General features: G+C 38.9%; 4 protein-coding genes across 8 annotated transcripts; 2 read left to right on the top strand and 2 right to left on the bottom strand.

Annotated features, from left to right (window-relative positions):
* Positions 1-29,933: 29,933 nt before the first annotated feature.
* NMU (neuromedin U) lies at positions 29,934-44,040 on the top strand (the record flags this gene model as incomplete). The annotated part of the gene is made up of 10 exons (XM_083861067.1): positions 29,934-30,093; positions 32,805-32,863; positions 36,052-36,099; positions 36,204-36,263; positions 36,814-36,843; positions 36,952-37,002; positions 39,028-39,102; positions 41,252-41,305; positions 42,709-42,748; positions 43,332-44,040. The coding sequence occupies 9 exons, from the start codon at positions 29,934-29,936 to the stop codon at positions 42,742-42,744; spliced, it is 573 nt and encodes a 190-aa protein (XP_083717193.1). The 3' UTR covers positions 42,745-42,748; positions 43,332-44,040.
* A 19,576-nt stretch (positions 44,041-63,616) lies between these two features.
* CLOCK (clock circadian regulator) lies at positions 63,617-116,355 on the top strand. 5 transcript variants are annotated; one of them, XM_083860865.1, is made up of 22 exons: positions 63,617-63,718; positions 84,255-84,365; positions 86,622-86,712; positions 88,406-88,465; positions 88,860-89,008; positions 93,152-93,243; positions 94,564-94,653; positions 95,939-96,059; positions 97,624-97,737; positions 100,289-100,407; positions 104,041-104,123; positions 104,352-104,458; positions 104,908-105,055; positions 105,262-105,337; positions 106,223-106,364; positions 106,740-106,840; positions 107,745-107,834; positions 109,653-109,799; positions 111,115-111,321; positions 112,389-112,597; positions 112,854-113,127; positions 114,697-116,355. In XM_083860865.1, the coding sequence occupies exons 3-22, from the start codon at positions 86,666-86,668 to the stop codon at positions 114,871-114,873; spliced, it is 2,553 nt and encodes an 850-aa protein (XP_083716991.1). In that variant the 5' UTR covers positions 63,617-63,718; positions 84,255-84,365; positions 86,622-86,665; the 3' UTR covers positions 114,874-116,355. The 5 variants fall into 5 exon arrangements, with proteins under 5 accessions (XP_083716991.1, XP_083716992.1, XP_083716988.1 ...); XM_083860866.1 differs by having other exon boundaries at positions 109,641-109,799; positions 111,163-111,321; XM_083860862.1 differs by having other exon boundaries at positions 109,641-109,799.
* Positions 116,356-124,417: 8,062 nt separating this feature from the next.
* Positions 124,418-134,440, bottom strand: TMEM165 (transmembrane protein 165; the record flags this gene model as incomplete). The annotated part of the gene is made up of 6 exons (XM_083861515.1): positions 124,418-125,320; positions 126,580-126,685; positions 128,762-128,944; positions 129,541-129,716; positions 132,109-132,334; positions 134,261-134,440. 6 exons carry the CDS (start codon positions 134,438-134,440, stop codon positions 125,244-125,246), a joined length of 948 nt encoding a protein of 315 aa, XP_083717641.1. The 3' UTR covers positions 124,418-125,243.
* A 1,519-nt stretch (positions 134,441-135,959) lies between these two features.
* On the bottom strand, positions 135,960-142,268 carry SRD5A3 (steroid 5 alpha-reductase 3; the record flags this gene model as incomplete). The annotated part of the gene is made up of 5 exons (XM_083862266.1): positions 135,960-136,989; positions 137,401-137,523; positions 138,581-138,771; positions 139,176-139,331; positions 142,069-142,268. The coding sequence occupies 5 exons, from the start codon at positions 142,266-142,268 to the stop codon at positions 136,730-136,732; spliced, it is 930 nt and encodes a 309-aa protein (XP_083718392.1). The 3' UTR covers positions 135,960-136,729.
* Between the last annotated feature and the right edge of the window lie 1,911 nt (positions 142,269-144,179).

Here is a 144,179-nt window from a genome sequence, read left to right as displayed (position 1 = left end):
GACTTGTCAAATCCTGTTGATTGTGTAATTAAATACAGATATTTATGTTGATAGCAGAAACTACTGTTGTTCCTGAAGCAAATCTGGTGTAATTTATGACCTCAGCATAAAACTTTTAATGTTGCACTTGGTACCTACCTCAGGTCTCAATAGATGAATGATGCTGACTCATGTAGCATGTGCTACAATAAACTTACAAGGATATTAATCAAAAGAGAAAGGCTGGTAGCTTCATAGTTCAATGAAAATAAAAGGTTGCTCTCCACACTGTCAGTGGGAGTTAATCATTCAGCAATAGCTCAATCACTGTACAATCTGCCTCCAGAGATTTAAGTGCAAATAACTTCAAATGCCCATTAAGACACATGTCCAATCTCATCTTCTGCTTGTGCTTCCTCACCCACCAAGCTTCCTTGGGTTGGAGAGGTTTTCTTGTGGATTCTTGGAGGACTCTAGTTGCAGGGTTCTTACTGACCTATGTGACACCAAGATCTTTTCTGGTCCCTCCTCCACCATGTCACCTGCCCAAGAGCTGAGCACCCTCTGGAGAGCACCAACAGCTCAGGGTTTGCTTCGCCTGCAGCAATGCTGGAAAGGGTAAGAAGCACCTTCCCAGGGTGGGCCCTCTCTGTGGACATTGTTTAATTTTGAACAGCATCCACATTTCTCCTGAAACAAGTGAGAAGAAAATTGTCTGAGAGCGTTTTCTATGCATTCATCCCCTTCAGATTTCAATTCATGCTTATCCATGTCCAAGTGCTTCAAGCAGGCAGTGGTTTAATGATTTTGCAAAGGTTCCATTTGAAAAGCTGAGCTGAGATAGCCTTATGAATCCCACCGAAAGTGAGTTTTTCCCCTTTTCATTGTTTCTATGTAAAACTCTCATAAAAGAATGGTAAGATCTTGTTATCTCTTGGAAGTTACAAGATTAAAATTTTGTAGGCTCATGCATTCTATTTTGTTGTTGTTCCAAAGAAGTTGAGTGCCAGTGTCCTTGTCAGTCTGAGACTTGGACAGGTAAAAATTAATTTTTCAAAAATTTTTTTTAATAAAATCCACCATTTTGTGGCTAAACTCCTGTTTTGTTTTGTTTTGTTTTCATTCTCAAGCAGTTGCTCTTGCTGAAGAGCTGGTTTTGTCACTGGTTTTTCAATTAATCAGCTTGTCACTAGTGTTTGTCATGAGGAGAAATGTTTTCCTTTTTTGATAACAATCTTGGCCTTTTCTCAAATCCTATTATTCAACAGTCAGACTTTTTTGTATCCTTGTTTATTTTCACCAGCAATTCTCTTCCAACTGAGATTTTCCGGTTTTTTTCAACATATACACACACGGATACACACACAGAGGAAAAAAGGAAGATTTGCATAATAATAGCCTTTGTCCTGATTAATTCACCCATTACCTCCCTCCTACCCTGCCAAATAAAAGGGCTGCATGGTTTAGCAGATGTACTTGGCAGATTTTGGGTTAATGGTTGGACACAATGATCTCAGATCTTTTCCAACCTTAACAATTCTACAATTCTGTGGCTCTATTTCATTCTTCACCACTAGGCATCAGCATTGCTTGCTTTTTTAAAAAATTATTTCCTAGCTAGGAAATGATGCTGTTTAACTTCAGTCCCAACAAGGAAATTATTAGCTGCTGAACTCAAAGTCTTCAGTCTGCTTTTCTGTATCAAATGGTCTTGAATACTCTTAGGGCAAAGGTATAAAGAAAACTCAAGGTGCATAATTATCTGGTCTCTACTATATGTGTGTTATATTGATGTGATCTGTGTAATGAACATTCTAAAGAACAGTTGTACTTGCTGGTTTACAAGGAATGGTTTCCAAAAGCTCAAAAATAAATGTTAGCCAAATCAGGTGGAGAGAGGATTTGAACAGAACAATGAAAATAGCAATTAACAGTTGTTCAAGTGCATTTTACAAGATGCTGAACCCACAATCCAGATACCTTTTTTTAAAAAAAATACTTTGTGTAGAAGCATTGTTTATACTTCTATAGATATACTTCTACAAGGTGCAATTGCATACATTCTTAATTTTAATCTCTCGAGAGAAGAATTGCTTATTAAATATTTCTGTTCTCTTCTGGGGAGGAGTTCATATAAGGCAGATAATATTTTCTGTGATAATGCAGAAATAGTTTTAATTCTTACTAGAATATTGTATTCTATCCTTACTTCAGAAGTCTTGTGACAGCTAGTACTGTCTGAGCAAAAGTTAGGATACCAACCGAATCTAAAGATGTTGGAAAAAAGCACTGAGTAACTGAATACATTTTTTTTGTGTGTATTTTTTATATAGTTACACAAATAGATACAAGAGTGGGCAGGGCATTTTTACAGGCTGTTGCATAGCATCCTACAAAATAGGAAACTTGGAAGTGCTGCAGCTTTTTGATAGAAAGCCAAGTGACCACGAAATCCCACTGCAAACTACTGGACAAATAGCCAGAAGAGCCAATGTTGCTCTGCAAATGTATAAAACAGAGGAATATCAAGTAAGACCTGAGCTAAGGAATAACACTGAAAGACTGAAAAAAGAGCTTCAGGAATAGTTAAAGAACATGAAAAGCTGGTCTGCCTGCTGTTGTCTCAAACAATGAGAGAGTAGGACCTCCCAGAGGTGTGGAGAAATGAGATGAGCCCCTGTAGCTGTGGCCGAGTCGGGGGCCTGGCTTGGGCTGGCTTCCTGCAGAGCCAGGTTTGTTCTGTCAGTGTCCAGGTCACAGCTAATCTGCACCTGGGCAAACCAGTAACTGGCACATGTGAGCTGCCTATGGGACAGTTCTGGTCACTGTGACCAGAAATTGAAACTAGACAAATTCAAGTGAAAATAAGATGAGTTTCTGAAAAGTGAGTGCAACTGACCATGAAAACTGTCTCCTAGAGCTCACTTCTCTGCCAGTGGAAATACTTGTAGCAGATGCAGTCAGTCCATTTTTCTTCATAAGATAAGCCTTACTTGAGGCAGGAGCTAATTCTGTCTGGTTTCTCTGAGTAGGTGTTCTTCTATTACAACATTTGTTAACTTTGAAAAACAATAAAAGCACTTAAGTAATTATTTGAAATTTTCAAATATTTGCTCTGTAATAAGTTTCTAAATGAAAGGGGGTTTGCTTTCAAAAAAATCAGTATGACAATTGTGTTTCTAGATAAATACAAAAAAGCACAAATACATACAATAACTACAAAAAAGTAGGCAATTTAATTCTCAACATTTGTTTGTCATTAAATTTATTCTACTGTGTTTGTGCAACAGTATAAATAAAAACATACAAAAAGAGGATGATTTACAGGCAAAATTTTCTCACAGATGAGGACAATGAACACAGGATGGACAGACCTTCCAGCTGGGATCAGTATTACCCCACTGCTCCATTTGTTGCTTGCTGCCCTGGAAAAAGGACCTAGGAAGAGAGAGAGTCCCTTTTGCCCAGTCCCCAGCCATGACATAAGATGCTTGTGGAACAGAACATCATCTTGGATGTGCCCACATAGCTCCAGGCTCTGTCCCCTCACAGCTACTGCAGAAACTTAGCCTTGTCCTTGCGGGAAAGCAGGACAGAATTGAAATTCTTGTATGCACTGTGGAGCACTTTGAACTGTTTGTGATAGCCATATTTATGAAAAAATCGTGGCTTGGGGCACATTTAGGCTTTAGCAATGAATGAGCTTTTCTTCAGCAACTGGTGTAAAAACTTGAGCTTTCAACCCAGCGCACCATCCCCATTGCTGTGACATGTCCTGCCTCTGGAGGACAGGAGCTGCTGGTGACAGCCCATCCTGGGCTTGGGAGCCTCTGTCCCTTCCAGCCAGTGCTGATGCAGTTATGTGGGTTTGTAGGCAGCTGGCTGGAAGCACGGGCACAGCACACACACAGCTGGGTCCATCTGGATGACACTGAGAAGGGAGGTAACAGAACTGCCTCCTGGCAGCAGCAGGTGTGACCAAGCTAACCCTAATACCACTTTACTCTGATTCATATGGAACTTGTTTAGCTGATGCCTGAAATTATATGATATTGCTTCCTGATCTCAGCAATGGAAGATGTCACCTATCTTTTGTTTTAGAGAATTTGCTCCTGTGACTTAGACAAAGTCAGTGGGTTCAAATACAGCGAAGAAAAAGCCTTGGTATTTTTGATGGCACCAATATACATCTGTTCTGGTTGTGGCTAGGATAGAGTTAATTTTCTTCCTAAGACATAACAACCTCACAGACTCCCTGCTGCATGATCAACACGGCTTTGGGCATGCTGTTGTCTTGTTGGAAGTTAGGAGGCTCTTGGATGGTAACCTCATGGCTGGATTATTGAGGATGTGCAAAAGCCCAAATAGATGCAATTACAGACCTAATTGAATAAAGTGGGTACTATTTAATTTCTGTATCACAGAAGAAACTGTGGGTAAGTGCATGTGAGAGTATGTGTGTGAGAAACGAAATGTGAGAAACAAAATTAATTTTGCAGCAAATATATGCCTTGAGCTATTCCTTCACAGCAAATTCCTTTAAATTTGCCTGGTCCTCTTACTACCAAGCTGGCCATGAAAGTCAAAACACAAAATTCCTTCAGTTCAGAAGATGCCACTTCTCTAGCTGCCACTGTTACACCAAGTCTCCCTTTTTACCTTATATATGTAGGAGGATCGCCTTGACACCAATCTTAGCTGATCCCCTTCTACTTTAAAGACCCTAATATGCTGCCCCAAGAATGGAGTAATTTATGATTATAAATGTATGACAATAAAGAATGACACCAGGAAAATTATCAGATTGAGTTGCCATTGCTTTGCAATGTAATGCAGTTTTAGTTAAGCAGCAGATGTATCATGAAATTAGATGTCATAAAGTATTTAGCAGGTCATTTCTAATGTTATTTCATATTTGTCTAATCTTTACAGGGAGATTTTCTTCCTTTCCCTGGGCCCAATTTAATTTAGAAAAAAACTAGTCTGGATTTTGCAGGACAGAAGCCCTAAAAAATTAAATTTTTTGTGGCTTCTGGATATTAAAAAGAATTGAATCAAGCACCTTATGAGTACATTGGTCTTTCCTTTGCAGATCTCCTTAAATCTGCCATATGACAGCATAATTTCCAGATACTGCTGCTCGGTTGGAAAAGGGTAGATCACAGGGAAAACTGGGATAGATAAAACTATTAGCATAGAGAATTTTATCGTTGCACCTCTATGAATCTTTTCTGCTAAAAAGATTTATGCTAAACTAGATAGTTTTAGCAAATGCAGTCATGTATGCCTTGTACCTCACACACTACTACAAAGCTAAGCAAAACCAAAACCAGAGTAGGTCAGAGTGCAGACAAAGCTGGGGGGGTCCAGAGGTCTGTGCAAACATCTCTCACAATGCTGAGGAAAAGCCAACCAAAGGTGTGGGTAGAAGCACTGCCTCTGCACTTCAGGCTCCTTTTTAATTGTTATTTGCCTTAAGTATTACAGAAAGATCTGAAGATCTCAATTAAAAAGTGCAATTCACTTCAATTTCAGTAAAAATAAAATCTCATCCCAATGCTTTGGAGCAGAGTAGGAGGTTTATTAACAAGCTTAAAACAGTGTTTCATTTTTTAACAGACATGCAGTGCCTTTTTAAAATACAGAAAAATACAGTCTCTCCAGTACTCTGCTCCCTGTAGAGATATTACAGATCATGTTACTGAAATGTAACATAATCAAATATTAAAAAATAATACTTTTTATTGAAACAGTGGGCACAATTTTTTAATAACTAGATGCAAATGTACCCAGTTTTAATAGCTCATAAAACAGTTGCTTTGTTGCATTATTAGTGTATTTATCTGCCTTGATATGCCACCATTATGTTGCCAGCCTTTTCCTGGATTTGTATTGCTGGTCCTGGCTTTACTGGCACAGTAAATTTGCTCCTGATTTACATTGTTCCAAGTACACAAGTACACTGAAGAACAGGCTGCTAAAAACTTGACCTATAACTAAAATGCATCCCATATGGCTACTAACAAGCTACATAAACACTATATTTCTACTTACAAGGCTTCAAATTTTGCCATGAACTGAAAAATATGTTTAAAAATTTGCTTTCAAAGTCAGCTTTTTGCAGCTTGGAAAGCTCAAATTTCTTTCACTTCTATGGCATGAAATTGCCTTAAAGTAATTTTGGAGATTGCTTTGCTCCCAAGAATTTCTGGGGTTTTTTGCTTTCTCTAGGACAGGAACAAGCATTATCTCAGGAAGCTCAAATGGTCACCATCATATCAGTGACTGTATTAAATACATTGCTTTCCAGAAGGTGCGTTTAAAGCCACTATAAAGCACAGTACTGAGGGTTGCTGTGACAGTGCTAATGCAAAGTCTGAGAGCCATGAAAGTCTGGCAGGTTTAAAGTTTCTCTAGACTGACAGGGCCTCCCCCATTTCCATGTTAGGGTTTTCCTATCAAGCAGCCTCTGCACAGTTAGGATGCAGGATTTTGCTCATCTGTCAAAAAACCAAAACCAGAGAAGTGTCACATCTGTCTATTGAGACCTGGAATAGTCACTGCATGCTGGAAGTAGTTCTAACATCCCAGTAATCACTCATTAGAAATTTTTCAACTATAAAGGGTTTCTCAAGGATGGAAAGATGTTACCTCAAGAGCCACCTGGGAAGCACTGCAAATTTCTAGAGCCAAGACTATGGCTAAGGTTTTACATTTTTATTAAAGGCTGATTGAGGACCCCACAGCATTTGAAAGGGAGAGCACCTTTGACAAGCATGAATTTTCTGGGTTATCAGAACAATCTTAATATATAGGGCTGGTATTTGCTTGTTAATACCATTATTTATACTGTACTTTTTACTTTTTTTTCTTCATATGATCTGATTAAAAAAAAATCTGTATTCCTTAAAGCAAAACTGTATGCACTCCTGCAGTTCCTACACCTCACAGACCAGACTGTCTTATGCAATTTTTAGGCTGGAGATTTCAGAACAGAAGGTCTTGTGTTTTAAAAATTACTAGAACAATAACCAGTCAAGTGCTAGCCTGATTTTTTTGCATGTTTCTGCATAAATACTGATAAAATGCATAATCATAACAAATACATTTTACTAAGGCTAGCCTGGTACTAATGTGGGCAGTTTGATTGATTTGGACAGGAAGATGGTTGAGCCAGCTAATGATGAAATAATGTCTCTTTATTATGATTAATGCTTCTTTTTTTCTTTCTTCCTTTCTTTGTATAGTGCTGATGTTGTGCATATGTAAAAATGTCTAAGAAATAATATTAATCAAGTGATATTTAATCGTATTTTAGGTTGGTATGGAAGAATTGTAAGTACAGTAAATGTCTTGATAAATTTTTAGCTAAAATGGAATAGCTTTTTTGTAAAGTAAAAACTTGACTTCAGAGGTCACGCAATGTTTGGAATAAATCACTTTTTTGCTTGAATGTACTCACCCTATCCTGGTGTACAAGCTGCAGTATTACAGCGTGTGAAATAAGGACATCATGCCTAATTGGAAAGCTCATGCCAGAATTTATTTTATTAGAAGGGAATTTAAAAAGTCAGAGAAAATTAATCATTTCCTAAATTAATGAATGTATCACTTAGTAACTGTCATTAAAACCTTGTTAATTTGATCCAGTGACAAAGCTAATTAAGAAGATATATGTGCTTCTAAAAACTAATGAATATTTTAAACACTTTATTCTTTTAACATCTTACTCAATTGGTTTAATAGACAATGGCAGCACCATGTCATTCTCTGCTGGCCAGAGGTGCCTTCGGAGACCTGGCATGGAGAGGTAATGAGGCACTGCAGGCAAATCAAACAGCAGGCAGCATTTCTGGGAAGTGACAGCTCTGTAGGAAAGCCAAAGGGTGAAAGCAGAACTTCAGAGTGAGGGCAGACCTTCCTCATCCGCAGCAGGTGGTTGAAGCCAGAGACTCGTCATAACTCTACTAACTTAAATGTAATTATGAAGTTAAGGAAATAGTAAAAGCCTTGTCTACCCCTTTAAATCCTTAAAATGTTCTTGCTAGAGGATTTGTTGCTAGCAATATTATCAAAAGCCATGTTTTCAAATAAGTTCCTCTCCTGTGCCCAACCTTGTGCTCTTTGTTTGATTTATAAAATATTTCTTTTACCTGCATCACCTCTCTTGAGATGTTTTGTTGGCAGTGTAGATGAAAATTTTTAACCTGAGGGTCTCTCTCTGTCATTATTTTCACAAGAATTTATACTCTAAAATAAACACAAAAATGTGAGTGTCTAGCAAGTTGTCAAATCCAGTTTTTTCCTGTAGCCTTTTAGAAGTAAAGCAGTGACTAAACCAGGCAGGCTTCCCTTTTACTGCATTTTTACAATAGTTTAAAAGCACATGCCACTATTTTCCCTTCTCCTTCTTCTTTTCTCAATATTTACCCCCCAAAAAATAATAAATTAAAATCAATCATGCAGCTCCTCTCTCCTCACCCTTGCAGGCATTGCCTGTTTCTTCCCAAACCATTTAAAACTAAGGCTTGAATAATAATTTGAATCTGATGGTCAACTTGTAGATATTCCTTATAGTGTTCTATGTTCTTAGAATAGCTGAAATTACTGGTTATTTATATTCCATATGCCTTTCGTTTTGCTGACATCTTTGGTTTTCGGTCCCAGTATCTTCATCAACACTGGCTGTGACGCTGTTTAGCTGGTGGAGATCATGTTGTAAAGTTTTGCACACGTGTGTGTGAAGATATAGTGAAGTGGATGTTTAAGAGGATGGCTTAATACTAGACAGAGGGATATAATCTGTTCATTCTCAAGAAAATGATTTTAAAAATATTATAACTATTGTGTTGGAATCCTGGAAGCTGAAAATTCCAGGTCTTCTGAGCTGAGGGGTTCTGACCCTCAGGCAGGCACCACATTTGACTTGTGGCCTTGGAACAGGCTTCTGAAGTTGTGTGATAGCACTTGGGTTGTGGGTGTGTAGCTGGAATGGTGTTGTGTGACCTCATGGGGGGAAAACTTAGGTTTGGGGTTTTGGTATATAGTAATGTGTATGGGCCTAGATGGAGGATTCAGGGTGTTGTCTGAGTTCTTCTTCACCTTCCTCTTCTGTCTTCTTCACGGATCTGAGTGGCTTTCTCTAATTGGGTGAAAGATGTCTGCATTGTGAACATCAAATGGTCACTATTGGGTCAAAAACATAAATAATATCAGTGCCGCTTTGGTATTGGGTAACTATCTCTTAAATAGCCTTGGTGAAAGTTAGAAGTCCTCCATTTTGCCTCGTTTCTCTAACTGGCAAGTTGGAGCGCAAGCTGCAAATACTGTAAATAAATAAGATATAATAAACAACCAAGATCGAACTCAATTCTACATTTCCTGTGTCTTTCATCCTGACCTCAGCCGAGATAAAGCCGGCAAGGACTGTGACACTATTGCACGTTGAAAACCAAAAGGCCATTTCTTTATGAAGAAAGCCTTGGAAGAAGCAGGTTAATGGTACAACAGGAGGAGATGTGCTCTCATGATCATAAAATACAACAGCAAATGGGATCTTAAAGCCACTTCATTTTTTGTGCCATGTGGCTGAGGCATGGAAGTATCTGGCAAAGCAAAGTAAGCTGACACTTTTCAATGTGTCTTGCCAGATAGATGTAGCTGCCTTCTAATGCTCTAAATCAAGAAGCCAAGAAAATGTCTTACAAAGCCGAGAGTAACCCCCAGCCAGGCTTTGACCTGACAGTGACCCTACTGCTTCTGTGCTCTCCTGAGAGCCTTCCAGGCTTGGCACACAGACACAGGCATCTCATCAGCACCCTCGGAGAATTCAGGCTTCAGCTGCAGCACAGGAGCTCTGCTGCTGCTGCTGCTGTGAACTACAAAGTGGATCGATCACAAGGTGCTGTTTCTGCACCTAGTTGTTGGTCCATTAAAATAGTGGGCTCTATTCTACTGCACTTTGTAAGCCTCTAGAATGTTAGCAAGATTGCTGTCAGCCAGATTTGTGGGGATTTTTAGGCTGAAAGCAATTTTGTTTTATTGAAGAATAAAATAATAAAAAGCTTTCCCTTGTGAAGCTTGTCAACATGCATTTAGGAAAATTAGTTTGGAAACTTCTTTGCTCCTTATTGGAATGGGAAAATTGTTTTAAAGTGCTCAGCATTTCATTAATCTGGGGAATGTTTTGTTTTCATGTCATCCCGACTGTCTACGTACAATGGCTTTAAATGGAAATCTGTCTCTTGGGTAAAGCTGATGCTGTGGATATTACATCTTGCTTCAGAGACTAATACTTCTGTGGGAAAAGAACGAAAAGAGACTGAGATCTTACTGTTCTTTTGAAAAAATATCTAGGTTTCTCACAGTGTTTGTGCATACACATACAAGGACACACACAACATGTTCAATGGACAGAGACTGACATAAAAGCTAATAATATAGTCCTTCTTTTAAAAAGTGCAGAATAGTGGAGAGCTGCAACAAAAATAATATTCATTAGATTACTAACATTGGATGTCTGCAAGCCTAAAACCCAGTTTGGTGCCAGACATATAATTATGTGATTGCCATGCTCACCAGTATTTTCTCCTAGTTTTCTCGTTCTCCTCAAGTCTTGGTTTGGTTTGGGGTTTTTTTCAACTTTTAACTTTCAAAGTGCAAGCGTTTTGCTTGCAACAAATCAGCCCTTTCAAACCAAATTAATTACTCCAGACAAACCCCTTCCCTCCCCCCCCTCCCCAAACTATTGCTGTCTTTCTGATTGCATATATTTGAACTCTGGCCTTTGTTTGTTTGCTGCATGTACTAGGTCTTGGGTGAATGATGCTCCATTGACAAAAATTACTGCATGATTGAGAATAACAACAGTGCATTGAGATACTTTCCTAGGTCCTCCTGCATAGGCTGTGGTTTGATTCCTTCCATTACTCACCATGGCTTTTCCTACAAGTATTTCCAGTAGATGATGTTTCATGTTGTATTGCTCAAGATGTGAGTTAGTATTCAATATTTCCATGATTCAAAAGGAGTCAGGCATTAGCAAATTAGCATACTACAAATTTTAAAATACAAGTTCATAGAAGTTGAAATACAGATTTTGTCGAGAAAGTTAGCTGTTAAATTAACAACAAATTATTTATGAATTAAATTAATACTGAATTAATTCATATTAATATTATAAAGACCTTATGGGCAGTAAAACAAAGGAGAAAGATGATTTACCATACGTGTGTTTTTTAGGGGTGATGGCTGGTAACTGCATTTGTGTCACAAAGCAAAAGCAGACCATGTCAGACAGAGTTTGTGTTTCTCTGAGCTTGCAGCATGGCTAAGGGTAGGGTTTGAACAGCAGATTTTTTTCTTAAAAAGTCACTTTATTCTTATTTTTTTTCTCCATTAGGAACCACTCCATTTGCTTGCCTGGGCAGTTCACCCAGGTTGGAAGGTTGTCCTGTTCACCTCTGGGCCCAAACCCTGGTGCTTGTGCCTCTGGTGAAAGTTGTAAGATGTGATGTGTATGCTCAGTAGTGCTGACATCTGCATGGTAAGTATGTGGAGCTCAAATAACTGATGTAGTGTCAGACACAGAGTGAGCAGCAGAGGGCAAAGGGGTTAATTACCTACTATTTTAGTAGTATTTACATTGCAGGTGGAAGAGTTTGTAGGGTGGGCTAAGATGTGTCTGGATGGCTGCCCTGGCCTCTTGCTCTTAGTCCATAAGTACCTAAGGGAGCATGCAGAGCCCAGTAACCACAAACTGAATCATGATTTCTGGACTCCTGTTAAACCAGTCTGTGTATCTTTATACACCTTCAAGGCTCATTTTTCCTCTTCTTTGCTGTGGGAGGGTTGCATGCCCAATTACAATGGATAGGGAAATTAGGAATCATCTGCTTCAAAATAACACTTTCATTGTTTCTACTCTATCTAGCATTAGCTTAACCTATCTCTGCAGGAAGTAATGCTTTGCTAACCACAACACTTACTTAAAGTACCTTGCAGTGCTGGTTTAACATCTCAGATGTTCCATATGCAGTTTGAGATTTCTGTAATGATGTGTGCTGGGGTTCTGAGCTATCTGCTACTTGATAGGTTAAAATGAGTTTGCATTTATATCCTGTTTGCTATTATGTGCTGTCAGAGATAAAACAGTAAATTATGTTTAATATGTTTTATAGTGTATTTTAGCCTCTGTCTTCACTGACTCTCCTCAGACTCTATCTTTAGGTTCAGTCTCTGCATGTTATGACATATTTCAAAGCAATACCAAGGGAATTTGCTTCAGGCACTCACAGGACTCCCAGACTGCCAGAGCAAATTGTCACTGGAATTGAGGGTGGCTTGTGGAGCTCCTCATCTATATTTGAGTTGGATCAGCATTTGACTAGAAGTAGTTTGCAAAGTTACTGTAAATGTAGCAGTGTAAGTGTAAAAGTTGTAAACTGTGACATTTATATATGAACTATAGGAAGAATAGTGAATTTTTTTTACCAGAACATCTGTGTTATGTGAAATTAGTCATAAAATACCAGTAACTGGGAACAGAAGCAATTTCTTCCAATGTAACAAGTGAGTCTTTCTGAACCACACAGATTTGCATTGTTTTCTGGGAGAGCACAAAGAAAACTGGAGAGCCTTGGAGAAGAATTTAATGTCACTAATATTGTCAGTTCCAACAATAGAACAATGAAAATGGAAGACTTGGCAAGCTCTACCACACCATCCTGTGTCTTGCAGGTCAGGTAGGAGACTTTGCAATATATAAGCCAAAATCCTTCTGCACTTGAGTGTGGGAACAAAGGCAGAAGAGGAACATTCCCATTGGTGTTTGCACACTGGACTGGGCTGTTGTGGAGCCACCAAGTGGAACATGGACTGCTGTGGAGTGACCAAGTGGGACCTGTGAAGGACTCGTAACAAATGAATGCCAGTTTTTGGGGAGAGTTGGCCTTTGAGGTGCATGCTGTAGCCGTTTGTTTTACTTGGGTACAGATGCTGACTTTTCTTTTTCTAGGTGGAAAAGTGTTCAGTTTTTGTTTGTTTTTTTTTTTTTACACCTTGGCTGCATTCAGCACTAGAAATACACATTGAAAGAGATGAGAGCTAACCAAGAAGTTCATGCACCACTTTGCAGAGGTGCCTGTTTTCTAATTATTTTGAGCCTATGGCCCAAAATTAATTTTGAGCCTATGGTCATAGGCTCTTCTAAGGCCAGAGATGCACATTTTTAAGTGCATTATATGTGGGAAGGATAAAACGAAACAGGTTAAACTTGCTATGAGAGAAATGAATAAGAGTTAAATACATGCTCTAGTTGTAAATTTGAAGGACTTGGCAAAGAACTATTTAGCCTCAGGTACAGATTTTCAGGATGTTAATTTTATTTTAATTATGCTTCAAAGGACAAACTGGGGCTTTTTTAGATTTGAAGGACTTGGGAAATGTGGAAATGCAATTAACCAAAGGTATCAATTCTTTTTCCAAAGCAAGAAATCAAAGCTTTTTTATTAAAATTTGTTGTACCACAAATGAAGCAGTACTGTAATTAGAAAGTGTTTTATAATGTAGAAATTTGTGCATACTCCTATCTCATTGTCTTTTCTGTGGGCTATATGTGTTGGTGTGGAGTTTTTTATTTGCCTTGCTGTCTTTGAGCAAACCAGCTGCAGCTTGTTTTACTTTTCATCAGCAGTTTGAACTGGACTATAAAAGTCCCGTACTTGGCAGTAGACTATACATAAATAATCAATGTGATATGTTGATTATATTTATAGTAAGGTGAAAATATAGCTTCATGACTCTTCAGGAAAGAAGATGTGTTGTTCTTCTAATAAGTTTTGCATAACCTTTATTTTCTAAAACTTGTGTGTATGCCCTCTATACACTGCCCAAATACCATATACCTTTTTGAACATCTTAATTTTGCAGATCTAGTGAACTCTTGTGGGCCTGTGTTTATGAAATACTATTTATTATAAACAAAGACCATCATATTTGTCTTAATATATGGTACACTTAACTCTGAACAGCCTCTTTTCAGAACTAAAGACCACAGATATTTTTTCCCAGTTATTAATTTTAAGGCAACATACTATTTGCATGCCTGTGCTGACATAGTGTTTGTAGGTTGTGTGCAAAATTACACTCAATAAAAAAATGGCCTCAAGTGCTATGGCTTCACCCTGAAATGTGTGTACATAAAGATCCTCCCTTTGCTAGGAAAATACACACAGCTTCCTGTTCTCCAATACCCTCATAAAAGTGAGATAAATTGCTTCCCCAGAGATGGTAATCAAATAAATCCAAAGAGTTTTTTGTAAGAGGCAGGACAGACCCTGGAAAATATTTTTTTTTTCCACTGTGATTTTGCCCCTTGAGGAAGGTGAGTGAACCTCTTAACAATGTGTTGTCATTAACTGTTACTTTGTTGTCTTATTTTATATAATGAAATAAAGGCTACTGAGGTTGGAAATGCACCCCTTTGCCTCATCATTCTCACTCAAAGAATACTGAGTTGAAATTTCAGGGTTTTTTAGGCAAATCCACTACCAGAACCTGGGCAAGAGAAAAGTTATGCTCAAGATCCATTAACATGCTCTCAAAGATAATAGTGCCACTGAAAAAGAGAGAACTAAATAAAGTCAAATACTGTTCTTTCCTGATGAGACCTTTAAAGGGTCTCTTGAAGGAATAGACTTAAGGAGTCTTTCTTTTACAATGTGCCTCTAGAAATAGAAGATGCCTTGAGACATTTGTGTGATTTAAAAAGCCATTCTTACTATTAATGTATCCCACAGGATCATGTCTAGAATAACAAATAGAAGAGACAGAGTGACTAGTGCTATAGTTACTACACTTGCTGTGTATGTGTGAGGTCTGCAGATGACTGTAGAGAAGATGATCTTGAAGAAAACAACACCAACATATCCAGCCTGCCTGGTGGTCCTGGGATGTATTTGTGCCTCGTGTGGACGTGTGCTTTGGGAAGACAGGAACTGTCTCTTGTGGAGTTTTGCTGCATCTGTTGTGCTTCATCCTCCTGGAGTCCATGTCAACCCTTGTCCTCTCTACAGCTGGGGACTTGCACTGCCAAGTTGTGGATTTGCATGAGTATTTTAAGTATTTAAGTATTTTAAGTTCATTACTTTAGTCCTTCCTGGCTCCTGAAATTAGGTATGTACCTCAGCTGTGTATTGAATACACACGGAAAATTAAACCTGCACTGAAATCTTCATTCCTGCTGCCTGAAAGGTGTGATCTAAGTGAAACCTGGCCAGGGACTCTGTCACAGAGTCAGGCTCCCATAGCCAGAACAGGAACTTTTAGTGCTCCAGGGGATAAACACAGCCTTAAACAGTTTAGATGTCAAAATCCCAAAATGTACTTGGGAAAACTCTCCCAAACAGCTACCTGCATACTTTTAACCAGACAATGCTAATAAGAGCTCTAGGATTTGACTTCAGGATAGTGATTACATAGCAGTTCATTTCAAAAGAATATTAAAACCCCTACTGAATAAAACTAACAGCTCCATGGCTGTGCTTGAATGCATTCATTATGAGAAAGCACTTTTACCTTGGGCCAGAAAGACACTGAGCAGGCAGATAGGGGAATTGCCATGATGAGGATTTCTGAGCTCCAGGGCAAAGCTGGGAAAGTGGGGAAGTATTACAGCAACTGCAATTATTTTTCATGTAATGCTGTAATTAATATTCATGTAATGAGTAGAAGCTTGTGCCCAAAGAGCTCTTAAGTGTGAGGTGTGGTGAGGGGTGAGCAGTGACAGGAGTGGCAGCAATTCTCATGTGAAGACTTTGTGGGCAGTTGCTGGGGCAGCTACTCTTGCCACCAAGGGCTCCATGGGTTGTCCTTCTTGTAGTGGTGCTCCCACCTGGTGAGATGTTTCCAGCCCCCAGTGTGTCCCCCCAGGGTGGGCACAGCCTAGGGGAAAGCATGGAAACAGCTCTCTCAGGCTGGGCAATGGAAAACCAGCAGTAAAACAGGCCCTCTGAGACCTCTGAACAACAGGCAGGCAGCTGGGTAGTGCTGAAATACAGATTTCAGGAGAATGCTTTCTAAACTTGAACATTTTACTGCTGGCTCCACACAGTATAGATCTTTTATGTTTTACTTGTTTACTGTAGGTAAATTTATTGCAAGTGTCACAGTGTGAACATGGGAGTGCAACAACAACTGTGAAGGAAAAGCTGCAGGGCAAATAATTCAGGACCAGTTTCCTACTCTGGTATGAACCAAAGTGGTTTTGTCCTTGTCATCTTTCTTATTTTTATTACTCATCAGACTGGGGGCCATGTTCTGCTCTGAGCTGTAGCAGGAAGAAAAAAAGAATAAATTACCGAACCAAGTGTGGGCTAAACCAAAGACAGATGATTTGCTCTGGATTCTTCATGCTCAAGGTTCATGTGTAATTCAGCAGAAACTGGCTTTTTGTATTTTGTTATCCAAGACACTCTGTTTCCCAGGCAAGGCACTCTTTCAGGAAGAGCTGTCACACATTAGCTGTGTGTGGGGACAGCCTTGGCCCAATAATCCTAGGACACGTCAGGATTATCCTCCAAGTGGCATCCCTGGCCAGGTCCTTATATCACTGATTGCTAGCTGAGCTGTACTACAGCCTCTGCTAAATTCTGCAAACCCAGTTGCTTTTCCAGAGATCCTGGCCCAGGGCCTTTGGGCCCTTAGCCAAAAGCTCTTTAAGACACATCAGGCCTGCAGATGTATTTAGCTGTGCAGAATGAGAGAGAATCTCCTCAGTTAATAGGGCTCTCCTGCCCCTAACAGCACATAAACTGCAGCCCAGGTCTGACTGGAGCCCTCGGAGAGCCCTCTGCTCTCTGCCTCCATGGTCCTTCCCAAAACCTTTTTTTTTTCCAGGCTGTCCACTAAGTTATAGGGGCAGTTTGAGTCACTTCATTTGTATCATATTAAGGCTGCTTGAAGTAATACATTAGTACATTCAACCATTTGCACCAGTGAGGGAAGAAAAACTTAAAACCCCGTATGTGAGAAGTTTGTGGCACAGAAAGTTGCAGGGAGGTAGTTTATAATAGTTATTTTCTAAGAAAAATTGTATTTGTCTAACTAGGAGAAAAACCCCATAACTAGCTAGGAAAAAATCATCACAAAGAAAATTAAGAAAATAACAGTTCTTAAGTCAACCTGACATTTATTCTTCACTTGAGGAAAATATCTGAAAGAAACTTGGCCTTTAGAGCTGTAGGAAAATGGACTATTGGAGTAGAGTGCAGATGAACTTGTTATCTGCCCTTCTGGTTAATGGTACATGACTGCTAATGCCACATGCACAGGATAACAAAAGAGCCATCTTAGCCAAGTAAAGAAACATTAAATTGGCCCTTCTACACTCCTACTCATTACACCACTAAATATTTAGCAGTTTGGTTGGGTGTCATAAAAGGGGAGAACATTAGTCTGAAGACTCATAATTATAGTTCTGAGCTGTTCTTTAGTATTCTGCAGTTCCAGGACCAAGAACTTCAATCGTTAAAAATGTAAATGGGTTATTACTAAAATTTCAATGTGTGTTGTTGATAAAATGAAATAAACAAATACAAAGCAGGCTGGAAATTGTTATTATTTCTATTTAGATCCACTATTAGTACTGCTAAATCCTACAGACGGGCATATTGACAATCACTTCAGTGCTTGTGCTGCATACCTGCTTTATGAAACTTGTCCTAATTAATCAAGGCACACGTACCTTTCCTTTCTTGGAAGTTAACTGAATGCCAGCATGAAGCCTTGTAATGGATAAATCTTGCTTGCAGGGTATCATTTTCTTACATTTGGTCAGAAAGAAGAGGAAAAGCAAGGTTTGCTGGTTTGCTGGAGATCAAAAAAAGCTGTCCAGGCAACACAGAGTTATTCACCTTTAAAGACTCTTCTCTCAGCATGACAGAGCAGTGCAGGTTGATGCCCTCCAGCGTCCCTCATTTACAGGCTGATGAACATGAAGTATCTCCTGAAGCACCAAGACACCAGGAGAACAGTGTGGTGACTTAATCCCAGCAGCACACCCAGAGCTGGTACATGTTTAGTCTTGTCCTGGTGACCAGGAAAAGCAGTTATTTCTTAGCAGTAAGAAGGAGGGGAACTTACTGTGCAACTTCATCTGCCACTGTTTTCTTACGAAGAAAACAGTTGCTGATTTTGGATTCCACTGGTTATTTAACAAAAAATTTACTCCTTTAACCAGAATGCTTCATCTCTCAATATATTTAATTTCTACTGCCAGCATTCCACGTACCTATGTAATTCAGTTCCATTTTTTAAAATCAATTTTATGCAGTCCAGAGCATTGTCTCCTGTAGCTGGCATCACACCGGCTGGTGTCGTTGAAAATAATCTGATGTGAAAATACAAGATAACTTGGCAGATAATTAAAAAAAAAAAATGCTTTTGCTTTGACACTGGACTACATTTGGATTTGGTATAAAGATGGAAAAACAGATATTGGGATATCCACACTTACTCCATGCATAAATTTAAACTAATGGTTCAATTTTTTTTCTTATTATAATCTTTTTCTTCTTAATAATAATGCAGCCTCCTTGAAGTCAGAGATTTTCACACCCTGCTCTTCTAACCATTCTTACCTAAAACCTGTTTTCTTTCTTTTCTTAACATTTATCACTTATTTCACCAGTAAAGATGAACAAATTGCTGAGGTTTTCCTACATCCACCTGATTGGATGGGGTGATTGGAGGGAGCAGCAAGGAAATGTGTCAAATTATTTCAAGGTCACAAGTTGACAAAAAAATCAAGAATATTTTTCCCCTTCCCAAAAGTGATTTACCTTTCTTAAAATTCATTTGGTTTTAGTAAAATAAAAAGGAAAAGAAAAATATTTTTTTAAGTTATTAGCAATAAAAAAATTAATCAGACACATTATTTTTAAAAGTTCACTGACTTGCTTCCTTAGGAATGTCTTGAGAATGTGAAAGAAAAGAACTGCCCTGTAATAGGTGTGTGTGGTGATTCTCTAGATTGAAATGAAGAGATTACACATCTTTAAGAGTGTTTGAATGCATATTGTTATAACCCCAGTTTCCAACCATTATTCCCCACAGGTATTACATATCTGAAAATACAATTGAAGTATAAAAGCTCATTTTAAACTCCTACATCACAAACCTACTGCTTTTTAAATGCCTGGAACACAGCATCGTGTTTGAGTTCCTTGGGTTTGGACTGTAATCATCCCACTGTCTCCTTGACAACGGGAGGAACATCAAGCAATTCAGAAAAGGAGAGCTACAAAGGTTGCAGCCCTTATAAAAGACAATTCAAAGACTTAGATCTGCCCAGAGAAGAGACATCAACTCCGGCTTAACTTTTATAATCAGCTGACTTCACGGATGTTATTTTTCAACTATTTTTTTGTGAGATGGAGATAATGTACAAGTAACCTGATCACCCCATATGTCTGCGGCAGCAAAAGAAGAAAGATGTGCTTTTACATTGTTACTGCAAGATTAAGAAACACTTATAAGTAATTAGAGATAGTGAGAAAGTAATAGATTGGTTAGAGACTTGACATAACTTTTTGAGCTTCCTGGGTACACATTTCTAAGACTGTTCTTTTTCTAAGCAAAGTTTGTACTCTGATGGTGAAAATCTTTATGTAATGCCCATTGGGGAGGGCATTGAATATTAGGGAGAGTTTCTTCACTAAAAGGGTTTCCAAGCACTGGAATAGGCTGCCCAGGAAAGTGGTGGAGTCACAGTCCCCAGAGGTATTTACAAGCCATGTAGATGTGGCACTTAGGGACATGGTTTATTGCTGGGTTAACAATTGGTCTCAGTCTTAAAGATCTCCTAAATGGTTCTGTGTATTGTAATTCAGGATGAATCAGGACTGATAAACCAAAAGAGATCTAGAGGCTGCAAAAATCTCTTAAATCTTCTACCTACCATAAAAGTGAAATGGTTTGCAGCTACAGGAGGCTGTAGTTGTGGACATGTCAAAGAATTATACATAGCTGGAGATACATCAAGGAATCCCAAAGAGAAGACTTGTATGTTTGGGGCTGCAGAAAGGGATATTGCCAAAATAGGGAAAAAGGTGGGAAAAAATAAAAATCAAAGTAAAGAACCTTCCAAACAATAAATGAATCATAAAACAGTATTCTTAGTTTTAGGTACTCTACCTGTTGTACAGGCATAACATATATATTACAGCTGATTTAGGACAGTTATCAACTCAGATTTTTAAAAAGGAGGAAAGAAAAAGTCACCCACAGCACATGGAATTAAGCCTATATGAGCATTAAGACTAAGTGTTCTTCAGCTAGGAAAGACTCTAAATCTAACACACAGAGACATTTACAATTTTTAAGATCTTTAATCTGGAAATTATGCAGTATGGTTTGAATCAATTCAAAATGTCAAGAGTGTGTTAATTTTTGTGGAAGATGATATCCCAACTCCCACTTCCGAATCAAACTTTAAAAAGACAGAAAAATTACTACTTCCCAAATTACGACGATCCCAAAGCAGGCCAGAAGATTAGGACAGAAAGTCATGAAATCATGCCATCTGAAAGGGGGAAATTGCAAATACCAGTGATCAGTGACTCTGCAACCAGGACATCTGTTACAGGGAGCTTGTCATCAGTGCACCTGCCCTTCAAACCTTCTTGGATACAGCAAAAAGAGGGATCTGCTCCCTTTTCCCACGTAGGAGCCTCCTGAAAGTGTACAGAGCCTTGTCCCAGTGGAAGGAAGGAGTTTCTGGTCCCTTCTTTCTTTTTATGCCTGCCTGTTTGTTATAGCTAAGTAACATAGGGTGTGTGTGGTGGTTTGTGGTCTTCTCTTTTAGCTGACTAGGGAAGGGTATATGCTTCCATGTTTAGAAACCAAGACAAGGCATTCAAACCTTACTGGCTGTCCTTGTTGGCCTTTGATGAATATTTTCTAGTTCTGTTTCTGTTTTTGAGAAAAGCAGGTAACACATACTCCGTTTTACCTTCCTTCTTGGGGCACACCAGGAGTAGTTAATCTCTTTAAGTATCTGTTCCTGTAGAAGTTCTATCCTGCACAAATATTTGTGTCCATGGCACTAGAAAATGCACACAGACTTTCAGAAAAACATAGTCCAGAAAAGGAAGCAAGGCATGGCATTGTGTTCTTCAATGATAACAGAAGTCATCTGGGCAATTAGACTGGGAAATATTTCCATGCAACTTCTATGGGATTTCACTTTCATCAGCAAAAATAATACTTTTCATTTGAGCTTCACAAGTTTGGGTTATCATGTTGCATGATTCTGCACATGGTGATGACTGCATAATGAAAAGCTGATTCCATAATACAGGGCAGTTCACCCTGTAGCTGCCCTTGCCCTCACATACCTGGCCAAGATTTTTTCAGCTTTGAGTCACATGCTGTAAATTCCAGTTTAAGATGTCAGAGCTGGTGCTGGCCACTAAGGAAAGCCAATGTTGGTGCTTCATTACCTCACTGCATCAGCTCCAAAATTTCTGCTGCTATTTGGAAGATGGAGAAAAACCTCTACATGCAGCATAGGCTATTGTATATGCAATGTTCTATGTACAAAATTCTACAAAACATCTATTCTACCAAAAAAAAAGTACAAAAATTCTGTATGCAGCATAAAATATTGTACATAAATATAGAGAAAAACTCCTCATAGATTATTGTATATAGAGCTCAGCCCTAAGCCACCAGGCAGTAAGATTATCTGGAGCTAAACTTCAGCTAGTGTAAACTCATATAAGTTCCCTGATACCTGTCCTTAGCATAACTGTGGTTCATACCAACAGAGCGTGTGAATTTTTTTTCTTTTAATACTTTCGAAAATCAGAAGCTGTCTCTAGATTCAGAGCATTTGTCACAAGGAACTAACACCAGGAGCTGCCAGATCATGTATGTCTAGCGAAATGTCTAGAAATGTTAGCTCTCCAACCCTGACACACACTGCAGCTGTAGCTTTAGAACAAAAATTTCCAGAACAGACTATGTTAACAATTGGCTCAGACTCAGTTTAAAGTCTGTGTAGCTCCATTAGTTCTCTGCTTCACCTGTGGCAAACCAGAGTAACAGATGCTCTTTCACAAGGGACTGACTGATAAACCACGGTACGTATTCTATACCCGCCATTCAAGTGGAAATTGTATTTCCATTTAAAAGTCTATTATTTTATTAGAGCGCATTAAACGTGTTTTCCTTAGTTGTGATCCCCAGTCTCTCACTGTCTTTCACTTCTAATGTGTTTTCTTTGGTGACATTTTTTTTCTTGTCAAGGAAAGGTCGTGACATTTCAAGGTGTTCACTTCCTGAAGCATGACTCCTTGAAGTAATGAGATTCAGTTGATCTGTCAGTAAAGATCTGCCACAGTGAAAACGAGCCTCGCAAAAGCAGAGCTCAGAAGCATCAATGCATGGTCACTCCTGATGGAGCTGATGGCTGCCCGTGTTCTCTGTGTTATTACAAGATTGCCCAGAAAGGACAAAACCCCCAGGATTATGTGTCACTGGGTGCCATTATTATTTGAACCTGTTTTCAAACTACTCATTAATTTGCGTGGTGATTCAAGCTCAAGCAAACTTTGTTTTGTTTAAACTCTAAATGATGTTAATCTTAAATGTCAAAAATTGTTGTAAAGCAATTTTGGTTCCTTAATGAGTATAAACAGATTTCAGACTGCAGATGTTAGTTTGAAGTTTCCTGACTGAAATTCTTAGGCCTTTTTATGGTGGTTGTTACTCAGAAGCACAACATTGAGGACTTTAATGTCAAAGGGAAATCCCTTTAATGCTGGCATCTCCAGAATGTAGATCAAAAGTAGATTTGGGCCTGACTGAAAAAGTTGGTTGTTTTCAGCCCCAGTTTCCTTATTGCAGAAAAGTTGCATACAGTTTTTAATTTGATTTAACAATGCGTTGCATGCTCTTTTCACCTGGGAAGGACTGCATTACATTATTCTACAAAAACTTGCTCAGCCCAGGGTGAGTCTGGAAATAACCTTTACATGTCCCCTTTGTGCCAATGCATGCAGAAATTATAAACTATCTTCTGGAGAGAGAAGGGTGCTCTAGACCTTTTAACCCCTACACAACCCCCTTTCTAGTAATATTTGTTAAATAACCCTTTCTGATAATTTCATCATGTCTCCTCAAGAAAAGACACAATTTGACCAAGTATATATTTTTGCTTATTATGCAATATTGTGTATTTCAGCCTTCTTCCATTTTAGGAACTTTGCTTTAGGCTGATAATTTTTCTTTTCGTAAGTTGCTGCCGGTTTTCAGTCCATTTGAAAAAAAATCAGTATTCTTAGGCACGAACTTCTTAAACCAATTTATTATTTTTTATTGGATTTCCCAACTTCGTAATTTTATTGGAGTCGTTCTGTCTTACTTGATTTCTGCAGCATTGATTGGTCATATTCACCAACAGAAACAAATAATCACTTTTTAAAAATCTCATGTCATCAGTAAAATTGGAGGTTTTTCATAGATGATATGTACATTTGAGGAGTTCTTTTGTCTGAGAAGACAGCAATATGAAATCAGAATTAAAAGACTTTAGGAATGAAAATCTCATTAGTGTAGACTGATTTTTCCCTGAAGAATATGACTGTGTCATGCTCTTCCTTAAAGACAATTAAAACTAGCTTGTCCTAAGTTTCTAAGTGTATTTAAAAATCCTCCAAAAACAAAACCATGTCTTTCTCCTGAAATTGATCCATTTTTAAACCCTTACAATATGTTAAAATATTAAGTTACTGTACTTTTTATAGCCCTTGTGGGCTCACTACAATGATAAGAATAAGAAATAATGATCCTACTCACTCCAGGGCTGTCATTTGAGATGGAGAGTGCAAGAGTGGTGCAGACAGTTGGGTTTTATTTGCTGTTAGGGGGAGAGCTGCCACTCATAGCAGTAGCAATAATCTGTATTATTCAAAATTTGCAAATGTTTCTTCCTGCTAAGTAGCATTTTTATAAGGAAAGTCACCTTCCATTTTTCCTCAGAATGGCTGCATGACCCATCATGTACTGGGAGCAGCCAGATTTATAATGAGAGAGTTTTCAACAAAATCTGGAAGGAGTGGGCAAGAATGATGAACTAACTGATCATCAGTGATACATTTGATCAATCTGCACAGAAAATTATTCCATTTTTAATGGAATTTAATAAAGATTTATAATGTGAATATAATAAAGAATATGGTGTGTATAAAAGGTTTTAGTAATTCTTAAGTTGCAGTTTATTATTGTAAAGCCGTTGAAAAGTTGGCGTGTCTCATCCTGGTGTCTCAGATTAGACACAAAACCCCCCTTATGATACACTCCAAAAAACCTAAAACTAAGAGAAGAGAAATTTCTTGAGTTCTGAGGGCAAAGACTCTACTGATGGGTTTTGGCATTCTTCTGCATTCCGTGGTTGGTAGAATTAAAAAGATAGTTGCAGGCTCTGTACAGAGATAATATCCTGCACAGTAAGGTGCCTTGTTGATTAACCCACAGTAAAAGCAGCTTTGTGGTGCTGGGATAAGAATGAAGGGATGGGTAGAATTGGGTTTTGTTGATGATTATTTTGACATAACAAAATCTATGAATTATTCTTCAGTTTTCTGCTCTCTTAATAAATATGATTTCGAAATAAATCTGACATGAGCCAAGTGCTCTGGTCTTAGAAAGACAGTGAGCAGATAAACAGGACAAATAACAGACCACTGGAATCCTATTGCTTCACAGTTTGGGAGGAGAATCTCTGAACAATTCAAAGTGGAAGACACTCAGAGGATTTTAGTCCATTCTTCCAAATTATTTCCTTACAGTCTTTTCCGTCAGACTTTCAAGCAAGTGCTTACATATTGCACCCATGCAAAGAAATTTCCTGCAGTTGGCATTAGTTGTACCTCACTAGGAAGCTGGGAGGAAACTTTTGGTGAAATACTAGTTTAGACAGTGTACCAAATTCAGCCCTGGATTATGTATTTTTTTCTGAAGCCAATGACAATTCAAAACTTTTGGCAAAATATGCACTTTATAAAGCAAATTTTGAGGATTCCTTCCTTTCTGCTGGATTTATGTGCATATTGTGAAAAAATGACACAAAACCATTGTGAGGTTATGATATGAGTTTGTCTTTCATTATAAGAGAAATGATCCCATTGTAAAACCAACTCATCTCACAGGGGTGTGAAAGAGAAAATGACATTTTCTAAGTGTTATTACTTGTCTATCTTCACTCCTCTATTTTCTTGCTTAAGGTCTCTTCACTTAAGAAAACCTGTAGATTCTGAAAGCAATATTGAGGAGAGAAAAGTGAGATGAGAGTACCTTGAAGATTAACCTTTTTCAAAAAAAATTATGCAACTAAACTTCTAACATAGCAATTACAGTAGATAATTATCTCTTTCCTTTGAAGAAAAAATTATATTTTTTACAATCATCAGGACCTCATAAAACAATAATTTCTTCTGTTTCCAGTCCCATGTTTGTATAGAATAAATGGTGAATGCTGGTGGAAAATATGGAAAATGGTGTGAGTTTGGTGGAGAAATGTTTATCATCTGTGACCTCTTCCACTTCTAAAATAAACTCAAGTAAATAAAAATTACACATTTCTTCTGGGTATTCACAGGTAGCCACCATTTGGGAAAGATTATCACATTTTTCCTGAATTTAGTTACTGTCATCAAATTTTCTGTAGTCATTGAAGGGTTCAGTCATTGCTCTTCTACACAAGGAATTTTTCATGTGAAACATTCTGTGAAGTTTGAAGAGAGCCCAGAACACTTGCTGCAGTCAGTCCCATCATTGTTCACTAGTGGAGTCTCTGTCAGCAGAGGGGACTGGATTTTCTGTCCTCATTTCCAGTAGTTCAGGCAAGATCTAATTAATTAGAGGGTCATTTATGCTTTACTTATTCATAAAGGAAGAGCTGAGGCATCATCTTAGATAAAATAAAAAAGGAATTTTTTTGAGAAAATATGTCTAATATGATTTGGGGTTTGTTGTTTGCTTTCTATTTGTAGGGAGACATCCCTAAAGACTACTACTGAGTGATTATCTCTTTGTGTTAGGTCAACACTGAAATAAAAGCCCATTTAGAGATGCTTATTCTTGAATTGAGACTCCAGTGATTTTTCTTTATGGATCTTTTTTCTGTTCTGACACAAACTTTCTATTCATTATTAATAATAAAAGGAGAGAATACCTTGAAGGAGCACAGAATCTGAGCAGCCATTAATTAATTTTTGAGACTTGCCTATACAAAATTTAATTCCCTAGAACATAAGTAAGAACAAAATCCATATACACAACTTGTCCATTGTACAGAAGGATTAACAATTTATTAATGGACACATCTGAAGTTGTGAGAAACATTTGCATGCTTGCACACAGTGAACCATTTCAAGCACTCTCCAGTAAGTTTGGAATATATTGGTGAAGGAAATGCAGTGTGGATAAAAGCACTTCTAGTGCTTGCGTTCAGATGTAGGAGGAATGATTTCTGATAATTTTAATTGAATTAAAGTGATAGAAAAACCAGAATGCATTGACCTCTTCACAGGCTGCGTGTGCGTGTGTGCAGTGAGTGGATTCACTGACGTACCTCCTGACCTTGCCTTGGCAGAGACAGGGAAGATGATGTTTTCACATACTCAGCTCTTTGATTTCCTTTCCACTAGCCATAATTAACATTTATTCAAGCAACATTAGGAAGAACATAAATATTTCAAAGAAGCTAATTACAGCATCCAAAACATCCTCCAAGCTATTCGTTTAATGAGGCTGTGTTTTGTTCCTGCAATAGTGTAACATTAATTTCATCAAGCAATTAAACAAAACAAAACAAAACCAGATACAATGGAGAAAGATGTACTTTTTCTCCTGTTTACAAGAATGCTTACTTGAATTTCAGTGAGTTCCTTGAATAAAGATGACTGTCATAAACCATACAAGCTTCCTATAAACACAGATTCAAACTTGATGAACCTGCTCTGTCAAAATTTGCACCAATTTCAGTAGAAATATTATCTTGGTGTAATATATAGTCTGAGCTTAGTGCAAATGTACATTTTTGTTAGAACTCATATTGTTTTTTCTAGTATATTACAAGGAGGATTAGAACTATGCCCAAATCAGTTTACCTTACCCATGTATCAGGAAATGCAAAATTACACTATGCTTTTAGTAAAAAGGCATAGCCTAAAATGAAATGGAGCTCATACTGGGTTGAAGTACTGGAAGAGTGTAGCCTGATAGGATTCAGACACTGTAACTCATGGCACAAATAAGATTGAATGTGTAATGGCTACTCTTTTTACCCATTAGCAGGAATCTGCTGAAAAAAATTTTCACATTTCAGATGAAGGATTATCAAGCAATACAAACCCAAGCAAGAGAGAAATATTAGGGGTTTTTTTAATGGTAAATGGAAGAGCAGAAATTTCCTACCTGGAATGTTTTTTCATAATCTTTAAAATCTCCTGATATGTTATTGTGCAAATGGGCTCAGCAAAATTTTTCAGTTTGCAGTACTAAAACACACTGAGCAAAAATGCAACTTCTGGGCTAGTGAGAACACTTTCACCTGAACCGAAAGTTTAATTCAAGATGTATCTTTTCTTCACTATTCTTATAACACTCTGCAGCATTCAACAGGTGCAGAATATTTACAGGTATCCTGTGCTCAAATCATAATAGACTGTAGTTTAATTTATTTCACAATCTATTAAATATTTAACTAGACTCTAATAATTAAAATTCATAACAAATTAAATCTCTCCTTAGACTAAATCTTGGGACACTGATTCATGCAGTTGAATCAAGATGGATTAGGGAGATACCTTTCAGCACTGATGACTCCCCATTTATGATAATTTCTTCAAATAAATGTGTTCTGCTTTTATTAACAAAAAACCAGAACTAAATGCAATCCCTCAATTAAGACTGCTTTAAAAAACCTCTTTTAATTAGGTAGATATAAATGCAGTCATCCATAAAAAATACAGGCTTCTTCAATTTATGTACTGGTCTGATAACTGGCTTTCCATTGACACAAGGATTAGCTCTATCCCCAGACATATAAAGGAAAGCTTTGAGTCTGATAGAGAAGATGCTTATATTACAAAAAAAAATAAAAAAAAAATAAAAAAATAAAAAAAATTATAGCCTTTTAGCATGCTGCTTGGCAAAGCTTTTGCAGTTTTGATGGTCTATCAAAGTGCCCAGGGTGGCAGAGCCCACTTTATTTCACATACAACTGATAAAGGTGAAGACAAAGAGCAGATATGGCTAGAAATCAAAGTTTCGTTTTGTTTCACAGTAACAGCCACTGCTCTTGTCAGGCAGATTTACAGCACCATATACTATTTAGCCCCCAGTTGAAACCCACTGAAATGGTAAAAAAGATCTGCAAGTTGTTTTGGAAAATGAATCTACTTTTGCACTACTGTCTCATTGCTGGGCTGTGATGTACTAATTTCCTTTGACAGAAAAAAAGCAACCAAGCAAAAAAAATACGAGTGAACAGAAAAAGAAGGGAAAACAAATCAAAACTGGGATCTCCTGTCCTGGAACCATCTCTGTAGCATTGGAGCAGCACCTCAGCTGCTCAGGATGTTCCTGGAGTAAATGGTGAGAAAGAAGAGACAGCCAGACATTCCTCACACCTCAAAGTCAGCCCTTGCTGCTGGGCTCGGTGTGAGGAACAGGTCAGCACCAGCCTGAGCATCTTGCTCACTCTTGGCAGTGGCGATCATCATTTGTCAGATGTGACAGCAGGAGGAGTGGTGGACGTGGGCAGCCACTCTGTTAAGCCAGACCTTGCTGTGCTTCAGGGGTGGCTGAACTGGACTGCCCAAGTGCCATAACAGATTTGGGGTCTGTGTACTTTTGGCTGTCACATAATGTAGTTGCTTTCATTATCTACAGGCATAAATAACAACTGATACCAAGGTCTATAGCTGTTTTATAAATAAAATATCTTGCTAAGCATAGTATTAGGATTTTAATTGTTAAATATTACCATATCACTGAATTCCGTTTCATGGTGTGGCATTGTGTGTGTATTTCAAGCACAGGAAAAGTCAGGAGGCAGTCACAGACTGAACTTTGAGCGTGCAGGCGGCGGTGCCAAGGCAGGGGGTGCCATCCCCAGAGCCCCTGCATCCATCCCCAGAGCCCCGCATCCATCCCCAGAGCCCCGCATCCATCCACAGGGCCCCGCATCCATCCCCAGAGCCCCGCATCCATCCCCAGAGCCCCTGCATCCATCCCCAGAGCCCTGCACCCCCAGAGCCCCTGCATCCATCCCCAGGGCCCCGCATCCATCCCCAGAGGCCTGCATCCCCAGAGCCCCGCATCCCCAGAGCCCCGCATCCCCAGAGGCCTGCATCCCCAGAGGCCTGCATCCATCCCAGAGCCCCGCATCCATCCCAGAGCCCTGCATCCCCAGAGCCACCGGCCGCTTGTCCCGCACGCAAGCTCCACGAGATTTACCCCCACCTTCAGACAGAGGGGGCAAATCATCTAGTGGGTCCGATTTACCCACTTGCAATCCCGCCTCTCCCCCCGTACCCCAGGCTGGGGCAGTGTCTGAACCCCCGGCCCCTTTGCCTCCCCCGTTTCATCACTCCGAGCATCCCCGGCAGGGAAGGAGCGGTACCTTCCTTCCGCGCCAGCCACCGCGGCTCCTGCAGGGCGCCGGGGGATTAAAACATAGACTTTGTTGTTTGTTTTTTTAAGGAGGGAGTTTAATAACCGGCTGGAGCGCGGCCAGCGCCTCCCCTCCGTGCCCCAGCGCGGGTCGGGCGGGGCGGAGAGGAGCGGGCTGAGTCACCGAGCGGAGCGGGGCAGCCCTTCCCAGACAGGCTGCGCCTCGTCCACGTGTGGCGGGGATTTAAAAAGTCGCGGCGGGGAGCGGGGCCATGGCCAGGAGCGGCGGCGCCCCGAGCTCGGCGGGCATGGGACAGCCCCGGCACCGGCAGCCCCCCGCGGGCAGGGCAGGGCACGGCGCGGCGCTGCCCGGCTCCCCGCTGCTCCTCCTGCTCCTCCTCCTCCTCGCCTCCTGGAGCTCTGCTGGCCAAGGTGAGGATGGGCCGCCCGCGGTGCCTCCCTGCGCCCCGGCTGTTCACACACCGGGAGGAGCGCCCGGGCCGGGGGATGCTGCGCCCTGTCGGGGATGGGTCTGGGGGCTCCCTCCGCTGGCCGGGTCACTCTGTCCTGCCAAAACACTCCAGCAACTTGGGGAATAGGCTTTTGTTAATAGAGATTTAATTGTAAGTATCCTTTACCTTCATTTAAAAAAGGTAAGAAAAGTAATGAAACAATATATGTCACAAAAGTGAAGGATAAATTAGGACCCTCTGACCCTCATTCCAACCTGTAGCAATATTTATCAGGTGAGGAATCCTGAAAGTTGCTAATTTTGTAGCAGGAGGCTCTTGAGAAACACCCAGTGGACTGTTTAGCAAACCATACTCTACTCTGTTTTCCCACCTCAGATAGATTAGCTGCTTACACCTTGTAAAGTAACATTGCAAAATGCTGTGCAAGGACTGTTTCTATTCTGTCTGTGTTATATTTGTGTGATTTGCGTTAGTTGTGAGTTTTTGTCCTGCTTTGTTGTGGTTTTTTAATATCAATTACCAAAGAAATCTAATTGCAGCATACTTAATATTATGTTAAAAATAAGTTCTGGAGATATGGAAGAGGGGAGGGAAGGAAGAGGAGTGCAATGGAGGGCAGTAGCACACAGGATTTCATCACTGTTCTTACACAAATTATTGCCAGGAGCTCGTTTAGAGATGCAGTAGAGGGAAGAGAAGATGTAAGAAGTGAGTCCCAGTCTGTGCATCTGTCAATTCTACTGCCTTGAAAGATGTTGAATTTCTTGAAGATGGCAGAATTGAAGGATAGGAGAGCAAATGTGCTGTGGACAATGTTGATTTTGTAGAAGGATTTTTCTCCTCCATGTTCCCTTTAAACAGGACTCTTTTCTTCAACAGCACATGCTTTCTTTCTCTCTTTTCCCTCCTCTCTCTCCTCTCTCTCCTCTCTCTCCTCTCTCTCCTCTCTCTCCTCTCTCTCCTCTCTCTCCTCTCTCTCTTGCCTTCTTTTTTTTTTTTTTTTTTTTTTTTTTTTTTTTTTCCCTATGTTTATTTTGTGCATGTAACAAAAAGCCTTAACGTTCTACTGTGTGTGCTGTTGTGTAAATAAATGAAGTCCTGTAGGTACTGCAGCCCTGCTCTGGGTGGGGTGATGGAAAAATTTCTGAATATGTAGAGGAGGGTGAAGGAAAGTGAGGAGTGAATGAAATAATTTATCTTCTCTGTCCAGAAGTTTATGCCAGGTAAAAAAAAAAAAAAAAAAAAAAAAAAAAAAAAAAAAAAAAAAAAAAAAAAAAAAAGGAGAAAGTTATAATATTCTGATTTCCTGCTTGTTGCCCTAAGCTTTACAAATTCATGCTAATGAATTTCTTTAGCTCTCCTTGAAAAGCCTTGGGAACCAGTCAATGGTGGAAGCAATGTTCAACAATAGGCAGGCAATACTTTGATGGGGAAGGTGTGCTAATTTGAAGTGCTGTCCTGTTCCACTCTTTTAACTAGGATACTAATCCCAGGTAGTACTCCAGTTTGAATACACTAATTTAAGAGCAGAAAACAATATAAGACAACTGTAGCATCTTTAATTTATTTGGCATTTTTATTTGAAATGAAACAAATAATTGGAAATCAGTTTCCTTTATATGTAAAGAACTAAGAGATATTTTTTAAAATCACACTTCTATATAGTGTAAAACTAAGAGCCCCTCTAATTCTTTTTTGGGGCAAAGCAAGCATCCATACTAATTAGGCACCTTAAGTCGGTGCCAGTGCAAGAACATGGTTTTGAGATCCATCTGTTTTGCTCACTGGACATTCTAACTAGATCTAGAGGTCTAGCAGCAGTTTCCCTCCCATGGGAGTTACAGCACATCCCCTCACTGATGCCATTGTGTGGTGTCTGACGTACTCACAGTGCAGTGATGCTCATTTCTGTTATTTGAGATTCTAACAATACACTGCTATCAGAAATGCACTTCCAAGTAAAGTAACAATGTGGTAAGAGGGATATTCTGGACATTGAGCTGGAAGGGACCCTGGGACAGTAACTTCCATGTCTGCAGCCTGGGTGGGTAGAGACAGAGAAAGGAGCTGCCCCAAGCTAAACACAGCCTCATTGCCATTAAGAACACATTTAATCTACTGAGGGACAAGCTTTACCACATCACATATGCAAGACAGAGAAAAAAAATCCAGTTACACTTGTCCTGTCTATCAGCTCCTCAAAACAACGTGTTCTTGTCATGGGCACTATTTATATACAATCATATATTACATAGTGCATGTTCAATTCTGCAACTGCAGCATACAAGAAGGCAGGAAGTAGAGCCCAGATCCTCAACTCCTAGGGCATGCACTGGAGATGAACAGAGTTCTCAGAAAGCTGGAAGTTGTAGGAACTGGAATGTGATTTTCTGAGCAGCTCTCAGTGAGACCTAAGTAACTTCCACAGTTTATTGCTCAGACATGTGACTGTCGGTATCTGCTGTGAACTTGTGGAAAAGCTTCCTGCTGTGAAACAGAGCAGGCAAAAACTACTGGATAAACCACAGAGCAACCAGGGTCACAGACTTCCTTGGATCAAGCAGCTCTTGGACTCTGCAGTTAATAGTTGTGCCAGGCATGCCTGACATGGGACACTTTTACAAATGACCTTTGCTGTACAGCACTGCTAAGCATGGTTTGTGCTTACAGGTGCACCAATGCCATCCCAAGCACTCGAATCAGATGAGGATTTGCAGCTGTTGAAAGAGGTAAGCATCGTCTGCCATGTGGTATTCTCCCATTTCTTCTGTGCCCACCTCACTATCCAGTATTTCTCCTGCACAGAGAAATACTCTCAGCTGTGTTTTCTTCCAGTACGTCTTCCTGTATGTCTCCTATCATCAGCAAAGAGGTGAACTATCTAATTTTCCAGATATTCTGAACAGTTGCTTCAGGAGGATGTTGGGACTAAGTGTTGAGATGTCATTCTGAGAAGACATTGTCTTGTCTCAAAGGAGAGCTATGTTTGATAACTGTCAATGACCAGGCAGACACTGTCCCTAGAAGCATCACAGATGCCCTTCCTATATGAGTTTTATAGTCTGTACATGAAACTCAGGAATTATTTCAACTCATCCAGTCTTGCTTCTTGCATCCTCTGTTCTGCACACAAGGCTGGGACACTGTTCAATCCTATCCTAGCCTCTCAATTTACTAGGCAAAGGACAATGTACTGTGTCAATTAGCCCCTCTAACATTTGGCTACTGATTGGTATCATAACTTCCACTCTCATCTCTGAAATGAAAGTTTGTTTTGACTCTGGATTGTGACGCATGTGTTAACACTGACTCTTCCCTGCCCTTTTGGAACAGATGGAGTGGCAGGGCATAACATGTGGAGAGGGTTTATCCTGCAACTTCCATGCCCTGGAGTTGCTGCAACTATCAACTATTGTGTTGACATTTAATTTAGTAGCTTTTGATAACATTGGAAAATCAGTGACTCATCAGGGGGCCAGATGCAGAGAGTAAATTTCTTCTGATTGAGACCATTACTGGAGACATTCTGCTTACTGTCATCTCCCCACAGTTCATATTGGACATAGCGACTCAAAACTTAACCTATTCCAGACTGGCATTTGAATGAGCCCTAAGATGTTTATCACCCAGGAAAAGATGGTCTCTTGGGAAGTAAGATCCTGATGAGTATAAGGAGTTTTTGAAAATGAGTTATTTACATTCTGCATTTAAAAAGCTGTTTTATACATTTCTGCATGTCTTGATAAGATTTGCTAGCTGTAAGATTTGTCCCTGTGGTGACTGGAAACCAAGACAAAGGTCTTGTTGATTTCAATGAAGAGTATGGCATGCATAAGATACTAAATTTTGTAAAATTTTGTAATAGAAGCAATATAAAACTTACCATTAGAACTAGAATTATGCTAGACTGGAAAGAATCTAAAGAAAGAGAATTAGATATATATTTATATACCCTAAATCAGCCTAATTACTCACTCATACTGGTTCACCAGGGTGTCATAAAGTGCAAATAATAATTCTTTCCTCTTTGCTACTTTACTAGTGGATCATTCAGGAGAAGGCCTGCCTCTAAATAAACCTAGTATGTTCCAGGAATGGCTCTGAGTTTATAAATTTGACAACTTTGTAACTAAGTATTTTGTTTCTTTACTTGTCTCTTACTACCTTGTGTTCCTTTATGTTATTTCACCAACCTCAAGCAACTTGCAGTCTTCTACCCTCAGGACACATTTCTGAGACAGGAGAGAAAATTTTGGAGAAGATGCATAAAAGATAGAAGCTATTAATTTTTAAAAAGGAGTTAACAAAAATTGTGGCTTTTCCTTGCTTTCTCTGTGAAGGTTTCAGCTGAAAGATACCATTGTGTTGAACACAGTGTCTCTGGCTTGTTCTGCTACTGAATTATGGTAGTTCTCTGTGTCAAGTAAATAAACAAATAAAACCCAAACAATCCCCAAGAGGAAACAGCCCTTTTTTAAACATAAGCTTCCAAAATTACTTCAGATTGATTTTATCTCATTCATTGCTGACTTCTTCCTCTATACTTTCTCACTCTGAAAGTAGTGAAGCTGAACTAATACACTCAAACACATACAAGATGAAGGAAAAAGAGAACGGAGAGGATGTATTATGAACAATACCTATTTGAAAAGGGATTCCTGTGAGCTATTAGTTTTCCCACCATGCCTGCTAGTGCTTTCTCTTAGATTGTCTCTGGAGAAATGAATCATCTCCTGTCATGAAGTGCTCAGATAAGCATTATTTTTTTTTTCCTTTAATGTTTTTATTGCTAATGTGTGTCACTTAGGGCTTTTTATCAATAAAAAGTTGCAAGAACAATTGCATTGCCTGCTCTATCAAAAAAACCCCAAAACCAGTATGATTTTTATGCAGCCTGTCAGCAACATGAGTGGCAAAGTTTTTTTTTAAATCTAACACTACCAAAAACTGATGGAGGTTACTATTGATACAACTCTGAAATTATTTAATAAAATTGTAAGTTGCCTTTTGTCATCTTTTTTAAACTGTGCAACTTCAGTTGTAGTGCTGGAGACTTTTCCTTACAGAGCACTCAGAGCTTTCAGCGCTGGTAATATTGTTTCTCCGAACTCAAATATCTTTTATTCTAATTGTTATTCATTCTCTATTGATAACTCCACTAAAAATTAGTCACTATTACATTTTTCTTGCATCTTGGAAAAGAGATAGAAGGAGGATGTAATTAATACAAGGTTATGAACTGTAGGGAGAAGATGGGTAGGAATGACTTGTTTAGTACTTCTTCTGAGACAAGATCATGACAGCACTGAATGAAGACAGCTCTGAAAAGACTGGTGAAGACAAACAGTAGTGGTGTTCCACACAATGTTTAGGAAACTTCTGGCAGGAATTGACTGGTGTGTATGAGATATGCCAGCACATATCATAACCACTCAAGGCACATGTGTCACATGCCTGTAGGGATGCCATAGTCCAATTGAAAGAGTTGTGTTTGAGGATTAATCCTTGAATCTCTTGCCTTAGTTTTGTCATTTTCTTCACAGTTTTGTATAATTCAAAGATACTGCAGAAGAGATTCAAGTTCATAGTTCATGCCCCAGATGCTTACAATCATAACTTAAAATATGACATAATCTGAGAAGTTTGCAGTTAAGAGAGGTATGTGGTGGGTAAAGATTAAAGGTCACATATGTATGTTTGTTCAACTCAAGCAAGTATAAGTTTGTTGTTGTTTTCTTTTTTTATGTGGCTGCTTCCCCCTTTGAATGCAAAGTATTTAATGAATGGACCTATAAGGATGTCTCACAGTAGCAAGCTTGCCATTGCATTAGCTGCACTTACCTTTTTCTGAAAATATGCATATTGCACTTATTTTTATTACTCTGACTTCCTAAATAACCTGTGTGAACTCTTACAGATAGATGATGCATGTTCTGCTTACCTGTCCACAGATTCTCAGCCTCAGGTGAGTCAGACGGAGGTGACTCTACTATTTTGATACTTATTCTGTTTGTTATATGCAGTAGAATCGGAAGTGTGATACCTGGGTTTCTGTTTACTTTGCACTAGGTGTCCAGTACAGTGGAAGAACTTTGTTTTTTGGTCATGGGATTTCTCCAGAAACCACAGGTAACACACACAAAAGACTGCATAGCATTTTGAAGCCTGATCTCTCGCTGTGCCATTGTCTACAATGAATTCTGAGGACCCAGTATGCAAAGTGTCATTCAGCACTGGAAGTACTTCTATCAGTTTTGCGCTGAAATGCCATGTGCCAGAATGTAACACCTTGTAAAGACAACAGGGATACATCAACAGGGAAACATCAATGTTTGGAAAATTATCTCCAGGTTGGGTACAAGCTGTTAAGTGTTTTTATTGCTCTAGATTAGAAAAACTATGAATCCTCAACAGACAAAGAAATGTACTTAGGAGAGGCTGGGGATGAACAGTAGAATATCTGCTAAACACATCTAACTCCTCTAGGGCAGAGTAATCAATGCTCTCTACAGAGTTTGAAACAATTGGTTAGATTGATAAGCAAAGACATATAATACATCTCCCAAGGAAGAAGGATATTTCAACTCAGTACTGAAAAGATTATGTAGTTAATAAAATTATCCATTGTTCTTTTTATTTTAATGAATAAAACCCTTTCTACCTACTATTATTCCCACAGGGTTTAGATGAGAAAGACAACACCAAAAGGGTAAGATGTCTATATATGTCCTATAATCACACTAAAAAACAAGCAAGAAAATCATAAAACTCTTGCCCTGTTTTGTAGTAAAACCCCACCTTTAATTTTTTCAAACAGTTCTTATTTCATTATTCTAAGACTCATGACTCGGGCAACTCAGACATCATGGTAAGTGGCGTAGCAGCTCCTTATGAGTGAGTACATGTGTGCTTGTATATAAAACCAAGGCAATATTTCTTTTTGCAGTAGTCTCTCCAAATATATTGCAAATTCAGGACTGGGAGTCGCATGTTTACAGTACAGAAGGTATTTAGATAGTATGGGAGAAGATGATCAGTACTGTAGAGGTGTGGGAAAAAAGATCTAACAAACTCAACCAAGCATTAATGGAATCCCAACTGAATCTTAATCTTGCAGTTTCAAATTTTAAGGATTAGATCAAATACTTTTTTTGGGTATTGGAACATATTTTGGGTATTGGAACATAGCACATGCAGCACATGGACTTACAGGACCTGAGAACATGAGCTTAACTATTAGATACTCTTGAAGCATTTTTATTAATTATTAATTAAACTATATTAATTCATATGTAGCAGGCAAAGTAGTATTTAAGTCTCACTTGGAGTTTGGATTATATTTTAAATGAAAAATATAATATAAACCATGGCCAAGAATTGTCGCTTTAAAAGCATTCTCATAAACCGTGAAGCCAAGTACATGATCCATTCTCACTTTTGAAGTGCAAACATACTCTGTTATCCGTGTGCCTCTATGCATCATAGATTTTTGAGAGAGTTAAACATATTCATATTTTCTTGTTTCTTAACCATCATTCTACATGCCAATGTCCATTTTTGCCTTGTTCTTTACATTTCTCCAGTAATATGTGGTGTATTTCCTAGAAAGTGATATTGCTCATGTTGGCATCAATGTTTTCATGCTTCAGCTGCTTTGGAGGCTTTGATGGTAATTAAGGCACACTGAAATGAACCATTTCTTCTACTGCTCCTGCTTAAAAGGTTACTGCATCCCACTGCACCACAATCCTTAGTTCCTTTGCTGCTGCCCTCATAGATTAGTGCTCTCTCACTTCTTTTGTTTTAGCTGTTCAGATGACTATTTTCTAGCCATTCTCAGAGGCGCTAACTTAGGTGAGATCCATCATTCCTCAGTTTTATAAGCTCTCTCCACTGGCTGCAAGGCAGAGCCCGTGTGGACAGCTGGGATGTCCATTAAGTACTTCAATCACACCAGACTCCTACTTTTTTTAGGTATTATGATCCCATGTTGCCTACCTTGGGCAGATAGCAAAAAATTTGCTACAAATAAGCAAGTTCTTTTTTCCTATTATGTACAATAACACTTTGGTAACTCTGGTTACTCCATATATTACAATTCTCTTGATTTTCTAACTTTTCTAAGAAGCATTGTAGCAGAAATGCATTGTTTTTTATAAAGGCATTTATATGAGTTGAAGGTTAAATTGGTTAATGGAACACAGTTTTTTTAAATTTTATTTCTTCTTGTGGACCTCTCTCCAAAATCCCACATAGTTGTGCTTTTCCAGGGTGAGCACTTAGGCTGCACACAATGCCACTGTGCATAATTAGGCTGTCTGCAAGCTTAAAGTCTTGTTGAACGCAAGGAATTTCATGATCGGAGTTTAGATAGAGTGACCAGTGCCATGGTTACAAATGTCCCTTGAGAATGGATTTCTACTGTACACTGTTCTTTAGCAAAAATCAGATTTTTTTGCTTGCCATTTATTTTTGAAGTAAAATGAACTTTTCAGTACAACAGAGGTTGAAGCTGGTAATTTCCATAGCAGAGAATTGTAGAAGTGTTAGTAGGAATACTGTATGGAAATATTCTTAGTACCACTCATGGAAACTGATCAAAGTTTGAATAGTTCCAAGACTCTGTAAATAGTTCTGAACTTTCAGTTAGTAAAGGTGAGGATACATAGCTTTTCCCTCCATCACTCTGTGTAGTGTAAATATAAATGTTGATGCCTGTTTGTTTTCAAGTCAAAATGTTAAAAAAGTAAGTTTTTCAATTAATAAGTTTCTCAGTCTTCAGTCCTTTTTTGCTGCATGTTTGGTCCATGAGCCAATACTGCAGAAAGAGACATTTTTGCATCATAAGGGCCAAATTTCACTGTTGCTCATGAGTGTGTTCGTGTCCTCTCAGTCGTCTGTCCTGCATCCTTTACTGCAACTCGTTCCTCAGCTTAATGAGAGAAGACTGAAGAGATACAAACTGGACGTATGTAAACTTAAACTCTGCATGCTTATGGTCTCACACTCTGTGATTCATTAGCTTTTCCAAATACGCCCTTGTTGACCTTTCTGCTTGTATAGTTTGGTTGGAGTATCCAAATCTTGATGTCAAAGAATGTGCTTCAGGAAGGGTTATCTTGCTGCTGATCTTTTTTCTTCCTCTTATTGGGAAGAAAAACAGAACCTGCTGTACATAAACACATCCATCTCTCTCTTTGATTAGATAAGGAATTGAAAATGTGGTGAAGGAGCAAACATGCTCTATTAAATTCATTCTTTCTCCCCAGTTTTAAACAACACCAGATTTTGTAACGGCTTTGATTCCTCTTGAGCTACAGGCTGCCTGATAAGATATGATCTAAGAAAGAGGATTCAAGGATTTTCTCAGCTAGTTAATCTAAGAGACTGAGCAAAATACCTTTGCCTTCTAGAGGGCAGGCATAAAATAAAACTCTTACGTAATCATACATCTTCATGAATATGATGATGTATATATATGTATTTTTCTGTATACATATATACATGCAGGTTTGTGAATAAACTTGCCTATTTATTATTATGGCAGGTATTTAATTTTTATTTAACATCTCCAAACCCTTAGAAGTTTAGAAGGCAGGTGTTTCAAAAATGACAGATTCTTAGCTTCAGCTGCTTTCTATTACCAAACTTCTGGATGAACTCAAACAAGAACATGTAAACTTAAGAAGTGTCTGCTTGTAAGAGGAAAATGACTTTGACATATATCACAATTTCTCACTACTAATTGTACTCTTGATTCTTTTTCTGTTCTGGATGAATTTCTTAACCTTGCAGCTGCTTATTTTGTGCCTGTTTTCAGTTTTGTTCACATATTGAATAGAAAAAGTAGAAAAAATTACATATGAATACAGTAAGACTCAAATGGCAATGTATAGAAAAATTTTTCCCTTTTGAAATATGAAAAATTATAGTAGTGATCAGATTATAAATACAAGTTGGGTGTTTCATATGCAGATAATGCTAGAATGAGAAGAACAATAGAAATAAAAATCATACAGAAATTTTATGTATGGCAAGAAACTGAATATAATACTATATGTGATGAAATGAAGTCAGAATTAAAATCAAGGCTTAAAAATTATGTATGGTTTAAACCCTACTTCCTCTGAAAACTTCCCTGGATTGAATCTACTTCTGTAGTTTGGAAACGATAGGAATCATTCAGTTTTACACAACTCTCACAGCATTAGAATGGAGCATGGTGTGATTCCTTTCTTTGACACTTCACCTTATGGTATTTACCCAAGAGATCACAGCACCCCAGATTTTAGTTAAGAAATACCCTCATTACTAAATAAAAGCCATCTTCATTTTATGTTCTGGTAAGCATAGCACTGAGACTATTTTGATTCTCAAATTTACTGTCTCCCCACCTGCAGGACAGACACATCACTCTGATACCAACTGAAGCAAATAAAATACTATGATTAAGCTTATGTGTTCTCTAATCATGAAGGTCTTATTAAAGCAACTGGATACTTCATGCCTTTGTACTTGTTACATTTAAATGGAATTTCTGTTTTCTTCATCATTCATTACCCTCCTTATTATATGGATTACTGAGCAGCTGTTTCACCCTGTGTGTAGCATGGACAGGATAGACTATCATAAGGACTGCTCTTTGGGACTTAATGTGAGAAGGGTGGGTATGGTACATCTTTGAGAACAGTCTGGGGTCTCATTCCTGGGAGCATCCCAAGTATTTCTGATGTTTAAACTTTGTATTTTTGTCCTCCACAAGATGCAAAAAGCAACTCTGTCTGTAGAGACTCTGTTATCATGAAGACACTCTTGTTGTGCCTGGGTAATGAACCCTGGAAAATCAGAGGCAAAGGCTGTTCATCACTTCTAGTACCATTAAAAAGCAATCTGAGCTGATCTAAAACTTCAGGTGGAATTCGGCTCCATTCATGTGTTCTCTGCTATTTCTACATGACAATGTAAACTTTGTGTTACTGACATGGAGAAATGCACATAAAGCATTTCAGGAGTAGGATTGTATGTAGTAGTGAAGAAATATTTTTTATATATACATAAACAACCTCTCTGTATGAATTAATTTATAGCTGTACATATAATTTAATTTTTTTTTTCAGGAAGAACTTCAAGGACCTGGAGTGATTCAAAGAAGAGGCCACTTTGTCTACAGGGTATGGTTGGTTTGATTGTTTTGTTTTGTTTTGTTTTGTGGTGAGAGTTCCCAAAAAAAACCCCACAAACAAAACAAAACAAAACAAAACAAAACAAAACAAAACAAAGTAGATAAATAACTGAATTACAGAAAGAATTACTGTGATTGAGGATACTTTTTTCAGTAAGAGCATTCCACCCTACAGGACATCTCCAGGTCTGCTCCTAATATTTCCTTGTATTAAAATAAAGGCATTGTAGAAATTTTTAAAAAATCATATTCCTAGGTTTGTGTATACATGATACTATTCTATGCCTTAAGAAGTCATTGGTTATTTTGTATCTATTTGTCAGAGAAACTTCTAGAAAATATTGCATCTTGGAAAATCTTTGTAAAGCATTGTTCAACAGGATGTGTTTGCACATGATATAAATATATTCCATGCTTACACACTGTTCTAGGTCTGATCTTGCCATTTTCCTTCTTTTTTGACCAGTAAGGTAAGAAATTAGACTCAGAAATTCTCATGAGACTGAATCTACTGTGTTCAGCTTTTACACCATAGAGCCTCTTTACTTCACTTTAGCAAAATTGAGAAGGTGGCAAGTCAGACATTTGAATAGTTCTCTTGATTTTAGTCAGTATTTCTATTTAAATAAGAAAGTGGCTAATGGCTTTAAATAAAAATGTGGCTAGGGTTGTAGGGATGATCTTAAAGGTCTTTTTGCAACCTAAATTATTCTATAATTCTAATGAAAAGACCACAGATTTGTATAGTTACATTTCTTATGTATCAGGCTTGGATCCTTAAAGTGGTTATGACAGGCCAAAGTTATGGGTAATATTAACATTGGTGCATTAATGTTTCCAGAGTAAAAGACAAATCCTTATTAACCCCAGGAAGAAAATTTTTATCAGTTTTAGTAGAAGTTGTATCAAGTTCCTCATTAGAGCAAAATATTTCTGAAAAACACCATGGTGAAAAGGGAGAAAGTCCTTGCCTATATCAAAGAATACAGTCTAAAAAGAAAATCACTGCGAGTGGCATGTATTTGTTTGTTAATAGCAACACACTTATAATACAATAATAGCAACAATCAGAAAGCACATTTTAAGAAAGTGCAAAAATAATAAGGATAAACTATCTCTTGAAGTGACTTCTTAATGCTTTCTCCTTATAAAATCATACAAGATAAAAAATTAATTCTTCAATCAATACCCAGTCGATTTTAGTGTATAATTCTCCTCCAGTGGTAGCTATAGATTAAACAATAACTTCTTTTAGATCTACATTGGATAATAAGCACGATGACACTACTGAGAAATTCACTAATTTCTAAACACACTAAGTTGTTTGGGGCTTTGCTACTAAATTCTGTCCAATTTATAGAATATATAGCTTACTGAATATTTGTCTTTCAGCCACGTAATGGAAGGAGATCAGTGGATTTTCGCTAAGGAGGTATGCATTTAATGCTTTTAATCATGATCTACATGTAAATTACTTCATTTTTAGCCAAATAGACCGTGATATTTTTGTTGAGAAGTTGTCTTAAAAAGCCTTTAACTGTGTAATCGGCTTAGATTTCCACCACCAACTTCTCCCAGATGTGGTAAATATACTTATCTTCAGATTAAGTGAACAGAAGCTGTAAGTATTCAATTCCCAGAAAAGAGAGCACAGAGGTGTTTCAGGCAGCAAGAAATGGAAAATATTCCACGTTTGCAAACAATTTGGAAAGCACTGATGATGATAAGTGAATCTAAGAAAGAACTGAGTCAACTACCTGTCAAATGAATGCTGAGAAGTAAAATGACATCCTGAAGGTAATTCCCTAATCCTATGAAGATAAAAAACTCACACTGAAACTGAGTGCAAACTTCAGGATTTCATTTCAGTGCCTACAACTATTTAGAGAGATGTAAAAATGTACACCAAAACTATAATGGTCTCTTATCCAATGTATTTTATACTGCCATAATTTTTAAATGTTGTATCCAACTTAGTGTTATATCAACACTTAATGCTCTATCTTATTTTTCAGGATTATAGATTCCTGACTTAGAACTAAAACTGCAGGAATGCTGAGTACATGGACATACTGTTTTCCTTACAATAATTATTCGTTATTAATGTACAATTAGAAATTACTCGAATGTAAATATTCTTACTCTGGAATAAACCAGATTCTGTTTAGAAGGTCTTTACTATCTTGATTATATTAAAAGCATATTAAAATTATTTGTTTCCTAGTGTTATGATGTTTACAACCACATATAATTCAACTGTAAAAGAGTCAATGTTTGCATGCAACAGACATTGCCTCTAACAACCCTGTTAAGCAAATTTTCTCTTCTAAATAAAGGCCCTCAGCCAGAGAGTTGTTTTAATGAGAATGTCTGCAGTCAAGATTACAGTGTTTTTTCCAGGATACAATGTGATTTGTGTGTTTCACTGAAAAAAAAAAAAAAAGAAAAAAGGTGAGAATCTGTGGAACCACTTGTGCCATTAAAGGAATTTCCAAGTGCCTTGCCCTGGAAAAGTAAAGATTAAAGATACCCCTCTCAGGTGTAACAAAGGCTTCTCCCCCATGGATCCTTGCAGATATTGTGCAATCTTCTCTCTGGGTTTGGCAAGTCCATCACCCACCCCATGGGATCCCCTGTCCCTGTTTCCCCATTGGCTATGGGGCTGGCTGTCCGGTTCCTCTCTTCCCTGTGGTCACTTGCCCCCTGCCCTGCCCCCTGCCCTGCCCCCTGCACCACCCACGAACCTGAGACCCTGTATGACTGAGGAAAACCACATGGTCTTTCTCTTTGGCTCCAGTTTCACCTTTGGCACATGGAATAAACACTTGCTGGAAATTGCTCTGGGGCTGGGAGCCCTCTGCCTCTCTGCTGAGCTAGCCGGTAATGTGTGTGATTGTGTGAGCTTGAATTGCTGCCTGAATTCTTCTCAAGCAGTTTCTCTACAGAAAGGCTAACTGGGATCTAGAAAGGCTGTGGCTGCACTCTGAAAAGACACACTTACAAGTATCCCTCTTCCCTTAATAAAAGGAACCTGAACAAGTTGCATGTTTTGAAAAAATACTGTGACTTTAATTCAACTAAAATATAATGGCATCCTTTTTAGCTATTAAAAACACAGATGCACTATGGTTCTCATTTAAAAGATTTAATTGCAACTGGGATCACAATTCACGTGAAAACTCAAGTGCTTTTGATGGAGACTGAAAGAAACTCTTCTCAGAAGCACAAGTTAGGCTTACAGTCTTCACAGCTTTTCTCTCCAAGTTTATTTTCACACCAAAATTGTGTTAAATCATGTTGTTGAGATTGTAATTATATTGAAAGTAACTAATCACTCAGAACCAGACAATCTTTAATTCCCTTCCAACCCAAACCACCATTCTGCACTTCTGTGATTCAGTTTAGAAGTGGGTTGAAGTTTTTAACATTGTCTTGGCTGGTCATGGTTTGAATTGGCCCCAGCATTTCTGCTCCTGCTCCTGCAGTTTTGGAGGAGCAATCAAACTTCAGAAGGTAGCTGGAAAGATTACAGCCTCAGAGGAAGCCAAATTGAGAAGACGTTTTTCTCTTCCCCACTTGTTTTTGCTCTTTATTTTAATAATTAACACTTATTTGTTCACTATTTATGGTTTACTTTTAAGTATTTTCACTTGGTTATTTTAAAAGGGATTCTGAGTTAAACATACAATGCAAATAGTGACAAACACTATGACATCTAACGTGCACAGATAACTAACTTACATAATTTCATAAAGGAGCCAGTCAATGTAAGGAAGATTATCATTCTGAATTATTGGTAGCAATCCACTCCTGTATTTCTGTATTTTCCTATATAGTTATAATTAAATAAAGTACTTTTTTTCTCTCTCTTATCCAGAGTTATGGCAAAGTTAACTAATTTCTGAAATAAATACATATTTTTCTTTCATTAGGTCCACATCTGCTTATTTTTCATACTTCTAAAATGTTTGGTGACTGGAGAACAAAAGGTGGACTTCTTTTGCTTGTTTGTTTCTTTTGGCTTGGGTTTTTTGTGTTTCCAGTGAAACCATGTAAATGAATGAATTTTTGAAGAACTAAAGGAAGCTGAAGGTGGCTCTGATGAGGCTGATAGGAAAGTTATTGACATGTACAGGTGTAGCAAGAGATACCTATTCAAATTAGCAGTGCATATGTCACTATTGTACATGTACATGCTCCTAAAATATAAACTCAGAATCTTTTGAATAGTAATGTCTGCTGACTGACACAACTGCCTTTTTCCACTTTCTACTCTTTTAACATCAGATTGCACCCACAATACTGTCCTAATTCTTCCTGATTTCCAGTGGCACAGAGAAACAGTTTACACCATATTTTGCTTTGATGTGCTGTTACAACAAACTTATTTACTCTGAAAGCTGGATATTTAAAGGAAAGTGTTGAACAGGCCACAGTGGAAACCACTGTTATACATCCTCAGTTGAGCTGAAGATACATTGGGCCACCGTGTGTTTGGAGATGTTTTATGTTTGAAGTGTTATAGTCTCAACATTTGTCCAAGCTACTCAAGTAGGGCTCATTCTCTCTCTGCCTGATTAAAGGGTACCCCTCCCTCTGCCACACCAAAGACAATTCTGCCACGCTAAAGACACTTTCTGCTGGTCTTTAGGACTTCAAGCAATGATGATAAGTGTTCAAAGAAAGGTGTTCTGAATCTCATTTTCTCTCTTCTGTTTTGGATACAGTATTCTGTGCATTTCAAGCCAGAAAGAATGGACAATTGGTTGTGGGTATCCCTTTTCTCTCATGTGCACAAGAAAAATAGGAAAACCAAGACCTCATCATACATGGCTCCATTTGTGATAGATAATGTTTTGCATATGATGCCACCTATATGAGGATGCCATGCCATTAAAGAAGAAAACTCTACTTTAGTGCTGGAATAAAACGGTTCAAAATTTTTAATTGATTAAGTAATTAATTTGACTGTTTTGGGCAAAATATATTTCTTCTTCTACCATAGCATTCATTTCTGGTACAATACCGTTTGTAAATATATTACTGTAATAAAAATGCAATTTATTATGAATTGCTATAGTAATTACTATAGTTTCACTGTATCAGACATTAAAATTTCTGTGCTGTAATGATGGTAGCTTCAGAACCCCAGAATCACAGAATGGGCCAGGCTGGGAGGGACAAGGGTGGGTCATCAGGTCCAACACCCCTGCTCCAGCAGGGTCATTCCAGAGCACATGGCACAGGACTGCATCAAGACAGTTCTTGACCATCTCCAGTGAGGAGGACTCCACAAACTCTCTGGACAACCTGTTCCAGTGCTTGGCCACCCACACAGGGTTCCCCTTATTCAAGGGGAACTTCCTGTGAGCCAGTTTCTGCCCATTGTCTCTTCTGCTATTGCTTGGCACCCCTGAGAACTTGACTTGGCTCCATCCTGACACCCTCCCTGCAGATACTTATAGACATTGATGAGGTCCTGTCAACAGGTCCCCTCTCAATTTTCTCCTCTTGAGGCTGAACAGGCCCATTCCCTCAGCCTTTCCTCATAAGAGAGATGCTCCAGTCAATAAACTTGTGTGGTTTTAAAAGCCAGATGTGGATCTCCAATAAACAGCTATTGTGTTTGGTTTGCCTCTTATTCCAGGTAGATTTTAATGGCTTTTCTATTTCTTACTTCAGGAAAAGATTCATTTGAAGTTTATATTGAAGGAAGGCTCGGGGGAGACCAAATCAATGTCTATAAATGGAGGGTATAAAGCAAACAGCCAAGGTGTTTCCAGTGGTGTCCTGTGACAGGATCAGAGGATGTGGGCACAAACTGAAATGCTGGAGGTTCCCGCTGAATATCAGGAAACACTTTTTTTTACTGTGAGTGTGACCAGCTGAAATGTTGCATAATCTTCTTCCTTGGTGATGTTCAGAAGCTGTCCGGACATGGCTCTGGACAGCCTGCCCAAGGTTGATGCTATTTGAGCTGGAGGGTTGAATCAGGTGACCTCCCTTCCATGCCCACCCATGCTGCAATTCTGGAACTCTGTGACACACAGTGTGCTGTTCTTAGGCTTAACTGTGACACAATCAACCTTATTCTAACTATTTAATAGGACAACATCAATTATTTTACTTACAGTACCATACAGAGTCAATATGTTTATGGATTTGGGTTCAGAAAACCTTGGCACCTTGTATCAACTCAGCAATTGTTGCTATATCAGACATTCAAATGTATATTTTTATACATATTTTACAAGGTACTCTTTTGAGTTCTGCCCAGCACTGTATTGTAACTAAGAAAAATGAGGCATGCAGTTTACACAAAATAAAAAAGCTAATGTGATCAAAACATTTCCTCTGTCTAGATTCTACCTGTACTTATTGCTGTTGAATTGTTAAAAAGACTAAAATAATTCTAGGACTAACACAGTGTATCTAGTGATGTACTCTCAGTAAAAGGAAATAATACACATAAATACGTGGAAGTTGTGAACCAAACCTATATTGTATAGCTGCTAGAGTATAAAAACACTGTACATTTATTATTTCTTTTTTGTGTGTGTGAAAATTAATTCCACAGTGGCTTTCAGTAAGTGTAATTAATAGCTGCTTTTAGTTCAACAAAGTTCAGTATAACATTTTCCTTTTCTACCTCGCAAGTATTTTTATAGACGAAGGCTGCCATCTACTGATTTTACAGTTCAGTTTTCATTAATTACTTTAAAACTGTCTGGTAAATACTAGTATAAGTGCTGTAATTCTTCCTTAAACTAATTTCATGTTCAGAATCACACAAATATTTAGTACCTGCTCTAATGTTTTCTTGCTTCACCTCTAATGATAAATGCTTGTACAATTTGTTTGTTGCTCAAGTTTCCCAAATCTGATATTGACAAATTTAGAAAATTAATTTTAATGTTATACTATTGAATAAAGATTGGCATAGAAGCCTTTCTAGCTATAAAATTTTAAGACCACAAACTCAAGAGTTACTCAAATAATTTAAGTAATTGAGACACACTAGATATTATTTTAAAATGCATGTAAAATGTTCCAGAGATGCTTATCATTATTTTTACTTTCTAATCAGGCAGCAACACTTGCAGGAATGGAAATGTCTTCAGAGGAGGCAAAAGCATGTGACGCTAAGAGAAAATTGTGGAAAGCAGTATGCTAGAGAAGTTTACAAATGCTCCAGAGGATGTCTGGATTATAATTCATCTTTATTGGTCAAGGTAATTACATTCTTGCATAAGAAGTACAATACTTCAATACAAAGAATTGAACTGGTAATAATAATAAAAAAATCTAGAAAAATTAAATACAAGAGACTAATGAAATAGCAATTTTTTGGAAGCAATGGAATCATAAAGCATCTGACCTACTCGATTTGTTAATTCACTTTGTGAGAGTTAATTGTTCACTTTTGTGCAAATACATAAAAGATTTATTTTGCTATGCATGCTTATCACTGTGTATGTAACTTTACTAAGATCTCTGAGTTTCACTAAGAAAGTGGTGTCCACTGTTTGCAGTTTCTTTTCTCAGTGGGAGTGGTTTAACAGGATTATTCTACCTTTATTTCCCCTTTGACCTGAACAAATCAAAAGCCCATCAGGAAAAGTCTCAGTTATGCAAACTGAGGAAAGCTGGGGGACTTGTTAGTTTATCGATTGCCCTGTAAATTCCCTAATGGTTGCAGAAGTTGCGACAGGATGCAGCAGAAACGTCAAAGGACTCCCGTGATTAGTTCTATGTATGTTAGCAACTCTGTTGGATGTTTTTGAAAAGCACTGAGAATTAGTACAGAATGTTTAATAATTTTTTACATTCAGACCAGTTTTCTCTTTTCCTTCTTTTTAATTTTTTTGGGAGGGAGTTTCTTCTGAATTGTCAGGAATCAAGTGTTTTTTCCCAGGAGCAAAAGGAATAGGACAACCAAATGAAATTGTTAGAATTACAGTATTTTAAATTTCAAGATCTGAAGAAAGAAAATAGTGGCCTTTCTTGATTTTCATTTGATTTGTATAATGGAGAACCAATTCTGCAATTTGCCATTGCATAAATAAGAACCTTTGAGGAAAGTTGTAATCCCTCAGGAACGAGTATGAGTGTCTCCAAAGTCTCTCATCGCTATTAACAGAACTGGCTCACCTGCCTTTGACCTCCAAGGGCTGCAGGCCACACCAGCTGATTTAACTTCAGTCAGATATAAATTTTAATTGCTCAAAGATTAACGGGCTGGAAGGGAACAAGAAACACCCTGTTCCTTTTGGTGTTTTCTGTGTCTGCGTTTTCTTGAACAGTTGGTTAGTTTTTTGTTATTTGGTTATTTGTTTATATAATTATTGTATTTTAAATAGTAACTGTGAAAATAATGAACATGGTAAAGTATGGTAAAAATAAAAATATACAAAGGTTTCCCTGATGTTACTTGAGGATTGGAGAAATATTTAAATATTAAACTGAAATTCAGTTTAAATAAATTAAAATAAAATGTATGTTACAGATTCAAAAGTCTCATTTAAACTCCACGATGGACAAAATCAGTTTTAAAAACTTAGCAATGAAACTGAGACACAGTGCTTGAAGTGTCTGGGAGCTTTACTAACATATTTCATAGACTGTGCCTGCTATGTATTTTTACTTCAACATCTCTTTAAATCACAATGATCTTGGAAGAAGCTAAATAAAATTTGTCCTTCAATTCTTACAACAAATTAAAGTAGAAGCAGACTATAGAAAAAGGTACATGTATTCTTCAAATGCTTCAATAACTTCAGTTATTTTACAAGTCATTTATACCAGAAGTGTAATTATATTTCCTTATTCTTTTCTAGTATCCCAGTGTGTTTACTGGTTAATGAACACCTTAACCTGCTGACCTGAAAGTTTCCAGAAGGCAAGTTTCTCAAAGCCATTGTTAACTGTTCCATTCAGGATTACCAGGACAGATGTTTACCCACAATACTTGTATATAAACCGATGAAATACAGGGCAGGTTCATTGGAATAGCTAAACATGGGGGAATATATCTGAAAGCAGAAGGTACTAGAAATATTTCTAAATAATTTACATTATGGAAAAAATTTTATGTTGTTTGTAATCATTAGATTTAAAGGCCACTTCTTAAAAAAGGTGTTTGAAAGATATTTGATTATTTTTGAATGGAAAAAAAGCAAAGAAATTGTATAGAATTTCTGTAATTCTGTAGTAAGAATATTGCCTAAGCATGTGTATTTTGCAATTTCATGGTTAGATATCTTACTGAGATAAAGTTGGTTGGCTCTAATTTTTATTTTTGAGACGTATCTTGGTTTTCATTAGAAGTCAGTTCCTTTTTCTCTCATGAGAATATATTGCAATATCAGAATAAATTGTTACTTGTTATTACAGCAAAAGTTGGACAATACAAAAACCAGTGATGTGATAAAAATGTATTGCTTGAAAAAAATTTAGTTAATATCATGTGTTCTGACATTAGTTAGTTCAAATATGGTTTTCTACTTCTTTGGTAAACGTATTGGTAGATACCTACTGGCAGATACCATGGCTGGAAGGTTTTATTTTGCAGATTCAAAGAGATAACTAATAGATGCATTTCAGAGACAATGGCTTATCTGCCACTTCAAACTAGAACGCTAGCAAGTAGTTTTAAATGTAAATAGGTCATCAGGGACTTAGGTACGATTCCACAGTCTCTTCAAGTATCAAAGCTGGCTGCTATGAAAGTAGCATTGCTTCCTCTCAGCACCGAGCCTCCCTCCCACTACTGCGGCTGCTGCAAGGGACACAGACAATGTGTGACAGTGGAAGCAGATGCGACAGGAGAAGAGCCAAACCTCCTCTTTGGTGACCTTGTCTTTGTCCAAGCAAAGTGACCACCAGAGGTAACAAAGCAGCAGCAAAATCCAAGGTAATATGCAGGTTAAAATCAGATGTTTCTTTTGCTGAGTCAGTTACACTGTTTGGAAGAAAAGGCTCCAGGAACATTAGCCAACCTTGCTTTACAAGGATTATGTGGGTTGTGAAGGCTTTCAAGTCAACATCCACTCATTTTAGTATTCTGGAGTGATGTGAAATTTAGTTTCAAAACCGGTTTCCTCAAACAGATCCTCTTTTGTTCAGGCCAGTGTGGCTCAGAAAGGAACACACTGAGCAGGTGGTCGTTCTGTGGCTCTGAAGTTCATCATGCAGGATGGCAATGGCATTTCTCTGGGAGACATGGCTATAGTTAATGGAAGCGCACTAGAAATTTCTGCATTTCCAGCCCAAAGCAGTCCCATCATTCACCAATTCACAAAGGATCTGCTGCTCCTAATTTGGCATTGTTTAAAACTCATGTTGGCTCTCACATAGCCTTTGTGAAAGAATCAGAGTCATCGTTACGCAGCAAAGTCACACTGATGACAAGAGCGGAGCGATAGTATTTCTAGAACAGTTTCATAAAACCATACTGTCTCTTTCCTGTTCCTTCTGGATCCTACAAAATACTGCCAAAAGAGAAGTAGCATTAAAAAAAAATGACCTCACTTAGGCCACAGCTTTGTCAGAAAACACAGATGTGTTTTATCTCCACAGCTGTTTTAATCTTGTCAAAGAATAATTTGTTACTGCAACAACCTTGCAGAAAGTAGGTGTTCTGCTCCCATTCATGCATGATGCACTGATGAAGGTGTGAGGAGACACTGCAGCATCTCTACTTCTTCTGAATAAGTATCACTGGTTATTAAAGATCTACTGGCAGATTTGACAGATAGAGGCTGAAGTTATTTGTAGGCTCCTGGTTTCTTTGCCATATTCTAGTTATGATAATGATGCATTTTTGTTGAAAACATTCCCACATTTTCTCCTGGACGTTCCATTCCTGCTGTACCTATTACCTTTACTACATTTCACCGTAAGAGTGTTATCCTTTGTGTGAGTGATAATATTATTAGTTTTCCTTATGTCCCATTTTCCTCAACTGAAAGCTAGAATTAGAGTATTATGAATCAGTAAGAAAAATAAGTGGTTTTAGTAATGCTTTTCAGAGTTCTTCCAGTGGAAAAGCTCATGGTTACTCTTGGGAAGCATTACTGGTAAAGAAGCTCCTACAGTATCTTTGCTGCATAAGATTTTGGTCACAATTGTGAATCAAATGGGGAAAGTGAACTACCTGAAAAGTAACCCTGAAAAGAATGGAAATCCATGACAATTTGCAGTCAAGTTCTTTATTTCATTCTAGACACAAATACGAAATAAACTTTTATAGATACTTTTAGATACATTGCTATTCAGGTATCAAATGAAAAATAAAATCCTTTTAAATGAGAGAAAAGATTGGGATTTCTAAGACAATCTTACTCCTAAGCGTTTTATTTTACAGAAAATAGTTTGCCGCAATGTTCTGCTGCACACATAACAGGGTTATTTTTAAATAGTCGTCACATATTTATCCAATGGTATTAAAAGCCTGGAATACACAAAAGGGTTGAGGCAAACACGTCTGGTCTCTGCCGCTCTGGGAATTTCACCGGCTTGTGCACAGGAAAGAAATCACGGACCTCCGCTGGGACGGGCTCGTTGAACCCTGGGCGCATTTCCCGGAGAGGACCCGGGATGTCGCTTGTTCCGCTTTGGGAATGCGCGTGTAACCGCTTTCTGCGCCGGGCTCGCCGCGCCGGTGGGGGAGCGGCTCCGTCCAGCGGAGCCCGTTCCGCGGGCTGGGCTGAGGGCTGTATGACCGCGGGCTCGGCCGGGGGCTGTGTGGGGGCTGTGTGGGGGCCGTGTGGCCGGGGGCTGTGTGGAGGCTCCGGCCGCCGCCATTTCCCGCGCGCGCGGGGTGAGGTGAGGCGAGGTGAGCCGAGGTCAGGGAGGCGCGCGCCCCGCCGCGCCTGCGCAGCACGCGCGCCCCAATCCCGTCCCTCTGCGCAGGCGCGGCGGGGCGCGCGCGCAGCGCGGGGGACGACCTCCCCGCTGCGCCGTTCCTGCGCACGCGCGGCGGTGGCGGCGGCGGCGGCCCCGGGGTGTCGCGGGTTGCAGTGCGCGCTGGCGCACGCGCGGTGGCGCGAGGCGCCGCGGCGGCCGGCGGCGGTGGGGGCTCGGCGGCGCAGGCGCGGTGGTGTCGGGGGGACTCCCGGGCCCGGGTGCTGCCGCGCCGCCGCCGGAGGAGCAGCAGGAGCGGGAGGAGGTTCAGCCGAGGCAGGGCCGGCGGGCGGCGGGCGCGGGGCTGCGCGCGGGGAGCGACGCTCGCCGGGGCGACGCGGGCGGGCGGCGGCAGCGCGGGGCCAGGTGAGCGGCGAGCGGCGGCGCGGGGCGGTGGGGGCGGACCCGCCGGGCCCCGCCGTGCGGCGGCGAGGGGAAGACGGGGGCGCGGCGCAGAGGGGAACGGTGCAAGTTTGACAGCGCCGGCGCCGCGAACCGAGGGGCGGGAGTGCGGCGGCTGCCCTTGGGCGGGCACGGCCGCGGCCGGGGGCGGGGGGCGCTCGCGGGGCACCCGCTAGGCCCGGTGACCCACTTTGCTCCTGTCACAACTCCGGGCGCGTCGGGAGCGCTGCCCGCCTGGCCCCGCGCCCGAGAACCGGGCAGGGCGGGCGCGGGACTCCCCGCCATCCCCCGGGCCGGGCCGAGCGGAGCTGCGGGCGGCACCTCCTCCCGCGGCCCCTCCGCCGCCGCTCCGGGGGGCGGCTCGTCCCGCGGGCGCCGGGGGGACGCGGCCGGGCCCGGCGCCCCAGGGCGGGGGAGGTTTCCGCGGCGGCCGGCGGAGCGCGGGTGTTGGCACGGCGGGCGGTGGGTGCCCGCCCGGCCCGGGCCCTCCCCGCGGCGGGACAGCTCTGCTGGCCGCGGGCTCCCCGCGCCCGCCCTGCGGCAGGTGGGCTGGAGCCGCCGGCTTGCGTGTGCACTTCGCAGGCTTCCCCCCCCCCCCTTTTTTTTTTTTTTTTTTTTCTTGGTTCCGATAACTTTATTGCGATAACTGCAGTGTGTTCATGCCCGTAAAACCTGAGGGATTGTCAGGAACCCCCGGTTCTTTTTCGAGTTACTGCGGCCTTAAACTCAGTGTGGTAAATACTCCGTGCATGCAGGTGTGAAATATGGCCAGCGAGGGACTGGAGACCCGTGGAACTTCAATTTTGTGTTTGGGTTAAGGTGGATCAGGATTTTTGGTTGGTTTCACTTTCAAATTCCAGCTCTTTTAGGCCTCGATATGAGTTGGAAGTGTTTTGGGGTTTTTTTCTCTGAGGAGGAGTGCTTTGAACTAATCAAACATATTCTGCAGTGAGATGTTTGTAAGGCCGTTGTTTTCCTGTGCTAAGTAGGTAAGAGTTAACCTGCCAAGGGCTACAGGGAAAGTCAGGTATGGTTTTGACTGGAATATGAAACTGCATGTAGAGGCTGAGTGGCCGATCATAAAACCTGACCCTCTAAATCCTTAAAGTAGGGGTTTTTTTTCTTAAATGACTTCCTAAATGACTGGTTGACAAGCTGTGCTTCTGGTGGCAGAATTGGCTTGACCTGGCCTGCCTCTTCCTTGCTCCAGCTGCACCTGCACAACAGTTCGTGGAATTGTGTCCCATAACTAGCTTGAGGAAATGATCCAGGTTAAAATTAACTACTTGGTTTTGTGTTTTTGTTTTTTTTCTTTTTAATGTGGTTATATTTAACCTATATAATTTCTCTGGCTAACAGGTGTGTCAGGAGGCAAGAGGATTGTTTAAGCAAATACTCTAGTGAAAGAAGTACTTGAGAAATAACACCTCAACTGTGGTAGTCCTGGCAAAGTTCAGTATGAACAGTTGCAGTTGTTTCACAATGTGCAGTTTTACAGAAATAATATTGACTTTGTTTATAAATATCTGTGGAGTTCGGGCCTGTTATTTGAAATTGGACAGCATTTGATTGTAATAGAGGGATTCTACTTAAAAGTAATTCTGGTTTTTAATTTTTTAAAAATTAAACTATTAATTTTCATATGTATCCACTTAAGACACTTCCTCAAACTCGTTACAGACATTGCTTTCAGATTACCAGCCATAATGTATTTGGTTTAGGTTCTTTTTGTAGAATATGGCAACTTTGTCTGAGAATTTTGTTGGTAAGGCAAGGGTTACTGCTTCTTAGCAAACAATTCAAACGGGGAAAAAAACCCCAAACTTCCGGGTTGATATTTAATAGTTTAAGGTGCCATTCAGCCATGTTTTGCTTTTTATTTCTTCCGCTTCACGTTCTTACATGGAGAAGTTTAACACATTTAGGCAAAACAAAAGAATGTGAGGAAAGCAGAGTGTTTTCATTACTAATGAAATGCTCTTCTAAGGACCTGAAAACCTCTGCTGTAGGTAACTTTATTCTCTTTGTACTAAGCAATTTAAAAACTGAGTGGTAATTACCTTAAATTTAATTTGTAGTGTCGGTTAATTAGCTTCTTAGTGTAGAATTTCACAGAAGTCATGAATCTTTGTGGTTTGATTGGTCTTGGAAAAGAAATTGCTTCTTTTAAGAACTTTGAGCTTTGCTTTTTTTCCCCCTCTATTTTAAATTTCTGCAAAAAGTTGAAGATATAAAACAGTAGTAGAGATATTGCCTCCTACCTTCTCCACATGTTCTTTATATGAAATGTTTTTATGAACTTGGAAAGTTGTGAATTTTTTATTAAAAACTAATAAACTTGTGTTGAAAATAGTTGTGAATCAGAAACGCAGTTTTCTCCACTAGGTAATTTCCTCATTTGAAAACAGCTTCTTTTTATCTATGCTTTCCTTCAGGAGATACATATAATTTGTTGTCAGTGCCTCATGGTTTCAGCTTTGTTTCATAGATGAAGACTATGGATAGCTCTCCTCCTAGAGTAGAAAATTATTATCCTAATACAGTTTTTAATACAAAATACAATTCAAAAGAGGTGGAATTTCAGCTGAAAGGTGCCTTTTCATCACATTGTAATGAATTAGTTTTTCTCAAGGCAAAGACTTTGGTAGATCTCTGAAGTAAAGAAAAGTTCATTTTAGTGTTTCAGCCTTTTTAAAGTACTAGCTTCCCTATGAACACTGCAGTCTGTGAAGGCCAAATGAGAAAGCAGATGTAGAACTGTTTCTGAGGATTTGTGATATTAGTAGGTAGTGACATAACAAAGTCATTAGTGAATGTTCCTGCCATTCTTACTTTCTGCTCATTTACTTTGCAAAGTATTTTTAACCTTTGTTAATAAACTGGTTCACCAACTGAAGGGGTGGCACCAGGAGAGTCACTGGGCTGCTGGGAGAACAGTAGCTGTTTTACAGTAGCTTTGTCTCTAGAGGAGAAAAAAAGTGTGAGACTACAGATAGTGGCCAAACCATTAAACTGTTTCTCTCATCTTAAGCTAATATTGAATTATTATTAGTAGCATTGGTACTTTTATTTTGGATTCAGCAGTCTTTCAGAATAAAAAGACTTGTTGGAAGCACACCTGCAGTCCCTTAGCAGAATCTGAAATGAAAGATCTCAACATCTCTCTGAAACTCTGGTGCAAGCAAATTTGGCTGTATCTGTCATTCACTTCTTGTGGTCCACCTGGGGGAAGGAATTTACTAGTATGATTGGTTATTTTGTTAACTCAGTGGGAATCTTTAATAATTTGAAATTTTGACAGACATTACACTGTTTATTTGTTGTAGGACTTAAAAGATGTGAATTGCAAAATCATGGAAGAGAAAGAAGACTCAGGGTTAATGGAGCTGCCCTGAAGGGTTGAATTCTCTATCCCTTCTGCTTCCACAAAATTCTTTTGTCACGTAAAAGCCACTTTAATTTTGGCATACCTCACCCCTGAGTGTTTAAATTTATAGTCTTAGTGTTCTCTTACCGTACTTTTTGTTTATATTAACAATTCTTTATTTTAACCACTTTTAGAATTTATAATTGTACACATAAAAAGGTTTTGGTCCTCTGTGGTTGTCATATATCTAATATTACATGGAAATAACAAGGCTTCACAGATTCTTCAACAGTTTAGAGCTGTGCACTTTGGACTCTTTCCAGCTGTTACGTTTTGTCATTAAAATCAGTGAATAAGTTTCCTTATTCTATACTGATGTTCTATGTATATTATGAAATCATAATTAGTGGTATAAATATTTTACTAAATATAGATCCTTAAAAATTAGTTATATATATGAGATTCAAGACTGATAATGACATATATTTATATTTAGAGTGTGATGCTTTTGAAGATACTATGGACATTCCTCATATTCATGATAAAAATGTAGCCAAATTAGGCACAAACGTCTCTACTTCAATGCTCTGTTCTTGAAACTGTTTTCTATAATCTCAGGGTACGTGAGAACCTTCAGTTTTGAAGCTGATGTCATTTTACCAATAATGACAGCCTGGTACCACAAGATAAATGGCGTTAGACTATTATCCTTTTGTTAAAAGAGAAGAAAACACTTCTTGGAGTAAGATCCAGTTAAAGTGGATTTTTAAAATAAATATATGTGACATTCTTATATAGAGGTCCTTCTAGAGTTCCACTAAAATGGATATTTGCAGGTACCTCTGAGATGGTTTTTAATGTATGTTATTTTTGTATATGGCCAGGTCCATGGAATAATATGGAGGAGTCAGAATTGATTTCGATGGATTTTGTGTGTCCAGCCCCAAATAAAATTTGTATCTGTGTTAGGGGTTCCTAGGTTTTCACTAGTGAAGTTTTCCGAAGTCGAACACTGAAGTTTTATTCTCATTCACATCTTCCAGAAGCTTATCACAACTGAGCATCTTGGCATCTAAATCTGTTTACTATTCATAAATTAGGCAATCTGTAAATTAGGCCTTCACTTGTTCCAAGGCATGTTGAAACCACACCTGAGGCACACCTATGGAATTGGACTTGGACCAAAATCTTGTGGTGACTCTCCCTTTTGTTCAGAAGCACAAAGGAGTGAGGAGGAAGAGGTTTTGTTCATGTCTTCTTTTAAAAAAAAGAAACACACAAAATAAACAACAAACCAACAAAACTCCAAAGCCTAGAACCTCACTTTTCCTTGCAGACAAGATGATTAAAGTATGATTGGGCTAAAGAGATATACTATGCCAGTCGTTTTCTTGGAGGAAAAGATGATATATATACTCCTATATTCTGGCCTGTGTTCCATTTAAAATTTTGAATGTTGTTATGAACTGGAACTCATGGCTGATGTCTCTTGTTTGCTGCCCTTCTGCCTAGAGAGGCGTGCATGCTTCTGGTGCTCCTGTCATGGACAGAGGACTGTCCAGTAAGGCTTTACTTGAAAAGCTTTTAAAGCTTTACTTTTAAAGCTTACTCTTAAAGCTTCACTTCACTTCCATATTCTGAAAATTGGTACTGAAATGAAAAGTTAGGAGTGGATGCATCTTCCCATTGCAATGCAGAGCCTGCTGAGATCATGGTGTGAGCCCTGTTTGACAGACTAGAGATTGGCTTTCTAGTTTCTGTGTTCCAGGTTACTGTGTTGTAACCCTGTGCTGCTGGACGAAGTGAGAGCACCTTTTTCGCCCTGCTGGCATGTTAAAAGAATATGTTACTCCTGCTTTGATGGGAGAACTTAGTTAGGACAGAGGCGAGGACTGTGAGTACTAACCTTACCCATGTCCTAGGCCTTCAGAAACAGTTGAAGGCAAAATACTGTGTTCAGTGGTTACTTACATGGTTTACATCTCTATTAACTTTTGAAAAGGTCTTGCTGAATTATGCAACTTTCCCTGGCTTTGGTACTTAAGAATTGTAGATCCTTTTGTATGGAATCTCCTTTTTGTGCCCTGTTTTTGTGAAGGCTTTTTTGTGCTGCTTTGGGGTTGTGCTGCCTATTACAGCCAGAGCAGGCCACAGAACTTACTAACCACATTGCATAGGAGTGGTCTTGCTGTGAGACACTTAGAAAAGGAGGAATACCTGGGAATGGGCTGATCCTCCACTGTGCTGTCAGAATTTTGAGTGCTTTACTGTAGGGAGTAGTATTGCTAGTGACCTCATCTACAAGAGTTTTTAGCTTGCAGTGCCACAAGTTTGTGAGTGAATCCATTGCTTGCATAAGAATGATCCCAGATCCTTTAAGGATGTCATTGATTGCTAAACTGGTAGATCTCCAGAAAGTTTCAGCACTTTCTTCATTGGGGCGAGTATTTGTGAACATACAGGAGCCAGGCTGGCTCTTGTGGGAGCTTAATGTGTGTTTCGTGATGTACATTAGAGACACTGAGGAAATATATATTTTTTGCATCTTAACTTATGATCTTAATGAGAGTAAAAGATACTAAGCTGCTTAATAAAAAAAGATACTTCAAAACACATTAATACAGCTAATTTAATATTTTAAATTTTGAGAATCCTGTTGCTGTTATAAATAAAACGTAACTCTCCATTTTTATGCTTGAGTAAAGTTTTTAATGAAGTAGTTAATAATAGTTTCTGGCATTTAAGGGCATTTGAAGTGTTTGGTGGTTATTTCATTGTATGTTAAGTGCAATGCCAGTGAGTGCCTGTTGAGTTTTGGCTGCACCATGGCAGAACAATGTTCCAAGAGTTTAGGGGTTGCTGTTGAGAAGATGGTTGTGAGTACAGAGAAGGTAGACTCCTGCTGGTGTGCTAAGGTTAGAAGGTATGTAATTTTTTCAGATTAGTCTTGCTAGAGAAATGTTAAATGCTTGGATTTTCACCCATCATCCAAAAGCCTCAAGATACGTTAGGAGAGAAAACCTGTCTTGTTTCGTGTGGTAACTTTCCCAGACCTTAGTTCCCCAAAGCTTAATTTGAAACCCAGATGTGAAGTTGTAAAAAATATTTTGCCAAAATCTGCTTATTTCGTTGGCTCAGTAAACAACTACGAAATTTTCCTCGATTGGAAGCTGTAGGGAGTTGCCTTTTTTAAAGCCTGATTTCCTAAGAAAATGTGATTGATGTTTTTTCCTTGTTTTCTCTCATTCTTTCCTTACATACTCATCAGTAGGTTTTCAAATCGTTGATCAGTTGTAGCCATGTTTGTAGGAGGAATGGAAATCACAGACTGTAATGTAACCACAGGTTTTGGGAAAATGGGCAAGCTGGACAGAGAGAAATGTGTCACTGCTCTCTCTTGAGAGAGAGATAACGCAATGGGAATTTGGTGCTGATCTGTTTTTTGCAGCATGCACTGGGTCAGTGTTGGATAGGAGAATAGGAGTTGTATGTGTCAGCAGGACTTGAGGAGACAGGGTGAATATTGGGCTGTTTTGAAAAGGGATGGGGACCAACAATATTGTAGTGTGACACTATAGCAAAATAATAATAAAAATAATATTTTTCTGTCAGCATAAGAACAAAAGACAATATTTCCCAAATCAGGTTTCCAGTCAACTCACTTCTCTGTCTTGTAACAAGGAGTTACTTGTTGAAAAACGGGAGTTGAATTTATGTCTAGAATGGCATTTCTCAGCTTCTTTACTGTCTGGCCTGTATTTGCATTACCTATTTATCATAATAAACAGCAGACTGAAATCTACCTCATTATGTTCAACTTGAAGATTTTTATCTCAGTAGAGAAATGTAGAGTGTTCTGCTGCTTGGTTTAGAAAAATTGAAAAACTTAGTAATGGTAAAAGTGAAGAAAACTTTATTAGCTTGTGCTGCTTTCATTTCTAGAGAATTTTCTGCTTGTCAAACCTTTAGTAACTGACATAATCATCACAAATTTTAGTTTATTGATTTCAGGCATTAAAATAGTTTATTTTTAAAATGTCATAGCAGACTGCAAAATAAGTGGTTTTGACTTGTGCTTATTTTAAAGTAGTTTTCATAGTAACAACAAATACTCTAAAGGAAGCAGGGTTTTCCTCTACTGTGAGTAGAAACGCAAGTAGCAGCATGAATCACAGCTTCCAAGAACTGTCAGAATAGGAATGCAGATTCTCACTCTCTCACACACACACATTCCTGTCAGTTTTAATGTAGTAATGTGATTTAATGAAGTTTTCTTGCCATCCACAGCAGCAACATCCATTATGTGTAATCAGGCTGCTACCAGCAGTTGTGTGTTTGAGAACTACAGTTCAGAGCTGGTAGCTCCACTGATAATTCCTTAATATCTCAGAAATTTTATATAGAATATATTTTTCTGGAAGTGTTTTTGTTGTTAAAATACTTTACTTCAGTTTTTAATATAGTCTTTTTTTTCCAGCTCAGAAGCTTTAGCTAGACATTTTGTGCTGCCCTAGAGCTTTTCATGATGTTTCATAGATAATAAGATAGAGTTTCAGCCTTGAGAAGCTTGTGATCTGAATTTCACTGACATAGAAAATGATGACAGTGACCTCAGAAAGGGGAACAAGGATTCAAATTAATAAGCAAGCCATAGTGAGTGAATTAAACAAGTTCTCATTTCTAAGAACATGGTAAGGTAGATCAGCAACAAGTAATATGAGAATATAGATGCAAAAGACAGCATAAAGCAAATCCAAATAATATATAGATTTGGAGGAAAAGAAGCAAAATGTTTTGCAGGATCTGGAAAGCATAATGAAATCAGAAAAGTAGCCTGAATCAAGAGGAAGAGTAACAAGAAAGTTTTATGAAATAAAGCAGGAAAAGGATCTGTAGACACACATAATGTTGATGGGTTTAGCTCTTCTGCAGAAAAAAAGTGAGACAGGAAATGGATTTGAGAATATGCTGTTTTGATCAGTTTGGCAGGGAGTTTAGAACACAGATTCTAGTACTAAGATTTTTTTTTTAACCCTTTAAGAAATTTAGCTGTCACTGGAACTTGCTTTTGAAGTGAGTGGCAAAACAACAGGCAGCTGTGCCTGAAAATTTCATCTTCAGCATTTCTATTGCTCTGTCTCTACCTTCTGTTACACACAACTTTATTACAAGCTGGAGGACTTCATGTGAATTTCAGTACAATTCCGGGTGGGACCATAGTTCTTAATATCAGTGGTGATTGACATTTTACCATTTCATCTGAGTCAGTCAAAAGGATCACAAAAGGTTAAAAGGATCACAAGTTATTTTTCACTAAAATAAGTGAAATTTGTTTTCCAAATTACTTTAGTTAAATTTATACTGCTTTTATATAGACAATCAGATTTATGGTTGACTTAAATTGAGTTACATTAAACATGCCAACATCAGAAATGAAAAATAATCTTTCATAAACTGGCATAGATTTTTTAAATAAGTGCATGTAAATGTCCTGCCCTGTATAATATAGTTGGCCATTTCTTATCTATGTACTGGTATTTGTTTCAAATCATCGATCTCTAACATTAGAATATTTCATTTGACCACTTAGGAAAATAGATATGTAGGTGATATTGGTCTGCATTTCTTATCCCATTAGACTTGGCAATAGATCTTCCTCAAACATTGGCATTCTTTTTCCCCAGCTGACAGCTGCTTCTTTCTATGTTATATGTATTGGGGGACAAGGTGTTAAAGAACAGGGGTTTTAGAAGTTACTTTGGTTTCGTTACTTTAGTTAAAGGAAATCCGCCTATCCTTGCATACAGTGGAAGGGAATATATTTATGTATGCCTTAAAAGATGTGCTTTGCCACATGTGAGTGCTGAATAGAAAATATTAACAGTGGGTAACCAGGAGTAGATTTTTCCAGCAGGATTGTCATCAGCTAGATGATATTACAAGTTGGTGCATGTGTATTTAAAATACAGCATGGTGTGTAGGAATACAGAATTTATGATCTGTAGCAGGTGGGGAGCTATTTCTTCATTGAATAAGTGGAGTCTCTGTGTATAGAAATCTGTTTTATAGTTAGCTTTTGCTCAGCATGTCTTACTGAAATTAGTTTTTTATTAGTGAGGGGAGTCTTGTGCTGTTGTATGCCATGTTCTCTGAGAGTGTCAAGTTCTGTTCCAAGGTAGTTCATGTGTCCTGTTTGAACCCCAGTACACACAGTTTTTATTGATAAGTTTTCTTTCCAGAAGTTTGTATAGTGTATTATTGCTGTTCTGCAAGGTCATAATACAATACAAGCAATTGTAGTGCAGTAATTGTAATATTAGTGTTTTATAGACATTGTTACATCTATAAATTTCCAAAATGCTACCATTGGGCATTTGTCTTGCAAAATTGGATTTCAGACAGTGCCAGAGCTACGTAAAAGGTGGTGTGCAATGTTGAAATTCTCCTTCATGAATATTTACATGGTTCTATTGAACAGAAAAATTTGAAAGTGAAATTGTAGGCAATTTAAGGATGTAAAATGACTGAAATGGTAGGAGAGAAAACAGAAATAATGAAGGGCTCATGCCCGAAAGTTTTTTCGAACAGATTAATTTTCATTAACTATGGTTTTTTGTTGTTTTTCAGAAGACTGTGCCAAAGAAGACTTTTACTCAGATGACATCACAGTTGGACTACTAATGCTACCCACCCACTCTACAAGGCACAATGTATTTCTGAGTAATTTAAGTAAGTATGTAGATTTTATTGCTACTAGAACAGTAGTGCTTTAAACAGAAACATCTCTTTTTCAACCTCAGGCAAGGTAGACATTCCACTTAAATTTGAGATTCAAACTAATGGTGTGCGTGGGCAAGAATAAACTTCAAATAAGCTTTTTATAAGCTTTTATCCTGTACACTGGAGCATGGAATGAAACAACTGAACTGTACCTGAGCTGCCTTGGAAACTAGAAGGAGGAAAAACCCAGACCTTATGAAGGCACTGTCCCCAGCAATGCAGCATGCTAATGTGACCCTGTGGTTTCTGGAGACTAAACTAGTATCTCTCCCAGGGATGTGTTGCAGTGAGTGAGCCAAACTCACTGCTTTTCTGAATGCACTTTTTTTTTTTTTTTTGTGTGTGTGTGTGTGGTTTGGGGGGGGGGCAGGGTGTGTGGTTCTTATTTTTTTTGCAGATGCTCTTGTTGAGATGACCTTATACCCCAGTCATGTAAGGATATAGCAGAGGAATGCATCTTAATGGGTTCCAGTACCACAGTCTCTGTTCCTATGTCACCTTATTTATGAAAGGGTTGCTTTCTCCCCACTTCCTTGATTGGACACTGTCCAGCTGAGGATAGGCCAGGAGGTGCAGGTTTTCATCTTTGCAAGATTTGTCCATATTGTATCTTGCAGTAAGGTTGCTGATGGCTTTGTGCATCACACAGAGAGAAGCACAGAACAGCAGGGTAGTTTGTTTGAGCAACAGAGGGATTTTGATTCAATGCATCATGAGGATCCTGTAGACTTCATGTGTTTTTATGCTTTATCTTTCTAAGCAGGTGTTATTTTTCAGACATCTTGTTGTTTTTTTGACTGGGTCAAAAAAAAACCCCAAGAAATTGATTTATTTTTGTAGAACAGACATTGTGCCAATCTTGCTGAAGCGGGATTATTTTGTCTTGCTGGCAGAAGGCCTTCCTGTATTCCTAGTGGCTCATAAGGCATTGGAGGTGCTTGGTCATGCATGAGGTTTGGTTATGAATGGCATTACAGGTAGCTGTGCTTGTAGTTAATGATGCTTGACACTTTCTGTTCCATAACCCTGGCTTTAGTTGCTTATAATTTACTAAGACTTAAACCTCTGTTGTATGTCTCCACCTAAAATTGGACCAAACATCAGCTCGTGTCTGAGAATGAGTTAAGAGGGAAGAATGTACTGTTTTCTTGATGCAAAATGGAATGGAAATCTTGCCACTGGAAAAATAAGGCACCTGCATATGCTGGAGCAAACACTCAAGGTTTTAGGAGAAACAAATTGTTATGCTGCAGTATTTTTTTCTGCTATCCCAGTTACATTAGGCAGCATGATACATTTCTGAAAATATGCTTTGTACCAGTTCAATGAATTTCCTAAATCCATTTCATCTGTCCAAATCAGATGAGGTAGATATATTCCAAATCCTTTTAATCATAAGCAGACAGAGCTACTGAGCATGTTCTAGCTGGACTGTGAGAAGTAAACAGGTCTAATCTCCTCGACTCCATTGTAGTGTCAGGTACAAACACTGAGTAAGATTTTCTTCTGTACTCTTTGTGCTTTTGCTTAACTTTATCACTGATCTGCTGTTGATTTGTCCTTCAAATTCTGCTCCAGCAGCATATCCATAACTGTTGTCCATTTTTAAATTCAATTTTTCTCTATTCTTTGCTTTTTATCTTTATTGCTACTCTAATGTTCACAAGAGATTATAATAAAATTGATCTTTTGGACAGTGCAGGGTATGTGTGGTTCAAAGTTATGAAATACTTCTTTTTGAGCATCCTGAAAACCTCTGTGTGTTGTGCATCTTTGATGTTGCTTTTCAAGTAACATTTTTAGAACATGAAGACAATATTTCCTCTGAAATGGAAAGGCAATATACTTAAAATATTCAGATTATTACATGTGAAAATTTGTATAGTGTTGTTTTTCTTAAAAGACAGTTTTTTGTTAGGAATTGCTCTAAAGAGATCTGGGTTTGTTTTTTTTTTCATCTAAATTTAGCAAATGTAGAGAGAAGCCCATTCTTTCATTTGCAAAATCTTCTGGAATTTTTTTTTGGATGTTGTATACTGAGCGTCAGTGAAACTAGGTGAGTCTGAATAGTTTGGTTATTCTAAGCAACTAATTAATTAATTGTATGTGAAAAAAAGATTAAAAAATCCTATTTGTAATTTACGGTTCTTGGAGAAACTCTGGCATATAATCTAAAGGATTATATTGTTATATAAATTACATATCCTAGAAAAAAAAAAGGGCAGAGATTAAGCAATCTGTTCCTGGCTTTACATCTAAAAAAGTTGTGTATACACCAAATATGTTTTATCTAGTGTTTCTTTAATGAAGCTCTTGAATTCCATAAATTGCTTGATTAGCTTCCCTTAGTATTCTCTGAGATGATGTTTAGAACCAGGCTGATTTCAGTATTACTGTAGACTAATATTCCTGTGTCATTGGCTGATTTTTATCAATTCACATAGTTGGTTAGTGTGGGATTTAGAGATTGATTTGAGTCACTGCAGTAAATGTATGATCATCTTTACCCCTTTTAAATTTTGTTTGCGTTAGGGCAAGTTAAATCACAGTAGCAGTGCTTACAAACCTGTCTCAGACTATACTTCTGAATTTCCAGGGAAAAACAATACTGACACCTCTGTCTGAAAGTTCAGAGATGCAAGAATATTTACTTTTTTCATTAGTGTATCTAATAGCACAGGCAATAGGAGGAAATGAATAAATAAATGAGAGAAAAGCTGAAAGAAATAAGGTAGAAACAAGAAGAGGAATAAAATACTTGAAGTGAGAAAACAGGACATGAAAGATTAAGTAAATAAGCAAAGAAAAGAGAAATGAAGCCTAGGGGATAGGGATATCTTAATTTTTGTCTTCTGCTGATTTCTGGCACAGAGGAAATAAATTTTTTGTGGAAGCCAGTAGATAGTCTTTTATAATTATTTTATTTTTCAGTTGTGAGGCTTTATGAGGAATGCTCACAGAGTTTTTTTGAAGTTTTGTAGTGTAATCAAGTGTAATCAATCATGTTTGTGACATGACATCTCTGTTGAGGAGTCTGGTTGAAAAGGTAGGGTATAACTCCCATGTATGCATTAAAGTTGTGAGTTGGATGATTAAAACTGCTTTGGAGAAAATCTCACTGTTGTCTCCCCTTACCACTTGCTTAGCTCAGTGTGTTTGAACTACATTCCTTTCTCAGAAAACTGGTCTGTGAGTTCTGCTGCAGGTGCCGAGTGCTCTTCTGTCTCTACTGGGGACACAGAGTTCTGCATCAATCATGAAATTCCTGGAGAAATTTGAATGGTCCATGTGCTAGTGATGTTTGCTTCTGGAGACCAGATGAAATGTAATCCAAAATAAACCCTCTTGAACAGCTAGCACAGGAGTGTCAGCACCAGCTGCCTTGATCTACTGGTCCATTTCTAGAGTCTCAGATTACTTGCTAATGGGGACAGAGCCGTAGTTGTTAGCTTTGGTTATAGGTCAGTAGATGAGGACAGTGAACTCTAAATGTATCTATGCTACAAGTCCAGCCGTAAGTTTGGTGCTGATTTTGAAAAATTCAAAAGCACCGGGAATACTTTTTTCATTTTTGGTAATATAAACCATTGATGAAGCACATAAATACTATAAATTACAGTGGTTCAAACAACTAACTTGTAACTGCATTTTGTAATACCGATGGATTAGTTTGGGTTTTTTCCATGCTTATATTTTTAAATTGTTAAACAGAGGAGTCTTCTGATTTCTTTCATTTTATAGTTTTGTATAGAATTTGAAGATATATATGCTTCCCATGCCAAATGTTTTGCTTGAGCTGCTCATCTGCATTGATAAAACCCCAAGACCAATGTTTTATTGCAGTCATTAAGTAAGAGCAAGACAAAAAAATAAAAAAGAGATGGTCTTAATAGGCTTTTGCAGTTATTACCCTTAACTATCATGAATCATGACAGACTTTGTCCTTTTTCTTTCCTAGAATGAATTCCTCAGTTGCTAAGGTGTTGAAAATCTAAGTAATATTTAGGTGCTGGTGTTAATTCATTTTATCTTGAAATAGCAGTTGAAAGAGTACTCTCCATCTGCCCTGTTTGACTTTAAGTTCAGAGTTTCCCAAGAATATTTGCATGCTTAACTGTAGTGTAATATCCCACATATCTAAGCCAGTAATTAGGACTAAATTCAGCTATGTTTCCTGTTTACTGGATTTTTGCAGAATCTCGACCTTGGCTTTTAGCTTTTTTTCTAGAAAATTTCCAACATTCAATTAAGGTTTCTGTTGATAGGGATGTTTAAATCTACAGTCCTTTAATATAATCATTAAAATCCACCCAAAACTATTAAACTTGTAACAGCATAAGTAGCAGTATTTTGAAACTGTTTGAAAAAAATCACTGGCTTTAATAAAAACAATGAAATTATTTGCGGTATTATTTAAGTTGTTCAAAATTGAGGTATAAGCCTCAATTTAAAATGAAGAAAAATGTTGAGAGTCAAAATGTGAGTTGTAAGCCAGTAAGTTCTGAAGAGTCCTCATTATATTAAGTAATCTTGCCTAAAGAATAATTCACTCTATGTTGAAATGCTCTGCTAGTGCATCTTTTAATGTGTTTGGTATAAGTAAACTGTTTCAGGCTTTAATGTGTGCTTAAATACAATTCAGCTGTTTTCGTTACCCTATTAGCATATGGCCTGAAGGTAAAATTCATGTTAGTTTCAGGATTTACTGCAAATATTGATAACTTTTGATATCCCATCCCTCAGTAAGTGTTTCATAGGCCACTAGCAAGATCCTAGGTCTTTGAAATCATTCTTGCAATGTGATGAGCAGAAGGGAATTAAATAAAACTTGATTGTAATTTTGGTTTTTGATAACTGTTACATTAATTGTAAATTGAAATATCTATAATACTTTTATAAATATTTCTTAGTGTTGCTTTTAGGGACTTAATGCTGGATGATCTAAGTCAGGTTTGTTAATTAAGTGGGAAAAGAGCCCTATGAGAGATAGAACCACCCACTGTGAAGGGACGTAGGTCTCAGCAGTGAAAGTCTCTGATGGTGGGAGTGACTGCCAGAGTGGCTCCTGGATGGTCAGACAGGAAACTTTCCTTAACATTGGGATCCCAAGAGGACAAACAAGACTTTGAGGGGCAGGAAATAAGCCCTCAGAAACATGTGTCCTGCTACATAGAAATAATGTGGTCTGATGGTTCTGTGAAAGAAAAACATGAGAATTGTAGAAGATAAAAAATTAAAAAACTGAGGAAGAGAATTTAAAGTCACACAAATGTAGCAAGTGTGGCCCTAAGTAGTTAATATGATTTTTTTGTTGAGTATTGTAGATGGTAAAAACGACTAATAGTTCTCACAGAAATAACCTTGAGGACTAATTTGAAACCGTAGGGTTTATGTGGGGGTGCCAGGATAGAATCCGAATTTCCAAAATACAAAAAGAAGCTGTGATCTGTTCCCCACCTTTAATCTAATCTTAAAAATTCTTATCTTAAATATCTGCAAAGTTTATAAGAGCTTGATGTAGAATTTCCTGATACATTTCGTCTTTCAGTCAATATCATGATCTTAAAATATTTTTGAAAGAATGGAAGACACATGACAGAATTATGCCATGAGCATAGAATTAGTCTGCAAGGTATTGAAAGCCACCATTATAAAAATTCCCAGCGTCTGAAAAGTAATACTCTCATCATAATTAACAACTTAATTTACAATTAAATTGATTGGAGCCAATGTTTTGAAGATGATACTAATATACGAGAAGGGAATTTGTTGTTTATCTTTTGCTGTTTCTCTAGTTACCCTCAGAAGGTGATTTCAGTAGGTTTTCTGGACTTAGCACAAGCTCTGAAAGTTTCAGAGGGAGTGCATGCTTATACTGCTCAGGAGAATAAGGAGAAAGTGAGATAATTTGTTATCTACATAAATAAATAATATTTTAGAAGTACAGAATGTTAAAACATGTTAAATGTTCCAGTGTTACTTTAAACTATAATTTGTCTTTGAGCCTTGTTTCCTGGACATTCAGAAATTCAGTTGTGTTCAGTGGTCTAATGTTTGAATTAAGTAAAGATACTCTTCCTTTATTTCAATGTAAGAATTATGCAGAGTGATTACCGTAAAATTAAATTAAAATTTGAGTTGGTTTGTGTACTTTTTCCTATTGCTGCATTGCTGTTTCTATTTAGTTCATGTAGCAATTGCTTTTTTGTTACAATAATATATCATCTTTTCTACCTGAACAAATCCAATGACTGACTAAATGCTGGCTGATTCAATTTCCTTTGCATTCTTGCTAGTAGCAGGGCAGCAAAGGATACTTAGCATCCATACCCAAAGTGGTTATTGAGTGTTTTGCCAAGTTTCTAGGGAAAATAAAACTAAACTTGATTTGTCTTAGTTTTATTAATTCTTTAGCCAAAACAAGAATTATTTCCTCTCTGTATCAATAGCAAAACTCTTCTGTTTTGTTGCTTTTTTGGCGGTTGTGTTTTTGTTTTGGGTTGGTTGGTTGAATTTGTTTGTTTGTTTTTTCTTGGGGGGAGGGCTGTCCTCTTTCCTTGTTAAGGCACTTCTTGCCTTTGTAATATGAAGTACTTGTCCTTTATCTCAAGTCTTGTGATCACTGTAATTCCACTTGAGCCCAGATTCTTCCGTTTACGTTCTGACAAAAGAGTAATTCCAGTGTTTTCTTCAGTGAAATTAAAGTCTGGAATTCTGTAAGTATAGTGTTGAAGTTTTATTTACAGTATAAGCTTGTTTTTTCAATAAGAAATAGTTGTATTGAGGGATAAACTGAAGAATCTGGCAGACACTAAAATTCTAGAAAATTAAGTTCTTTACTTCTGTTCAAGCTTGCTAACCATAGGAATATAATAGTAAAGATGCTAATACAGAAGTGTATTTTGCCACATATTTTTTGGATAGAATCATAGGCTTGGTTTGGAAAAGACCTTAAAGATCATCTAGTTGCAGTCTCCCTCCCCCAAGAGTAGGGAATGCCATTCACTAGATCAGATTGCTCAGAGTCATATCCAGCCTGGCTTTGAACACTTCCAGGGATCAGCCATCCACAACTTCTCTGGAAAACCTATTCCAGTGCCTCAGCACCCTCTGAGTAAAGAATTTCTTCCTAACATCCAATCTAAATCTTTCCTCTTTTAAACTGTTCCTCCTTGTTCTGTAATTATCTGCTTGTGTAAAAAGTTGCTTTTTTAAAAGCCCCCTTCAAGTACTGGAAGGCTGCAGTGAGGTTTCTGTGGAGCCTCCTCTGCTTCAGGCTGAAGAACCTCAGCTCTCAGCCTGTCTTCAATAGGAGAGGTGCTCCAGTCTTCTCATCATCTTTGTGGCCTCCTCTGCACCTGCTCTAACAGGTCCATGTCTTCCTTGTGTTGAGGATCTGAGAGCTGGATGCAGTCACCCCTTGTCACTGGCTTTCATCTGGACATAGAGTCATTGACCACAACTCTCCGGCTGTGCCCATCCATCCAGTTAGTTTTTCTTCCAACAGTCCACTATTTAAACCTGTGTCTCTCCAGTGGGTGAAAGGATATTGTGTGGGACCATGTCAAAGGCCTTACAGAAGTCTAGTTAGATTACATTAGTTGGTCTTAACTTTGTCAGCTCTTGCTCCATTATAGAAGGCCACCAGATTGGTCAGGCACAATTTGCCCTTAGTAAAGCTGTGCTGGCTGTCTCTAATCACCTCCTTGTGTTGTATGTGCCTTAAAACTGCTTCCATGATCTTCCCAGACAGAGGTGAGGCTCATTGTTCTGTGGTTCCCTGGATCTTCATTTCTCCTCTTTTTAAAAAACAGGACTGATTTGTCTGTTTTTCTAGTGAACTGAGGTTTTTGTCTGATTGCCATATATGGCTTTTCATATATGATGGGGAGTGGCATGGCAACATTATCTCATCGGGTCCCATAGATTTGTGGCGATTCAGTTTCATCAAGTGGTCCAAAACTTGCTCTTCTCTTACAGTGGAAATACACTGAAATGAAACCATCCCCTAGTGCTTCCCATGTTTTGTTTTGTTCTTTTTTCAGCTACCTCATTCATTTTCCTTTTGTTAGCACTTTGTGGTCTCCAAAGTGATGTGCAGGACTTCTGGGGAAAGTGGTGGGTGGAGGTAGGGAGGATGAGCTGCTTGTTTGGTAATTTTTGACTTGGACTGCACTTCAGTGATGTAGCTTAAAATTTTCCAACTGTCTCATTTTATGAAAATGTGTATTCTCACTTCTTTCCTTTTGAAGATGCTTTCCAGTGAAGTATACTGCCTACTCCATTTTTCAGGCAGGCAAACAGTCCACTCTTCACAAAAGCTTTACAGAATAATTTAGCTGTGCATGAGTCACCCATGCTGGGAAACTAAGGCAGCAGAAGCACTTCCACAGCTGCACAAATCATGGATTGTGCAATCAACTTGTAAAAAATAAAGTGGTGACTAGCACTTAATATTTTTAGAAGTGTTTTATTTATATGTAGGTATTTCTGTATGATAAAGATAATTAAGTTTCAGATAAAATATTAGCTTTCTGAAACACCTGTCATATGTTCTTGGATGTTGCTGTTGGCAACTGTTGTAATTTTTTTAAATTATGTCCATTTGGTATATCTCTACAATTATAAGTGTCACAAGTAGTTGGTAGTATGCTGTTGGTATAAATAATTAATCAAATTTTCTTACTTTCAGACTATTAATTTAGAGGAATATCCTTGTTATGAGTATCTCTACTGAGGATCATTCTAAAACCATCCGAATTGATGCTAATGAACATACTGTTTGATAAATAGGTTGACATCTAAGCAACACATCAGGTATATATATATATATACACACACTTATATTTTGCTTGAGATTCCCATTGACCCTAAGGCTGAGTTCTGGGTTTGTTTTCGTATCCAGAAGCTGATCCATGAGTCTGGATCAGTATATAAGAGTAAGTCGCATTCTGTCCAGAAGTGTAAATTTGTCATGGATTGTCATGTGAGAGGCAACAGCACATGAGAGAATAAAGATGTTTCATTTAAATATGATGCCGATTTCTCAAGTAGTAACTAAAATCCTCATTTCTTGGAGCACAAATTTGAATCTTGTTTTTCCTAATTTTGCTCTCTGGTTGTGATTTAACACATGGCGTAGGTCAGCATGAAATGCCACCATTGCCAAAAGATGTCTGACCTTGTGATTTGCTGCTTCCCCTTCCCCTGTGCCAGCATAGCTTTTGAGCAGTCTTACGGTGAAACAAATGTAGTTGATTTAGCTGAATGAAACATTTGAGTTAGTTTTGGGCTCAACCAGTTTTAGGCTCCATTGACTGATCACATATTAATGCTAGCTGAAGAGAGGGAGTTTAATGTGGCCATGGAAATGAGGGATCAAAGTAATGATCAAAGGTTAACATTACACAGACTTTTGGCTTGATCAAGGAGATTGGTAAAAGTGCTTACAAACCTAAGTAGCTGTTAGGGCGTGAAGTGCCTGGTCTCTCTAGCTATGTAGTTACTGGTGTGGTTGGTGTGTATTGCTCTTGCTCTCTTTCATGTGGTGGTTCTTCATCCTTGGACAGATTTAGAGGAATTACTTGGTCATGCTTTTTCCACATTCTAGGTAAATACCCTGACCACGAATTAGAAATAAGTCTTTGTCTCCTAGTTAGAGAATACCAATCAACCAAAGAAAAATGGGCAAAGCAAAACAAGCAAAAATCTCCCAACAAAACAAAACCACCTACAAAAATCTCTTGAGTTCATTTTGTTTAGTTGTCTGCCATGGTGTGCCAGTTCTCCTCTGACCCCTCTGTCACTTTTTCATGTGGGCATAACTGAGAATCAGTAAGATGCTTCTGGATGTGCTAGATAATTGTATCTTAAAGGAGTAAGTTGATGATATAAAATAATTTGATGTCTCTTAAAACTGATTTAAAATTCATCAGCTTATATCCTTTATGGACTGTAAAGGACAAGGATGAAGCGAGTAAGTAAGTAAGAAGCAGCAAGTAAGATTATAGCCATGGACTTCAGAGAGCTAACTTTTGCCTCTTCAGGGATCTTCTTGAAAGAATCCCATGGGAACAGGAGTCCAAGAGAGCTGGTTGATACTCCAGTATGACTCCTTTAAGGCTCAAGTACAATGAGCAAGAAGTTGGGCAGGAGGGCAGGAGACATGCATGAATGAATAAAAAACTGCTGTCATTTTTCAGGTGTAATCAGAAAATACAAGAGATGGAAGCAGGGGCAGACTGCTTGGAATTAATACAGAGTGTTTGTCAAAGTAGAAATAAGACGGGAAGGGTCAAGACCCACCTGGAATTAAATCTGATCAAGGATGTCAAGGATGACAAGAAGGGCTTCTTCAAATACATTAATAACAAAAGAAAAACCTAAGATAATGAGGAGCTCTTACTAGATGGAAGGGGACCTTGGTGACAAACTGCCCATGTGGGTGAGAAGCCAGTGGTGTCCTGGGGTGCATCAGGAAGGGCATTGCCAGGAGGTTGAGGGAGGTGATCCTGCCCCTTTGCTCAGCCCTGGTGAGGCCACATCAGGAGTGCTGTGTCCAGCTCTGGGCCCCACAGGACAACAGAGACATGGAGCTCCTGGAGCAGGTCCAGTGAAGAGCAGCAAAGATGAGTAAGGGATTTGGGCATCTCTTATGAGGAAAGGCTGAGGGAGCTGGGCCTGTTCAGCCTGGAGAAGAGGCAGTTGAGTGGGGACCTTATGAACATATGTAAGTATCAGCAGGGAGAGTGCCAAGAGGATGAATCCAGGCTCTTCTCAGTGTTGCCAAGCAATGGCACAAGAGGCAATGGGCAGAAACTGATGCACAGGAAGTTCCACCTGAACAGGAAGAACTTCTGTACTGTGCAGGTGGATGAGCACCAGATCAGATTGTCCAGAGAATCTGTGGAGTATCCCTCACTGGAAGTACTCAAGAACTGTCTCGACACAACCCTGTGCTTTAGGATGACCCTGCTTGAGCAGGGAGGTTGGATGGGATGACCCAGTGTGGTCCCTCCCAGCCTGACCCATTCTGTGATAAAGGCATTGGGTGCAGAAATAATTTGCATAACTTCTTACAGACCCTCTTGGCCAACTGGTGACTTTCTTGATTTCTGGAAGTTTTAGAAAGGCATAATGAGAACAGAGTAGGAAATTTTGACTGAAGTTTTCTCTTGATTAGTCAGAATTCTTTATGTAAAAAGTGTAAATGTTCATTTGAATGTAAAAGCTAATAAATCTTCGTTGGGTGGTTTTTTTCTGGTCTAGGATAGAATTTCAGAAAGATTAATTTATGTGAATTTCATCATCTCTCTTTAGCTTCCTTTCCCATCTTTTAAGACATATCTGCATGCTAAAAGTCTGGCAGCTGAAGTGCTCACGTAATGTGTAGGCTCATGGATTTCAGGAAGAGTAATTGAGGTGGATAGCTGAGCGTTGTTGCAGTAATAATAGCAACAATAAAGTCTCATTTTCTAAACTTAAGCCTGCATTTATGTCTTGGTTTGGAAAGACAGGTATCTGCCAGGGAAAGCTGGAGCTTCCCTTGGAATAGAGAATGTAAACCCCTTCCCTCCAAATTATTATAATTTTGCAGTTAGGGGCTTTCAGGCAAAGATACGGGTATAGGGATAACAGTTCTTTACTAGGAATATTAAAAATGGAAATGGAGTAGTACAAAAAACCCCAAGCAAACAAAAAAGCAAAAATCTCGGAAACCCTGAGAGTCAGAATATGGCCTGACACCCTGTTGGTTAGGGTGTTGGAAGCAGTCCAGATAAATCCTCCTGGAGTAACAGATGCAGTTCCATTGGAGTAGAGATGATTCTGTAGAAAGGGTCCAGTGCTGACAAGATGGATCCAGGTTTCCTCAGGAATGCAGAGGACAACAGGCTGGCCTGCTGTGCTGAATTTCAGCCTTTATCTAGGTAGGAATGCTTTGCTCCTCCCACTGGGTGGGGCATCTCACAGTAGGATGATGTAATGTTACCAGTCATGTGGTGAGCCTTAAATGGCTCCTTAACCAGAGATATCCCTCTGGAGGGAGGATGATAAGGAACATTGCTCCAGCTGGTTTTAACAGCTGGCCCAGTAACACAGCCCTCTTCTGCCCCCTGCCCTGAGGTTAAAAGAAAAAACACCTCTTCAACTGGTTTCAACAGATTGGGAATAGAATACATGCTTTTGGTTATATATATTGCAACCCAAGACAATTTATATCAACACCAAACAGAAATTTTGCGTGGAATGGAAGAAGAATTTCCTTGGTGTTATCTTGCTTTGAATGTGTAATAATTATGTCTGTTGAAATTGATAATTAATTTTCTCCAGGACAGTTTTCAAAAAGTACTTCTCTTTTATTATTGGGGTAGACAAAAACCGGTGTTTGACTCTTTGATCTGTCTCATTTCTTGGTGAATTTGCATGTTTATTTTCCAGTATAGGAATTAAATGTTTAATAAATTTTTCTTCTTTGGTTTGATTTATTCAGATTCTTTGTAGTATTTTTGTTTTGATGAAAATGTGACAAACTATTTTGGAAAAATTGATCGCTAAACTATCATTTGTGTTTGATACAAAACATCTAAAATTCAAAATGTTCCGTTTCATAAATATGCACATTTTTAATTGGATTAATTCTTTCAAAGTGCTTTTAACTCCAAGATAGATATTTTGGGACTGTATTTTAAAGTTTTTTCTTTAAATTGCTGTTGATATTGAGAAACCATCAAGTGAAGATTTTTTTCATTGTCTGGTAACTTTATTCTGTAGAAAAAAAGATTGATTCGTGTGTAGTAAATGGTTTTATGGGATAGTTATAATATCCAGTGGGAATTTAAGCTTTAGAAAGTGTATGTAGAATTTTTTTAACTTCTGAAAAAAACTTGTCAATTGTCTACCTTCTCAGTTCCATCTAAGAGACTGGGAGAAGGAAGCTTGGTTTTATTTGTTCATTGTGAAATGTACCAAGTTTAGATGGGTCCTGTTGGAGTATAGCAGACTGCAGATTTTATTCCATCTAAAACACTTTTTTCCTCAGCACAGTGAGCTTAAATTTAGGATCTGTTCTTCAACTGACTAGCTGACTGCAGGTTTTATCTTCCCAGAATTCCATTAAAGGAAATGGAGATTTACACAGGGACGTGAAAGTTTTCAGTTTTGAATTGTAACACTAACAGGTTAGTAATTGGCTTCTCTTTACCTAAACTCCTGTACTGAAATACTGGTTTTGTGTTAAACACCATTTAAAGAGAGACAGTAGGTGTACTTTTAACCCAGACTTGATTATGAAATATATATTATATTTTAGATGTGCAAACACAACACATCCTCAAGTCTAACTCGGAGTACTCTGTTATAGAACCAGGAGTGGGAGATGTAGCTGAGCTTCCTTCTCTTTGTAGAGGGGTACTGTTTCTTAGCTGTGCCAATTTTCAAAGGTAGATGGAGCCACACTTTTAAAATACAGTCTTTATTATTTTGTTCTTATTAAAACTATATGTGTTCTTTTAAACACATAATTTCAGAAATCTGCTTCAGTATGTGGCCAGAACTAAAGGAGTGTGCACGTCCAGTGAGAGCCAAAGAAGGGTGGAGCCCTAAAAAATGGGAGCAAGGAGGGATTATAACATGTAGCCACTGTCTTTTTTTGTACAGATTAGTTGCACATGATTTGCAATTATTTCTATTACTCGCTCTTACAGCTTTGTTATTGAAGAAAGGGAATCTCTTATAAGGAACTGTGTATACAAATGACTGAGAAAATACTTTAAGTGAGACTACAGAAGAATAGCAGCTGTTTCTGATGGCTTATTAAATGCTGCCTTTTAGATTTATCTTATAAACTTGGGTTTGTACAATTTTATTTATTTTTTTTTCTGATTTGGGGAGCTTGTTCACTGACGACTCCTAAAATTTGTATTGTATCACTTTCTTTTAGTATCTTTGTTAGTAATTTGATGGAGGCACATAAACAACACCTCAGGTGTAGTTTATAAGTGTAGTTAGTTGGAATAAGTGTAGTTAGTTGGAATCTTGGAAGGCGAAGATAATACAGGCAGCCTGGAAAGGGATGGAGTGGAAAAAAAAAGCCTGGTAAGTGCTTCAGCATCCCACAGCCAAGGACCAGTTATTAGACACCTGGCAACCTGCTGAATGCTTTCCTGGTCACCCCCAGGGATCTGGAGGGAAGCCAGTCTCAGGCAAAGAGCCCAGATTGCTAGCGAATTCCTGGTGAAGTGGCAGGTCTGATGATATTTTGAGAAGTCAGTTCCGTGAATCAGAGACCAGATCAGTGGAGTACATGGACAAGTGTGGGCCAGGTTCAAATGTGTCATAGAATAGCTTAGGTTGGAAGGCACCATAATTATCTGGTTTCAATGTTTCCCTTTTTCCAGTCACCTGGAACTTAGCATGATTGCCATGACTTTTCAGATATTACGGAGAATGGCTGTGTAAATACATCAACCAATTCCCTCAGGGCTCCAGGATGCATCTTATCAGGTGTCATGGACTTATATACAATCACATTCCTCAGGTGAACATGAATCTGATCTTCCCTTACAGTGGAAGGGACTTTGTTCCTCTAGTTTCTGTCTTGCAGTCCATCCATTCAAGAAGTGTGGGAAGAGAGGTTGCAAGCCAAGGCTGAAGCAAAAAAGTTGTTTCGTACCTTAGCCTTCTCATCTACTGTTACCAGTTTACCAGCCTTGTTTAGTGGGTGTGTATACTTTCTTTGACCTTCCTTTTCTGGTTAATATACGTATGGATGTTGTTCTTGTTATTCTTTGCACCCCTTGTCAAGTTCATCTCCAGCTTCTCCATGGGCTTCCTCATCCCATTCCTTCACAACTGGACTGTGTCCCTCTACTCTTCCTAGGATATCTGTCCTGGGACAGAGTAGAGGGATCCATTTATGTCCTGCCCTTTAGTTTGACCAGCAGTCCCTTCTCATCCTTGCTAGACTCTTGTCTTCCTTGCCTGATTTCTTTTGTCTGGAGATCATTAGCTTTTGTAGTATATGGAGGACATCCTTACAGATTTGCCAGTTCTGTTGCTCTCCCTTGTCCCTGAGGGCAGTTTCCCTGGGGTTCATATTGGCTAGCTCCAAGAAGCCTAACATTACAGCTCACCTGATTCACTGTAGCCCAGGTGAAGGCCTGAAGCTTGTTAGAGCTTTCTTGCATGTATCTTCACTGCAGTCTGGACCAAGATTAGGGAGCTGCACTGTATCAGGGAGGGAGCTATGGGGCCATCTCTGTGTTGGGTAAGGGGAAAGAGATACAGACTGCATAGAAGAGTGGCTGCAGAACAGCTGGTCAAGCAGAGATCAGCCCAAATGGTCTGGAGCAGAGGAGTGATGGGCAGGGGTGCTTTCTTTTTTTGTGAGCTAGAGAGATAGAAATTGCAAACCGTCAGTCCCAAGTCCTAGAGAAATCTCTCTCCTGATGATGCAGCAGTCTAATACATGAAGCATGCAGGAGAGAATTGCTTTTTCCTGTAATCCTCATAATTCTTGTTTCTGTGAAGATATTATTTGCAGTAACTTTTGAGCAAATGTTTGAGCAGCTTGTTTAGGTCTGTTACCTTGTCAGGGAGTAGACCAGGGCACATCTGTGTGACAAACCATTTCTAAGAACTTAACCTCTCTTTACCTCTGTTGTCATGTTTTCTGCTACTCAGGGTGATCTGTAGCCTCCTCTAGCTGCCGTGGACTGTGTATGATGGTACGCAAATAGTATGCATATGCACTCTTTCAAATGTCATTATAACTCAAGTAAATTGGTGATACCACTGACTACTACCACAACAGGCCTTCTGACAGGGATTTAATCTCTCCTGTAGACTGCTTGGACTTAACCTCTTCCCAAAAGTCCTTCAGTAACAGACCTGAGACTGCCATTCAGGTAATGGCAACCCACACTACCAGTCTTCTGTTCTAGTGCACTTTCTCCAGTATATATCCTTGAGTACTCCCTGAAAAGGTGATGCACCTAAGGAAGCTGCTCTCCACAGCAGACTATTCATGGCCACTCACAAATTTTCCTATTAAAAGCCATCTGGGATCCATCCATGCTACAAGCAGCCCCCTCTCATCAGTTGTCCTGTGAAGCACTGGAAGATGAACACCTGCTGCTATAGTGTGTTTTATCTCAGAAAATGACATTTCTAGGATGTGTCATCTCTTCTGCACAAGCACAGACCAAAAACTGATTTGTTGATATGGTAGAGGAAAGCTTGCAATATGTGAAAATTCCCAGCTGCTGGTATAATCTGTTCAGCTGCAAAGTTTGAGCAATGTTCCTTAAAGCCCCATCTTTAGATTTTCTGTTTTCCAGTTGCTCTTTTCTCGGGTTGGTTTTGTCACCTGAGATTCAGGTTGTTTAAAGTCCTTGCCCTCTAAAAGCTACAAGTCGTGTTGGTACAAAGAAGCGGAGTCCTCAAGGCCTTGTTTTCTGGTTTCTTGTGTTGTTTATTATTTGATATCTCAGAGTTTTTCTCCGCTCCCAGCCGAGGTCCAGACAGGGGCTGAGACATGAGGGGACTGCCCCCCGATGGGACGTCACCTTACATTTATACAGATAATTACGTGTAGGTTATTTACTATTTCACACCAATGCTTAGTGCTCACACTGAGAGGGTCACTTCTGCTTTGACCCAATCCACTCCAACTACCTTATATCATCAGCACCCCAGAAGATGGAGGACAAGGAAGAAGGAGAGGGACACGAGGTACCACCCAAATTCCACCATCTTGTCCCCCATTTACCTCTATTCTAAGAATCCTAAAACTACTGAATTTTGCATGTTCTACTGTGCTAAACTACTATTTTCACTTCCTGGTGATTTGCAATTCCTCTCATTGTGCTGGAAGTTTCTCCCATGGGCTAAGATCAAACTCAGTGTCTTCCTGGGCTCTGTGCCAAGGTCTCCAACCCCCCTGGACCGGCTTCACACCACCCTGTCCAGGGCTCAAATTCTCTTTCCTGGGTCCCAGGTCATCCAAAGGGATGTCCTGGACTACACCCTTCAACCTTTTCTTTTTTTTTTTTTTTTTTTTTTTTTTTTTTTTTTAGGTAAGAAGGAAACGTCAGTTTTAAAAACACAGTGTTTTCACAGACAGCCTTTGATGAGCAAGAAAAAATTAATCAGTCATTACCCTAATTTGCTTTCTGTTAGTGGATATACCATTGCAAGCAAAGGAGCAATTACCTTGAAACCTGCTTGCTTGTTCCATTAGACCAAACTTCATGTGATTAGAGAGCAGGTGGTTATGGTTTACCTGTCTAAAAATCTCTTGCTCTACAAAATACTATGGTTCTTGGAGAGAAACTAAACCAGAGCAAAATCTTCCTCTTTTCCTCCCCTGTACCCCACCTCCAAAAAAGAAAAAGGTAAAGAGAAAAATTGAGGGCTGGAGGTAATCCAATGAAACAAAAAGCAAAATGGAAAATGAGTGATAGTGATGTACTTTTCTGGGCAGGAGATAGTGGCTGGATCTCTGCTTGCCCTAATTATAGTGTTGTGTCCTAGTAGAGTAAAACCCTAGAAATTCGTAATCTAAATGATCAGAAGCTCATGGAAAGGAGTATCAGTAAGATTTATAATTATCTTCAGAATCTCAGTAATGAGCAGGGCTTCTGACACAGTGCTTACATTGAGAGTCAGGTTCTGCTCAGCTGTTTGCTCCGTGTGATGTTTCTGCTCTTGGTCTTTCTTACCCTGGTGGGTGACTAGTGTTAGAGCTCTGCAGGGCACTAGCTGCTGTGGCTTTGATTCTTTAAACAAGATCTTCTCTACAGCTAATCCTCGATGATTTTAATAGCTAGTTTGCTCCCCTGGAAAATTTGGATTACAGCACATAAATCAGATTGTATTAAAGAAGTTAATCTGTTTCTGTTTGAAGAAACAGTAGGGTTGGAAAACTGTATTGCTTGATCTGTTTTTCCTGTTATAGTCCTGGTATGAAATTATTTGTCTTAATAATACCAACCGCCTCACATTATTTCTGATGGCTGTTATCTGCAAAATCATGTAAGAATTACTTATATGCCATGACATAAATTTTACATAAATCAAGGCTTTTCTATAAAAAATATTTTTACATTATAAGGGCAATACTTATTCTTTCTCAAAAATATTTATCAGTGTTACAATTATGGTGGAGTGCTGGAGACGTAGGGATTTCAGTTACTGGCTCTATACAAAATGAAATACAGACAGTGCATTCACCATTTTCCCACTCATTATTCAGTCCAGTCCTGACAGAACATCTGTCATTAGCAAGACTGTACTGTAACTTCATAGTTTGTTCAATCTTTGAATTTGTTTCCAATATTTAATATTACCAATGTGCATTCCAATATTGATAATACAATTGGACTGAAGGTACTGAAATTCTTTCAGTTTAAAAAAATGGATTTTTTTTTAATCAGATGGTGTGAACTTTATTATCTTAGGTTGATTATGACTTTTTACCCTGTAACTTATTCAGGACCTTTTTTATTTGGCCAAGCAATGACTTGGGACCCAGTAACTTATTGCCTCTTCATGAGTGGTAAGTCAGCATAATGCAGAATTTGCAGTATTGCTAGTTTTTGTAATTTTTCTACAGATTGAGCAATTTTGTGAAGTAATGGTTTGCACATCCACAGCAGCAGCTAAGATTTTTGATTGAGGACCTCAGCTTCCTTTAAGATAGCAAGTTTCTGGCCGCCTTGGTTACAGAAAAGCTGGAAAACTGACTGAATGTGTTCAAAACACATAGTGTCAAGCGACAGACAGACATAATTTATTTTTTAAAAAAAGTAATCAGTTGTGGAGACAGAACAATGACCTTTGAACACTTGTGGCCGCCAGTGCTGGCATGTAGGCGTTTTAACCTTTCTGCTGGCTTTCGCATGCATGCCATTTCTACTGACTTAGAGATCTGTGTGGTTTTGGCAACAAAAACTTTTCCACTGTGATTAGCTTCTCTTTTGGTCTGATTTAAGCTTGCTTGTGTTCATTTATGATATAAACATATTCCTCTCCTGCTCTTCTTAAAATCTTTTTGTGAAAGATGTGAAAGAGCTCCCTTTTTTGACATTATAAAAGATAGTTCTGTGATTAAGACCTGTGATGTTTATCCTAAATGTGTAATAGTGATTTAAAAGAAATGCACCTACATACTGCAGAGAGGTAATTTTCATAATTTGAACTCTGTTAGGCACTGGGTGAGAGTTGGCAGAGTTGTTCCACTCCAGGCAGTTTAAAAACACTGGTGTCATGTTGCAGACTTCCATGGGACTCTTTGTCACTATTAATGTTTGCACTTGTCAAATGGAACAAAACAGAATAGGAGAGGAGGCTGTACAAACCTAAAAAAGTAGGTCAATGGGCCAGCAGGTTATTTGGCCAGACAGGAGTGAGTGCCTTCACTGAATCATACTGTAGTTGTTTTTCTCCTGTTGGCAGATTGTTCTATGCTTTAACTTCCTATGTTACTATTTGCATCTGTATTTTAACCAGTTGAGAACCTCTGTTAGGTGCAAGACAAGGCACTTAACTTTTCAGATCAAATAAGTGATAATTCTGGTGTTTTCCATAAAAGTCATCAATGAATTTACAAGTAGCATAACCTTAGTTTATAGATCCCAGCCTTTTCAGAATGTAACATGCTTTTAAATAAAATCTTACAGAAATGGAAGTACGTGTTATAGTGGATTTGGTTTATTTTTGAGACCAGTAAGTAAGGCAGATGGAAACATGGGCGAGGGGGGAAAAAACTGATTTGATGTAGCATAAAAATGTGGAAAGCAGCATGGTTCAAGGGAAGTAACTATAAATGAAATGTAGTGGTATAAAGAGACTGGAAGTAGGTGATCACTTATGTCAGTGCTGAGTTTTTGTTTGGAAGAAGTGCAGTTGTGAAGCAAGTTTGTGATACATTATAGGAATTGATTTTGAAGGGGGTTTTGAAACAGAGTTAATGACTGTGATTGAGGGAGAGGCAATAATAAAACTGGGCAACTTTGCTAGTTGGGAGCAGCAGCATTCTACACATGCTGGAGTCCTGAGAGTAACAATTTTGGAGACTTGGAGAGGAGATGTAACAGAAAGCCAGAAGAGACCCTAATAAGAACTTTGGTGAAGAAATGTTTAAATAATGGTGTATAAATACACTTTGAAGGTAGCAAGTGGACATGAGCATAGATGGTACGAGTGATAACAAATTCAAAAGTGAAAAGGACATTGAGAGTATGTATAGACATAAAGTGATAGCTTTAAGCCAAGATAAAACTGTCAGAATATCCTGCTTATCAAGAAGAACCTTAAAGCAATGTCAGTTCAGACAGTGAAATACTTGAGATATTTTTGGTAAGCAGAATACTGTATTTAGAGGTTACTCTCGTTAAATCTATTGCTTGTCTTTATTAAAAAATGAAGAAGTAGATAATTTTTAAACTCACTGATTTTAAAGCTCTCCATTGTTATTTTTTGACAGTTTGGAATTTATTTTCTGCAGAAGAGGATACATCTAACTCCACATTGTTCTTCGCAGGAACCAGGTTTCATCCCTAAACCTCATACTTTAACAAGTCCCAAAGTGTAAAAGGTAAAACTCTGTTCTTATAATGAATAAGGTTCCCGTGGCTTTTAGTTATCATCACTGATGGGCTGAGTAGCAATGTTAAGTAGTGTCTTTTGTTCTCCAGAACATGACTGCACTTGAATCTTAGAAATAGACATAGTCATTTATTTACCTAGTGCTTACTTTCAACTTGACTGGTTTTGGTGGTATTATCTCTGCAGTTTTATCCTTGGCACACATAAGCACTGAGAGTGTTCAGTGTCTTGCAAATTTGGATACAAAGATAGAAGGGTCAGACCTTAAAAGATGAGAAACCAGTATGCTACAGGTGCTTTTGCTGTACTTTTCAGTACTTTAAACTATTTGTCTTGGACACCAGCCCTAGGTTGCCAGCTCTGACATAGGATCTGTATATTGTAATGAATGGTTGTGTTGAATTCTGGGAATTGAGTGCTCTGTTAAGGTGAAAAATACTGACTTCTAAATTTTGATTCTACATAATGAATATGTCAGTTATGTCACAAGTAAAAGTTTTCTGTACAGGTGTACAGCTGTACAGGTGGTTTTATTTTGCAAATTAGGGAAAGTGTATAATTTTTCTTACAGAATTTCATATTGCTCTTGATCCCTACAATTTAAGGTACCATTTTTGTATAAAAATTAACACAGGGCTAGAAGTGTAATTAGTGCATAGCTGTATTAGTGGTTACCATGTTAGCTAAATGAAAACAAGTTCATAGCTTTTGTCTTGATTGTAAACTTAGTTCCATGCCAGTCATGATAGTTAGCTTTTACTGCTGAGCAACCTGTCTCTTATTGTGCACTTTTGACAAAAATTCAAACAGACAGTTCTTACTTTTCTCATTCCATTTATGGCTGGCTTTCAGATGGCACAACTCTGTTACTTGGCCAACTAATTTGGGGAATTTAATTTCTCAGTCTGGCCTGTGCAGTTGTTAGTTTGAAGAGCTGGAGGAAAGAAGTGATTTGCCGGTGTGTCTTCATAGCACGAGATTTTGGAGGGTAAAGGCAAGACAAAGGTGGTCCGTACTAATTGAAGAAGTGAGGCATTTGGGCAGAAACACCAGTGTGCCTTGTGATATGCCTTGAAAGAGATTCTGCTGCAGCACCTCTCTCCCATTTACTTTCCTGCTGCACTCAAGTTATGAAACTTTGTGGTGAAAAATGCTATTCTTGTGAAGGAAACCCACGCAGTATGTGGCTGTTGTAGATGCAGAGACAGTTTGGTTGAATCACAAGCTGTCTTTCTCAGTTCCCTCATCATGCATTTGCTGCCATATTTCTTGTAGTATTGACACTGCGGGTTCTACTGTTTTTAGAACTTTCAGAAAGAAGCAAATCTTTCTCAGAAAATATCGAGTCACTAAATGGACTAAGATCATCTTTTTGAAATAAATGGCCTTTTTACTATTAAGTTTGTAGCCTACTAAAAATTCCTGAAGATTGACAAGTTCAGCTCATATAAAACTTGCTTCAGGCAGTTACCTAATCACTGCCAATGTTACGATCTTGCTGCTCCATTTGAGCAGCCTCTGACAACTAACTTTTCCATATGAAAGGAACGGGTTTAATTTTATTTTTTTATGTTTGAATTTAGCCTTTTCATAACCTGTGTTAGATTCCTTCTCTCACTATTAATATTTCGTTCAGATTCTTAATTCAAAGTCAAATGCACATCTGGAAAACCAAAAACTTCCTGTCAGAAGTAAGGGACTGCTTTAAGAAATGGTCAGATTAAATTTTTCACAGTACAGAGATCACTTTCTGTCTTGTATCTTGTTATCTTTTCACGTGTCTGTGATAAAAATGTACTCAAGCAAAAGTACAGTAAGAATAAATTATAGTTTTACTGTATCCCAAATGCTTTTTGTTTGTACTGTTTCTAAACAGAATGTACTGCTATAAGTGTATTTAACATTTGTTCAGCCTTCAAACTTATGAGGGTTCTTTAGGAAAAAGTTAAAATAAAAATTAAAAGCTATATCTGAATATAGAGTCATGAAAAAGTTTGTGTTGGTTTAGTACAGACATATTTACTGTAGCCTTTAATAATGTTCTCTTGAACTCTGTCACGTAAAATGAAATACTAAGGCCCAGGTTATGCTGGTAATGGAGATTGCTTTAAAGAAGGTAGGAGGGCAGAGCAGAAGGTTGGAAGAGAGGGGAGGATTAAGAGCAAGTGAAAATGTCAGTATGCTCTAATGAAGAACACATTTTCCCCCCTCAGTCACATTTTGATATTTTTTTCTTCTCTTACAGGCAAGCGTACAAATGTCTACCACAAGACTAAAGTGTGATATGTTATGTTTTTTACCATAAGCACCCATAAAATGAGCTCCATTGCAGACAGGTATGTTAGTAGATATGGAGAGTTTTGGGAGAATTACTGTTCAGTTTTTTCTTTAATAGTCTTTTTTGTATGGTTAATACATTTAGATGTTAACTTCTGCAAAAATTAAAGAGTAAGGTTTTGGTTATTTTTGAGAAAGTTAATTTGATAGTTAGATGTGTCATGCTGTAGTCACTGGAAATAGTGATTTCAATTACTTGAGGTTAATCTCAAAATGCATTACTTGTTTTCAGCCATGGAACAACATCTGTGCAAGTTGAGCTGATTTTTAATATTTACTTGAACTTCTAATTTTTTTATTAATTCAGTTTTTGATTAAGAAAAGCAAATACATTTAAATGATTAGTGTCGCTGTTGATGATAGTAAAGTGACCTGCTAACCTACTTCAAGGGAAAAGTAATAGCTGGGGTATCTTTTCTGCTTGATTCCTTGAGCTGCACTCTCTTAGTAGCTTAGGTGAACAATCTCTACTTAATATCCTGTGTATTACTATTTTTGAGACTTTGGGAAATGAAACTTGCATCTATTTTATGTCAAGTTAAACACAATTGAAAAAAAATAATAAAAGCAAAGGGTAAAACATCTATAATTGTTGTCTAACTTGTCAGTTCTTCTAATGAAATTTTGTGGCATCTCGCTGAAACTTCAGCCTTTCAAATATATGAATTGCTCCTAAAAGCTTTATGTTTATGTAGTAGCATACAAAATAGTAACTTCCTAACATCACTGCTTATCATAATGTACAGTACAATTGCCTGATGGTTTATAAATCAGAGAGATGAGGTAAGCATTTTAGAAAGGTTACTTGGCTTAAGGGAAGGAAATACTAAGATAAGACATTTCAGGATAGACGCACAGAGGTCAGTGTGGACAGCACTAAATAGACTAAAAGCAGGGAGAAGTAAGAGAAATAACAAGTGAAAGTCCATTATACAGCAGTTTTGAAAAACAGAAGAAAAGTTTTGACTTGACTTCCAAAGCAAAAGGAAGTGAAACAAAGTAATTGTATGGAGGATACTGAGGCATCTTAGAAGAAAACACATTCTTATTTTAGTATTTTAACACCTCTGTAGCAGTAGATGGACAGTTGTCAAGCTAAGAAAGTTACGTGATACTTATTGAGGAAGCAAGTATCATGAATACTTACTGTTAGCATTGATATTAATTGTCTATTTATGAAATTACATATGTGGATGAAGTATAGCATATTCCTTAGGTTTCTTCCACTAATAATAATTCAGAATTTCTGAAAAATACATTTTCAGTAATTGGAATAGAAATTGCCAGTAAGTAAAAATAAATTACATATGTCCTCGCCCATGTTTTCAAAAGGGTAACGTAATGCAAGTAATCAAGAGAATAGAAAACCAAATTTAAGCATTGTTCAGTTAAGCGTTTGTATAGGACCATAAGTTCTTTTGAGAAAGTCAATGAATCCTTTGAGTTCTGTCAGAAATACAAAGTTTTTTGCTTTTTCTTAAGTAAATGCAAGCAGAACATGAAAGACTTAGCTTCAGGTTACTGATGATGGTCCTTGTGAGACATCACAGTAAAAGTTCCGTGCTATCTTGATGTAATGGAGATGGTGATGGTGGTGAATAATCAGCTCTTTCCTTTTCCTCCTTCTTCAGAATTTGACTTCAAAGGAGAAGAGTTCCCACTCCAACATTTATTTCTTTTTGTTTCTTTCAGAAATGATGGAAGCATTTTTGATGGCCTGGTGGAAGAAGATGACAAAGATAAAGCAAAAAGGTAAATTTCAAAGTTATTTAAAGCTAAGAAATGTCCTATACTTGTATGCTTTGACTTACCAGTGTGATTTGTAAGCAATAAAAAGGTTACTCTTCAAGTAAACATATTACTCAACAGCATTTCTTCTACTGGGATTTTTCAGATATATTTATATCCTGGTTCAGTTATTTATGTTTTGTAAAAGGGTACTTTATTCCAAACTCTTAGCTGCACTGTTCCTTGAGGAGGAAGCCATTCTTTAAAAATGGTGTCTGAGATATGGAGTAGGTGTTTTTGTGACAGTTATCACAGCAGAAATTCTTAAGGGGCTGTTTGCATCAGGAGCCTGGCAGTAGTATGCAGTTTATAAGAAAGTCTCATAGTTTTTTAAAACATTTTTTGATTTGCTTTTCAGAGTGTCTAGAAACAAGTCTGAAAAGAAACGTCGAGATCAGTTTAATGTACTTATCAAAGAGTTGGGTTCCATGCTTCCAGGCAATGCTCGGAAGATGGATAAATCCACTGTGCTGCAGAAGAGCATTGACTTTTTACGGAAGCACAAAGGTAACAAAAAATGTTATTTATAAATTCTTAATTTTTTGATGATACTCAATTATTACTTAAAATGTTAAAAATTGTACGGCTTCTTTAAGGAATTTATCAAAAAAATGTGAAGTGCTTCTGGAGAAGTATATTCTTAAAATCATCTAGGTAGCAGAGATGTAACTTGTTTCTGCTAATACTTAATAAAAGCCAATACTGCTTGTTTTGTTCCATAATTGTCTATGAAATCTGTTTCACAAAGAGAAGATTTATTTTTGAAATAGCCTCAGAGTTTTTTTGTTCTAGACAGACATTGGTCCAAGGTGTTAAAATTTCACTTCACAAGAAAAATGCTGATCCATTTCAGTGGAAGTACTTGCTGGAAATACTTATTCGATTATTTAGATAAGCCTGGATTGAACAGCTTGGTTCATCTCTCCAGGTTCTACATGAAGTGAGATAAATCACTGAAAAGCTAATCCAAGAGAATTTAGTGCTCCTTCTTGTCACGTCAGGTGCCTACACAACTGGCTGCTTAAAGAAAGGTGATAAGGCAGTAGGGCATTTGTGGTTTCCAGCAATGTTTCTGGGTTGGTTGCTTGACAAGAGAAAGTGAAATACAAGGGCATAGAGACCAGGAGTATCAGGAGTATGGGCATTTTGGCCTATTTTTTTCCTTTTAGCTAGGAAAAAAATGCCAGAAAAATCTATAAATGCTTTTAGCTAAACTTCAGAAGTTTTAAAATGTACCCGTGGATGTATAAGCTGATGAGTGTGCATGCGCGTGTTGTTCTTTAAAGGTCATGTGAAATGTCAAAAATATCAATACCCTTGAACATCCTTGCTATGCTTTGTTCCTCTGGCTGTTTGCATCAGCTGATGGTGGGATATACCCAGATATGTTGTATTGAAGTTTGTTGCAGGTTGTTACTTCTGACATGAAAAAAAGTCTTACACCAATTGTGCACTTGTTTATGGCAGTTGGAGATGTAAAATACATATAAAAAGTGCCTGTTCCTGCTCCTACACTTGTTCTTAATATGGTACCTTGTGGTTCACACTACCAAAAATAAGATGAAAACTGAAGTAGATGGACTCTTTTGCTAATTAAGTAATTTCCTGGGTTAATTTCTTGGAATACATACTAACTAGAATGCAGTAGGGTCGAAAGAATTAACTATAAGGTTATAAGATAAGTAAAGCTGTTAAGTGGATGAATAGTTATGTAATTATTGACAGTATGTGTGTCAATTTAAGATATGAGAAATGTTTTTCCATGCCCTAGCACATCTCTTCCATTAGTGTTGTTTCAAGTAACACCAAATATGTTCTGAACATTGCTATTAAAATTGTAAACATAAATGAAAGAGGACTGGATATAATTTGTATGAGAATTCATAGGTTTGAGGGGTTTTCTGATTGAATACTGATTATGCTGTTTTAATTTTCTGAGATACATGTGTCTCATAACAAAAAGAAAAGCAGCATGAAGGCCCCTCTTCTGTAAAATTCAGTTATTTGGGTTATAAGGCCTTTGTGAAAATCGGTTCTGTTTCAAATTTATTTTGTCTGGTATTGGTGATTCCTGACATAAAATAAAAAGTGCTGAACAAATACGTGTCAGCCAGCCAGCAGCACCAGTCATATTTTTTTCTTCAAAGTGCTTTCTGAGAATTTTTTTTTTACTAAAGGGGCAAAAAGCAGCTCTGAAGATGGTTGCCTTTTAGGGCATGGCATTTTTGTCCTTCACTTGGTGTGACAGAGTGCAGCTCTGTGTGACAACACATATCATATTAAGTTCCCTAAAGCTCTGGCTGCCAGTGTTTACTAACATTGCTGTGCAGCGTTTTACATTAAAATGGTTTTGGACAAAGCATTGGCAAAGTTTAGAAGAATATTTTATCTCCTGAAGTGCTTGGATATGTTACAATAAAGCCAAATGACTTAGCAATAAGTGGATTCTTCAGTACTGAGTAGCTGCTTTATGGTTGAAATCCTACTGTGTTCAGCCACCAGGATTTAACTGTATTGCTTCTGGTTCTTTCTGGACTATTTCCACATTATCCAAGCTTGATACTCTGGCACCAGCTCCAAATGAACTACCTGACTTGGTTATTGGCCAGTGTGTATTCCATTTCTCACTGGGAAAATACAGGAGGCTAAATGCACTGAAATTGCATCACTGGAGCTTCTCCTTGACTAATACTGCCTGACATCTTTCTTTGAATTTGTAAACAATTTTTTAAAATTAGTAAATACTGAAGAATTTAGCTGTAGGTAGAATAATTAGAGGTAGTAGACTGATACTCCTACAATCCACAGAGAAATGGTACAGGTCTTGATTTGGCTAGCAATTTCTGTTGAGAATTCTCATTGCTGGTGTAGAGTTACTTCAGATACAGAACTTGAAGACTGATGTTTAATTTGTAAGTTTGGTTATGTTCTTCTATCTGTTATCTAGCTCAGGAATGTGACCTTAGTGCCATTTATTTGTGAGTGCAACCTTCTGACAGAACTAGGTATTTCTTTGGAGGTACCTAGTGAAACAGGTTCTTTCAGTTACTTCAGCTCTGTTTGCCTGTATCATACTTGCTCCAATGATGGAAAATGTAAAAGAATACCTGTACTTGTGGTATTTCAAAATGGTTTGTTAAAGACATGAACTTCAGCTTTCATTTAGCATAAATCCATCTAAATGCAAAAGACAGTCTTTTTAATTCTGAAGTAGGATGGTTATAAGGGCCAGAATGAGCCAATGAATCAGACTTTTCCAGTTTAAAGTGAAGATTATCTGTGTTCTGTGGAATGAATGCACTAAGTTCCTGGAATTTTGCCTCCACTTTGGTGGCAGAGCTTTTCATTTTTGTGTCCTTTGACTTGCCTCAGTGTTCAGTATCTTTGTGCTGATTGAAAAACTACATTTGGGGTTATACTTAGGTTTTCTTTATTCTTCAGCCCACTCTTTCTGTTTTGTGCTACCATTTCAAAACAGATTGGAAGAGCCTAATGCATTTACATGTTTTGTGAGATCTGGTAGTTGGAAAGTCTTATATGTTGGTTTTTTTTTTCACGTCTTCTTGCAGCTTTTCACTTTTGGCCAGTGTCTTGCATGACGTTGATGTTGTTTGCTGTTCTTTTAGTTAAGTCTAAAGCTCTTTTGTAAAGTTTTCCCTCTTCAGTGTGGTAAACAAAATTACAATCTGCTCCAGCCCTTTGCATATTTAACTCAATTCCAGGTGTTCTGGCTCTTTAAGCCATGTGAACTAAGACTCTAGCTTATGAACTTAGTACAGATTTGTCCTTTAAAAATCAAAAACCTTAAAAAATTGTTTTTGATTTGTCTAAATACTTGACTGCTTGTCCAAGATTGCTCTTAAAACCAGCACTTCCGTCATGCCCTTGTTATTCATCAAAACTGAAGAGCTGTGAGGGTCTCGCATCTTGTTGTGTCATCAACAAGTTGATAAGGAAGCATCACTTTCAGAACCCTGGGTCAGGCTTTGCTTAGCAGCTGTTGATTCTCTCACCTGTATAGAGAACTTAATCTATGTATTTCTCAACTCCTGCAGGAATCTCTACTTAAGATTAATCTATGTCCAAATTCGTCTGCGTGTTTGTAACAGGCAGGAATTCTAGAGTGGAGTCTGACATAAAGCACTTAACAATCTTTGCTGAAAAGCTCCTTTTTAAGTGTGACCAGAAAAGTGCAGGAAGAAGAGAAAGGACAATGACAATTTTTTTGTGCAAGGGTTAGAATGACAAGGATTTGTCAAGATCTTGAGCATTAGCCATTTTAATGACATAAACAGATCAGGAATTTTGGCTTTCTAAATCTTTGTAAACAGCACTCTTAATACAATATTTTATTATAGTCTCAAGGGAGAGTAGTATTTTTTCATTATCAAAGTCCATTACTTTAGTATTACCTTGAAGTCTGCAGGACTGTAGCACAAACTGGTTGAAGGAAAGAGAAGACAAATATAATTATTAAACGGGAGAAGACTTTTATTTTCTTTTTAAGGAGCAATATCTGTATGTAATGAATGAACAACAGAGGAGACTGGAGAACTTTCTGATGTTTTTTAACTGTGTGTATGTAGCTTAGGGAGAAAAAATGGCTTTTGGAAGTATTAATCCTTATACTGTGTATGTGTTTGATTGTAGAAATTACTGCACAATCAGATGCCAGTGAAATTCGACAGGACTGGAAACCAACATTCCTTAGTAATGAAGAGTTCACACAGTTAATGTTAGAGGTATATTATTTCTGTTTTTCTGGGAGTAGAATAATTCCTCACCAGGAGTCATTCCATTATGAAATCTTTCAATTTGATGACATACATTTTTATTCTCACATTTGAGTTGTAATTACATGTTTTCATGAAGATAAATCATCAAAATACCTATGAAGTCAGTTTCAGAATTTTATTTCAAAAAAGCAGATTTTCTTTGAACTACATTTTCAATTAAATAAACATAGTAACAGAGCAAGTCAGTAAATGAATGTGTTTACTGTCCAAGTGGATATTTTAAATTATCAACAAAAGAAGGGTACTAGAGATAGAATTATTATGCATACATTAAAATCCTTATTATGAAAAAGGCATAACATATATCCATGTAGTTTGACAGCAACAAGTGTTTTATTTCTTTACTTTGCTATGCTTTCCAAAACTGGTCTGAGAGCATTACTTTGCTGAAGATTACATGAATACTTGCCAAACTACCAGAAAGAAACCTTAAGTATAAGCTGTTATTTCATTGAAAATGAGCATAAGTGATTTATATCTTGTTAATGAAACAATTTTTAATATTAGTTAAATGAAAAATATTATAAATTAACAAGCACTTTTTAATTTTCATTCCATAGTTAAACCTTTGCTTTGATGCACAGATACAAAAAAAGTTCTGGCTTTTGGTATTAAAAAAAATAAATTAAAAAAAGTTTTATAAGAGGCTTTTTTGAAGATGTGAGCTTTAAAATTCCCTGTTTAGAAATACAATTTTGTCATGCTTTTGTTGATAGCTTTCAATTGAAATGTTGTGCTGTATTCAGAGGAAAGAAATTTGAGTTCAGTAGAAGATAAGGCAGTCAGAACTGTATCTAACAGGTTTCAAGTCTCAAATCTCACTGCAAGCTTCTTTCTTTGAGATTGAGAATCTTGAGATTTTTAAATATTAAAATTCATTGATTTAGCTGGCTCTTTTATTATTCTTCTCATAGTTTTCCCACATCTTCTTGCTTTTGTCTCTAGCTCATTTTTATGAGCTTTCTGAGGTCTAAAATGGTGATGGAATCAAAAATAACAGGCAGGCAGAGTGGGAGCTGGGGAAAACAGTGTCTGTCTATATATGTACTTGCTTCTGAAACCACAGATTATTTAACAACAGAACAGTATGGAAATTGTAATGCTTTTAGTGTAAAAAACAAGATTAGGGATTTTTAGTAGGGAAAGACATTCCCATTTCTGTAATAAACTAAAATTGATCTGTATTATTTTGTGTATTGAATATAGTTTAACATTTTTAATATGCTGTTTCTTTTTTATTTAACTGCCCATTATGTTTGATTTCAGGCTCTTGATGGGTTTTTTTTAGCAATTATGACAGATGGAAATATAATATATGTGTCTGAAAGTGTAACTCCCTTACTTGAACATTTGCCAGTAAGTAACAAATTGCTTACAGTAACATAGCGGTTTGTCTGTGGTTGGTTGGTGTTCTGACATGAGTGCTAATTAATTGTTGGCCTTTTTGGCATTGTAGGGCAGATGTATGCTTTGTTTTAATGTTTCTGTTTTTTCTTCAGAACAACTGCTTCCTAGTGGTCTGTCTTCTATATTAAAGATTTCCTTTGAAAATGCAGAATGCAGTCAGCACTCTGTTAGAAACGACTATGAAGTGCCTAGCATCAGTTTCAGTGTAACTGAAGTAACACAGTTGATTGCAGGAGACCCTTTAGAGTTCACAGTCTCTGCATGGGTCAGAAGAGTATTATGAAAGTTCTAAATAATTTGAATCTTTTAAATAGTTTTTTACTTCTTTCTTGACAAAGCACTCCAATAAATACATTGCTGCTGGTTCTGCTTTTTATGTTCAGTATATACTTTTGGTTTTATCATATTCATTTATCTTTAATCTGGGCAATAGTTGCTCACTGGTACATGCAACATTCTAGTTTTTAAAGTTACCTTTGAATATGTCATTCTGAAGTGAGGCAAATTAATTGTGAACAATTGATGAGTCAAATTGAGTGCTTTTCTAGAAGAGAGGGACACATTCTCTTTGAAGGCTAGTTATCTTACTGTGGTAAGAGACAAAGTAAATTCTCTTAAGGTATGCATAACAGTCCGAGAATTTTTAAAAATGTGCAGGTAATTGTGATTTTTATTTTTTCTTTTAGTAGAATTTGCCAGGTTCTTAAAGGCACATTTGTTCTTGGCTTTTAGGTGTGATTTATGAATTCTAAACATACTTTTTATGATTCTTCTTTTTTGGATACTTAAACAGACATTTATGCATATAATAAGTTGTTCAGTTTTGCTGCATCCATCTCTGTTATTTGCAGTTTTGTGTACATAGCTACAGAACTGATGATAAAATATGGTAACTGGCAACTCATCCTCACCCAGCAGCTCACTCATCACCCCTCAGTGGGAGCCAGTTGGAAGTGTAGAAGTGAGAAAACTCATTGGTTGAGATAAAGACAGTTTAATGCGTAAAGCAAAAACCATGTATGCAAGTGAATCAAAGCAAGGAATTCACTTACCACTCTCCGTGGGGCAGGCATATCAGAGTGAGGTTTTTTTCCTTGCAAAATACTGATATGTATTCCAGTAGGTGGATTTGTTGAGTCAGTAAAGAACTGTGGAATTGTTTTGCATTGAAATAGTAAGCTTTGTGACATTGTGCATCTTGAATTAATGCTTATTAAATTTTTTTTTCTTTCAGTCTGATCTTGTGGATCAGAGTGTATTTAATTTTATCCCAGAGGGGGAACATTCAGAAATTTATAAAATATTGTCTTCTCATCTGCTGGAAAGTGATTCCTTGACACCGGAATACTTAAAATGTAAGTAATTATTTTGGGCTAACCCCTGTAGGCAGCTCAGCCCAGCACAGCCACTCACTCCTCTCAGTTGGATGGGCAGAGAATCAGAAGAGTAAAAGTGAGCAAACTAGTGGGTTGTGATTAAGGCAGATTAACAAGTGAAGGCAAAAGCTGTCTGCACAAGCAAAGTAAAACAAGGAGTTAGTTTACTCTGTCTGGTTGGTAGGCAGTTAGTCAGTCATCTCTAGGAAAGCAGGGCTGTCATGTATGATGGTTACTTGGGAAGGCAAATGCCATAAACCCAGATGTCTCCCCCTTCTTCCTTTCCCCAGCTTTTTTTGCTGAGCACAGTGGCATACGGGGATATCCCTTAGTTCAGCTCTCCCTGCTGTGTCCCCTCCCAGCTGCTTGTGCACCCCCAGCCTCCCCACCAGCACGGCAGAGTGAGATAAAGAGAAGACCTTTGCCCTGTGTAAGTGTGCTGCTGAGCAATAATGGACACATCCCTGTGTTAGCAGCACTCTTCTAGTCAAAATCCAAAACAGAGCACCATGTGATCTGCTGTGGAGAAAATTAACCCTGTCCCAGTTAAAATTGGTACAGTAGTTGTGTTAAAACTATCTGCTTGGAGTGGTTTTTCCAGTGTTATTTAAGCAAAGACATATACTTCCCTGAAGAACGAAAGTGTTACTATGTGTCACCCCTGCTCTAGAGTAGAATTTTCAAAGTTACATTGCCTTTCAGTCTGTAACTTTCCTGTGTATTAGAAATGTTCATATGGTTTATAGAGTTTCTGTTTAGACAGTTTTAGCAGTTGGCAAATATAAATACATAGCAGCCTAATGGAGTTTAGGAGCATGTGCTTTAGTGAGCTTAGGTTCAGGACATTTTCTTTAATACAGCTGTAGTTCTCAGAGGGTTTTGTGTCTCTAATATGCAAGCCCTTCATGCACAAAATCTGAAGGAGTTCTTTAGGTTAGTTACTGTCATGCTGGTTAAAAGCAGATGCTGCTGATGCTTTAAAATTTTAGCCTTTATATTTTTCAAATCCTTACTGCATTAGTCTATAACTCTAAACTCCATATTAAGTTAACTGTCTTCACATTTTGGTCAGACAAAGTAATCCCTCTAGGCCTGAGATACAAGGACACCCTACAGCCTCAGGCCCCGAAAAGTATAAACAAAAGTGAACTGGAGGGGAGAGCAAACTGAAGGGTATATGATTTCATTACCTGAAGCTGTAGTTGGAGGATTAACCCCTGATATGTAAATAGACCAAGCTTACATCTGCCTGAAAAACTTGTGAATATCATCAATCTTGAGTGTATCCTCTGAAAGGCTTCTGTCTGCCCAAAGTGTGCCTGTTTGAAGGCCTTTAATAAATACCCACTTTATTCTCCTGATCTTGTCTAGCCTCTGTTCTAGGTAGCCAGCCTCCAAGGTAGCACTGTAGCCAGCTGTAATCATTACATTTACAGTACCTCAATATGTATCCAGCTTAATTATTCCTGCTTTCTGTTTGATGTTGCCTGTGTGTTTCATCAAGCATATAACCTATTTCTTTGGTTATTTTTTTTTTGTCTAGCAAAAAATCAGCTAGAATTCTGTTGCCATATGCTGCGAGGAACAATAGATCCAAAAGAGCAACCTACATATGAATATGTAAAATTTATAGGAAATTTCAAGTGTTTGAATCATGGTAAGTAATTTCAGCAGTGTTGGAATGGAATATGTAGGCAGCTCCACAGCTAAACTGGCTTGGGATCTTGGTGGAAAATTAGGTGAACTAAAATTAGGCTTTCGAAAGAAATCTTGAAGCACTTTTATCACTTCTATCTTGGTGTAATGGAAAAGAAGAAAAACTGCCTATCAGGTATTACAGGTCTGTGTATTTGAATGCAAAATGTAGTAATTATGCTTAATGCTTTCAATTAAAGAAAAGTAGTATTTTGTAAAATACTGTTTAAAAGAAGGTAAGAAATTTAAGCAAATGCTTTAAAATAAAGAGTCTGAATTTAGTTTGGCATAAGCCATACTTAAGTAGATGACTAACTTGAAGATTAGTGGTACTGAGTACCTGCAGTTCTCATTACACAGGCAACTGGGAAGGAAAATGTAGGTTTTCCCTCCATTTCAGTTCTATGCTTTCACTTGACAGAAATTACCATTCAGATGAGTGGGTGGGCTGTACAGTTTTCCTCACTGAGTTCCTACTCCCTTCCATTGAAATTATTTTTATTAGTTACATATAGTATTCTTCCTCTGTACTGCATCTCTAATCTATTTGGCCAGGCTGTGCTGACTATTTACTCAAGAAGCATGTTTATTTGTCCAAGTGGGTTCTGCAGTGTGATCAGTAAGTAGATTCTTAGGGAGCTCATTCAAAAATATTTTGAAAAAAAGACTATGTTGTAAATAAATCTGTGGGGGTTTTTATCTCATACCAATACTTCTCTCACAAAGTGGGAAGAGGCTGAGTCTTAATGCAAATGCAATTATGTAATATTATACGAAGAACAAGAAACAATCCCAAAAGGAAAGTATCGTGCTGGTCTTGGAATGTGGAGTTGGGAAACTGCAGACTTATTGGTTGCAGTTCAATATTTGGAAATAATTGAACTATATCTGAGTTTCAGGAAGCTAGCAGAGACTTGAATGGCAACCATTGTGGATTTTTCAGGTAGAAGTAGCATCAAATCAGTTCAGCTTCCTCTCTCAAAAAATAACACACTGTGTGGATAAGAGGATAAAGCACAAGTGGTGATGGACTTTTAATGTTTTTGTTATTATATTCTGTTCTCACAAACATCTAAGGGAAGCACATGTTAATTGAAATTGCTGGAGAGTAGCTGCAGAAACTGATTGGGATGGTTACCAGTGTTAATCATCAAAGTGCAATTCTAATTGACAACTTCTGGATTTGATCAGTATTTCGTTGATGTTATGAACAATGGAACATAGTTTGCAGTTACAGAATAATCCACTACAAACAAGAGTAAAATTCATCCCCAAATTTAGAAAAGAAATTATTTTGGGCTAAAAACCCAGAAAAATTGACTAAGAAAAAAATGGAAGTTACTACATTTAGGAATATTAAACCGTACAAACAGGGATGGTTACAGCCTACTGCTGCATAGCAGTCCTTTAAGAAAAGGAGTTACTGCAGAATGTAAACTGAACAAGACCAAGTCACTTTGACCAGCCACCAAGCTGGGAAAATGCAAAAGCCTTTCTAAAATACAGTCTAAATCATGTGAAATAATCCCGCTGCACTTCTCAGCACTTGCATGTCCTCATCCAACTTTTGATAGTTATTTGTCAGAAGTAAAGAAGTTGGAGAGTTCAGAGTAGAGCAACAAGAGCACAAAATATTTTATAAGTCTAACTTAGAAGGCGAGACAAACTCTGAAGAACAAAGGACTAGGGCGAAGATAAATATTAAACTGCCGATTTTTCTTTCTGATGAAAAGAGCAAGGAGCAGTAAGATGAAATGGCATGAGGAAACTTCAGTAGGGGTTCTAATCTAGAGCTGAATTAAAACCGGTCAGGCTTTGAAAAACCTCAGTTTTAAAATCGCTGTCTCTAGACCTTAGTAAATATAAACTGAGTTGGTAACTGGTGAAAATGAAAGATAAGGTTTCGAGGTCTAGTCCATCCTTTGCCTCCTTTTGATTCCTCTGTGATTCAATAAGTGGAATTTGTTCTCAGCTCAGTATCCTGATTCTTTAACTTCCATAATTGTGCCTTTGATTCTTCTGTCACTCAGTATGCCTTCAGCATGTGTTGCTTAAATATGATGGAAGCTTAGGAAATAAATACTTACCTCAAGAGTTCAAAAGAAAAAGTTGACAAAACCTGATACAAAAGATAAAATTTAAAGGGATTTCTGAAGTAAGTGTAATCCAGTCATTTTTACCAGTTAGCAAGGATAAGAGCTGTTGTTACTAGTTTCTTAAAAATGCCAGTAATAATGTCATATTAACTGTAGTTTTAGTTCTTTGAGAAAGTTACTTGATAGTCGTGTTCTCATTACTATTATGTACTAGTAAAACTATTAAAATTGTAAAACTATCCTACTACTGTGGTACTATTCCTGTGCATATAAGTGTAGATATATAGCATTTTCCTTAATGCCAGTTAAGTTACAAGCAAACCACAGGTAAATATTTGGCCACTTGTCTTCTGATATTACTGTCATTTTCCTCCATACTTACATTGTCATCTGTGTTGTCATCTCCTCTGCATTCAGTTCCCAACTCAGCGCACAATGGTTTTGAAGGAACTATTCAGAGATCACACCGGCCTTCATATGAAGAGAAAGTTTGCTTTGTAGCCACAGTTAGATTAGCTACACCTCAGTTTATCAAGGTATGTACAAATGTAATCACTTTTATATCATTCTTAAATGGACTCTGAATGGGAAAAAGTCAGGGACAATGCATACAACATATAAAATATTAATGAAGGCCATAAGGAATTCTGTGATATGAAACTGAAAATGTCTGTTTCTTATATCAAATAGGCTAAGTTTTAGGCAAAGTATCAAAGTTGTGGTGAACATGAATTTTAAATAGTAACATAAAATAGAAATATGCAAGAAATAAATTTTGAAGAAGTCCACAGGAATATGATTTAGCAAGATGAACTTAAACAATAAGAATGATAACATTGAGTTTCCACTCAATGACTGATGTTAGTTGAAACTTGAATGTGAATTTTTTGTTGCTGGTGGTCTTTCTGAAGTTTGACACAGAAGTAAATCTTGTAGGGCTTAATGAAAGCTTACATTACTTGTCAGTAATGAGGAGTTGGGTTTGAGGTAATAGAAATCTTTTGTTTCAGTGCAGTTATTCAGTAACTCAGTGGTTTAAACCTACCATTTTGCTTAGCTGCTTTTGTACAACGTGAAGGTGCCTTTCCAAGTGTAGAATCAAATGCTTATGAAACTTGTGGTTCAGTAAGTATAATCCTGTTTCTCTCCAAAACCGGTCAGAACAAATACTCTGGATACACAGTATAGTCTGTGATTGTGATTCTGATTTTGCGTTTCATACAAATATATGAATCAAGGTTCAGGATAGTCTGCTATCTGATGTTTGTTTTTGCAATTCAGATGTGAAGTAATGCCATGAAATATATGTGGCCCTATGTTAAGCTGTTGTCTGAACATTTAAACATCCTGTCTCTTATGTTTAAAGCACTGATGTCTTAAGCTGAAGACTTGGTGGTAGCTTCTGAAGACATGGTTTATACACTTTGCACTTCAAAACCATAGTAGGGAGCCTGTGAAGAAATCATATAAACTTCTTCAGTCTGTCAGACTGAATAGGAATTTTGTCTCTCCAGACTCCATGCCATAGAAAATTTGGTTTTTTTGAAGCTATAGAAATCTTTCATCTGACACTTTTCTTCCCATGCAGGTCTAAGAAATATTCCTCCTGTTATATAGAGATGTTATATGTGGGATTTTTGTTTCATGAAATAGTTGTGGAAGAAAGACCAATGTGACATTTGCAATTGCTTTTGTCTTTTAAAGTCTGACGATGCATAGTAAAACTTCTATGTTTCCTACTTCTGGAAGCTGAGGAACATCCATTTATGATCTTCAAGTGTCTCAGTCTCCTGCAGGCTAAAGCCTTACAGATTATACTCTGGTCAAAGTTTCATTCCTATACCTGAACCTCTGAGCCCTTAGTGCCAAAGGAAGCTTTCATGTTACAAAAGTTTTAAGATCCTCCTGAGACTTTCGACTGATGCTGTTTATTTCAGAAATCTTTTGAAGAAGACTTACATTAGAGTAAACACTTAATCTGGCAATACATGTTTACAGTCGTGATATATTCTGTCATTATTGACTAGACTTTAGCAAATGAATGTATGTCAGGAATTTTACCATCCCAATAACTTCACTAACAAGTGTGTGATGCAGACAGTAAGGAGATGTGTGTTTCAGTACTTGCTTTATTTAAGTAGAACCTTCCTGCTCATCTGTCACTTTTTGTCTTTAAGTTGGTATACAGTTCTGGGTTCTTTTTTTTTTTTTTTTCTTCAAATGTAATTTCTCAGGATATGCAATGCTTTTTGTACCTTTATCACATTTTTATTTTATGCATATGACCATACCACTTTTGCAACAAAACATGTCACAAATTTGGCTCCCTAGTTAAGGCATTTGGTTGTACACATTCTTTAAAACATTTGTCCTGCATTTTGGCTAGTTGATGATTGCATCCTATCAAGAAGGCCAGATTAACCCAGCCAAAAAGATTCTACCAGAATACTTTTTGTTACAAAGAAAGTCCTTTCTTTTCTAGATGCCTTGTTGACAACTTCAACAAGACGCCTTGTTGAACAAGCTGGCTTCTGCCCAGGGGTATTTTACAGTGGAATATCTGCAAATCATTAATCTAAATGCATTGAGTAATTGGATACTAACCTGCTGCCATTTCCTCTCTAACCATGATGGTTTTACTGTGGTTTTACTGCCTGCACTTCAGTGATTTTTACTTTTGTTTTGACTTGTGCCAAAATAATTAGATCAAAAGAAACAACAAATCAAAAGTATATCTTGAGGATATGCTCTTGCTCTGTCATTTCTGTTACTTTGAGTGGTGCTTTATTAAATGCTGTAATTTTAGAAAAGTAGATGAGCTTTGGGTTCTTGGGGTAGTTTCAGGTTTGAAGCTTAATTCTTGCTGACTGGAGTTCACATCAAGAGTCAGAAATTTGAGCCCAGAGTTGTTCAGTTCATTGCCTCTATCTAATTCATCCATTGTTTCCTAAGTCATTGTCTTTAGGTTTTACAGTGATGAAGGTGAGGAAAAAACATTGCCTAGGTATGGTCACTTTTTCCTTTCGTAGAAAGAAAACTTAGATCTGCAAAAAACTGCAAAGTATCCATTTAAACACTTTGGATTATAACTCAAAAGAATGAAAAGAAAGGTGGTCCCTCTGTTAGTCTTCTACTGTATTTTTCTACAGGACTACTTTAGTTACAGATGTTTGCAGGGCAGCAGTGTGCTTGTCTGTCTACACTTGTTGTGAGTATTCTGCCAGTGTAGCAGCAGCTTCCACACTGCAGTTATTAGGAAACTCTTGTACCTGATCATCGGTAGATTCCAGTGTGTTCCTGACACTGGGAATACCATTGCAAGCTCCTACAAATGACAAATGTGTGCAGGTGTCCAAAAAAAAAGAAAGATTTACTTATCTCTAATTTTAATGTAATTTTTTGAGGGATGTATTTGTATGCATGTATTCCAATATCCATTTTCCTTCTTGTAAGACAGTACTAGAGAAGTTTGCAAAAGAATTGGCTGGCTTGGGGTGCGTGGTGTTGTGACTGTCTCTGCATGAGACTCAGTGGGGTGTCTTTACCTTGAAGGAGACAGTAGAAGTTGATTGACATGCTCTGAATACATTGGAGTGGAATACATTTAAAATTATGTACAGAATACCTTAAGGTTTTTTTGCAATGGAAATACAGCCATTCTCTTGCTTTTCATGAGTTCTAAACATAAGAATAGTGTTTAATTTGTAGTACATGTCTGTGCACTCAAAGAGATGTAGAGTACTTTGTGTTCACTAAAGAGAAGAAATGTATTCCTAAACTCAGAATAATGTGACCATCTTACTAATACTGGGTTACTATAATCAGACTGTCTGGTGGGAATGTTTCAACTCCTCTTTTCTGTGTTACAGTATAAAAGCATAGCTGCAGGAACTATGGATTTCTGCTTGTACTACTGTGTTTGTAGATACTGAGTTTATCTCATTACATGATTGGTCCATTTAAACCAACCGAACTTGGCACAGTTTAGATTAGATTCTACCTCAGTACTGTGCATCTAAATGAGCAAAACCAATGAAGCTGTCTAAAAATAACATTATAACTACTGTGGAATTATCTACTAACTTTAGGTATGTCTGAATTTTGAAAGAGCTTAGGTAGTAGACTTAAAACTAGAGCAGTTTTAAGAGATTTTGTTTTTTCCTTTTTAGGAAATGTGCACTGTTGAAGAACCCAACGAAGAGTTCACATCTAGACACAGCTTAGAATGGAAGTTCCTATTCTTGGATCACAGGTGCATTTCCTTCTGTGTAGTAGCAATAGCAGCTGAATCAGTGGTGGTTGTAGTATTTGAAGTTCACTAGTCTGCATTAACTACTTATGGCTTGTGTTGGGTTTAATTTTAAAATTATTTTTGGAGCACATACTGCAAACAAGAAAGCTTAATTAATTTTGGTTTGTTTAAGATTGTTTCATGTGTGTGAAAATAAAATTACCTTTTTTTATTATTATTATTAATTAGGGCACCTCCGATAATAGGTTATCTTCCATTTGAAGTTTTGGGAACATCGGGCTATGATTATTATCATGTGGATGATCTAGATAATCTGGCAAAATGTCATGAGCATTGTGAGTACAACTAAGTCACTAAAATGAGCGAGTTTATTTAATTGTACAACTGTTCTGCTGAAATTTTGTGGTATTTTGAGTGAAGTGTCTTTCCTTCTACTCATTTGACTTTATTATACTGCTGTTCTGTATCTTTTTTCTTTTAATACAGAACTACAAAACAGATTTAACTTTATCTTACAGTTCTGGGGTTTCATTGTAGTAAATTGGAGTGCACAGTTCTATGACTAATACTTTTCCAATTCTTCCAATAGCATTTAAAAATCTTTATAATATTAATAAGTGCAGAAAGTGATGGAAATTTTTCAAATCTGTTCTTAGTCATTGTCTTAATACCGGATTTAGACATGGGTTTGGGCTATATGAACCTGGGAAATAATGTTCTTTTTTATGTAATTGGAGTATTTACAACCTGGCAAGACAGTAACCTTTATTCTTCATCCTGATAGTAATGCAATATGGGAAAGGGAAGTCATGTTACTACAGATTCCTTACAAAGGGACAACAATGGATTTGGCTGCAAACTCATTACTATATCACGTATCACCAGTGGAATTCCAGGCCAGAGTTTATTGTCTGTACGCACACTGTTGTAAGGTAGGCTGCTTTTTAAAATAATCCTACTGGCATGGGAGATACCTTGATGGTGTTTTGGGTGTAGAGAAATTATAGCAGTGTGAAGAATCACTGGAAAGCTTCCTGGGAAACTTTATAAGCAACGTGGGTTTGAGGAGTTTGGTCTTTGATGTGTACTTTTTAAATGATCCCATGATATAATAGTTATCCTTGGTTTATTCTTCTAGTTATGCAGAAGTCAGAGCAGAAAGACGACGAGAACTTGGTATTGAGGAATCTCTTCCAGAAATAACAGCAGATAAAGTGAGTGTTTTATATAATTTTTACATCTTCACGTACTAAAAATAATATGCAAGCAAATATAAAGCAGCAAAAAGCCTTTTCTCCCGTTTGTCCCGAAAGAAAGTAATTATTTTATCTAAATAATGTGATTATTGAAAATTATCAAAGAAGTCTAGAAAGAGTGTTTAACTGTAGTCCGCCTATAACACCGTTTTTTATTCAGGAATTAATGTGCATATAGTTATAACATCGTAGCACCCGTAAGTTTTTATTAAGATCTAATTTCTGCAGCATTAGATTACTAAATAAATTGTCTTCCTTACTGGAAGTACCCATAATCTGAAAAACGAAGGTCAATACACCAGAAAGGAATTCACAATAGGAAAGTAGGAGCTGTTTAATTGTGTGACTCTGTCCCACTTCTTAAAAGTATAAAAAATTAATTTTGAATTAATGTGCTTGGAAGCTCAGTCTTATCAGCTTGTGGAGATGATCTGACATGTTTTATTTAGTCTGACAGTTCAGAAATGTTTTCATTTGGCAGTTTTACAAGTTTATCTGTTGGTGCTCCTAGTGGCACAAACTCATCCTTTCTAAAAGAATAAGCAGTTCACTGATTATACTGTTGTTCAGTATAATTCAGTGAGTCAATTCAGTGGCTACAGAAGGAGGTCAGCTCAGTAGTCAGTTTGTGGCCTAAGTCTGCATGTATTTTGGTTTCTAGGATTATAGAGCTTTGGTTTTTCAAATGGAAACAGAGCTTACAGCCATCAAACAGACTAACACTTCTGCAAGGTCACCTGTGTAAGGGGATTGATTAGAAACAAAGAGGTCTTAGTTTCTAACAGAAATATACTTTGTGTGCTGTGTTAGATAAATAATTGTTGTTTATGTGTATCTCTTCAGAGTCAGGACTCTGGGTCTGACAATCACATAAATACAGTGAGTCTCAAAGAAGCACTGGAAAGGTTTGATACCAGCCCCACACCTTCTGCTTCCTCCAGGAGTTCAAGAAAATCTTCACATACTGCAGTATCGGATCATTCATGTAAGCACCAACTGTTGAAAATATAATTGCCTTCCTAATGAAGGCTTTCTCTACCTAATTTAATTAAATGCATAACTGGCAGTTAATAATAATTTTATGAGAAGTGTGCAAGTGAAAATACCCTTTTTGATGGTTCAGAGATCTGCAGACTACTCTGAATAAGACTTTTACTTTTAGAAGTACAATATCAGAGACTAGTACACCCTATTTCAATCCATCAGATTGCACTATTGGTGGATAGTCAGGGGAAAAAAAGAGTCTAAGCCTTAACAGTTTTTTTATTCATTAAAAACTTCCTGTAATTAGATGATTGCATTACAGAATTGAGAAAAAAATTAATATGTTTCTTTCTGTTCTTACTCTAAACATTGTCAGCAACACCAACTAAAATGACAGTGGACACTAGCACTCCTCCAAGGCAAAGCTTATCTGGTCATGAAAAGACTGGACAAAGAAGATCATCTCTGAGCAGTCAGGTAACTTCAGAGAACAATGTTGGACTTAAACAGTGGAGTTCACCTTTAAAAGCTGTTACTAAATCTATATAAGCTTTGTTTTATTTCTTTTAAAAACACATTTTAAACTGTAAGAGTTTCTCTGAATATGTCTCTTAGAATTGCATCATCAGTATGCAACTTTGGTATACTAGATTTTAAAGGAATACAATAATTAAGCATATATATATTTAGGTTTTGTCCTCAGGATTTGCAAGAATGTGAATGAGTCTCTGCTTTCACTCACACGGAACTTCTTTCTGTGATTCTGGATTTTTAACACACACACACACACACACACACACACACACACACACACACACACACACACGTAAAATCGCATGTGTAATGCTGTGTGTGTCCCTATGGAGAACTCATACAAATTTATGGCTAAGAATATTAGTGAATACTTCCATATCCTTTCTGAAATCTTTGTAGTATGAGAAATTGTCATGCTTCATGTACTTGATGCTCGTTTTGCTGTTGAACTAATACGTTCACTTCATAAACAGAATGCTTATTAAAATATGTTAAAAGTCGTTAGTTTAAGAATAAATCAAAGGTGTCAACTTCCAAACTCGTTGAAAAAGTCTTTCCCTTAATACAATTAAGACTTCTAAAATACTTGTATTTGTAATTTCTGTTTCATACCTTCTGCTTATATATATTTTTAGCAGTTAAAAAATCATGTATATATTTTGCAGATAATCAATTGCTCTTGCTTTCTTAATTCCCTAATAATTAAGCTTAGATATTTCAGGAAACAATTTACTAGTTTCTATTATATGTTCATATGCTGCTTTGGATTTGACACTTAAAAGAAATACTTCATGTCAAGTATGAAGTTCATTCTCTTACAATTATGGAACATTTTTTTTAATCCTAGTCCTTAAGCTCACAGTCTCTTGGACAACCAGTAACACAGCCAGCAATATCCCAGCCTGCAACTTTACAGCTTCAGTCTGGAATGACTCAGGTATGGATTTACTTGATTCATTGTTTTTAATTTTTTAAACAGTCTTGTTCTAGAGAACAGCATTCTCCTGGAGTAATGGGCTGCCTGTGGGTTGGATGGATGCACTGTTCACTGACTGAAAAACAGTTTTGGATGGCCAGGCCCAGAGGGTGATGGTGAATGGAGTTACATCAAGATTAGTGGGGTTCCACAGTGTTCAGTACCGAGGCCAGTCCTGTTTAATATATTTATTGATGATCTAGATCAAGGGATTGGTGTCACCATCAGTGAGTTTGCAGATGACACCCAGTTGGGTGAGAGTGTTGATCTGCTGGAGGGCAGGAGGGCTCTGCAGAAGGATCTGGACAGGCTAGATTGATAGGCTGAGGTTCAACAAGGCCAAGTGTCAGGTCCTGCACTTGGGTCACAACAGCCCCCTGCAGCACTACAGGCTGGGGTAAGAGAGCCTGGAAAGTTGCTCAGCGGGGAAGGGCCTGGGCGTGCTGGTGACAGTGGCTAAACATGAACCAGCTGTGGCCAGGTGGCCAAGAAGGCCAATGGCATCCTGGCCTGTGTCAGCAATAGTGTGGTCAGCAGGACCAGGGCAGGGATTGTCCCCCTGTACTGGGCACTGGTGAGGCCACGTTTTGAGTGCTATGTTCAGTTTCAAGGCCCACACTGCAAGAAAGACATTGAGGTGGTGGAGCAAGTCCAGAGAAGGGAAATGGAGTTGGTGAAGGGTCTGGAACATTAATCAGACAAGGAGTGGCTGTGGGAGCTGAGCTGGAGAAAAGGCTCCAAGGAGACCTCCTAGAAGGAGGTTGTAGCAAGGTGAATGTTGGTCTCTTCTCTCAGGTAACAGGGACAGAGTGACAGGAAATGGTCTTGAGTTGCACCAGGGAAGGTTTAGATTGTATATTAGGAAAAATTTCTTTACAGAAAGGCTTGCCAGTCTTTGGAACAGGCTTCAGGTTATGGGCGCAGGCTGACCAGGGAATTGATGGAGTCACCATCCTTGTGGGTTAGTGGTTATCCTTGATGATTTTAAAGGTCTTTTCCATCTTAAACAATTCTCTGCTTCTATATTCTGAATATAACGTTAATTTCTGTTTTAGAAATTGAGTCCTTTGGTGCCAGTTATTCTCTTGAAATGAGCAAATTTTTCCTTCCTGTTATTTGTGTGGATATAGTCTTCAGCATTAGCAACATAGATATAAAAACAGTTAAAGCTAAAATATTTTAGGACATTAATTTAAAAATCCATCAAGTCTGCTGACATCTTTCAGGCATAGGCTTATAACACAATGCTGCTGGGTCTGTGAAATGCTTCTGTGTAATGAGAACAGGATATAAGTATGAAAAGGTCATACTGACTTGGGGCATATAGCAGATGTCTGAGGAAGAACAGAAGTGGCAGATAGTTTCTCTATGTGCTCAGCCTTCAGTTTCTTGTGACTGAGGGTATTCCCAAGTTACTTGTGTGTTTTAGCTCTGGGTGAATCTTTTTTTTCTAAACTGGCACAATTCTAATTTTTAACACGAGAGAGCTTTAGCATCCACAATACCAATTACTAAGGCTATATTTATGTGTGTGATTTGGACACCAGTCAATGTCTTGTGCTATGGATTTTTTTAGTTCACCAATTCTCGTGCATCAATTAAATGTTGATTTGGTGATGTTTTCATACTCATGAATTGGTCAGGTTATGGTTTATTAGTAATTTAAAGAGCAGTGCTTGACTTCTTTGCTTCTGTGGAGGACTGTACTCATTTTTTTTAATAAAATGTCATTTTTGCTCAGCTTTTAATTTATTCATTGCACTACAGCCTGTGTTTCAGTTTTCAGCTCAGTTAGGAGCTATGCAACATTTGAAGGACCAGCTAGAGCAAAGAACACGCATGATAGAGGCAAATATTCATCGGCAGCAGGAAGAGTTGCGTAAGATTCAAGAGCAGCTTCAAATTGTTCATGGTCAAGGACTCCAGGTAAGTTAGTGTAGCAGGTTTCATCTGTAGAGAATTTTGGCATGTGAAATGTGTCATGGGCACCTAATTCCACAACATGATCCTCCATATTCCCTGTCAGTTGTCCTCTGGGCCTAATACACCTAAAATCCATAGTATCTAAAGCTGCTGTTGCAGAGGTACCTGATGTTTTGCTGCCAAATGTATCTGGAAATGCCCCAGTGTTTAGCAGGGTCAAGTGCAGCTTGACTTAATTTAATTAAATGTGAAAGGGTGGAATCGTTGTTAATTCTTGCAAAGTTTTGCAGCCATTAGAATATTAACCAAAAATCTGCAAAACGAGCATCTGTCTTTTTTCTTTTAGCTCTGAGGATGTTAAATTCATGTTTCTTTAACGGCCCTATCGGGCTGAATACTTTGTATGGTAAACTTGAAGGAGTTACTGAGCCAGAAAGACAAGAAGTCCAGAGAGCGCATTACTCAGTCTAGCAGCTGAGTACCTGATTTCTGATTTTTTTTATAGTCAGTATGTATTTTTCTATATTTGTCATTGTCTTTTCAGCAGCTCTATTTGGAAAAAAAGAATTAGCATATTGGATTTTTCTAGTTAAAAGACCTAAACAAAAAAACCCCCGATCACCTCAAACTAAGATACATTTTAAGGAAATAATTTAATATTTTCAATCTGGATTGTAGGAAAAAATACTTCTTGGAAGTATTGAATAAGTTGCTTAAATTCTGTTGAAAGAGTAGGAGTTTCTAGTGTGTGCCATTTTGTGTTGCCTGATGTCTAGTGTAAACATGCCAGCAGTAGACTGCCTTATCCATGTCTCAAAAGGAGAGAGTCGCAGCTCTCCTTCCCTTGCAGTTGGAGAGACCTTGTTCAGGAATGTGAAAACTAGAGAAAATACTTCAGAGCTGTTCATTCTATCTTCTTGTAGGTTTGGGCTCAACTTTTTGTAGAGAGCCTAATATTTTTATGCTGAATTCCATTTATTACAACAGTGTTGGAAAGTTCAGTGTAATCATTATGATTTCCTGATTGTCAGGGAAGGTTACATACTTTGTGCTATGCCTGGATCTACTAATTCAGAGATTTTCTTCATCTGATTTAGTGTTACTGCAGAAGGTCCTACAAATAGAGGTGTCATCTTAAATATGCTTTGTTTTTAGATAGTTGTAGACTGCATTACTGACTAGTCTCTAAATGGTGCTTTTTCTTTAAGAACAAATATTGAATGTTAATGTTTAGAGCTCTAGAAATCAGGATTCTGATTCTTACCAGTTAGAGCTGAGTCTCTGAATACTGACCCTATAACTTGTGGAATTTTTTAAGATGTTCTTGCAGCAGTCAGCTTCTGGACTCAACTTTGGTTCTGTGCAGCTTCCTTCTGGAAATTCTTCAACCGTTCAGCAGCTTACGCCAATAAACATGCAAGGTCAAGTTGTTCAGAGTAATCAAACTCAAAGTGGGATGAACACAGGCCATATAAGTGCTCCACACATGATACAGCAGCAGCCTTTGCAGAGTACTGCAACACAGGTAAAATTCTGTTACTGATTTTCTACTGGATAGAATATTTGCTCAAAACCACAGCTGAAACACAATAGCTTCCCTGACATTGCCCCGGTTATGAACAAGTGTTTGAGATTGCTTAAAAAATCATTGGCAAGGGTAGCAGCAAAAGCCTGATATAATATTAAGTGGCAGCACAACAAAGTTCTTTGGCAGCATTCACTCTACTACTTACAGGACAGTTCAGGTACAACAAGGAAAAAGCAAGCAGCAACAAAACCAAAAGAATTCCAGGCAATCAAAACGGAAGTGAACCAAGACCTATCTAGGGGAGTGTGCTCTGTGTGTGTATTTCTGTGCATGTGACAAAAGGACAGCTAGGGCAGAGATAAAAAGGAACATGGCCTAAAGCTTAACAGCACTCAACTTGTACATTAAACTTAATAATGTAACAAAGAAACAGCTCTTAACTTACACTTATACTTGTATAAATTTAACCGTAACAATTTAGTAGAGGAGTAGCACTCAGCAGTATGTATCCCCACAGAAGCTGGTTCTTCACGCTGAACATTCTAATTCATTTGATCATTATGTGTATGGAGACTCCATATACATATGATCTCTGTGGTCTCCCTCCTCTGTATCCTTTTCCACATTGCATATTTTCTTTTTGAGATTTGTGAAGAGGCAGACTAGTGATGCATTTTACCATCTGAGCAGTAGGCTAGTTCCAAACTTTCAAATAGGAAATTCTTGACATTATGTGCACATTTTAGTCTAAGTTTGGGACAGAGATGCTAGAGAAGTAAAAAGAGAATTTTAAACAAACAGTAGCAAGTAGCTGAAAAATTCAGGGGAAAAAATGACCTGAACAGGAAAAGAAATTAAATGTAAGAGACTTGGATGTCCAATGTCCAGTCCCACCTCTAAATCCTGTCAGTAGAAATACCTGTGTACTTCGAATTAAGAATTCATTTGAATAGAAAAAAAAAAAACAAACCCACTGGTAGTTTTGAACTGTGGTTAGTGACAATGAGGAGAACAGCTGTAGCACCTGGCTATTTTCAACTTACTATCTCAAAATTTCATTTCAGCATAATCAACAAAATGTACTTAGTGGACACAATCAACAGTCTTCTCTTGCCAGTCAGTCACAGAACACAGTCTCGGCACCTTTGTACAACACTATGGTGATTTCTCAGCCAACAGCAGGAAATGTGGTGCAGGTTCCCTCTAGCTTACCACAGAACAACAACCAGAATGCTGCTGCAGTAACCACTTTTACACAGGACAGACAAATCAGGTAAATCTTCAAGACCTATATTTAAGATGACTTTTTGTAATGGTATGCTCATGCACCATATACAAAAGGAACTAAAGCAGCATTAAAAAGAGTGTGATTTGTATTTCAACTGTATGGATATAACCCTTGAAATGAAACTGCCCAAAGTAACATCTTTGCAGGCTTATTGAAACCCATTGAATAATGTTATTATAGCAAAATATGACTTTGAGTTTTTTTTCCTGAAGGGACTCCAAATGTCTTTTTCTATTAACAGATTTTCTCAAGGTCAGCAACTTGTAACAAAACTTGTCACGGCCCCAGTAGCATGTGGAGCAGTAATGGTACCAAGTACTATGTTTATGGGACAGGTGGTGACAGCTTATCCCACTTTTGCTGCCCAACAGCAGCAGACACAGACTTTGTCAATAACACAACAGCAACAGCAGCAGCAGCAGCAGCAAAGTCAGCAGGACCATCAGCAGCAGCTCACCACAGTGCAACAGCCAGCTCAGTCACAGCTGACCCAGCATCCCCAGCAGTTCCTACAGGTAATGAATGTAGAGCTGTCTACAAATTTTTCCAAGTTCTGGCACTTTCAGCATTGCTAGCATTGCATTTCATATACCTGAAAACAAAGCACTAAAAATAGTAACCTGTGAAAAAGCCCAGTGTGTGAGGTAAGTTTATTCTGTAGCTGTTCTCTAAAATCCTTTTACTTAAAGGAGAGGTGGTCTTTCCTGCAGTGTTACTCCATGCATTTTCTGTCTTACATCTTTTTCCCTTTGAATTGCTGCTCTTAATTGACTGTGGAATGAAAAAACAGATGTTTCTTTTAAAACTGTTTACATTTTCTTTCATTAACTTTACATATTAATGCAGTAAGTTATGAGAGATGATGGTTGGTCTGGAAAGCAGCACACAGCCCAAAGCAAGACGTGTCCCAATAACATGAGGCATGAAATTCTGTCTAGGCTGCAGGGGAGGCTGAGCAGCAAGTAACTTTGTAAGCAGAGAGTAGGGAAGAACCTTTTTTTAGTGGAGAAAGAAGAGAGATTGGGTCAAAAGAGAAGGAAGTCAAAACCCAAGGAGTTTAGAAATAGGAAGTCTCTAAAAGGAACAAGGTAAAATGAATTGTGGAGAAATCTGTTGCCATTTGTTGATTCCAAGTAATCACTGGCACATGGGTCACCCACCATCTGGAGTTGGTGAAGGAGATGTAGTGGGGGCTAGAACCCTAGAGAGCCTGTTTAGCAGTTTGTAGTCTGTATCTCTGTTTCTATATTCAGGAGTTTATACAATTCTGACTTAATTCTGGTGAAACAAATATGAGAAATATGAAGAACTCAAGAACCCACTGTTCCTACTCTAGAATTTTGTTCTAGGCAAATGTCTGGTATTTTTAATACAAAAAAAATAAAGTGCTAGAATTTGAAGTGAAGCATGTACTCTTTAAAAAGGACAAAAATGCCTTCTCTGCTTCTGTTCACTGGAGCATCTTACAGTCTGATTCTGTAGGTGGAGCAGTTGATGTACTTTACTTTCTGCTGCAGAACATTTCAGGATTGAGACGTCCTAGAGCATTTGTACCGATCCTTCATTGTTTTCCTTCAGTAATCAATTTTTTTTTTTGTTCTAAGAAGAATACTTTTAAAACTGAGTACCATTTCCAGTAGTAATAAGTCTCCTTCAAAGGGATGTTTGGGTCTGCAAATGCACCATTTTCCTTGACTGTGCTTTTTGTCTGTGGGGAATAAATGCAGTCTATGCCAAATCATGAACTGGTTTTTTATTTGACTGCAATGACAGCTACCTACACTTACTCAAATAGATTCCTTATGCCCTGCTATGCTTTTGTGGTTTGAAATTAAGACAAATTGCCATGTGTTCCTACCTATCACCACAGAAATTCCAAATACCAGTTACAGCTGCTTTATTAATTGGTCAGACGCACTGCTTAAATGTATTAGTATGAACAAACCTTTGCATTGGTTGCTCAGTTTAACTGGCCAAATCCAAAATTTATTTTGATTGAACTCTTACGAAAAGTTAAAAAGCAGCTGGGCCCGTGTTTCTCAGTGCAGCAGGAAAAATAACTTTCTTCTATTTTCATGTTTTAGACATCCAGGTTACTTCATGGAAATCAGTCGGCTCAGCTTATTCTCTCTGCTGCTTTCCCACTACAACAAAGCACTTTCACTCAGTCCCACCACCAGCAGCATCAGTCTCAGCAGCAGCAGCTGTCACGACACAGAACTGACAAGATGACTGATCCTTCCAAAGTTCAGCCACAGTAGTGTGGGCACTGCCTCTTTTTGAAGCAAACTGCCAGGAGGGGCTGCCCCACAAACAGTTGCACTGAAGCTACAGAGGTAACAGTACGAAGGCTTTCTAGCACTGTGGTGTTGAGATCTACTTCTGTCTTCTGGAATCTGTTAAGAAAAGCCACAAGATGATGGTGGGGACATGGCCAACTTTGAGAGCTGCCCCAGTTTCTGTGTTCTAAAGGATTTGCTGCCATGGTGTAATTTGTCCAGGTGAAATCTCCAAATGTGACTGAAATGAGAGTGATGCTGAAAATAATGGTATTTTTATCAACCCTGTACATTTTTAAAGTATTAAAATGGACATGGAACAATTGTTCTGAATTAGCAGGAAAAAAATGCCAGAAATATAGTCCAAAACCATCTAATTTTTTTTCAGATGATTACAGGACAGTAAATATTTTGAAAATGTTGTGTGAAATCCAGTTCTCTGTTGTACAGATGCTGTAAAATATTGTGTATATGTCTGCATAAAAGGAGAAAGAGCAAAATATTTTATATGATGCATGAAAATGTAATCTGTTATTTGTAGGTTTGAATATGTTTCCCTAAATTCTCACGCCATACTCAGACTAATGTTTTCCTCTGTTCTACCCTTTTGTTTACAACATGATGCATCATTATTTTCACCCTTAATGTGGGCACAAGTCTCTTGTTTGTGCTTTGTCCGTGATGTCAGGGTTTGTTTGGTGAGGTATAGTGTGTTGGTTAGTTGACTGCTTGAAGTTAAATTATTGATGAAGCTGTTTGAACTGGTGATCATGCATCAGGGTTCAGGACATTCAGATTCATAAATATCATCCATCATTTCATAATGAATTCTTCATTTTATTTGAAAAATAGGAATTTGCACTGCTTTCTTGCGGATGGTTTGGAATTTTATTCCCCAAAGCTATCTTTTGATATAGTTCATAGTTGGAAATATTTATGTAAAAGGTTTAAAAAAATGACAGTAATTTTCAAGAATGTTTCAGTTATAGGAGTAATTTGCACAAAAATTATATTTACATTTAATAACCTTTTGGGCACTTTTTAACCACTTTCTCTGTGGTGAGAATTGTAACTTGTTAAACCATGTTGGAATCTTTTTATTCTCCTTCAAAAATTAGTCAGAACTAATTCAGGGTCATTTTAACAACAACAACAAAACCCATAGTGCCTTGATTTTAATTCAGGTGATAATGTTGAACATCTTGAATTACAATGTCTTGAATCTGTAACCATTTTCAATTTTGAAGTCTTAGCACATTGTCAACCAAACTTGTGTATCTACTTCATAGATATTTCTGTATTATGTTAATTTTAACAGTGGTCTGAATTGAGACCATTAATATTTTTGACTGGTACTCCCCCTCAGACAGCAGCCAGAAGTATAGGAGTCTCAAAAATCTCAGATCTTTAAGGTAATACTCTTAAAAAAAAAAAAAAAAAAAAAAAAAAAAGAAAAAAAACAAACCTTCAAAGACAAGACTCCTTTTGCAGAAGGAAGAATAATAATAAGCTGATTTTTTAAAATCATTTTTGGAAGCATTTAAAGTTGAGGGGAGATCATGATTGCATTTAACACTACCAGGTATTGATTTAAGAGCTATCACTGAACTAAGACTTCAGAAGGCAACTTTACTTTATAAAGAAAATAAAAAGTTCCAACAGATATGTGCTATTTAAGTAAACGTTGGTAGGTTTTTATGGTACTAGTTTGTGGAAACCAGAACTTCAGAGGAAAATTAATAAATGCTGATAGATCTGATAATTAATTAAAAACAAAAAACAATAAAAGCAGTTAAAACTAGTGCTAGGGAGAGAAAGCTGGATTAATCTTGAATACTAAGGAGGAGTTGAATGAATGTAACCAAATGGTGATGGTCTATTTTGTACTGTGGAACAGTTTGATTGTATTTTACTGGATGAACCAAACCCGCAGGAGGTGATAGCAGTTTAGCCAAGCCTTTGATGCTGTTGGTTATGTTTTGGGGCAAACCTTGGCCTCTGCGCATGTCCCAGCATTAGACCTTTATTATTCCCCAGTCATAAAGCAAATGTTTGGCACCAAAAAGCTGAGCAATGAACAAGGAAGGAGAGTGTGAGAAACACAGTACCAAAGAGAATCAGATTGCTCTCTGCTCCAAGAAGCTTATTGCAACCTGGAGCAAGGAACAGATGCCAACACCAAACATAGCAAGAAACACTTTCCCTTCTTTAAAGGGATTTCTGGCTTTCTTCAGACTGGGATAATTGTCAGAGACCTGTTTCTGTAAAGTTCTGTGTAAAGAAATCCTGCCTTGCTCTGCTATCCCTACCACTCCATTCCACCTGCTTCTATACGAAGCTGCATTGACTGCAGGTCTGTGCTATCACTTCTTTGCCTAATGGAAAATAGGTTAGATACAAATTTCTTTAACCAATTACAATAAAAATATAGCACTAAAAAAGAAAACAGGGAGAGCTTTAATAGTGCTGTTAGAACTACTGAATAGTGGTAAAATAGGTATATTAAGCTATTATACTGAGAATTACAGAAATTAGAGATACCAGCCAGACAGTTAATGTGCAGCTTTTTATATAAAGCTTCATTTTCACTTCTCTTCCCATTCTCCCTTCCCAAAATACTCTGGTGTGCTGCTATAGGTCTGTCAGTAAAAAGGCTAAACTAGGAGAGAGAAATTAGATGGTGAGATAGCGTGGCTGCTGAAAGAGAATATAGAAACATATGCTTTGATCAAGAAGCTTTTTGTAGCCTCAAGGAGAGTTCATTCAATTACAGAACTGCCAGATAGCAGAGAAGGGATATAGGATGGGGAAATTCTAAGGAACTGGAAAACGACAGCACACATTTGAAGAATTCCTGATGTGAATCAGGCAAACTTTACAAAGGCAAGTGTGTAGAACTTGGTTCAGATTGTGTGCAAGTATGGAGATGCTTTGTTCACAAGTAGTGACTAAAAAGTGTATATGTAACAGGTCTTCAGTTTCCCCTGTTGCTGAATCCATTGCTGAACTGTCCTTGAGTTTTAGTGAGAAGAGGACCAGGCTGTTGCCTCTTTCTTAATTAGCTTTTTGCTTCTCCCGACTCATTTACTACAGACTTACTTGCAACATCCTGATAAACAGCATGACAGTGAATGCTGTGATGCTGCAGAAGCATCAGCTGGAGCAGAAATACTGCAGAACAACTCTGACTGAAGGGAAGGAGTCTGTTAAGGGGAGGATTCTATTTGCAAAGAAATGGGCTGGTGATAGATAATGGAGTGAAAAGGATGGCATTTGCACGGAGTTTAGGAGACAGACATTGTCTGCAATGGGTGAGGCTTTGAAGAAAAGTGTCTGGGATAACTTCAGAGAGAAAAAAGAATATAGCTATTTTTATATTATATTTAATATATATTATATTTGTATATAAATATGAAATGATTCTAGTAGGAGCTCTTCATATGCCTTCCACTTCATCTAGAAGGTTTACCCCTTCTGCACTACTGTTCTAGTGTGTCACCACCTTCTGTGGGCATCTTGCCTACTGCCAAACACCAAAATTAGTAACCCAGCATCCTTACAAGAAATAGGTTTCATTTCAGCTTTATGTAAAGATGAATAAAGTAAAGATATATCAGGCAGTTTTTCACAGGAAAAGGAAATTATCTTAAGACTTAAATAGCACTTTCTCTTTGTTTTTTTTTGGGTTTATTTTTGAGTAATAACAAGCACTTTACTGAGAAGACTATTTGAAAAACAGTTTATTTCTTTAGTCAGTGAAACTGTTAAAAAGGGGGCGCATCGAGGAATAACAGATAAAGCTGTCAAGAGAGACATTTCTGGAAAATGTTTCTTTATTATGGTGATCCTTTGAGGTTTAAAGTGCAGGATTAAAAAGGCTTCTAAAACCTGTTGCCTTTGTATTTTATATGGCCAGGGGAAGAGATTAGGGATGATATCTTTCTTGGAAGGAGGCTTTTTAAGTTGCACAATTGCCTATGAGAGAGAATCATCTGGAGGCTCATTTGCCTGCTCAATAATTCTAAGTGTCCCTTAGGATTATGAATTGTGTGAAAATGTTCTGAAGGTTTAAAGATGTGGCCTTTTTCAAATGTTAAAGTCAATTCAAGAATCATTTATATTTTCAGAGATTTAACCCAGGTATTGTTATGAGCGTTTTAAATGTCACGGCATCAGGAGATGTCAAACTTGTCAGATTCATAAGCTTCTCTATTTGAAATAATTATTAAAATTAGATGTACAGTCAGAGGGCTGGAAAATGGTTATTTTGATTAAAAGGGAAAAAAGACTAGTTTTAATAATTAACCTTTTATTTTTTTACTTATCCCTGGTGGAAAAAATTGAAGAGAATGAAATGAATTTGGATTTAAAAAGACATACTTAAATCATAGTAGGTGAGACAACTGTGAGAGAACATTTGAAATTGTCTTGGTTGTCCATGAGACTGGGTAGTTGCTTTTTCACTACCATGATTTTTAACACTACATTCCTTGTCTTTTTCTTTTTTGTCTTTTTTAAACAGGTGATTTTAAACTCTGCGATACTTCATGCTATGCCATCTGCATGAATTTTGCCAGCATGATATGCTATAGTCAAAGAAAGTATACCTAATAAAAAAGGAAAGGGGGGGGAACAAAACACTGTGTCTGAAAAATATACTTTATGGCCTAATAATAGAGACCCCAGCTATGACTGAGAGATGCTGCATTAATAGACAATCAATCAATGGGTAATTATTTATGAAACACTTCTGGGAATGGTCTTAAAGATGTAACTGCTTTGAAAGCAGTTGGTGAGTTGTCTTTTTCTAACAAGAAAGGTAAAAAATATTTATTTTCAAATGTATCAGATTGAATTTTGAGTTTTTAAGCAGTGTTGATTTCACAGTGTCTTGGGTTTCAGTTTTGTTTTGTATTTTTTTAACTGGCATTAGATTTATATACGTAAAAGAAAACAAACAGAAAAACCCTAGTGCCGTTCATATTGACGTCAGGAAATGTAGATACAGTTCCCTGGTGTTCATGTGACCATTACTAACTGTCAATTTTTTAACTGAATAAATGTAACTCATTTAAAATTTTGCTTTCTGTAGCTTCTAAGGTTCTAGAAATTTTTTTCTGAGTTGCTTGATGTCAGTTTTATCTAAGTTTCACAGTGAAGCGCTCTTACCCTTCCCACGACTGTACCAAAGGCACTCACTCTCCCCCACCCACAGAACTGACTTGTGAGAAGTTGCTTGATGTCACTTTTATCTTCTCTCCCCTACCCAGACAAATGACTTGTGAGATTTCAGTAAAAATGCATACTGTATTTTTTCCTTGTCTTCTCTCTGTATCTCTTTATAAACTGATGCCCCACTCTAAAGGCTAGAGACCTCTGATTTGTGTATTTACATTACTACCTTGGAATTTTCTCACATAGTACTGGATTAAGCGTGCACAACTTAAAAACTGCTTTCATACCTTCATGTGTGCAGTCCTGTTCTTGCCAAAGGATGGAGCAGCACTGCAGTGGGTTTGGATGGGCAGAGCCCTTCCCTCACTTTCTCACTTTCCCTCCCTTTAAATTGGTGCCACTCCCCTCACTGTACCCAGTATTTCTTCTCCTGGTGAAATGTCAAAGAATAGTATTTTTAAAGGAGTAGAGGTCTGAAATATTGGCTGTGCCACTGAGCAAGGAAGCAGAGACTTGCATTTAGCTGCAAGCACAGCTTGTTGAGAGCATGTAGCTCCTGTCTGGAAGAGCTGTGCAATAATATGTAACCTGTCAGGGTGGTCTGACCCTCTTTTCACTGATCAAAGTGTAAACAATAATTCCAAATTAATTAAATGTTCAGGGAAAGGAGGGTGGGAAGAAAATTGAGTAATTGAAACTGAATGCCTGGAGAAAATGATAAATACACTTAGCCATTTTTACAGTCTGCAGAAGTTTTTTTTTCTGTAATACCACACTGGATGCTCAGAGGAAGATACTGATCTTTTGCGTTTGAGAATTAAATAGTACTTGTGCAAGTTGCATATTACTTCTGTATTTCATGAGGCCTCTGTGCCCCTGGAGTGAAACAAAATCAGCTGTAGAAGTGCTGTAGCTGTAGTTAAAGAACTGTCACCACCCATCAGTGATAAGATTGAGAGCATGTAGCAAGCAAGATTGCCAGTTTTCCTAAAATTGAACTTTGGAAAAAGCAGTATACTTTTCATAAACTTATTAAGAAGAAGAGTGGTAAATTACAACTGCTGCCACACCTGAAGCAATTCTATTAAATGGCATTTTGTTGTCCTGCAAGCTTGAAAATAAAACCCATGTTTATATGAGAATGAAGCTGTTAAGTGCTTGTAAAGATTAGCAATCCAAAGGTTAGTTGCAGTTCTGACTCTCAGGCATTAGTGATATAAATTCCAGATTTCAGCTGTTTGAGGGTAATATATAATGACAAGAGCCTTACCAGCATTCTTTGTAGCACACTGTCAGACCCTTTGGCAAATACATTCTCCCTTGGGAAGTCAATGAAGTAATCCCAAAGAAAAGCACAGCTATTGTCTGTGTCTGTGCCCCTGTTAATGGGGAATGCTATGGAAAGGAACTCTCATCTCCATGAGCAGAAGCCTGTGGCTGTAACTTGCCAAGGGTGCTGACTTCAGGGGCCATACAAGGTCATCTCTGGAAAAATGCCACGTCAGTACCACAAGTGCCATTACATCATTATTTCCATGGCTCTGGAAATAAAGGATAATATTAGGATGAAACAGTCTGATCCTCTTGATTCAAGATCTGATTTTGTTTTTTAAATACACAGTATCGGGGACAAACATGGAAGTACACTGAACTACCAACCTCTTTCTAGAAACAAAACTGCTCACGTGAATGCAGTGGCAGTGTTCCAGAGCCAGCCTGAGCTGGGGGGGCAGCTGAGGTGAGGGCCAGCCTGTATGGCAGCAGGCTGCCTCTTGCAGTGCTCAGGGAACACAGCCCCTCTCTCACTTCCAGGTTTTCCAGCTTGGTGTCTGACTCATACCAAGCCCAGGCACTGGCCCAGCACACACACACACACCTGCTGGCAGTACCCTAGGAAGAGCAGGCTTGCTGCTGACCTGGTCCTGTACTTTGCTTCGGCAGGTTTCCTTTGAAAAACTTTGTCCTGGCAGGATGAAAGATTAGTTTACCTTAGTCTTGGCTAATTGCACTTCACCATATACAGAGTAATGAGCCAGGCTTTACCTGAGGATTGGGAATAAGGCACCTTTGAAAATATCACAAGCTTTTCTCATTGTAAACATATCAGAATTTTCCATCTCAGTAGAACTGACCATCCTCTCCATGTTACTTCTGTTGCCTATAAGTGAGGAACTGCTGGCAGTGTGCACTTACAAACCTCTGCTGTGTGCAATGTGCAGTCAGAGCTGTAAATTCTGCTTTAGATGCTGCTTTCAAAGTTCCTTTGGTAGCAGCTGTACCAACTGCATCTCACCCCAGCAGGGAGAGCTGCAGGATGGATGGAAATCTGTGGACAGTTGCCTATTTCCTATGTTGCAGACACAATGGTTTGCAGAGCCTTCAACAGTTGAGCTCTCACTCACTGCATTTCATTCTCCAGCTACAAAAGAACAAGAAGGCACACAAGATTGTGGCAATCAAGGCTTCAGCTGGTTACCTTACATATATATATATATATGCCCATGCACTCTATGTTGCCTGTATCTCAAGTATCCAGGTATTTTGACAGAACAGCATCACACCCTCCCTGCTGGCAATGTGCTACAATGACAAGAAGTCTGATAAAAACTGCTAAAATCCAGCCCCTGAACCACCCAACAGGTGAGAGCTGGCCAGGGTGCAAGTCCTTTGAGACACTGGGGGGGGACAAGACCAAGTCTGCTGGAAACTGCACAGCAGAGACAGCACTGCTAAGAATATGTCACTGGATCCCTCCATCACCTTCAAGAGTCTTTCCTTACATCCCAACTTGATTCTTTAAACTGAAAAATTCCAACGGCACTTGACAACATGAAATCACTGTAACTAGTAGCAACTACTAAGCACCTTTCAAAGCTTTTACTAAAATTTCACAAGCCATCTAATTTCATGCTAGACTTCCAACAAGTCAATGTTTGTGCTTTAAGAAAAAAACAAACAAAAAAACCCCAACCAAACAACAACCCATCAGAAAGCTACTCTAACAGCACTATTCAAACTAACCTGCCAGCTGGTCTTTGAAAGCAGCCAAATCCATTGCTATGTATGACTGGGCAAAAGTATTACTTGGCATCTGGGTAAGTTTGTAATAGTAAAATGTAGACATGGTATAACGCTCACCTCTACAAACCTCTTGAAGAGCTTCATTCTTCTGTTGATCCTATGATCCTAACTTTTCATATCAAAAATAGCATTAAGCAGCACCCACAAACTTTGGGAAGCTTCTACAATTAGAGCATGGCAAACCCAGTTGGCTTTTTGGATTTTGAGAAAAAAAATTTCCATGCATTTCCCAATAACATTTCTGTTCCTAAAAAGCAGAATCAGGTGGCACCACCGTTACCCTGCCTGAGATGGATCTGTATGAATGTCCAGCAGCACTGCTTCTGATTAAAACAAGCTGTTGTCCCACAAACTGTCAGAAGGCTAGGCTCTTCCCTGTAGATCCCTGTTCCTGCCCTGTTTTAACATGACCTCTGCTACAAATTCACTCCCTACAGGAGCTGAAACTCACTGTGGACAGTGTAGGTCCTCAGACTGTGGGAATGAGGCTGCAGGTTTTAGCTACAAAATTTGGCTCAAAAGAAAACAACAACAACAAATCCCCCCCTCCTCAAAAAAAACCCCCAAAACCAAAACCACCACAAAAAAACCCCACAAACTCCCCCCCCCCAAAAAAAAAACCAAAACATGCCCCCCCCCCCCAAAAAAAAACAAAAAAACAAAAAAACAAAAAAACCCCCAACAAAACTCCTTAAAACAACCCACAAAAAAACCCCAAATCACCATACCCTACAGTTCCTTTGGGCCAAGACATGAACATGTAGACCTGGAGCCTGAAATGGCAGCCTGTTTTCATTTCACTGTGCATGCCTGGCCTTGGACTGCAATGGTCTTAAGAGTTTGAGAAATATGGCATTAAGGGATTTTCTGGAAAGAGAAACCTAAGAGAAGGATTAGGGGCTGCTCTGTTTCTGATCTACAAATGGAATGGTTAAATCTGTAATGCTCCATAGTACTTCAGCTTCAAAAAAAGGCAAATTCATAATATTAGAAACCACGTCTTCTATCTCCAAAACTGCTACAAGGTAGATCTTAGTGGGTTATACAGGCTCAGAATCCAAACCACCATTGGAGAACAGAGATAAGCATGGATTTCTGCAACCCATGTATCTTCAGTGCTCAACATTTTCAAAGGTTTTGTAACACTGACATTTATCAGTAACCAAAATAAAACCAGTAAACTTTCCTCACTTGAAGTACATAATCACTGGGTAAACCTTTGTGGCAGGAATTATGGCAGCCATCTAAAACAAACTGAAAATAACACAAATGGAGACACTATGTTTTATTAATACTCTTCCAGATTACATTTCTATTCCTAAAAAGAAAAATCAGGAATACATCTAAACCTAAGAATTCCATTACTGCTCAGTCCTGGGAATAGAACATGGTTAAGTTGGACCACTTCATTACTTTCTGTATACCTTAATATTTATAAAAAGAAAGAAAAAAAAAAGTCAAATACTAGCTCCAGCCAGATTGCATATTGGACACAGTAGGTTGTTAATCACCCCACATCAATTTCCTGATAAAAATCCCTGATTAAGAAGTTTTCCCTCTAAATTAAGTTTATAACATTCTCTGTTGGTTGGCTCAGCCACTGGATGGCATAGGAACTGCTCCCAGGTTTCTTCTTGCTTAGATTATCCAGCCTCAGGTGCACCATGGAACCACCATCTTTGGAGGTGGGAGGCAGCAGTTTTCTCCTTAACACAGTCTGCTTCAAGAAGCCTGAAGAACCTGCTCTTAAAACACCAGGAAAGGTCGTTGTGTGTATCGGAGGAAGAAAAGAGGAATTCTCAATAGTTCTGAGAGTAGATCCTTGAACTCAGCTGAGCCAGGTCCAGCAAGTGAGAAAACCACTCCAATCCCACCATGGGAGCAGGACCACAGCACAAACAAACCAGACAATAAGCAGATCTCCACTGCAGAAGCTGTCCAGAAATGCATCAGTCCCACGAATCATCCACTATAAAAAGTTCAGTGTCTCATCTTCAGCACTTGTTTAACTAGAATTCTGTACATTATATACAAAAATGCACAAGGATAACTGCTTGATGCTTCCAATCCTTGTTCTTTTACAGCAATGAAAAATTTTAAAAACCAGAGTCTGGACTTATAAATAGTGCAGAAAATGCAAATGCTAAGAAGACAATGCCTCCTATGATTGTCACTGAAAAGAAAAAAACAAAACAAGAAGAAATTAGATATCAAAAAGTAATTATCTTCTATGACATGTTACAGACTTAAGTTTTTTTAGATGTCTGATTCCCAAATAACCTTACTTAAAAATTCATGCTACAAGCAGTACATGTTGTTTCTACCTCAGTATTGGAATGCCCATTTGCCAACCCATCTAACTGCATCTCCAAGAATATATTGTGGCCCACAGAAGAAAGCTTTGTTTTACTCATCACTTGAGCCAGCATAAAACCTACTGTTGAGTATTTGGCTGTATGGCACAAAACAGGATAGAATATTCTCATGCCAGAGCTAGCCATCAATTGGGACTGACATATAATAGTATTTTTTGCACATTTTAGGCACTGTATTGAAAGAAAAAGTATCGAAAATATTAACTGCTTGCAATGGCCACAGTCTAGCCTCTGCTAGAGGCTGGGACAGAATTCTGGGAAAGCACCATTGTGTACATTCCCCGACTCTTTTAACAAGCTAAATGCTAGAAGGATCTTTGGTTCAATCTAAGGCTATTCCTGTGGCTCAAGATCCACATTGTGCTTGGAGCATATAAAACTATTGTTAATTAGCATTTTGTCACCAATTTCCTTGGCAAACAAACACAACCGAGTGTATGTTTCACTTTTAGCATTGAAGCTGGTATTTTACCACCTCTCCAACTACAAAACAAAAATGTGAATGAACATATATATGAAACAGCTTCACAGGATTATTCTTGGGAGCAAGAAATCTCACCACATCATTGGACTGACAGTGGAAGCAAGCTGCAACCTAAGTTAAGGAAAAACAAACAACCCAATGTAACCCTACTGGTCCTGCCTGTTGCAATTAGGAGGTCTGATAAAACACTTATGCCACACAGAATAGCTTTTACAGCTTTTAAATGGCTGGTGTAAGGTGTTAGGATGCAGTTTTCTTGCTCACCTGACAGTCTAGACTCAGAATTGCAACAGAATTTCTATTATCCACTGTCAAACAATAAATACTGACCATTTGAAATAGTGTATTTCTTTCCTCCGGTCTCCTAAAGAGTAGCTAATAGTGAAGCAAAATGAGGTGGGATGTAAAAGAGACTCAAAAAAAAAAAAAAAAAAAAAAAATCCCCAAATAATCCAAAACAAATCCCTAGTTTTTATGGGTTTTCCAAAAGTTTTGAGAAACACTGTTCCCAAGCATGCAGCTCTTGACGTTACCAGCATTAAATTTTTTTGGTTGGAGTGAGTCTTCACTTACCAGTCCTAACAGAAATTTTTTGTGCTATCATTCTCCCTCCAATAACTGCTAAACCAGTGCATAGGCAATGTCCCACTGTTCCACCTACTGCCACACCATAGGGGTCCTAAGGGGGAAAAAGAAAAGCACAAAGGGATAAATTGGCACTGTTGAAAACCCACTAGTCCAACAACAAGCTCAGAGCAGTGCTTTGATTCCCTGGTTGGAGACTGCCAAGCATGGAGGACGATATGGTCTGTGATTCCTCTGCTCTGCTGTTCAGCATTGTCTTAAAGACTAGTAATAGTGATCATCAGCTGGTGATACAGATTTAAATCCAGCCTAAGATAGGAGCATATAGCATGTTTCATCCAAGCAGCATCTTTAGGTTGTTAATTATAGACCCAGAAATTGCTCTGCTGTAGTTCAGCCAATAAGCAACCTCTAGAGGGAGGGTGGCAGCTGTTGAGAAACACAATATGCATCAGGTGGAAGAACACCAACCTATCTATAAAGACACAAGTAAGTCCTTGAACTGCAAATGAAAACTTTCAGCAGCTACAACATTCCAAGTTCTCTGCCCTGCTTCACCCACTTGTGCTCTACATTCTGTCCCACTCCATCATCCAAAGAGGGAAGCATGGAAGACCTGAAGTCCAGAGGATAATAAATTATTTCATAATTTACTGTCAACAACAGCTTTTCACATCACTGAGTTACAAGCAACTCCTTAATGTGTGAACAACTGTACTAAAGAAGTTTCCCAGATCTCCTTAGAAATTACAGTTAAGGACAGTAAATGTCCTCTGCTCATCTCTATATGACACTTTTAGTTCCAAGAGGAAAGTAAAAAAGCTGCTGCCATGACCTGAGGAATGCATGAAAGCTGAAAGAGGCGAACAGTAAAACTGTTCAAGAAATTCTGTTGTTTGACAACAACACTCACTGGCTCAAAAGAACCAAAACCACAAGCCAGTGAGAAAAGGTGGCGAGCAGCAGTTGGCAGGTTGGAAAGCACCAAGAAGTGCAGGAAGAAGCAGGGCTGGGCCAGCAGAACAAACAGGCCCCCAGGATCAGGACCCAGAGTCCCTGGATATCCCTACAGCCAGCAATTACCTCACTGGCAGAAGGTGCATCTCATCCCCAAACTCCATCATAATTATTCACTGATTTTGAAAGTATCAAGATACTTTCAATTCATTTTTTGTTTGGTAGCACTCTTATGAACATTTCATATTCTACAGGTACAGCTCACGGGCTTTAACTACAGTGCTCAGCACTTCACAAACCAGACTAAAGAGTCTGACAGACACTTCCTAAGGGGACACTTAGGAAATGCAAACCAGAAGTCAACAATCCCCTGTAAAAAGATGGGCTTAAGCAACTTGCCCAACAAATTGGGCAGAGGCTGTAGTGCTTCCTTTCTTTCCAAGAACAATGAGATCATCCTCTCCTCCTGTTAGCTCTAAACATCTTCCCTACACTATAACAGAGACAAGAGGTTCCTGCAGGTTACATGTTCCTTCATTACACAGCCCTGATTTATCCCTAGGGAATGTCTGAAAGTTCACCTGAAAGAAGTATGAGTCCTAGGGAAAAAAGTAAATTATCTCAACACATGAAAGAGCACAGGCAAGCTACTTATGTATATTAAAAGCTTGACTATAAGCCTCCATCTTCCCTTAATAATACCTCCTCTAATCACCACAATGAATATAATTTAATTTACAGCATCACTTAGTGCCCAGCAGTTTAGTTTATTGTCCTTCTGTATCATATTGACTCATATTTTAACACGAGGTATCTGAGGAGGTATTTTACTAACGGTTTAAAGCTCGATGGAATTGAAGTATCTTTTAAAGTTACCCAGTTAAATCCGTTAAAAGAGTTTACCCAGTTAAAAGAGCAAAAAAACATCTTTTCTGTAACATCTCTCAACACTGTAACAAAACCCAATTGATTTCAGCTGCACGACATAAAGCAGCTGTTTGCAGAAATGCCAGTGCAGTCCCAATCATGAAACAGTAGTTTTAATACTTCACAGAGCTTCAGTGCATTTACTGTCAGGTCTTGACACAAACTACATAAGGCACATCAAGGCAGCAGGCGTGAATCTGATACCTCAGATTCAGTATTTTGTCTCTTACCTCTCTATGGGCAACCCCAAAAGACAAAAGAACAGCAGGGATTCTGCAACACTCACCTCTCTGGCAGCCAAGACTATGGTTGTTAATTGGGAACGATCGCCCCATTCTGCTAAAAATGTTAAAGTAAAAGCTTGAACAAAGATTGGTGAAATAAAGTGTAGCCACTTCTTCTGAGGTATAGTGGTGCCTGGCCCAGATTCCACATCTCCTGGCCCATTTAACAGTTTAGTTCTCTGAAGCTGTGGAGGTCAAGGGAAAAGAAACCATAAAATTAAAAATGCCGTCTAAACAACCCAAATGAAACACTTAACAATAAAACTAGACATTTAGTTTCTAGAATGTTATTAGCCACTGCCTGCTGCATTATCAACATATTAATACAGTCATCATCACAAACAAATAGCTAAGTATATGCATACATGTATGTGTGTGGAAATATACACACATATATACATAGTTGTAATCAGCTCTAATCTCTGATGATTGTTCATCTTACACTGCTTACAAATAAAATGTCTGACCATAAAAAGAAATAAAAGTAGAGCCAAGAATGAACTGTTGGTTTTCTGTCTGCTAGTAATGCATTAAAAACACATCAAGAACACCCACACTACACAGGTCTCTTCTCTCCTACGAAGCCAGGCTTGCCACAGGACTGGAATCACCTGCTGGAAGAGCCTCCAGGGGCCACTTCCATCTCATCTACCACACATTTTATGTGTCAGTTTATCAGTCACAGGCACAGCTGAACACCGCAAACATGACAGTGCTGCTCTGCAGCTTCACAAGCTGTACTTCTTGCACCAGCTTTAACTAACACAATTTTATTACTTACTTCCTCATCTTTTTTTTTTATTTCTGCTTGAACTTCCTCCAGCTCTTCCTGACCCTCATCTGGACTCATTTTCAAGCCTTCCCGAAGCATTCGGATGCCAAAGATTGCAAACAGTGCTGTTGACACGTAGTACGTGTACACACGAGGAATAACCGTGGTGGCATAGCCAAACAAAACTGAAAAGAAAACAAATGTGTCATTTAAAAAAATAAGCATGAGGATCATAATTGTTTATCTCACATCCAAAAAATGCTTGCTAGCCAAGTCTGCAATCCAAATATCCAGTGATAAATAAATATTGCATCTGTTGTTAGTTTTGCATAAATTTTTAAGTTTTGGGAAGATAACACACTTGAAACTGCAACAATTACTGGTCATGCCAGAGACTGAAGTCCACTAAGACCCAGACAGTGCACTTCAGCCAAAGCTGAGGTGCTGTTGTTCCTGAGAGCCAGTCCAAACAATATTATCTTTCCCATCAAGGTCTATGGAAATCCTGCCTTTTCCTGTGCACACCATGAAACTACCACCTGTAACCGTGTTAGATTAGTCATAGTGTACCCCAGTTAATTCCATTTACATGTTAGATAGCATCTCTTTCAATAATTTCATTTATCAGATAAAGTTAAAATAAGATTTTCAACAAGGTAAATCTACCAGGCATATCTACAAATCATCCAGCTGGGTGAATCCATGTCTGTCTTCCTTTCTCAAGTGCACATTAATTCCCTTGTCCCCCATATTCCCCACATACACACAATGTGACCAACTTTGATCTTTCTTTATTTCAAAGGCAGGTCCCACTTACAGACTGAAAAGCAATCTTCACAGCACATCTTTTAGAGGTATTTAGGGTGATCAAACTAAGCCAAAACTAGTTCTTAAATAAGAAATATGTATGCAGGACAAAGTATTTAGTTTTCACAAAGTAAGAGCACTTAGTTTTTGGTTTGGTTTTTTTTTTTTTTTTGACAGAAAAAGGCCTGTATAAATGGGAAGAAATAAAATGTCCACACCTTATATTCAAGGTTGCTTAGACCACACACTCACAAGTGTTTCTGCTACTTTATTCCACATGCAATTAGCTAAAAGGAAGCATATTACCACGTGTGCTTTTGTGTACACACCTTTTTTTAGTTGAAAAATGTACTCAGAAGTTCTTACATGATCTAGAAATAATTCTGCACTGCCACTACTAGAAGAATGAGACCAGAATTAATAAGCCTTATTACTCTTAAATGCAGCACAAACACACACAAATAGTAGTATTTGCAAAGCTAAATAAACCAGGAGTTGAACTAAACTTCTTTAAAAAGACTGAAAATACTGCAGTAAAACAATGCAAGAAAGCTAAACAAAAAAGCTATCTTTTTCTTAGCATTTCTTACAAATACAAGCGTAGACACAGTGAAATAATCAGAATTGTAAGACAGCTTATTTTGTCAAGCACAGCTTGAAAAAATATCCCAAGTTGATTATTTAGAACTAATGGGTTTAAATGAGCATGTCTTCATGAAATCAAGATGGGTAAACCCTCCAGGAATTTCCAAACTGGGCTTGTGTAAAACAGGGGCAAGAGATAAGAGAAGGAAATGGTGTGGACAAAGAAGAGCCCAACAAGTTCCTTTCTGAAAAAGGAAGAAATAATTGGGAACCTCTAAACTTGGGGATAAAAGCAGAAAAGGAAGCTTTTATGAGAAAGCATTAAGAAAGATTTGAAGAAAGAATTTGTATAGAAAAAGAGAGCCATAATGGGCAAGAGAAATTAGACATAATGCAAGTGGAAAGTGCTCTAACTAAAGCTGCAACAATCACAGTAATGTACACAGCAACAGTTACACACCCAAAAATCATTCACAGAAACACTTGCCAAGCACCCTGTGCCAGTGAACTGCCTGTCTCCAGTGTGTATAAACCAATCACCACTACTTCCAGTACTTCTGAAATGGGCATGGTTAGAAATGAGCACACAGACAAACTCTGTGCTGCATCTGATCTACCTGAAGGCTGTTCCAATTACAATTAAAGCTATGTGCGTGCCCACGGCTACAGGTTCCTCAAGTGGCACCTGATACTTCACTTCCTGCTCCCTCCCCTCCACCCTCCACTTACACAGTTTCCAGCACAAATCCAAACAGCTATGTGTGCAGGAATACGAGTCAGGTGAGGAAAACGTGTAGTCATATAAAGAATCATTTGCCTTAGGAGGAAAAGCTGAAGCCACTCCCACATTCCCTTTAGGTACACTAATTTAATAGCAGGGGAAAAAAAAAGTTAAAAAGTAAATGTAAAAAAGAGTCCAAAAATCAAAGGAAGTGCTTAGGCCCTCCATCTCATTCCCCTTCCTTAAACTCTAGTTGAAGCCTAGGGAACACAAAGACTTCATGACAGGAAAAAGGCTAAATACTCGACCTGAGATTCCATGCTCCACAGGAAAAGCTTCACACTCTCCTCAAAACAGAAAACTGCACATATATACTACCTCCATCCCAATGAAGGTTTATTGATAAATAAATACCCATCACTTCTTAAGAGATAAAACAAACTGGACAAAAGCAGAGTGCTGACCTGACAAACACGTCATGAGCCCCAGGGCAAGCATGGCTCCGGCCAGCACGGTCAGGCGGTTGTAGCGCATGGCCATGATGGCCGCGATGAAGAAGGTCTTGTCCCCCAGCTCCGACACGATGATGACCGATATGGCAGCCACAAAGGCATGAATAAAGCCCAAGTTGGTCTTGTCAGCCGACTCCTCACTGACAACGTGCACTGGAGCAACTAGTGAGGAGCCTTTCTGTAAGAAGGAGGGGGGACAGAAAAAGACAAAACAAATCCTGAACACGCGTCAATTAGGCTTGAATGCTTAGAATAGAGAAATACAAAGCTTTGTATTTCTCCTGTCATACCATCCTGTGTAGAATGACATTTTAAGTAGATACATCTCCCATGCTCATTAATGACTGTTAACTAGTTCCTGGCTGCCACTCACCTCAAACTGCCAGTTAGGAACTTGGCAAGAGGATCAGATCTTGCTGATTATTAAAACATTAGTTCACCATGCACGCTATTACCAGAACATGAGAACCACCACCACCACAATACAATATGGTCAGCTCAGGTCTAATATTGCTGTCTTTAAAACCCCTACCTATTTTATGACCTTAACTTTGAACAGTTTTCTAATATAAATATTAATAAGTGCTTAAAAATAAAACTGGGTGACTATGATACCTTGGGAAAAAAGAAGCCCATTCACTAATGGTCAGGATCATTTTCTTCCCTTGCAAAATCTTTGCATCTCAGACACACTAAAATTTTATAGATTCATAGAGTGAGTTGGGTTGGACAGGACCTTAGCAATCATCTAGGTTTAAGACCCCTGCAATGGGCAGGAACACTAGGCCAGACTGCTGAGAGCTCTATCCAACCTGACCTTGAACACTTCCAGGGATGGGGCACCCCAAGTTTCCCTGGGCAACCAGTACCAGTGCCTAACCCCTCCCACACCAAAGAATTTCTTCCTAATATCTAGCCTACATTTCTCCTCTTTCCGTTTGAGCCCAAGCCAAATTCTGTGCCAGTTTTCACCAGCTTCTTCTGCACTTGCTCTACATCTGTTGAAAACTAACTTTAAGATTCTACAACAGTGAAAGCAGACCAGCAGACTCCAGTTCCCACTGACTCACCCAAGTGTTTACTTCTACACACAGTAAGGCATCTATGCCCAAGAGCAAGGCCCGAGAGTCTATAGCGACGTTGACATCCCTGGCCAGGGATGGCTGAGGGCGCTTGTTCCAGCACATCCGCCAGCACAGACAGCCCGCAGCCTGTTGTGACATGACGGCTTCCCAGCACCCCACTGGCAGCAGCGCTCCGAGTTTTCCTGTTGATATTTGGCGCTGTGTGTGACACCCTGTGACTCCCCAGAGCTCCCTCACCCTCTGCAGCGCTCTGTGTGACACCCTGTGACTCCCCAGAGCTCCCTCACCCTCTGCAGCGCTCTGTGTGACACCCTGTGAGTCCCCAGAGCTCCCTCACCCTCTGCAGCGCTCTGTGTGACACCCTGTGACTCCCCAGAGCTCCCTCACCCTCTGCAGCGCTGTGTGTGACACCCTGTGGCTCCCCAGAGCTCCCTCACCCTCTGCAGCGCTCTGTGTGACACCCTGTGACTCCCCAGAGCTCACTCACCCTTTGCAGGGCTCTGTGTGACACCCTGTGCTCCCCAGAGCTCCCTCACCCTCTGCAGCGCTCTGTGTGACACCCTGTGCTCCCCAGAGCTCCCTCACCCTCTGCAGCGCTCTGTGTGCTCTGACCGGGGTGTGTGACATCGGGCGTGCTCCAGGTGCTACACCAGGCCACATGTCAGCAATTTTTCCATCCCTCTCTGTCATCAGTGGAACTAGAATCCCCCCACCAAGAACACTGTTTAATAAGTTTTAAAGCAACGGAATTTATATTAATTGTTGACAGAAAAAAACCCTGGCAGCTTTGGAGTAGCAACAAAGCCTGCTTTCAGCTGCTCCTGCAGGGGAAAGCGAGCACTGACCCCTTTCCCATGTCGGACACAGATGTCCATCTTTTAGCAGAAGAAGGGGAGGACGCGGTGGCCCGGCAGCTCTCCTTTCTTCCGCTAAAAGCGGGGAATTCGGGGCCGGATGGCCCCGGCAGGCGCAGCGCGGGGCACAGCGCGGGCAGCTGGCGCGGCCCGTCCCCGCCTCACCTCGGCCCGCGGCTCCGCTCCCTGCGCCGCCGGCGGTGGCGGCGGCTCCTTCTTCCTGCCGGGCTCTTCCTCGGGAGCGGCGCGGAGGCGCGCCGGGCCCGCCAGCAGCAGCGCGGCCGCCAGGAGCAGCGCGGCGGCCCGCGGGAGGAGCGGCGGCGGCGGCGGCGGCGGGGACCCCATGGCGGCCGAGCGCGGAGCTGGGGGGGGGCGGCGCCAGCCCCGCTTCAGGCGCCGCGTCACCGCCCGCCCCGCCCCGCCCCCTGCCGCGCGCCGCGCCCCGCCCCGCCCCTGCCCCGCCCCGCGCCGTGAGGGGCCGGGCAGAGCGGGCCGGGCAGAGCGGGCCGTGCGCCGTCCCCGGGAGCGGGCGGGTCCAAGCGCGTCCCTTCCCCGTTCGGAGTTGCCTACGGGCAGGGAAAGGGTGCAGCGGGAGGGACGGCGAGCGGCTGCGTAAGGCGGCAAAAAAGTTCGCATAGGAACGGCCCGGACGCGTATCGGTCTCATTGATGGCCGAGTGCACGGCAGCGCCGTGAGCCCAGCAGGGCCGTGCCCCGAGCACGGAACGCAGAACGACGGCCCCGCTCGCCTCGTCCGGCCTGCCTGCGCCAGCAGCGCCAGCACACGGCACACGGCACAGCCCGCTGTCCCGCGCTTCCTGAACGGCTCCAGTCAGGGACACTCCACAGCGTCTCTGGGAAATCTGGTCCCGTGCTCAGCCATCTGCACGGTAAAGAAGTTTTTCCTCATATTCCTGTGGAACTTCCTGTGCATCGTCATTTTCTGCCCGTTGCCTCTTGTCCCGTTGGCTGGCACCACAAAGAAGAGCCTGAATCCATCCTCTTGGCACCAGCCCTCCCTTTAGATACTTGTCGACATTGATGAGTTCCCCTCTCGGTCTCTTCTTTAGGCAGAACAGGCCCAGCTTCCTCCACCGTTCCCTGTGTAAGAGAGATGCTCCAATCCCTTAATCTGCTCCGTTGCCCTTGCTGGAGCTGCTCCAGGAGCTCCGTGTCTCTCCTGTACTGAGGAGCCTAGAACCTGACACATCACTCCACACGATGCTCTCCCGGGGACCCCAGGATAGCCATGTGGCCCCATGCTTTCCCCAGAGCAAGGACAAGAATGTGCTTCCTGAGGAGCAATTTAGCAAACAGGACAGGAACACCATTGAAACAGAAGACATTTGGACACAGGCTCGAGGAGCCTCTCCAGAACCACTTTAAAAAGTTGTACAGATAGATGCAGTTCCAAGACATGGCTGCTAATGTTCCATGATGAACTGAAACTATGGGAGTGTTGATGATGGAGAAAGTGACGTGACAGCCAAGAGTGGCACAAGATTTTGTGTAAAGTGATTTTCAAATATGTAAGCTCAATTTTGAAAAACGATAGAAAATGGAAACAGCGTAATAAGCTTTTAATTAGGCAATTCATAAGATACACTTCAGTGTATAAAAATACTTCTTATATACAAAATAATGCATGCGTCTACATAGACAACATGCTGAAACACCAGCACCCATAAAACTTCCTCACACAAACTGATCATTCACACCAGTATGTGTGAATGAGAAGGACCAAAATATTCAATAGTTAAGTGCAAAAAAAGTTCCTGTGCTGAGGGACATCATCTCTCCAGTAAAGATTTTCTTTGCAATGCTTGTCAGATACTGTTTTCTGTGTGTGCTCTGCCTTGGCAGTTCATTATATCTGTTTAAAAACCAGTGTAGTTGTGGTCATGGTCATCCTACACAGCTGTCCCCTCTAACACATGAGGGACTCCAATAACCCACTACAAAGACAACAGAACCACAACAAAGAACATTAATTTTCTGCAAATTCTCTTCTACTGACTTTTTAGTCAGAGAACCTTCCACTGTTTTCCCAGTTTACAGATAAAGCAGTCTTCATCAATAAACAAAACCACTTTGGTGCAGAAGAGATAATGCAGCAAATGGGTTTGTTTATTTCCACTGCTGAGCATGAGTCACTCCTCCACCCAGCTTTCTCCATTGCTTTTTGTGCTTACAGTTGGAATGCAGTGGCTGGTTTTCATTGTCACCACAGAAAGATACACAAGTTGCCTCTCTCTGAAGTGATTCAAAGAAAAGAGACTTGGAAAGAACTATGCTTAAATATTAGTCAAGACATGAAATACAGTAGTTCAAATGATTCCCTCCTTAATAGTTTTCACATGTATGAATTTCGACTTGCTGCACAACAGCAAGTGTTTAATGCATAAGATATAATTATAAAAGAGAAAAGACACAATTAGCATCTCTCCACTTTGAATTAAGTAAACCTTTTTTAGCCTGCATGATATGCAGAGACCTTACATTTCCTCCCAAATTGGTTACATGGATGAAATTATCATTAAAATTATGAACTTTTGAGTAACTTTACCTTGGTTTTAATAAACCATTAATCTCTTATATTCCCAGTTTGCATGAAGATATTTTAGAAAAAAAATCTCTAAAAAACAAGTGGTATAAATGCTTTTCGATGTTTTGGGTAGGAGCTAAAGTTTTTCTGATAAAACTCATGACACAAAACAGCAGCCAGTGCCTGATTAAAAAGGACATACATCACTACACACCACCATGTCACATTGTGAATTCCAAGTGTGATGGCCATAGAAACATATATGAGGAGCTCTGCAAAATAATGAGGGCAAGAAACGCTCTCAAACCAGTCACCGAAAGGTACACTGTGGCTCAGACTTACAACCTTTCCTGCAAGCAAACAGAAAGAAATTAATTGGGAAGATGAATTAAACAAACTCTTCTTCTCACAATTACAGAACAATAGGCTTATTAATCATCATCCTCCACCTCCATCTGATCTGGCAGCTTTTCACTTAATTAAATAGGATGCCACCTCTGGCTGTGCAAACACAGAGTACAGAAACCATGTCTATCCTTAAGATGTTAGAAGATAGAGCTTCATTTTAAGTTTTACAGAACTATACATACAGACATACCACACCCTCTCCCCAGTTCAGCCATCCAAACAGCCTCCTTCAACCTGCACACTACAGGAACTGAGAAACACTCATGTTTAAGGTATTAGAAGCTATAGAATCTTATAAAAACAACCAGAAAAAAATACCGCAGTAAACAGTTGACAGAAATGAAACATCTTACCTGATCTGCTTTTTCTAAGATTAGCTAGAATTGTAAGGCATCTGTGTTGGTGAAGAGAGGCCCAAATGTACATCGTAACTCCTATAATGTGATACCAGCAGATCTGCACAGAAAGCTTCTTTCCTGAATGAAACATGTTTTATTAATATATGGCCAGGAAGTAACTTCCCAAGCATCATCCCAAACACTATATACATTGTTTCAAATGTTACTGTCTTACAAAATTCTAGTAGTGAGCCTCTAATTCCTTGAAAGATGCTTTTAAATCCTGTATCATTTAAGTGCCCAGCTAGTAGCTCATTTCCCTTGAATGCTCTATACTAAAATACCTAGTTATTAATCCAGCAGCTTGAAATACAGTGTGATGTACAACAATACATAATTGGTAGTCTAAGACCTCAATATTCACACTGTTTGTAACTATTATTATCCTAATTAAACACGTTGTCATGGCTCAGGTCAACATGCTGGCACATAGTTGTCTCCCTCACAATGATACACATACATACACACACCTACATACCACCCCCCTGCCACCATGGTTCAAAGTGCTTAAAAACTTCACCAAACTTGGTAATGACTGCCTCACAAAAACTAATCACAGGAGGAGTGCTGATCAGCTGATCAGGTTCATCTGTGCAGGGGATTTAGCAGCTCAGTTGTGAGACCCAATGGAACGTGTTGGCAGAAACAAGTCATATAATACAAATTTCTCATGTATTAATGGAAACATTACAGTACCAAGGGAAAGAAGACACTGGCTGAGTCAAGGCAGAGCAGTGGCAAGTTCTCCAGCGAAGAAAAAGGAGGTGCCCAAGACAGCCTTGCACACTCAGCTTGCAGAAAAGCTTTCAACAAACAAACTACTCTCCAGTTTGAGAACTGAAGTTTGATAACTGGTACCTATTACTGTCCTTCACAAAGCATATGATCTATATCCTTTCAGCAAATAACTGTGATGGTTAACATGAACGTGTGTCCCTGTCTGTGCTTGTGTATAATGCTGGCTGACTGTACGATATCCTGAAATGTAATTACTTTGAACTATGCCAGGAAGTACTTTTATGTCTCATCAGTTAACACACTTCTCAAACAAGCAGCCCTCTATGAAACCATTTGCTACAATGGAAACAAATGAGAGCAAAACTGCATCTTTGATGATAACTAAGCAGGCACTTACCATTCCTGACATTAGTAGGCACTTGACACAGCACAGTTGAACCAACAGCAATGTAGTAACCAAGTCCAAAGCAATACTGCACGATGTGAATGACACCACTGGAAAACACACTGGTCCAGAGGCATTCTGCAAGTCTTCGACAGCTGTGCAGCCAAAGGAGCAAAAGAACCAGGAGCGCAGAGAAGTGCTCACTATCTGCATACAGATAAAACCCAGAAACTTTGAGACAGGAACCATTTAACCCTGACATTGCTTCAAAAAGACTGTTGTTCCCTCTTCCCACAGTAGAATTTTACCCTAATTTTAAATTAACTGGGAAAAATGTTTGTACAGGTGAGGCACTGCTGACCAGAGCAAGATTTCCAGAAGGTGCTAATGGCCCTTTCTGTTAAAAGGGCTGCTGAAAGCCATCATATCCATACAGTAGAAATACTTCTAATTTCAATAATGACGAAGGTACTTGGTCTACCAGGAAAGTAATTTGGAGCATAAGTTGAAAAGCAACCAATGAAGTAGCACTTGGATACAAATTCAGCACAGGGTGGTGATACAGTTTTTTGATATTTATATGGCTACATTATAATATCTGGAATACTTGCCCATGTCCTTGCTCTGAGAATCTCTGCCAAGAGCATGGTGCATGTCCTGAATCCATGATGGGAGTGACTCTCCAAGGAACTCAGCTTGGAAAAGACAGATCAGCAGAAAACCATTCCAGAGCACAGAAACCACATAAAAGTGAGTAAACCATCTGTGGGAACAGATTAGAGTTTTCATTAATGTTCTCATCATTCCTTGGAAATGTAGCTGCAGGACATGCTTGTCTGAGGGTGAGTACATTCCATTTTGGTGCCCACATCAAATGTCCAAGTAGAAGTCAGAACTTCAGTGGTACCATGCAGGAATAACCTTAACACATTTTACCCCAGTGAAATGCTGCCTGGAATAACCTCTAATTTAGCTTACCTTACTAACCATAGCTGCACTAAAGAGGAGACAGTGCTATCCACACATTGCAAAAGTATTCCTCAAGGCTTACAACTAATCAGCACTCCCACTTTTCTTAAGTTCCAGTGGGTGCATTACTTGACATGTTAAAGGTCATCAAAGGAACTGAGAAGTAATTATCCTGCTCTTACCTGTTCTTCTGCAAATTTAAGGTCTGCAACAATCATATAGAAAAAAGCAGTGACCATCAACACTGCTGGGTGATTACAAGGCAAGACCACACATGGTTTTTTTAAGAAAAGAATCTCCCAACCCCATTACGCACTTATAAAAGCATAGTGTGCATTACCAAAATGCAAGACATGACAGTCAAGGCAGGTAAGTGGGCTGAGTTAAACAGCCTACAACTGTTTACAATATCCAGCTCAAACTAAGTCATCCAGTATTTCCTTTTGCCTTTAAAATTAAAAGTCCTTCTGGCAGTGAAGAAAAATCAGGACTTCTGGAAACATCTGTAAAGAGATAAAATATGTCCATGGGAAGATGCTGATGGCCTTGACTTGACAATGTAACTATAGGTACAAAACTAGGACATAACTGTATAGTCAAGGGAAGACCATCTTCCTGTTGGACATGCAAACTCTTCTCTTGGGGCAGTGAAGGAGTACAACATCCTTGCTTAGTGAAACCAATGAAAGTGACCCCTCTTGGAGCAGCTCAGGTATCTCTCAAGAGCACAGAAGAGATGAAGTCAGAGTCATGAATCACGGCAGCAGCAAGCATCCCTGTGTGCTCCAGAGCACCTTGCCCATTAGCAGCTGGCTTTCCCTACAGATTATGACTTCTCCTCAGTTCCTTCTTCTACCAAACAGAAACTGCAACATTCCATCTGCTGATTCGCAACAGCAGAACTAAAATTTAACCCCGCTCCTTCACTTTCTGTTTATAAAACAAACAGAATTTGTATATTGATAAAAAACACCATCACCTCCAAGTTTCAAGCCCTTTCCCTGCACTCCTGTTACTCAGTTGACTCATATCTTGTCACTTGCCAGGGGACTTTCTCCACACATGGATTTTTGCTACCAGCACACAAACAAGCCCTGGCAAAGAGACACACCCTTCCAGCTTCAGCAATCCCAATGACACTGGGGATATATCCACCTACAGATCAAACCAGCACTGCAGTAAGTACATGTGCCATCCCTCCTCAATGAGAGGAATTTTCACTATTTGCCAAACCAACCTGAAATGCAACACAACATTCTACAAGACAAAAAAGCAAAGTTAAAAACACCCCCAGGCTAGTGAAAACACAATGCTTGTCTGGAAACAAGACACAGATGAAGAGAATAGAAAACACCTCGATGGCTACCTTCACAAGATCTTCTCTATTCCTTCAGGTAAAAGTGTTATAGATTCATTGATTAACTAACAGAATTGCTTTGTAGCAAAGTCTCAACACAGCAATTGTTGGTTTGTTGAGACTTTGAGACCAATTCCCTGAAAAAGCACATTATTCAGACACCAGTCTCCCTAAGAAGGGGTTGGGAAACTTTTGTTGGAGAAAGGTCAACTTAGACAAGAACCTGCAGTACACAGTGATTAAGACAAGGCCTTTATGAATCCTTATTTTCACTCAGGGTACTGCACATTTTAAACATATCCTTGGGTATTTTATGTATCACAAAGCTTTCCATGAATAACACGCTGTGTCACAAAACTTTTAACATTTGGTTAAAAAGCTTTGTATACAAAATGTGTCAGAGATTGTTACTATAGGGGAGATCAGATCTTCAGGCTAAGTAGCCTCCCAGTCCTGTCCTGCCAGCTTTGCAAGATCCTGTCTGGCCTATGTTCAAGTTAAAGACTAGTTCTAGTCATGAATCTCAGCGGATTAAAAAATAAGAAATCCCATAATATATAAAACCAGAAACATATAAAAAGCTAATGGGGGAGAGGCCTCCTTTCATGATTTCAATAAACATCTATTTAATTTCATTATTTCATTTCATTAACTATCCAAACATATACATATATTTAATTTCGTTTCATCAAACATCTGTCAAGATGGATTTAGATAAGGCAGTGGTTCTTTTGCCTTATTCTGTTCATGCAAGGTCTAGATTGCTGTGCTCCCATGCTGTTATTGGGTGCAATTCAAAAAGAAACCTTGAAGGGAGAAGGCAACGCCTGGGAATTGGTGTAAGACAGTCAACTTGCAGCATATTTGCACAGTCACAGTTACTCGGGATTGATTCCCCATTCCCAGGTGCCTGACCTCAGTCTTGCAGGGAGGTTTGTTTTGGAGACCTCGAATGCGACTGCGATTCAATTAGGCTTTTATTCCGATTTGGAACACACGGATTCTATATGATCGCTCGCAGTCTCTACGCTCTTCAGGTGCCAATCTGCAGACGCAGAGTAACACTCTGCACCAAAGCCGAGCCCGGCTCCACCAAACCCCGCGGTGCTCTCCGGTGTGCTGCTCCCTGCCGCCCCTCCGGCTGCGGTGACCGGGACCGCAGGGCCCGCCTCACCTCTTGGGCACCTGCAGGAGCCGCAGCCAGCCCGGGGCCTGCCCGCACCCGCGCTTCGTCTTCCCGTAGCGAATGAGGTCCTGGAAGAGGCCGGAGATCACCAGAGCAGCGCCACCGGGCCGCGGTGCCGGGGCCCGCCGCAGCAGCAGCAGCGCGGCCAGGAAGGCGGCGGCCAGCAGGGCCCAGGCGGCGGCCAGCATCGCCCCAGCATCGCCCCGGCCCCGCTCCCGGCCCCGGCCCTAACCCTCTCCGCCCCGCCCCGCCCCGGCCCGTTCCGCCCCGCCCCGCCGCTGGCATGTCCCTTCCGCTTCCCGTGCTCGGGAAAAGCGGTGCCCATGGCGGTCTGTCCCTGCAGCCGTGCGGCCCCGGTGTCTGCCCGGGCTTCTGCAAAGCCTGTGACGCCGCTCCCCGCGGTATTCTCCTGGAAAAGCTGGCAGCCCACGGCCTGGACAGGTGTACCCTTCCCTGGGTTGGGAGCTGGCTGGGTGGAAGAGAGTGGTGGTGAATGGTGCTGCATCCAGCTGGCAGCTGGTCTCTAGTGGTGTTCCCAAGGCTCAGTATTGAGACAATCCTGTTTAATATCATTATTGTTGATCTGTGTGAGGGACTTGAGTGTACCCTCAGTAAACTCATGGATAACACCAAGTGGGTGATAGAGTTGATGTCCTGGAAGGCAGGAAGGCTCTGCAGAGGGATCTGGGCAGGCTGGATCCATGGGCTAAGACCAGCAGTGAGAGGTTCAACAAGGCCAAGTGCTGCGTTCAGTGCTTGGGTCACAACAACCCCAGGCAGTGCTGCAGGCTGGGGTAAGACTGTCTGGAAAGCTGCCCAGCAGAAAATGACCAGGAGGTGCTGGTTAGCAGCTGTGCCAGGTGGCCAAGAAGGCAGTGGCTTCATTGTGTCAGCAATAGTGTGGCCAGCAGGACCAGGGCAGGGATTGTCCCCCTGTGCTGGGCGCTTGTGAGGCCATGCCTTGAGTGCTGTGGTAGTTCTGGGCCCTACACTACAAGAAGGACATTGAGGTGCAACTTTTATATTTTACCAATGGACTTTACTAAGCAGAGGTATAAACCCTGCCTAGGTTATTTTGAGATATGACTGTGTTAATCAGTCCTATCAGTGAATCCTTCAAAGCAGCATATGCACTGCTGTAGCACTCATGACATCAGTAACATTGCTTTGGGAAAAAATCATTGAAGTTCACATTTCCTGCTAAAATGTGTTGGTAACTCTCTGGTTCTGTCTGCATGACAAGTTATAATAAATATGTTTAATTCAATATCATTTATGTCAATGCTTGGTGCTCAGTCTAATTCTCATGCCAATTCTGTATAACTGAAACCTAAATCTGGTTCGAGGATTTCATGGCCAAATGGTTTTGGTAATAAGCAGGAGACAAATATATCAGGCTGGTGGGTGTAAATCTTTGGAGACTGGGAGGAGGGAGCTGGCTATGTGTGGGTAATCCCCCAGCTGGTGAGAGCAGAGAGAAGGAGAGCATGTCCAGGATGTGCTGGGCAGGAGGTAGCAGTGTCACCATCTCCGTCAGTCAGCAGCTGCCTTGCCATGCTTATCTCTGCCTTCCACACGGCCACATTTCCAAAGTGCTGCTGTGGTGACTGGCTCTGTCAGAGCAGGGCATGTGTTAGCAGGGAGCAGCCATGACTGATTTGCAAGCACAGGGGCTGTCTGTGACAGCCTGCCAGTTGTAGCTGCAATGTGCTTCTGCAGGTCCTGACTTGAGGCACTCTCTCCTCTTGTGCTGCACATTCCCCTCAGCTGGACATTGTCCACTCTTGCAGTGCGTCTCTCTGAAACACACCAAATGTACATACCTCTTTTGAGCCTCATCTCCTTTCTGAAACTAAAAGGAGTCAAGCTGCAGCCTTGTCTCTGCAGTCTGCTCCATTTATGGGCTCCAGAAGACAGATAAGACAAGGGGTAGGAATGGTCTGGCCTATAAAGCAAGTCCTCCTTTTGTCTGAGCAGCAACCTTCTAAAACTTGAAATACCTTGCTCAGCAATTTTGGTAGCCAGTGCAGTTGCCATTTTCATGAAATCATGATCTAAAGACTCCTGCCTGGCTGTGTGGCATGGCTCTGTAACTGTCC

This window comes from Zosterops lateralis (genome assembly GCF_965231275.1).
Source record: "Zosterops lateralis genome assembly, chromosome: 5".
Lineage (NCBI taxonomy): Eukaryota > Metazoa > Chordata > Aves > Passeriformes > Zosteropidae > Zosterops > Zosterops lateralis.
The sequence above is the reverse complement of the archived record's forward strand: the minus strand, read 5'-3'. Positions and strand labels throughout refer to the sequence as shown.

Bases quoted from the DNA above. Each gene is read 5' to 3' on its own strand.
- CLOCK (XM_083860862.1), top strand. From the start codon at position 86,666: ATGTTTTTTACCATAAGCACCCATAAAATGAGCTCCATTGCAGACAG. The intron at 104,459-104,907 runs GTGAGTACAACT...TCATCCTGATAG, and splicing joins GGCAAAATGTCATGAGCATT to TAATGCAATATGGGAAAGGG. The intron at 109,800-111,114 runs GTAAGTTAGTGT...GAATTTTTTAAG, and splicing joins TTCATGGTCAAGGACTCCAG to ATGTTCTTGCAGCAGTCAGC.